Here is a 125,559-nt window from a genome sequence, read left to right as displayed (position 1 = left end):
TCCAAAGCCTGATGCAGCCTATTCCTTTGTTCGACAGACTTTCATTGTTGTCCAAAAACTGTTCAGCGAGACACATGAGTGATATTTTCCTTCAATAAGGTGAAGATGAGCACTGTAGCTTATTTTGAGTCGCTCTCACATTCAACATCTTGTTGCTGTAAATACTCTAAAGTTGTATTTCCAGCTGAAAATAATCTACAACAAATGCAAATGTACTCTCGTTTGAGTAGCTAAAACTACAATGCCCAGCTTTTAAATGAAATGATTTAACCATTTGAAAAAAATGAATGAATGAAAAGAAATGTTGAATGTCTTCCTCTGTGAGAGCAGCAGGCTCAGTAATTGTGTGGATGACAATATATATATGTGTGTGTGTGTGTGGTGTGTGTGTGTGTGTGTGTGTGTATAAGTTTTGTTATTGTACCATACTCAAAGCATTTTAATTTATTTATTTTTAACAAATGCTTTAAAAAAATGATGGGGACAAAATAAGCCATTTCAAAATGTGTTGGGGACATGTCCCCAGTGTAAATGACACCCATGAGTGCACATCATCTGAACAAATCAAGGGGGAAAAAAACTAATTTTAAAAGGAAAACCATAATATCCCAAATATAATTAGAACACATATGAATTAATAAATAAAAATGCAAATGTAATAAAAAGACAAATAAACTATGTTAAATTAAGTGATTAAAGTAAATAAACAAAATACAAATTAAGTTAATCATTTTAAAAGCAAATGTAGCAAAATTGCAATTAAAAATGAGATTAGAAATAATATGTATTTTTAAAAAGGTATGCGTGCTGCAGAGAAATTCCATAGAATTTACCATATTCAGCCTCTGCTGGTGATCAGAACTGAGTCTGTAAATCCAGAATGAATAATGAAAAATACAATAATGACACAATGATTTTATTGTTGTGCCATGCATATTACCCACATAGGCTTACAAGATACCATAGTTTCATACAAGTCAGAACCAGAACGCTGAGTACACATTTTCAAATAACAGACAAAGTGAAGCTGAAGCATCTTTCATGGTCCAATCTTCAGACCGTCACTGTGTACAGTAAAATTCATAAATCACTGACAGAAACATACTATGTAGTACTCGAAAAATCTGAATAAATACTAGCTAAATAATCTATCTTGCCTTCTTTCTCAGGCTTTTCGAAATGTTAACAAACTTAAACACATCAATATTAAACAGTAATTCCAATGTTCTGCTCATCTGCTCACTAGAATATTTCATGATTTTCTGTAGCACAGAACATTAACTCTCTTAAATCTTCATAATATGAACAGTACAAAGGGTAACAAGACTCATTTTCCACTTCACCCAATCACATAGCTCACACAATTGGTTTTCCTCCTGACTGTTTTTGAATCAACCAACCTCAATGGTCAGAGGAAGAATACCAGCTCTCAACTTTGCAATTAAATTTATGGCTTATAGATAAGCGAGAGTCAGCGAGTCAGATATACAATAAAAATCAGGTGAACCAGTGAATATATCAAATATATGTGTGTGTGTGTGTGTGTGTGTGTGTGTGTGTGTAATATCTGGCATATCTAGGAAAAATTGCATGAAAATATCTGGATTGTGTCCTGTGAAGATGCACTTCGATTCCCAGGGAGCTCTATTAGGAAACAGGTGCTCTACAAAGAAAGAAAATACATCTGGTGAACACACAAGAAACCATGGCGACTGTGCTTGTTTTACTGCTCAGTGTTTGCAACACAACACAATGTGCCAATCCATTACCTGGACCCATGAATATTTAATAATAGCCGGCTCGCAGTCACACAGTAATGTGCGTGTGGATCACCTTATAAGTAGCTCCGATTGGTACTTGTTTGCCTCATACATCTTGTTGACAAGCTAAGCCATTTCCTATTCATTTATGCAGTTTGCTAGTGCGATGCATACTTCTGTAACTACACACTTGGCTATGGTTCTCACTCTTCAAACACTGCTAGGATTCAAGAATTTTTGTCACACTCACAAGCAGTATGTGTTGTGAAATGTGGTGTGGCTTGTGACTTGTGTGAAAAATATGCATTAGAACATGTAATAATGTAATATAATGTACTACAGCACTGAGACATGATTAGGAACAGATAATAACTGAGAATGTGATACTACTTAAATTGAGAAATAAAACCTTCAGCGTGAGCACGTGTGTGTCCTTATGGCTCTGTGCACAGCATCACAAGATAAAGATGTGAACTGCAGCCAGCTGACATAAAAAGACACCCAGCTGTGGAGCCAAAATGATTCAATAAGAGATTGCAAAGCCGCAGTACAAAGCTTTGTGAAGCCAACGGTTTTGTACTTCAAAGTCTGGTTAATATAAAAAACAAAGCCATTCAGGCTGCCGGCAGTCAGAACATATTCTGTGGCTTAAGATCCATCAATTAAAGCCTTGTTGCTTTGTTTAAATGGAGGCATCCTGTCACCAGTTGTAAATGAAACCTGCAGCTTATTTTCAATTAATAAACTGGAAATATGTCCTAACTAAAAGTAGGTGGCCATCTGATCTCATGTGTTATTACATCACATTTTGCATTGTTAGGACCCTCTGTGTTCAGCTAATAAATCAATGGTCATTGGAGACTAAACTTAAGAGATGCAGATATTTTTTCATCTTCATTTACATGTAATCTGTTAAATGAAACTAATATATTAAGATATACTAATATTGTACATACAAAATCATCAGTGTTGCAATGTAATGTAAGTACGTCTATTTAAGCACTGTACTTAAGTACAATTTTGAGGAACTTGTACTTTACTTGAGTATTTCCATTTTATGCTACTTACTTACTACTATATTTTCTCTCTACAACATTTTGGAGGCAAATATTTTACTCTTTACTTCACTATATTTATTTCTTAACTAGTTTCTAGTTACCTTGCAGATTTAGATAATTAATACAGAAAACAAATCAACTAATTATAATATCTTTTGTACTTTTTCCTTTACTTTACATTTATTCATTTAGCTTTTATCCAAAGTGACTTACTCTACATGTCATGAGTTTGCATGCCTCTGGAGCAACTTAGGGTTAAGTGTCTTGCTCAGGGTGATGGGTCACAGTGGGGAATTGAACCTGGGTCTCTCACACCAAAGGCATGTGCTTTACCCAATGCGCCTTCACCACCCCACTTACTTGACTAAGATTTTGCATGCAGAACTTTTACTTGTGAGTATTTAGTATTTTTACACAGTAAGTTTGACTTCCTCCACCACTGCTTATGATCACTTTATAATATATTAGAAGATACAGATTAAACTGTCCAACAGTATATGAAGTGGTTACAAGCTACAACATTAAAATGTTTCTTACATGTTTATGCATCAGTAATAATAATCTAGTACTCTAATGTATAAAAATTTAGAACTGAGAGGGACGAATTGTGATTCTTAAAGTACATTTTGCTTTAACTTAAGAAGAGCTTTGAATGGTTGACTGGTGCATGTAAATTTAAAAACTTGACTGTGAAAGCACCCAAAAATCCCAGATGAAAGTCTGAGGACTGAAACCTCATTAATAAAGTGAGAACAAGTCATCAACAGTGCAGGTTTCTTTGGTTCTTTCACTCTTCGCCCTCGTTAAAATAAATTAATTTAATGTACTAATCATTAACCAATAATGTGTGGCAGTGGACAAAGGTAATAGCTGCCAGTTCCATCACAACTGTAAAGAGTCAGCTCTCTCAAAGTTGTTGTGGTTACCTCTATCACATGAAGGGATTGTGAACACAGGATATCCTTATTAAAAAAAATGTCATCCTCCTCTAATTGCCCAGCTTTGTGACTTCCTGGACAACAAGCACCCATATCCTCACACCCACCAAACATCCTCTCTGCAGTGTTCACAGTAATGGGTTGAGTCATCTCTGAATCATGGAAATGTCTCATTGTGTCAGTTCTATTGTCTCTGTTCGCCCTAAGACCTTGGTTGTTGTTGTTTTTTTTATTTCAGTAATAAGCACTTTGATTCTTTGCACTGTGTTTCCCAGTAATACATTTTGAGCTTTGTCACCAGAAATTCCCAAAGCCTCAAAGAAACATATAAAGTTCATTACTTACCAGGAAACAAAACAGTTGGATAAATAAGCCGGAGAAATAACTGTTTTATGTCAGATTCTTACCACTAGTGGGGCATCTAACAACTATTACTTGAAGGTGGGGTATGCAATTCTAGAGAAACCCAGTGCCATGACAAATACCATGAAATAGAGCAAACAACGACACAGCAAGTAATGCAACTAACATTAGCTAAGTTGTGGGTTAGCAAACTGTCGCTTTGCTGCTGCAAAGCAAACATGAGATAGTCCCAGAATCAGCACACCAGCTCTAGACAGCAATACTCACAGCTTTCCTGCTACTATGGCTAACATCACAACAAGAGCATATCTTGTCAGTTTAAGTATAACACAATTATTAAGACACTTCAGCTGAGAGCAAAACCTCAAAATCAGTTGAAAAGCAAATGACTCATATCAGTCCAATCTTCACATCTTTGAGTGCTTTTCATCTTATGAAACACATGCTGATGTTCACCCTATTTTTGGCTCAAAGATGATAACTTTACTTTTATTTAGGTTTGCTGAGTATTAAAATTCGTTTCTCTCTCCTCTGCCTTTTGTTTGTGCAGTTTGACTTCAGTGGCTGTTGTTCCTGGCTATCCATAGTGTCACTTCACTTCCAGACAACAGACTCTTAATTTAAAAACCCAGTCTAGTTTGTAATAAGGCTTTTATAATAGCAAGTGTAGAAAAAGCCTAATGAAGAGCTTACGCTAAGTAGTTTATTACATTAAAATGAAAGCAATCAGGCCATAAAACATGTTTGACGTTGAGCGCATATCCACTGGCATGTCACAGACACAGAGGATGATACTGTGAAGGTAAAACAGACACATGCTCTCTTAGGAAGCAAATAAAAGCAAAAAAAGCTACCTAAAGGCAAAAACAAAATCAGCTCCATGTCTTCTCTTCCAGATGAAAAGAACAAGGCACTTAAGAGGATGGAGTTTAGATAATAAACCATTCGAATGGGATTTATATCTTTCCTCCATGCAATAGTTTCTCCTGTTACCTTTTTCTCTTTTGATTGTTGAAAGAGTCTATTTATGTTACAAAATCTTAGAATTAGGTTTAATTACGTTATAGTCTGTCTCAAGAGGATATGTGGTGCTTATGTGGATATGTGTGGATTTATTTGATGGGCGAGAATTGTGGCAGCATCTCAGAACAAATGAAACACCTTTTTGATGCCGGTTGTGAAAGATCTCAGCTATCACTCTGAGATGCAGTATTGTCTTGGTGAAAGCAAGTAGCCTACATAAAAACCTGCAAGTCAGTAGTACCTTTATATTACAGATCAACTATTCCAGTTAATACAATTCTTTTCACTTCTCTGTGTGTTCTAAAAATAATCTCTAACCTATACATTCCTGTGCTGGATACATTATAGCTCTACTTTCAGTTATTAAACTGTCAGTCATCCTCAGGTGGACTGAGGATGCCTTAAAGGCAGAACTGTCCCTTATTTGTCATTCACACCCCATGAGATTTCATAGACAGAGATTAAAATAGGAAATGTGGGAGTGTGGTGTATTTTAATGGACATCCTGCTTATTAACATACACTTAAATGTGCAGAATGAGTTTAATTGTGGTTTAAAAGGAGCCCCTGGGCCCGTCCATAGGAACCTAGCAGCCCAAACACACAGACACACACAGACAGAGTCAATACAAATCCCTGGAATAAGTTAATTGAACTTATTTTCTTTTCTTTCTTTTTTTTACATTAACAAATGATTAAAACACTGGACTTTTATTGAAGACAGCGAGTGCTTGTATTCAGTTGGTACCTGGAAAGCTGTTGAACACAAACATCAAACATGTGATGGGTGGGAAAATCCACACCAAAGACCCCCTCATATACTTAAGATAATAATAATAATACTCATAATTATAAAATTTTTGTCCATCACTGCACTGGCTGAGTCTCCTGTTTGAAACTGCGAGCAAATAAAATAAAAGTAGAGGTGGAACATAGCCGTATTATCTCGTTTAGTGAAATATTTTTAAACCGAGCATGAGGTCTTATGTGAATCTCGTGGCTGCTAATAAAATACATCACTTCTGTGTTAGCGGTAGGGAATGTGTTTGTTTGTGCACAAGGGGTGGAAAAAGTACTCAGAATCTTAAAGTAGTAATACCCCAATGTAAAAACACTCTTTGACAAATATTCCACTCACAATGTACACTTACTTGTTTGTTACTTAAATTGAAACAAATTCATCTATCCATCGTCAACTGCTTATCCTGCGTACAGGGTCGTGGGGGGGCTGGAGCCAAACCCAGCTGACAATGGGCGAAAGGCGTGGTACACCCTGGACAGGTCATTGAAACAAATCATTATTTATTAATTATTATTAACGACACATTAACATGTAAGCAACATTTTCATGATTCACTAATATGTACTTGATAGACTGTTCGGCAAGTGAATATATAACAAGGCATCACATCTATGTTCATTTCCATTGTTATGCATGTAATCTGCAAAATAACTAGAAGGCTAACTACAGCTGTCAAATACATGCACTGAACTGAAAAACACAGTATTTCCCTCTGAGCAGCGCATTATTGGAATACTTAAATGTGTATTTAACAGATTATTTGGTAAACTTGTTTTCTGTTATCAGTTAGTCTTCATCCTTGAAATCTATTCTGTTGAAAAATTGAGTACTGTTTACACTTTAGATGATGCATAAATCTCACATTTGTGTTGCTTGTCTTAAGTTTGTTTTTCCCTTGTGGCCATGGGGGGAACAACAGTCACTACTACTCACTTGCCATCAAGTACCAGTTGGAGTTTTCTGCCCTTTGACCTCAGGCGGCAGTAATGAGCCCATTACAGCTTTATGCACCACAATGAGGCAAAGAAAGCACTGCAAATGGAAAATTACTTGGACACGCGGTGCAAAGATGAAATTTTAAGTGTTTTTTAAGAGAAAAAAACTTCAAGGATGAAGAAACCGGTTGGTTTGGCAAATTACGTCTCATTAACCGCCCCAAATCCCTTAAAGAGCAGTGCATAGCCTCTTCCCTGAGCTTTCCTAAGGAACCATATAAGTCTGATATTCACTATCCTTTTAGATCTATATATTGCATCTGGAAATTACGTTTATGAGAATGGCGAAACCATGGGTATTGCTAGACATAAATGTGGACCTCCAACTCAGTCCTCATAAAGTCTGTTAAGACTTGGGGCCAATCTGCGGGGCCATTTGGTGGAGCAGCAACGGGTCCATGAGGGTCTGAGTTGCTTGTATCTGATGCTGGCTGTACATCTCTGGCTGTGCTCGTACTGGCTGAGGCTGTCTGTACTTCACCTGGGTCTGTGTGACCTGCCAAAGACATGTGAACTGGATCTGTGTTAGTACTGGCTGAGACGGGATGTGGATCAACAGTGCTAGTATTGGCTGACTGGCTGAAATCTGTGCTTGTACTGGCTGACTATCCAGCACCTAGTCTACTGACAAACTTAAGCATAGTCCCTGTAAATTATAGCTATATTTATACTATTACTTGACTGAATATGTGATTATTTACTGAGAGATGTGCATCCAGATTGCCCAGTCTGCCCATTCAACATTTTAATAGTCAATGTGATCCATTGTTTTCCACCTTACATTAGTTCAGAGTTGTAACTAAACCTTGACTGAGAGAAAGATAATCATTGTCTTCTTGTAAAATAATGTGCGCCTGTGAGGAGTGCCATCACATCTGTGAATTATCTGGACTGGTCCCATTGATGTTGCTGATGGATGAAGTTTCATTTCATGCACACGCATATGAACGCATGTTCACGAGCGAGTTATCTTTACCAAGCTGTAGTTTATAAACACAGTTGCCCATCTGTGTTTACTGTGTACTTCACAAATAGTTCTATTTCACTCTAACATTGTTCATACACAAGCAAGCAACGAAGACACAGTCTGATGAAGTGACACTCGCTTTCACCTTTGACATGCATTTTTGCAACATTTCACAACGGTAACCAGTAGTTTTATTTTGAAAGTCTAACAGGTAACCATTGCATATTTATTATTGCTAACTTGACCGCAGAGTCAAAAACAATGCCAAAGGGGCCCCAGGGTGTTAAAAGCAATGCCAAGGGGTTTGACCATTTTACTGTGGCACAGCACATAAATAGTGGGGCATGTGCCCCATTAAAAATGGTCTAGCAACGTCTCTGGGTGAGATTGAACCAAAACAGTAAAGTTGTAAAACCAAAACAATGAGCTGAAAGATGCTGTAAAGCTCAGTAGAGATAAGAGAAACTGCAGTTGATATTCTCTGTGGGTTCGTCACTATGAGTGACACCTTTTACACAAAAGCAGTCATTTGAACCATTGTTGATATAAAAACATTGATTAGTGCAGCTTTAAGTAAAGTACACATAGGCCTACCTCTAACTGGCATTTCTGGATAGTATTTGAATAAATACAGTTACCTTACATCACCGATGTGCAGACAAGCATAATGCCAATTTTCACAACAAAAAGCACATAGAGAAACACTCTGGGAATTTGCATGAATTACCAACTTTGCCCTTTTGATTTCTCATTGCTTTGCTTTCCAGACTAAAGGCAACACAACCCTGTTCCCTCCATTGCTGTAATGTTCTCTGTGCCTGAATAATTCAATATTGCTCACTGTCTGCTCCTGTTGTGTACTGCATGGTTAAGAACCAGTGAAGGGGAAGGCTCAATGCATGGGGACAGGCCTTGTTTTCTACGCCTGCAGCCAAGCGTGTGTCTTATGTAAGGGAGGGGAGGGTAGGATGGCCAAAGTACAACATCCACAGCATGACAACTCCTGTCGCTTTATCATTATGCATCTTTCCCATCCCGACTTCTCACTATTCCTTATGACCTCACTAATGCCCTAATTTTTAATTAGTGGTCAAAATCATCATCACAAACATTTCTCTGTTGTGATGTTTAATTTTTTTGTTCTGAGGCTGTCATGGAGTCAGTCTGTGCTTCCATATCTGCCTCATGCTCTTTATTGTTATGTCATTCGTCCACCATCTCCTACACTCTCCTTGGTCTTCTCTTAACAGGCAGACATTTTGACAGGATAATCATGATTACCATCTTAAACTTAAGGAGCACTTCATTGTGCTCATTAAAATGTAACTGCTGCTCACTGCATCTATTGCGGGATTCTCTAAAAGAGAAGATTTAAACATTGTATCCTGTAAGACATCTGGAATGTGAGGATTCAGCTGATAACTCCTGCATTATTTAACAAACCCTTGAGCCATCTGATCCTTCGCAGGTATACATGAGGTTGTTTCTCATGATTTTAAAGAGCACAGTATGCCCCTCAGATGGTTCTCTGAATTTACAAACAGACATTGAATTCATCTTTGTGTCAATGTGCTTTTTATTCCACAACTTGAAGTTGTTTCTCAGGCTTCTCAGGCTGTCTGGTAATGAATAAATACTTTTCATGAGAAAAAAGCACAGTTTTGCAATTCACTTGATGTTATGCACTCATCAAATATACAGCAATATGGCTAAATACAAATGAAGAACAGTGTGTGCAATGCAAAGCCAGGGTATTTTTTTCATGTGGAACAGAAATAAATCTTTCTAAACTCCACTGACCAGCTGTTCAACTGCTAATCTCTCTCACATGCGCAAGAAGGTAACTGAAGGCATCAGCCTGCCCAGTACACACACTGGAGCATTTAGCAGCTAAAGAGCTGGATTTTTCCCTCAGGAATTTGTGGAAACCAAAGACAATCATCATTTAGAAGTAATACAATTGTTGATCAAATGCTAACCACTTCCCCAAAACACAAGATACATGTGATATGTGATAATTTGTCCCAATACAACCACCAGCATATATAAATATAATATTTCTATAAATATTATTAATATAATATTAATAGTTTATTTAAATATGAAAAAGGTATATCCTTACTCCACACTGTCCCAAGTGTCAAGTGTTTGTAAAAGGAGTGCAACAATAAATTAATTATAGATTTTCTTTTTTTTTTCCTTGTACAGTTTGAAATTTGGTAAATATTTCCAGTAATTCAGTCTGCCATGGGACACCATATGCATGGAGTGAATACCTAAATTGTAGATAGAGTAAGTAAAAGAGTTAAAACTATTTTTTGTTGAGTTTTGAGTGTTGGAACTCCTCCCTCAGTGTTTGTTTTATACTCATAAAGCATAAATTAATTCATTTATAATCAGAAATGAATAAATCACTATGATCACTACAAGTAAGAGAATTTATTACAAAGTCAATGATGTGTCTCAATTTAACACCTTCAGCTATACCTAGCACAGTCTCTTTGTTTTCAACAGCGAGAGCTTTCATTCTCTGACCGCCACGACAGATCAATACAATGATTGACTTGCTGATTAATATTTAAATACTTTGTATTGATTGTGGACTTGCAGCATTCCCGAAGTTTGGACAGCCAATTACTGTCACTCATAAAACTAAACACATTCTCTGTACCACACTTCTGGAGGATTTGCAGGATTATTTCACCAGTTGTTGCTCCAGGCTCACCTTTATGTACAACTCAAAGTCAGGCCTTTTTCATTTGTCTTAACAAAGTGAATAGGTAAGCAATGTGTCCCTGTTTACCTACTATTCTTCTAAAAGAAACAGTTTGTTCAAACTGCTAACTCTTGTTTATAGACACCCAAATAAACAGGGAGAGGAGCCTCAAGTTGTCATCAATGGTTGGGCCTTCTTCATGTCATCCGTTCAAAAAGGCTGTCAAATCCTGTGGAACCGGGTTCCAGTTTAGGTTCAGGAGGCAGACATCATCTCCACATTTAAGAGTAGGTTTAAGACTTTCCTCTTTGATAAAGCTTATAGTTAGGACTGACTCAGGTGAGTGAGTCCTGAACCATCCCTTAGTTATGCTGCTATAGGCCTAATAATAATAAAATATCAATAACTATAGATTTTAAAAGTACTTACACCCATAAACATGAAGCTATTGATGATTTAAAGGACACACAGAGAGATTAGTTCCAAATGCACGCATGGTAAACCCACACATTTGTATTTTTTCACTTGTGTTTCCTGATTAGACTTCTCTGGGTTGTTAGCAGTACCCTGTGTAAAAATAATCTAATATAAATTTAAAGTAATAACTGGGAGTGTTTTATAGTTTATATCGTAATGTGTTTAGTTGTTACATTTTTTAACCATCCTCTTTCCAGGCACTTCCAGTTGCCAATTATCTAATTATCAATGAATGAGTAATTCTTTTGGAACCACGTCTCTGTCTTACTTCAGTCAGTGAGTTTGTGTAGCGTTTGTACAACTGGGGTGTTAGTCAAGGTAGAAATTAAACATTTCCTGGGGTGGAAGTCCCCAGGTGGCGTTGTTGGATAGTTAGATTCTGGTGGTGATTCCTCCTCTAGTGCCATCACCCCTTACCACATGACTGACTTGACTGACATGTCCCTCACTCTCTCACTCACTGTTTCACCCTTTCGGTGGTCCACCATGGGACTTGTCAGTAGTGAGAGACAACTAATATTTTGATCCCTTTTTAATTGTGCCCTGAATTACACATATGATGTTTGTAATTTTGAAAGTCAAGAAAGTCGCAGTTTGTTGGAAAACTCTTGAAGTAAAAGACTGTGAAATTACATATTTACAAAAGTCATGTATGTGACGTCATAACTTTTTCTCTCAATGACTGAAGCTATGTGATGTGCGTAGATCATGTGATGAAAGGACCAAGTCCTTGTCCTTCATCAAAACACTGAAACCCAAATTGCTCTTGATGTTCCCAATGAATGGGAAAATGTAATTCAAATTGTAAAAAAACTTATATAAATGCACTAACTATAGGCAAGTAATGGAACAAGCATATATCCCCAAAGCAGAGAAAGGTGGGACAACTTATACCTTTATCATTTTAACTGGTACATTGCCTTTGGTGAACTTGTTTAATTCTTTACATACAGTATGTCTGCCCAACTTCAACCTGAGCAGACGTCTATAGCCTATGTAATGCCTGAGGAAACGTACCACTGATAAACTCTGTGCTGACACGGTGCAGGATTTCAACGTTTTCTCAGTGCAGCAACTCACTAAATCTAAATGTGAGTCTTCCATGTAAATAGTTCCATTGCAAAGCTCCAATTTTCAGATGGTGATTTGATCACAGAAAAAAGCATGTTTAAACAGTGTTCAACTCACCAGTCAGAGCAAATTGGCGCCCTGGATGTGTGTCACGTTCAATGGCCTGCAGCTGTTGGTTCTCCACACTGAGAATGTCATGTGACATGTGACAGGCAGAACAGAGTCCACTTTGCAACACATACAGTAAACAATAGATAGAGTGTCACGTATGTTTACCATACACACAGATACATATGAATCATGTTAGTATAGACCACACAATGAAAATAAAGACAGCCATATTCTAGCTGTTGGAGACATCTACCTTCCATGTGATTGGCAAGAGAGGTAAAAGTGACATATTGAGTCACTTTGAACACTCCCAGCACTCAACATCAAGATGAAATGGGATGGAAAGCTGCATTTCATGCACTGCTATCCAGGCCACTGCCCTCGCAGTCTGTGGTAGAGTGCCAGATACTGTTCTTTATCTGAACAGGCAAGAAACACAGAGAATTCCTCCTGCAGGGGCATGTGTTTTTCACCTGATCCCTCCTCGCTCTTTCCAAACTGCCCCAGTTATTTGCATTATTGTAGATAATGTTACTGCCAGGCACTGACAAATGTTCCCTTTACTGTCTAAAATTCAAATTGTTTGTCTTCTTTTAAGGGCTGTTGGAGGAAAACAACCTACAAAATGCCAACAGTGGACAATACTTACAAACTGCAATTGTACAATACAAATTCTCCTGCCTAAAACAAACAATAATTACCTCCAAATGATGTCTGAGCTTGTCAAAAAGACTAAAAACAAACCTATTGAGAGAAATGTATATCACTTATATACCACTAATGTGAGTAAATGAAGAGACTATAAGTTTGTGAGAGGGTTGTGTGTGTGTCTAACCCTTTGTGAAGTATGTCGAAGGGCAGCTTCACTTTGAGTGACTTCCTCACCTTGATCAGTTCCTTTCTGCTTCAGCAAAGAGAGGTTTACAGGAAGATGATTGATTTACACTGTTGGTTAATGTTTAAAGGTTATTTCTGAAGGTACTCGTTGAAACATATGCTTCAAAATGCATGTTTTAATTTAACCATGGAAAGGTGACCAAGCAACATCCCCCAGAGTTACAAATATTCACACCAGACACAGTCTGTATTATGTGGTAGAGACATTATTTTTGGCAGGAATATAATAATATAATAAAACATGTATATAGCCTACTGCTGGGTGGTTTAATCTTAAATAATGCATCATATTTTATCAGTTGATTAATTGTTTTGTATTTAGAAACTAACCTGGACTCTATAACTAAACCAAACTCTTGTAGCCATGAACAAGCTTACCTTACAGCTTACAGCTAAAACATTAGCACTAACAACTTGCATGAAAGATATCTACATATATATACAAAATGAACATGAGTTAAGTTTGATGAGTGTAGCTACAAAGCAGGCAAAGCTATAACAAATAACAATAACAAAAATATATATTTACCATCTAAAATTGGCTGTGCCTGCAACAGGGTGCTACTTTCCCTATGTAGAATAAAGACTAAACTGAGAATGTGCAGACAGATTGATTCCGAACTTGTTCCCGATTGGAGAAATTAGACATGTCACATCTGACCTTTGTTACAATCATCCCCGGTCTCTCCTACAATCCAGGAGAGTTTCTGTTGAAATTTGCTCAGTCTTGAAACATTTGCCCTGAACTTCTTATAGGTCACCTGGCGAACCCCTCCACAAATAAAGACTACTATATAAAGTTTACTCTGGCCTTGTGTCGCATAGCTGCTGGTTTGTACTTTGGACCAACAACCTTAATAAACCTGCAGCTCGAAAAGACTAAAGGATTGAGCTCCTGGTGGGGTTTAACGCGGAGACTGCTGTAACCATTTGGAAACGCGTTCGGGGAATAGGAGAGGGGCTTTCTTTATCCATAGGTGTGTGGTCGTGTAGGATTTTCCCTCTTGGAGTAGCAGCTGGACGCATGCGTGCGCCTCTCCCCCCCTCCTTCCACGACTTCTCCATCCACAGCGCAGGGGCAGACAGGATGAATTTGTCGTGTTACCTGCTTAAAGGCGCCGCCGGTTGTGTGAGTAGTCTAAAGGTGACAGCTTTTTTCTACTGGAAAGTTTAAAAAAGGGAAATACTCGACTGACGAGGAGGCAGAAGTAGCTAAAGGATTAATGAGGAGAAGAGTATTTGAATGTAAAGCGGGCAATCAGAGAGCCGGATTAGATCCCACAGCGAGGAATCGGAGCGTGTGTTGTTGTCAAAGATGCGGAAACAAAAACAGGAGCAACAACAACCCGACTTTTAATCCATCGGGATATTTCCATGCACTGGGTGCAGCATGCCTTGGCTCAGGAGAAGGGTGAAAATGTTCCAACTTGGAGTAACACCCAAACACCCTGAAGTTTTCTGTCTGTTGGGACTGTCTCTATGCTATGCATCGGCTGATTTCTACACCATTCCGCGGAAGTAACGGGTTGCTTTGGACCATTTGAAGTCATAATGTCAAAAGTCATTCAGAAAAAGAACCACTGGATCACCAAAGTGAACGACTGCGCGGTTATCCGGGACGCGTGCGGGCAGCTGAATGTGGAGCTGTGCGGCGGGGCAGAGAATGGAGAGTTCCCATATATCGGGCAAGTTAGAGAGGATGCTGTGCTTTACCAGGACGGAAAAGTCTGCGAAGGGGAGCTGCTGCTGGAGGTCGAGGGGCTGCCTGTTTCTGGATTACCCCTTTATGACATTTTCACTGTGATTAACTGCTGCAAAGGTCCTGTCAGGTTGAAAACTGTGCGTCAAGGTAAGAGAAATCTGAAATACACCATAGAAACGGTGTGGCAGAAAGATAAAAAGTGTGGTGGTGGTAGTGGGGAGATTAACACTCACAAAGAGTAGAGAAATCCTAATGGAAGTTTCTAATTGCACATAATAAAATGGTGATGCCTGTGAAGTAGGGCAGAGGAGTTGTGCTGCATGCTGCTGCTCATCTTTTCTCCACAGCAAGCCTGGAGTTTTCACCGGCTTTGACATGAAGCTGCCCTGACAGTCCTTCTGCCATCATTTGTCTAAAGCCACTCTGGGAGTGGGTTCACGGATTAGGCCATTTACAGTGACTGCAGCTACAGAGTTTCATATGTACTCACTTTCACTCACAACACTTAGAGCACACACCGTCTGCTGCCAGTTTACTTCTTTGACATGTGACTGGAGTACCTTTCAGAAACTTTTGACACCATACTTTCTCTGCCTAACACTTACAAGGCCCACTGTCACCTTATTGCTGATAGTAGTATCCCATCTGCAGTTTAACATTTGATTGTTTGGTCTATGGAAGGTAAAAATATAGTGAAAAAATGCCAATCACAACTTTGCAAAGCTGACGTCTTCAAATGTCTTCTTTTGTCCAAACCCCAAAGATATTCAATTTACTATAATATCTGACAACGGGAAGCAGCAAGTCGAAGCTGGAACCTGAGAATGTGTAGTATCACTATCTATTATTAAAATAGTTGCAGATCGTTCCAGCTCTGCTCCTTTCTGTAAAGTAATGTTTAAGTTAACAGGAGGATGCTTTGTTTGTGATTGTGGGACACCACTTATGGGCAGCAACGGGGTTATTTCTGGAAGTGTTCCCTAGGTGTTAGATGAGTTTGAGCCATGGTGACACTGATTCAAACTTTGGCTTTTTCCCTGAGTCTCCAGTGTACTGCACATGTTTTTGTTGATCTTCACACTGGCCAAATCAGGATGTTCTCTGATGCCTGAGTGAATACTGAAAATATAATTTTTTAAATGTTAAGTCAGAGTCATTTGTTTATTTCACCTCAAATGTCTTGTTCCACACACACACACACACACACACACACACACACACACACACACACACACACACACACACACACACACACACACTTGTGTTTATTCCCTCACTCGCACACTCACAATATTTGACAAAGCTTGCAGTGCCTTCTCTCCAGGGAAATCATTAACTGTGTTATATAACAGCGGTTTAGTTTCAGTGTAGCATCATTGCCTTTGTATTGTACTTGCATGTCCGTTAGTGGCTGTAGAGTGAACGCTTGACCTCTAGAGCTGAAGTCTCGACCCCTGGGACAAGAGCTCAGCACTAACGCTGCTTTATGTTTGCAGAACAGGCATTTGTTTGACAGATGATCAGACCAGACTTTCACCATGGGAGAGTTTTAATATCCATAAACAGTTTTCTAATTATTCTGAACTCCTGTGGAAACACTTTGCACTTGTAAACACAGCTGCAACACTCTTGACTCTGACAAGGATGTCCTGAGCCGACTTCATAGCTTTGTCATTAGTTTTTTGCACAAGTCAGCAGATTCTCGTCATCTGTAATTGAAGGAGGGGGCACATTCTTTGACTATCTGAGTAGCTCACAAGACCTCCATTGTGCCACAAAGTCTGTTGGGCCCCCATGCAGAACTGACCAGGGACGGTGACCCAAGCCGTCCCAGAGCAGATGACTGGTACAGCTCGGATCTCTCTCCTTTCCTCTCCAAAGAGCTGTGGCTCATATTACAGGAGGCCACATAACGGTGTGCAGGTTTGCAGGTCACTGCTGTAGTATATTACAGCCCCACAGGTGTGTTGCTCCCACTGAGGAATGCAGAGAGAAACCACCTGGATAAAGTCTGGACATTTCTGTAGAGAAGTTGGAATCTTACACTCCAGTGGTTTTGAGTCTGTGGTTTGTAAGCCCTGTAAGTAACACTTCAAATTGTGAAGGAATCTGAGGGAACTTGGTAGTTATGCAACAAATGTATAATGATACACTAGAATCAGTGGGCTAATTTAAGTCCTTTGACAAATTACAGGATAGTTTTAGTCAACAAAAACAAATGACATTTTAGTCTATTCGTCGTCATTGAACTTCTTGTCTCATATTTGTCTTAAATTTAAAAGAAATTCTGTTGTCTAAGCGCTTTGTGACTACAGTTTTCGCCATCTTCAGCACTTAATAATGTTATGTTAGCTCACCTTTGCCAGCATGTCTCCGTATTTTATCCCTGTTGTTTTCTTGCCGCTTCTTGTCTTATTCTCAGTGTATTGCAGAAGGGGGGGAGGTGCCTCACAGTGTAAAAACGTCTGGCTTTTTCAAACCAAAATACATACACAGTACACATTACATTTATCCAAAGTGACTTACAATTGCCATATGTCAAAGGTTGCACTCCTCTGGAGCAACTAGGGGTTAAGTGTCTTGCACAGGGACACATTGGTGGGACACTAAGCAACATATTCTCATTTCTCCCATCAACTGGGTTGTAGTCTCTTTAAATGTAATGGTCAACTTTTGTTCACAGAGGCCCAAGTGAATGATGAATACATTTATGGTATGGCATAATTGTGATGTTAAAGTACAAAGATGGACTATTTAAGACTTTGACCAACCAGTTTAGCTCTTCTGTTATCATCAGTTGAATCATGCTCACAGGTGAAAGATTTTCTTGTCGACTGTATTTTAGTGAGCAGCTGATAAGAGTGGCATGCCTGTAAAGGTGCAAAGGTTGTGCATCAGGTCATAAAACTTTATTACAATGATGCTTGTTGGTTTAATATAGAGCTAATGTACAGTACATGCATTTGACTGAAATATGAGTTACACTGATATTACAAAAACAAGAAACAGGCGTGAACAACACTGTGTTTTGAAGTTACTCTGAGGGTAAAAGACTTTTATACAAAAAACTTGGGCATTCTTCTTGGCATTTTTTTCCCTTTTTAAACCCCTCCAGCACCTAAAAGGTCTGGGAGTTTATGGTGCTCTGATCACGAATGGGTTTGGCCTGGTGTCTGTTTGATTTCAGGGACAAATGGCCCTTGGTTGCTTTGAACACAGCCAGAGGGAATCAAGACAGCCAGCTGGATGCCAGACATTCCTAAGAAGTGGGGCCAGGAGTTCAGTGGTACACCCTGATGAAACATCTAGACTTTTATACAAAAAATTCTCCATTTGGTTCCTGGTTTACCCCTCCTCTCAGGTCACCTATTGCTTTCTCCTGTCACCCTACTCACTCCTTGGCGACAGGCTGGTATAGTGATTAGGGAGACCATCTGTTTGACCATTCAAACCTTCAGGATAGGAAGCTTGTCTCCTGCTGAAGTGTCAAAACTCAGTGCATACCAACTCCAGGGTCACTAATAGCTGACCCTACACTGTGGCCTCAGTGCAGGCAGCAAAGCCAAAAGCAAATGAATACAGTTCCACAAAACTGTACCTGTAGAGAAGGAAACGCAATTAAAGACACATTACTCTGTTTTTGAAAGTCACACAGAATTCAATACCGTTATGTTGATATTAGGAGTTGACCACATTGAGATGAACGGATGGTGGCTCTAATTCTCCAGTTGAGTGCCATTAAACCATTGCAGAAAAATCGAGCACAATAATAATAATAACAATAATAACAACAATAATAAATAATAATAATGCAATGGAGATAGGCTGTTTCTCTTTCATGGGTGACGGCAAATAACCAGACCTAGAAAACTCAAAGAATGAAGAGAGACTGCAGCTCTGCAGTTTCTCAAGATTAAAGTGGAGCTACCGTGTGTAAAAACCCCCTGCTCGCAATCGGCGTGCACAAAAACGCACATGATTCGACTATCAGTCGACTATAGGCAGGACTTGACGATTCTGATTCGACTATGTAAATCCTTAGTCGGGGACAGCCCTAGTATAAACATATAATTTCAGTTCAACTTTCTAGCTCTGTGTTGTTCTTTTTGTGTATCTTAAAACTGACTCTGTTATGTAAAGATTGCACTAAGTTGTGTCACTGAAATTGTGTCTCTGGTCTTTGTGCGTGGTTAATAAGGCTTATGCACAACCAGAGGATGTGAGGGCTTTGTAGACACAGATCTCCTCTGTGATGTGCTTGTCCTAGAATGCAAGTCCCTTCTATTTTCTTAAGTATGAAGATTTGTCAGTCTTGATTAAGTACAACCCACTGCATACGCATATCCCTGAAAGGCTTGTGAGATGAATGTTGCTGCTGTCTCTCCTCCTTCTCTCTGTACCCTCTAGTCTTTACTTTTCCTTCCACATCCACCGTTCCTTTTATAAGCTCTGCAGCAGTGTGGGATCTCAGATGTTTTGTATGTTCTTATCTTTCAGCCTTACTAGGCACAAGCAATGGCACAGCCCGAGAGTTTGACATTGTAAGAAGCTCTGGTGTGGATGTCTTCAAAGGAGCACTTCAAATAGCCCTGTTTGCATGTGTTGCATAGCTTTTCCAAGGTTGCAACATTGTAATTTTACTTTAGTCTTGATGGAGTGACTCGCTAACATTGCCAACAATGGCAGCATGCCAGTGAAGGAGCAGTACACAAGCAGCACACAAGCATTTTGTGTCATTTAAGCTTCAACAAATGCCAATGTAATTGAGAGACTTTGCCTCAGGTGTTGTAACAATGAGGTTGGAATGAAACGCAGACCAGAAGCATAACAAGAAACGGCAATCAGTACTGTGGGTATAATACTCCAGCAGGCAGAGGCTTTCATTGTTATAATTTCAGTTAGCTCTAAATCAAAACTTATCTAATTTTAGACTCAGTTTTAGACAATTAGACAAATGTCTTATTTATGCTTGTATTTAGATATTTAAAATAACAGAGGCTATCAAATTCTATCACTTTGGCATTGGTATTGTGTTGGCCCTAGGGCTGCAACTAACAATTATTTTCATTATCGATTAATATACCGAATGAAACATCGTCATGAGAAAATAGTCACACATGTGAAAACTTTAGTAATTCATCTTGTGTGTGTGCTTATCTGCAAGCTCGAAGACATGCGTTATTTCAGTGGTACAGAAAACAGGTGTTACCCCACAGGGAACGTCTCAAGTTACGTATTTGTCTCGTTCCCCTTCTCAGGGAACAAGGGTTACATACGTAACCCGAGACGTTCCCCTTTGAGGGAACTCGAACTGCGTCGGTGATGACACTATGGGAACGAGAATACCCACTATTCCACGCCGAAGCCCCCGCCTGCCTCCCCAGCGTGCAAAAACCTGTAGGCACGACTAGGAGGAGAGCGCACGGGTGCCGGTTGCAAAAGGAAGGTCCAGACTGTAAAATGAAAGTGTGAGGAGTGGCCCAGCCAGCTGCCTCACACAAATCCTGGAGCGAAGCCCCTACGAGGAGGGCCCTAGAGGCTGCCGTGCCTCGAGTAGAGTGCGCCCTTACGGCCATAGGTGAAGGTAACCCGCGCACGTGATAGGCCAGGGAAACAGTCTGAACAATCCAGTTGCTGATCGTGTTTTTAGAAGCGGGGAGCCCAGCCTTGGGGGACCCGAAACACACCAGCAACTGGTCTGCTTTCCTCCACCGGGAGGACCTCAGAGTGTAAATACTCAGTGCTCTGACCGGGCAGAGCAGATGAAGTCTCCCGTCCTCCGCCGTCACATGAGGTGGGGGATGAAACGCCTGCAGCACCGTAGACCCTGCCAACCTGGACGGAACCTTAGGGACATAGCCCGGACAGGGGTGCAGGATGGCTCTGACCCTCCCCGGGGATAACTCCAGGCATTGAGGAGAAACCGAAAGTGCCTGGAGATCCCCCACCCTCCTCAGAGAGGTGATAACGAGGAGAAAGGCCATCTTAAGGGTCAGGTGCTTGGCGTCAGCCAACTCCAGGGGTTCGAAGGGGGCCTCAGCCAGCGCTTCAAGAACCACCGGCAGGTCCCAAGTGGGAACCCTGGAACGAGTCACGGGTCTCATCCTCCGGGCTCCATGGAGGAAGCGCACGACCAGTGGAAGCCTCCCCAGAGGCCCATCCCTCAGAGGGGTGTGGAACGCCGCCACGGCAGCCACATACACCTTGAGTGTGGATGGGAAAAGGCCAGCAGAGAAACGGTCCTGGAGGAACTCCAGTACCATAGTCACCGGGCAGGTAACTGGGTCCACCGCCCATTCTCTACACCAGGTGGCAAACACATTGCCATGGCGGGCCCTCGAGGAGCGATATTATGTCCGAGAACCACACTCGGGCCGGCCAAAACGGGGCTACCAGCCGTAGACTGACACCGTCCTGATGGACCCGGGAGCAGAGCGCCTGGGGGAAAAGCATACAGGCGCAGCCTCGGCCACGTCTGCACCATGGCATCCAGCCCTAGTGGGGCTGGGGGCGAGAGGGAGAACCATAGGGGACAGTGCGTAGTCTCTCGAGACGCAAACAAGTCCACGTCTATGGGGCCGAACTCTTCGCATAATAACTCCACCACCTGGGGGTGGAGTCTCCATTCCCCCGGGCCTCAGCCTCTGTCTCGACAGCAGGTCTGATCTCTGATTCTGGGTCCCAGGGACGTATGTCGCTCTGAAGGACAGCAGTCTCTGCTGGGACCACAGGAGGATCTGATGTGCTGGTTTGCATAACGGGCGCGAGCGCAGACCCCCCTGATGATTCAAATAGGCCGTGTTGTCAGTCCTGACAAGGACGTGACGACTGCGGAGAGCGGGCAGAAAACTCCTCAGAGCTCTGAAACCGCCAACATTTCCAGGCAATTTATGTGCCAAGAGAAATTATGCTCCTGCCAGGAGCCTCTCACAAAGCGGCCGTCCATGACCGTGCCCCACCCCACGAGTGAGGCGTCTGTCGAAACAATTGTCTGGTGACATGACGCTCCCAACACGGGACCCTGGGACAGGAACAAAGGCTTCCTCCATACTGACAGGGAACAAAGGCACCTGCTCGTAACTCGTATCAGACGGAACAAATTTCTTCTCGGGGAGAATCCCTTGGATTTTAATCACCACTGCAGGGCTCTCATGTGCAGCAGGCCAGACGGGATTACACTGGACGCTGCCGCCATGAGACCCAACACCCTCTGAAAGCGTTTACACAGTGATGGTGCGGACTAGCTTCACTCTGGTCACCGAGGACAAAATGGACCTGACGCATGCAGGCGACAGGTGGGCCCGCCTCGTCGTCGAGTCCCACACCACCCTTAGGAACATAGTCCGTTGGGCGGGCGTCGGCACGCTCTTCTTTGCGTTGAGCCGCAGCCCTAAACGCTGAAGGTGGGTGAGGACGAACCGCTAACTCCCAAGTCTGAGCCAAGATGAGCCAGTCGTCGATGTAGTTTAATATGCCCTGGAGCCTCAGCGGGGCCAGAGCTGCATCCATGCATTTGATGAGCGTGCGAGGAGAGAGTGCTATGCTGAACGGAAGAACCCGATACTGGTACGCCGCGCCACCGAAGGCGAACCTCAGGAACTTCCTGTGAGAGGGACGGATGGAGATGTGGATATATGCGTCTCGCAGATCTATCGTGACAAACCAATCCTCGGATTGGATGTGACTGATGATGGCGGGGTCCTGCATCCTGAACCTGAATCTTCTCAGAGATTGGTTCAGGGACCGTAGATCTAAAATTGGACGCAATCCTCCGTCCTTCTTGGGAACTATGAAGTACCGGCTGTAGAACCCGGACTCCCTGACTGGCGGGGAAATGAGTTCTATGGCCCCTTTCTCCAGCAGAGAGCGAACTTCTTGTCCCAACACCTGGCTCTGCCCCGCGTGCACCGCAGTCCAGACCACCCCGTTGAATTTCTGCGGGGGGTGGCTCCGGAACTGCAGCCTGTAGCCATCCACTACGGTGGATGGCTACAGGCGGGGGAAATGGTGGATGGCTACAGGCGGGGGAAATGTTTGCAAGGCTCCGCCATGCTTCTACAAAATCCGCCAAGGGAACCAGCCCCTCGGGGCTGGTGGACGGTGTTATGCGTAGGTCCCCGGTGACAGCCAGGGAAAACTCGCCGGCGACCCACGGTGTGTGAGCCCGATCGTTTCCAGCTGCAACCCCTCGAGGCGGGCAGACTGGTGAGAGCTCGCTGGCGGTTAGCATGTCCCGAGCGCCAAGACGGCGGGAAAAACAGCACCTGTTGACGACAGCATCCACTGCCTCACCCGACAGGCCAGTAGCCCCTCGGGGCTGGTGGCCGGTGTTGTGCGTAGGTCTCCGGTGGCACCCTGAAGTGGAAAACCAGCGCCTGTTGTCTGAGCCGCCACGAGGGAGGGGACCTCGGTCAGCCTCTCGGGGGGCTGTGGGCGAGAGAGAGGGGCACATCCAGGAGAAAAGCCTTCTCCTTCCCCTGGATGCCCGAGAGGTTGAGCCACAGATGGCGCTCCGTAGCCACCAATGCTGCCATGGAGCAGCCAATGCTTGGTAACACGGAGCGTTTAAGTCCGTAGCTCTACAGAGCTCAGTCAGGTCCTCCTCAGAGGAACCTCCCCCTAGGTTGGTCTGTTCCATAATTTACATAACTCATTGTGCAAATCAGGAAAGAACACGTGGGTGGCGCTCGGGCTGCAGAAAGCTCATAGAGGTTACTGCCGGCCCGCGGTTCCTGCCCCGCCTCTCATAGCTGGGCGCGGTCTGAAGTCATCCTCCATGATGCTACGCACGTCTAGCTCCTCAGAATCAGACTGTGCAAGCCTCTCCAAACTCATACCTCGGGCGGGAGAAGCCGAGAAGCGGACTCCCGAACCGGGAAGAGAGGAGGCGGATTCAGACGAGGAACGGGAAAAGCCTCGGCAGTCCCGATGTCCTCGGAGATGTAGCGCTGGCGCCCCATGACCGAAGCCGCCGCACCGGCTCAGCGACCGCCGGCCGTCAAGCCATGGGGAGAGCGCATCCGGCCGTCTTCGGAAAAGAGAGCCACACGGGACCTCAGCACCCTCAGGGGCAGGGGCAGGGCATCGCAATGGCTGCAAGCAGCCCCCTCGAGAGCTGCCTGGGCATGCGGCATCCCCAGACAGGAAACACATAGGGCATGAGTGTCCCCAGCCGTGATGTAGCGCGGCATGGAAAGACACACTGCCTGAACTGCTCACCAGCCATCTCTTCTGCTTCTCCTTCCAGGTAATTTCGTCTTGTGGTAGCTTTCTTCTGAGTAGTCTCAAACATGCCAGAGTGCCTGCTGAATAGAAAAAAGCTAATATGTCCGGTGTGCCGGCGTGCATATATACGCCTCCAGTTACGCCATCACACGCTACCATTCTAGCAATGCCAATAGGATTGGAGTAGTTTCATTCATGATTTCAGCCCTGCCATGCCCAGAGGCGTTCCCATAGTGTCGTCACCGACGCAGTTCGAGTTCCCTCTCGGGGAACCAACAAATGTCGTCTGACCTTAGACAGACAGACACACACACACACACACACACACACACACACACACACACACACACACACACACACGCACACACACAGATGTTTTATTATGGTAATTATTCAGTTCATTGTGTGTCATTGTGTATTTCTCGAAAGTTCTCATACATTATGAAAAAAGATCTTACATTTTGGTAATGACCTCAGCTTGAAAGGAAATCCATACCTGTGCAGCATGTTCATGGAGATGCAGTACCACTCTACAGTTACATTATCATTAACAAGCATGGAGAGCCCTCAGGGTTTCTAAAAAAAAGTATGTTTGTCTCTTTTGGAGATCACATACATCATGTTTCACCTCTAACAGAGTCCTAAACAAAGACATGTTTACCATGATGCATTTTCAAACCAGTTTGATATTCTTTTTAAATTTTGGACCAGTAATACAGAATTTTACTAGTAGGTGTCGCACGTGACTCAGCTTCTCTCGACTGTAACATAATATGGCCAATGAATTATGAGTTTTCCTGCAAATGTTTCACAATAAAAGGCTTATTACTAAATAAAGGGTTACTGTCCACTGAAACGTTAGAGGGCTTTTAATTTGAAACACATACAGGAATTATTGAGTGTGTATTAATAGTGTAATGCAGTAACTTTAACAGGTCAAATGAGCGGTTTGGTTTGCGGTTTACCATATTCTCATGAGAGGCTGGAGCTAGCTAGCTTGGTTAGTAAGGTGCATCTGTAATTCATGTTACCCTTGATATTAATTGGGGTGTTAATTTGGTTAGCGAAAAACAGGCTTAAAACAAATTGTACCTACTGTAAAAATTGAACAGCCGAACGCTGAGCAAGTCTTGCTAGCAAACAGATGTGATATGCATGAGTAGGGTAGCCAGTCTCCCAAAAAATTTGGAAAAGTCTCAAATTTCTAGATATTGTCCTGAATCCCGATTCCTGTCCTGTTTGTCCCAAAAATTTGACTAAACCTGAGTTTTGATTACTTATAGCCTAATAAAACATTAAATACAAATCATTGTGAAACATTTTTGTGGTGCTGCCCACAGATGGACACTGTTCTGGCTCTTCAGTGGCTACAGCAGGGACTGATGGGTATCGTGGTCATTGTGTCAACAGTGTTGTTATAGCCATGAAGTAACACGCATGTGTGCTCTTTTCCACTTTTTGTTTTCTAGTGTAGAGGACGATAGTGGAAATTGCAGTTCGAGGACAGGGTAAGTGTAGCTGCAGATAGGCACAGAGCAGAGATATATCAACAATAAACACAGTTAAAACAGACATAAAAGAAACAATTAAACTATGTAGCCTACCCTATCATGATAGAAGCACAACAAAATCTTAACAAGTCAGCAATATTAGGCATGCAAAACACTCTTATTCTGAAATGCTCCATGTGGGATGTGTAGTGGGATGTGCACAGAGCGGAACGGAACGGGCTCACAGAGAGCTGTTATCCATTGTTGAAGCACACAAAATGACAAATAAGCAACACGTCAACAACGCAGGGCAGGCTAAACACCCCGCTGCTGAAACACTTCAGTGTGAGTTGATGCCGGACAAAACCGTGGCATAGCCGCTGCCTGTGTCTGTTTGCCTGCCGCCATTATCCCACGTTTGCCTCTAGTTTCGTTTGTTGTAAAATGTACATGCCCTGTGCCTGCTCTGATTGGTGAGTAGGACCGTAACAGGAGGCACATGGCGCTCGTGATTGGCGAGAAAGTCTGTCACACAAGAATGACAACGGAATTAATCTTTTACTGCATGACTGTTAAAAACAGGTCAGATGTGTTGTATAACTAAATTTTATTAGCTAATGGTGTTCTTTCAAATTGCAATTTCGATTTTAAAAACGATTAATCGTTCAGCCCTAGTTTACACACTGTTACATACATAGAACAAAGTCACTGTCTTTTCCTTATGACAGTTAAAGCCCCCCTCCAGTGTATTTTGACATTTCTATGATATTTCACATTTTTCTGAGTCATTTCCTTACTATGTTGATTACCCACATAGTTCGCCAAATATTTTTTGACAAATGGCTTAATTTTGTGCCCAAAGTTGCAAAAGTTGCTTAGTTGTTAAAACAGGGTTTTGACTATAGTAATTCCATACGTCATTCTCCAAGCTTGCGCTGGGGCACTGTCACTGCTCACGCCGTAACGCCTCGTTAAGTCAGAGCATCAAACCGATAAACATCGTTGTGAGCTAGCTAACCAATTTATCATGTCATTTATTTAGAACTTACAGTAGGTATGTCTCTCTGTGTCTGATTGTTGGTTTGTCTTTCTAGTTTAGTTAGCTAAGTTAACTTAATTGTAGTTAGCTTGGTGTAGTTAGCTAGCATAGTTATTGCAGAAAGTTAGCTAACAGAGGGTCTTCATTTTATTTTTTAGTTTCCTCCTCATGGTTTAGTGTGCTGTTCATTTTCATTATGGCATGTGTGCGTGCGGTGTTGGAGGAGAGATGACAGAAAATGCGTTGCGCTTTCACCTGCCACCGTCTTATATACAGTCTGCAACATGCATTTTACTAACGGCCGTGTTACCAATGCATACCAATAAAGTAAGCGCACCATGAAACGTAGTGGGAGTTATCGTGTGCAGTGCGTGACAGGACCATCGACTGTATGATTGATAATAGCTGATACGCGCACATTAGTATCTATCGTGGGTAAGTAATAGCTACTCCTGCCAGACAGTGTACAAGTGTAACGTTACTAAACTTTACTGTGTAGTGACAGCATATCGTTAGTGAACACTCCAGCCGGTCAGTTTTTGGTTGTCATGGTAATGTCTGGCTATTAACCACACCCCCATTCTCTGTTTGAGAAAGAAGGTTAACCAAAAATGGCAGTAAAAACTGGCTGGAGGGGGGCTTTAATGTCATGAACAAAAATAATACATTTTAGCATTTTGTTTTGGTTTTCACATGTTTTACTCTTCATTGATACTGAAGTTAATGTACTGGAATGTGAAGGGTTGACATCACTGAGAATGCGTCTTGTCTCTTCTTAATTGGCCACAACGTCTTCTAATGAGAAATGTCAGTTCAGTCAGTTTGCATAAAATCAAACCAGTTTAAGCTAGTACTCTGGACTGGTGAAATTGATCGTACCCTCACCATGAGGCTCAGGAATGGCAGCAAACAGGCAGCATGTTATTGTATGTAGAGGCAACTGTCACAACTCATATTTGAAATGACAAATAAATGACACGTCGCAGCACTTTCTTGTTTGTTTCTGGTTGAATCTGGAAAACAGAATCATGTCCTATCATGTCAGCTAAATAGATGTAATGTTCTCTCAATTTCTTCCGTGTTGCAGCCCAAACTGAAACAAAAAGGCATGTTGTTCATTGTTCAAAATTCAACAGTATTCATATCATAGATGTCTGCACACTGTGTTGATGGCTATATAAAGCATGTTGCATTAACTGGGCAATGAATAAAGCCACTGTAAATGATGGAAGCCAGGAATAAACTCTTCTGGTTCTGGTAAGCAGCCTGAACATGTTCCTAACAACCACGTAGACATTACCATGGTGTATTTATGTGTTGATATGACATACATAACATGCAACACAGCTGGTACTGTAACTCCTAACTGTGGGAGTTTCCTTAGTGTACTACCTGCATTTACAGATCAGATCAAGTTGTCATTTTGATTTTAAATTGGTTTTCAACATGTCTTCATAGTTGTTTTTAAGAGTGGCAGCTTTTGGATCAGATGCAAAACCTGGTGAGGTATAACTTTTGAAAGCAGCTATTTAGTAACAGTTCCCTCTCCTTCTTTTGTCCAATTTTAATATGCCATCTTTCTCTGGAGTACACCTGATTTTTAAACAAGGTTTTATGGGTATTCAGCGCAAACATGACAGTTGTAATTTTGCAGAACAGATAATTAAAAGGAGCCATGGCTTCTTCTCAAATCTTTTACCAAACCATCTTTTACTTTTTCATATCAGTTTTTCACATCATAGATGTCTGCACACTGTGGTGATGGCTATATAAAGCATGTTGCATTAACTGGGCAATGAATAAAGCCACTGTAAATGATGGAAGCCAGGAATAAACTTTCTGTTCTGGTAAGCTGAACATGTTCCATGCTCCTACTAATCAGTGTGTACCACGAGGTCTATTTTTAAACAGGGGAATCACAAGTGATTCAGTTATTCTGATCTTTGTTTGAGAGAAATGTAAACTAGCGAGTAAGTGATAATGTGTTATTCAGCTGTAACAATTACATTGCTGGCAGTGAATAACATTGTATTCTCAAAATGTCAATATTTCAGGAAGACAAACAACCTTTTCAATTTATCTACCAGGGATTGTTTGTCATATGACTACAGTAATGAGTGTGCATGTGCAGTATTGAAGTAATGCATGTTAGTGTGTTACATACTCAAGGTTACCCACCTAGTAGTTAACATAATCCTATTTAGAAATTCCTATTTTTTCAAATTGATTGACAGTTTTCTTTATAATTTATCATGGTTGTGGCTGTTTAATGTGTGAAAATGTGATGTAGCAGGAGACGCATACTGAATAATCTTCAGAGCAACCATGACCTCTATAGAAAACATACTGTACAAACGTTTGATTTGCATAATGAATGACTAAATCACGGACAATAAAAGTGGGTGTTATGAGACCTGCTCAGGCAGTCTCATCTGTGTTTGGCTTTTATTGCTTTGTTGTGCATGAATAGCTGCGACCGACTGATCCCTTTTTTTCTAAAAGAAAGACATTTTATTGTTCCAAGGAAGATCTACGAAATAAGCACTTCACTGAAATTATAATTATATTGAACAGTCACATGACAAAACATACATGACAGCTCTCAGGTAACACAATCCGCACAATGAAACTTGGACAGATACACATACATAACACATACATTACACCATTAGGGTGAACAAGAACAAGCAATCAGTATTAAATAAAACCTATATATGCTTATAAATCAAATACTGCAGTAAAATGTCGTCTTGCATTTGTTGTCGCTTATGAGCTCCCCTCCATTATTTCATCAATAATGTGACAGGTGTGGACAGAAAGAGACAGAAAACATGATCAGTGTGTGGAAATAAGAATGATGTGTACAGGATGTTCTGCTAACGCATGGATAGTTAAACAAGACTGAGAGTCTACAGCTGTTAGAGCGGCTAATTTTTAATAGTTGCTAATATAAACACCAGGTATCAGATATGACTTATGGGGTATAAAAGGCACAGAAAGTGATGCTTTTTTATAAACAGTCTGGGGGCAATAGCCACCATCGCTAACCAGGACAAAGAAATATCATCTTGACTGAAGGTGCCAGTATACTTTATCAGAAGTGCTATACTGGGATATAGCTTTAAGAGCTTGCCAGTGGATTATCTCTCTCAGTCTATATCTTACTCAGTCTCTATCTGCTGCACTAGCATGCACGTGCAGTGACCTTCACATTCACACATGCTCCTACTAAGTCAATCACACACACACGCACACACACACACGCACACTCTCATTCACTGCAAGAGAGTCTTGTATAGTGGAGATAAATTGATATTTAAGCTGTGCTTCTCCTACATTCACACATCTGGAAGCGATTACGTTCCATTACAGGCTCCGTTTTATACACATGAACCAGAGTTCTACTTTTAGTCCGTTTCTTTGGTTTTGTTGTGATTTTTAGGCACAGTAATTGCACCTTTCTTAAGATGCAAATAGCATAGTGTGAGAAACGTTCTAATTTTCCCAAAGGTCCTCTGTCATCATGCTGGATTTCACAAACTGAACAGGGACCTTAGACTTGAAAATACTGTAAATCTATGAAGGAACAGTCCGTGTTTATTTGATTGTTTGTAAAGTAAAATGCTGCCACACTTGTATCATTTTCTTATTATATAAACCTTGGTGTGTTGTTCACCCGGGGTGAAAGGTTTTGCAGATGATCCTTAGGGGATTTCTCATGCTGCTGATCTCTCTATCCCTCCCCTCCTCCTAGTCTGTCAATCTCCAGAGATTCAGGTTGCTCATAAGCTCTTGAGAGGGTGACCCGACCCTGCTCGGTTTACCAGTGTATAATATCGTCTGAAATCCTGACACTAATGTTCACACTGTTTAATCTGAAAATACACTTCTGACTATATGTACTGGTAAAACATGTCAAGATGTTATCCTACAACTCCACTTCAGATGGCCAGGCAAAGCAAAATAACTGGTACAGAAAAGCTGGAATTGGCTAAGTAAGCCTTACCCTTGTTGTACTTTTACTGCAGCGATTACTGCACCAGTAGATTTTGAAGGCTTTCTTTTGGCAGGACAGTGTTTAACCTTTATTGAGTTACAGAGCTGGTGATGTAATGTGGTGAGTGTTTAACTCGCTCACACTCAGACAATCCCTCCACAGCTCACTGTGTTAAAACAAATATCATGTGAAATACTTTTCCTGGAATATCCTGAAACAACTCAGCTATCATATCTAATTCAGTAAACAAAGCCCAGACTTGTGTTTGGTTTATGCAGCCTAGAATCCTGGATGGAGTAGAAATGCCTTCAGGTGGACAGTACAGCAGTTAAGACTCAAATAGGTCTGTTAATCCCAGTCATTTGATATCTGCAAATCAAAGCATGAAATAGAATTTTATTAGACTGTGTGTTACCGCCTGGCTTAAGGCTGGCAACAAAAAGGGAGGCCTCACACAGATAATAGGAACAAAAGTGGTTTATTTAACTCAAACTAGCAAACAACTTAACTAAGTTGATGGTGTGGGTAGATATGAGGAACATCAGTCGTAAGTGTCAGACAGAAGTGTGTGGATGAGTGAGAATGAAGTGTAATGCATGTTGGTGGGTGCAGCAAATTAAACAAAGGAACAAAGGCTGGGGTTGAAGCAGCAGGCCAGCAGAGTGAGTGATTTCTAGAAAGGCAGCCCTTTTATGCCCTCTAGGAAGCCCAACCCAGATGGGCAGGTAGACGCATTGGACCCTCCCAGCTCTACCTACAAGCCACACCCAGAATCTGCAAAACAGAGAAGACATACAGGCAGGCAGACTAGGCAAGTTGTCACATGTGGTATAGGGCTGCTACTAACGATGACTTTCATCGATTATTCTGACACTAATTGTTTTGATTAATCGTTTAGTCTAGGAAATGTCAAACAGTGGTGAAACAATGTGCGTTGCGACTTCCCAGCGTCCAAGGTGACATCCTCAAATGTCTTGTTCTGTCTGACCTATAAGACACAGAAGTTTTCATAGATTTTAGAAGGTACATAGAACACATGAAGTCAGAAGAATGCAATCACCTTATTATACACTTAGTTTATTCAACTATTTATTTTAGTTTTTGCTTAATACTGCTGTTTTGACCAACAATAGTGCATTGAAATGTAGATTGACAATTAAGCCACTTCTCACCCACTCAGGGCAAGTGACTGAAAGACAGACATATAAATCAGGCATCAATGAAACATAAAAAGTGCAACATGTTTCAGCATTGTCAAGGTAACATGACAATGTTGCAAAGTGCTGTCCCGTTCCTGTTCACAGAATTTTGAGCCCTTACAGCTTCATACACTCAATCACTTACCAGGTGACGTCAGAAAAATCTGTGAGGGTTCAGGGCTCAGGGTTTAGAGGGTGTCAAAGCCTTCATTAAATGGCAGTATGTTGGACCACTGTTAGAGGCTGAGAGAGAGATGGCAAGAGGCATTTATTTACAAATGTCTCTTGCCATTTGAAAACAGCTGGGGAGGGTTACTATAATGTGGACATGTATCAGATGAAGCTTTTGTCACTACAGATGTAATTTCATGCACAGAGACGTCTAGTGGTAAAATTATGTATTATGATGATGAAGGATCCCAAGGACTGTTGGGACTTGCCAGGTAATTAAACTTTGCAATTTATGTGTTTTGTCGTTTTAAAACCGTTTTTGTCACACGTTATTTGTGTGTGATCATTTATGAGAAACCTGCTGATAATAATGGTTCACTTACATTCAGAGATGCTTTTATTTTGAGGTTGCGAGGACGTAACCCACCCAGTGCCTTGGAACTAGGCTTAGTGATTTTATGAGAATGTGAGATGTTGGGTGCAAAAGTTTGTTTACTTTCTTTTCTGTAAAACTGGAGCTGACTGTCAAGTCAAATTGGAACGACACACGTTTTGGTCATTATTTTCAGTTCTGTTGTGGTTTACAGAGATGTCGACAGAGAGGTTCCACTTCATGTTACACCTAACACCAACCACATACACAGAAGATAGTCAGTAAACAAAGCCGGCTTTGATGTTTGAGGTTTAGAGGATCCCAGCTAGTTTTCCCATGATCTGGTTCCCAGATTTTTCCCTAGAAAAGGTGAAAAAGTTAAATCACACCAGAGGATGACAACTTCAAACAGATGGAGAAGAGCAGTTTAAACGACTGTATGGGCTGTGTGTGTATGAGAGACTGTGTGTCCCCATTATCTCCTTCCCGATCATATATCTGGGTTTTGTGGCAGGTGGAAGGACGTCTTATCTAAATCAAAGCAGCTTTGCAGGAACTGGCTTCCTCCATCTGATATTCTCATTACTGTCAAGAAGCTCAAAGACTGTTCTGCTTGTGGTGGTTTCAGTTATTCACTGTGGCAGATACGCCGCATCAATGAAGGTCATTAGTGTTGTAAGCAAAGCCTCTCTGATAGCCCTGCATCTTCTTGAAAGTGCAAAAATCAAAACAAAATAAAAAGTTAATGTCTCTCTGTTCTGAAACTATGTTGCATTTTCTGCTTTACACAGGTTATACACCACTTTTTGTAAAAGCACCGTACTGTGATACACTCAACCAAAAAAATGCCAGTAAGGGAAGAACTTGGTCTGTTCCCAAAATACTTTGGTTCAATTTTAAACTTGGAGGAAATTATTGCTAAACTACAGTGATGATGTTTAGGAGGTAATCTTTACCATGTTCGCCATCTTAGTTTAGTGTGCTAACATAGCACACTAAATGATGGGAATGATGGGGATGTCATTAATTTGGAAGGTATTTGGTGAGAAGCTGAACCAAATTTAATGGCAATCTATGCAATAGTTGTTGAGAGCCTCAAATGAGAACAGTCATGCTAGAGGTAATGTTAGGGGAATCACCAAAGTCATATTGAGCTTCATGCTCTGGGGACCATTGATATTTGAACCAAATTTCATAGCAGTCCATCCAATAGTTTCTAAGATACTTCAGACTGGACTAAAGCGGCAGACCGACCAACCAACATTTCCATCCCCCCCAAAAAAGATCAACTGTGATGTCAGAATAATGATTGGAACTGAAAGTGAGATCTTAAAATTACTTGTTTTGACTGACCAACAGTCCAAAACCCACAGACATTCAATTTACAATAACATAAAAGAAAGAAAAGCAGCAAATCTGCACATTTAAAAAGCTAGTAACAGTTATTTTTTGTCATTTTTACCTTTTGCTTAAAAGATTAGTTGATTATCAAAATAGCTGATGATCGATTTATCAGTTACTCGGCTAATCATTTCAGCAATAGTCACAGTTTTCTTCCATAACTAATTCACAGGCTACGAAGTTTCTCCTAAAGATGTATAGAATTTCTTAATTTATATTTGCAGTGTCTGTGCTGTCCTGCTGTTCAGAAGTCATGTCTGACTTTTTGGTCATAACCGTTGGGACTTGGTCAGTACATACATATCACATGAGCCTTTCTAAAAAACAGTATTTTCTTTCAGTCCTTTGGCCTGCTTTCACATACTAATCTACCACAATCTTACACATGCCTCTGCCTATCAAATCACTTGCTGTTTTTCTTCCAGCTGCGACTCTGAATCACCCCATTTCCAGAGTAAATTTAGACTCTTACAAAGACAGATAATGATAGAATTTTGGTTGGTGTCAGCTAAATTTTCTTTGAACACTTAACTTGTGCAACTCACTCCCCGTCTTATCTTGTGTCATACTGCCTTCGTAAACTTGACCTCCTGAAACTGACTCAAGTCTCATTCAGCTCTCACAAGGAAAATAATATTTCATTCTTTTATGTTTGTCTCTGTTCTCAATATAGAGCATCAGCGTGAGGTTATATATGGTAGCTGAGGCTGTTTAATCAGTAAACCGTCACAGCAAATGCCATAATCTGTCTTCAGATAACTGTTTTTAAAATGTGGAGCAGAGACGGTGGCATATTTTAAAAAAATACTCCGCTGGCAATGTGATAAAAGGTAAATATCTGTTTCTGCTGCTTCTCAAAGTGAAAAGAGATATACATGGTGTCCTCCAACTCAAACACAGTGCAGATTTGTTCTGTCACGGTCTGGGAGTGTTTGCTAGCTTCTGTCTGTCCGAGGGAGGGAGTGACCTTGGGCTGCAGCTGTTCCTCAGAAGTTGACAACATCTGGCTGTGCTGAGCGTTGAGGTGCAGTGGTGGGGGAGTCGAGTGCACTGAGAAGAGAAATACTTTGCAGGTCAGGCAGGGTTAGATAGAGGACAGGCCTGCAATTTGGCTATAATTCAGTCAGTCATTTGTTTAGGGTGAGACAACGGGAGATAACGTAACATACTGAGAATAGCTAAAGCAAATGTTGTGATGATACATGTGGTTTGGTACGTTTCAGTCTATTAACGACAAATTGTGTACACTCTACATCACTGCCAACAAGTTTGGAAGGAGCAGTTTCCAGCAGAGCTGCGACACTTGCTTATACACTGATCATTTAATCCTCACATCCTGAAGTTTTCATCACCTGGTGATGCATTTGTAGCCAGGGACCGCTCTGAACACCCTCCCTATTGGTGTGTTCAAGGAAAATGTGTTTGGTAACTGTTTGTCTTTGATTTGTGATGCCATACCTCATGGGTGTAATGTTTCTTGGCAGCCAACTCGCAGATATTTAATGACAGAGTCTATGAGTATCCTTGAGCCTTCAAACAAGTTCTCAGTTTTAAAAAACATTTCTAAGAACTGTCTCTGTTTGCAACTGCAGAATGGTAATATCCAAAGTTATGGATTTGTTAACTTTTAAAAGGTGGATTCACCCAACTGAAATGAAATAACATATTATCTCACTTATCTCTTGTGGTATCTAGCAACGCAGATAGTTCAGGTTTTATTTGCCATTGTTAGTAGGTATTGGTCTCTTAGATTTCTTTCTCCATCTCAACACAATGAAGATGACTGTAATTTAATTTGTGGTGCCTACATCATTAAAAAATAACATTTAAGAAACTCAACTGCAAAGCCCTAACTGCCAGGAGTTGGGGCTGGGTGGTATATCGGTATATGAGGTATACCGATATGAAATTAGACAATACCGTTTATATCGATATAGTTTGATATTGAGTTAATTAATATGTTTCCGTTACAGTAAGTCCTGCCAGCGTTTGCTCCTCTCTCTCCCTCACCACGCAGCCCCGTCCCTCCCACTGTTAAAGACCTGGCTTGTAAAAGAAAAACAACGGTTCAGGCAGTGTTTCCCACACATACACTTTACTTCGGCGGGCTGCCCAGGTTAGGCGACACATTGTAGTATTTATCAGAGAAACACGGTGATTACGTTTCAAGTCGCAACCATAGACTATAAACACAGCGGAAATTTTACAAGAGCGGACCGGGTAACATTAAAGCGACAGTGAACACACCAGTCAGATGTTATTTGTTAGCTACCACGTTGGTTTTGTTTTGATAGGCTATGTCGTCAACACGCCTCCTCAACATGCAGCTCAGCTCAGTTTTCTGTCATTATGGGTAATTCTTATCATGATGATGGATGTTCAAGCATCCGATTAGATTTTCAAAATAAAGCTGGCTGAGAAACATTTCATCACACGTGGTTAACGTTGCGAAACAGTCGCAGTTCAGTTAAGGCATATTACATCACAGCACCATTTCTCTTTAAAGTAAAAGTTACTAATCGCCCCTTCCTCTCTCATTTACAAGTATATAATAAACTGCTTGAACTTGCGTTCATTTCTCAACTTGGCCTCATTGTGTTATGTGTGATATTATCTTGGAAATTTTGTGGTTAAAGACGACTACTTTCTCTTTCAGTGTCTGATCTGCAATTTTACTTTAATTATAGTTTCTTCTTTTAAAAGGCTTTATTTACCACTACCTGTTGTATCTGTTTTTCTGATGTAGCAGTTCTAGTAAAGAAGATTTGAGGAGTTGGTATAATTTTAATGCATGTGGCATTATTGCAGCTGTTATCTCAAAGATAAAAGCTCCTTCTCACTCTGCAGATATCATAACCATGAACCCAGAGCTTCTTAAGATGCCGTTTCACCCTCAGACTGGAATATAAATGAGATAATCTAAGTAATTTTGAACAAGTAGTTACTAGATTTCATAAATGCATGCTTTAGCAGGTAAATGGGAGCCGTTTGACACACTAACTGAAAATAATACTTTATATATAGTGAATCTAGTGCTGCAAAATAATGATCCACAAAAATCAACATTATTAAACAGTTACTTGCATCCAACCTACTATTCGTGTTAGTTGTTAGTTTAGTTGGTTTCAAACGTTCACACAGTTTCTCTTGACTGTCCCTTGGTATTACAACATTTGTCCAACATCTCTCCAGCCTGCTAGCCTATGACGTTAGCTATTACTTAGTTGGCCAAAACATAGTATTAGGTGACAAAAATGCTCACTCGGTGGTCACCTGCCTTCCCAGCCCTGCTGGTCTTGGTTGTCTTTTCCATTTTATCTTTGGAATCCTGAAGAAGGTCTCCAGCACACCTCCGTCCAAATGAGGAGTAAAAATGTGGCCACAGCACCCAACAAAAACCATCGATGCTGAAATTCACTGCAGCAAAATAATTTATCAGAGGGCAATTTAAGCAAAGGCACCACCAGTCTCCCTCCAAAGCCACTCCCCCAAAATAAATTTTCATTGGCATGGGCAGAATGTGTGCAGGTAGGCAGGCAGGTAGGCCAGCCAATCATTTCATTTAGGCCAAATGAAATAATTGGCTTTTTTTTTTTTTTTTCATATTTGCATCAGAGAATTTGATAGATTGATTGCTATAAATATTTAAAAAAATTCTAAACCTAGCTTTAATGTACAATGTTTTGTACAACTCATTGAGACACATTGAGCTTGAAAGTTCAGTCTTGATGTTGGAAATACTAGTTTGACAAAAATCTTGGCTTCTTTGGATGTAGTATGTATGTATGTATATATATATATATATATATATATAAATGTCCTTTTCTATACTTGCAACTACATTTTCTAAATTTATATAACATACATTTGCTGCTGACATGTGTGTTTAATTTTGTCCTATGTGTCTGTGCGTATGTTTTAACTGTAACCTGCCAAGGTACTGCAGATGAAAATAAGATCTGAACAATATCATGATCTGCCTCCCATATATTATTGAGTGAACAAATACTTTAGTGATGCAACTAAGGATTGTTTTTGTTAATGATTAATGGGCTGGTTATTTTCTCAGTTTGATCATTAATCATTTGGTCTGACAAATGTCAGAAAACAATTAAAACCAATTTCCCAGAACTAAAGAACTAAAGATGCCGTCTTCAACGTGCTTATTTTGTCCAACCAGCAGTCTAAAACCAAAACATGTTTGATTAACTATCAGAGAAGACTGTGAAAACCTACAAATATTCACCTTTGATAGGCTGAAAGCAGGAAATTATAGGCAGTTTTGCTTTTTTTAAATGACTGAAACAATGAGTTGGTTATCAAAGTAGATTTAATTCTCTGTTGATCAATTGATTGATTGAGCTCTAAAAGATTATCAATATGTTTATATTTTTCCAGTCCACTTTTCCAGTCTTAATCTTTGTGCATGTTTTCACCAGGACAAGTTTTTAAAAAAGCACAGTGTGCTTAACTATATTTGGCATACATACAATTAATACACATCCTTCCTTCTCTTAGACCTTGAACTCATCACTGGCTTGAATATGCCTGGGTACGCATTGGAAATTGTCCAGTCCCATTGTCATCACTTCTCCAGCTCTAGTGGATTTCTTGTCATTAGTATGAAGGACATGGGAAGGAAGGCATTACTAATCAGGTTTTGCCATTAATATCACAAAAGCCTTGAACATAGTGGTGGTACCTCAAGGGCTAGAGAGGGGGCTACAAAAGAAAATGTACTAAATTAGGAATTGGCTCCATTTTAAAAACTCAAATGGGACCAGTCAACTGTTTATGTTGTGCCATCAGATCCCTTTATAAATCTTCCACCAGTCAGTGGGTAGGATATATTAGGCATCAAGTGAACATTCTAGCATAAGGATTGGAGCAACTTGACAAGGGCCAAATTGTGATAGCAAGATGACTTGGTCAGAGCATCTCCATAAACTCTTGTTGGGTGTTCTCGGTCTGCAGTGGTCAGTACCCATCAACTGTGGTCCAAGGAAAGCAAAGCTGTGAACCAGTGACAGGGTCATGGGCAGATAAGGCTCAGCGATACAAGTGGTGAGCGAAGCCTGGCCCCGTGTGGTCCGATCCAACCAGTGGTGTAGTCAACTTTTTTGTAGTGAGTGTACTGTGATTTTTCCCTCCCAGCCTCATACTCACCCATCCCCAAGCAACGCGTCATGCGTTCCCTAGCGGCGGGTCCCAGAGCAATGTCCCATAAGCACCACTACACTAACGAATACATACAGTAGGCCTAAAGCAGGACTGCTTTTTGTGTTAAGAGTGTAAGTTGCAACTATTATTAACAATAATGGAAAGTTGAGGCTTATCAGAAGCAGTAATAACAATGAACATTTGTGCAGTTGTATCACAAAAACCAGTTCATGACAGAATATTACAAACTTAAAAGTGAGGACACAAAAAGTGGTCCACATCTTCTGAAGTACACTTATCCTTCCAAAACCAGTGTCAAACTTAGGCTATATAGGCCTACTGTATCAACTTAAATACATGAGCAATCCAGGAACTGCTACTCCCACTGCTGTACACACACACACAAACACACACACACACACACACACACACACACACAGTATCCCGCATTCATTGATCCACCACGCTAACGTTAGTTAAGTAGTTCTAGATGCAATTACATATACCAATCCCCTGCTGTTACGGTTATGGTATTGATAATTTGCTACTTCATCATCAGCCTCATCTGGCTTGTTTTCTATAGTTTCTGTAACATTAACATTCGTGTCATCTGCTGCATCTGCGGTGTCACCCCGGAGTGGCAGGAGATTCATGGGGAGACTTACGAAAACACCAAAAGAGTGTGGTTTGAGTTTGCTTTCGTTTCGTATAGTGATTCACATTTGTTCATTTTAAACTTTGCGCAGAGTGACTGCCAGGCAGCTGTGTTGTTGTTTGGTAGGTTATGTCAGATCCTGGTCACAGGCCACGGAAACACCAAAAGTCAGTGCTTCGCAGCACAGACGGGGTGAATTTATGAATGAAAGTGTAGAAGTTTTGTCGAAACAAAACGATGCTGTTACCTATCGTCTTGCTATTTTAAGTGGGCATACTGAAATCCTTGACCGTTCATTGTGAGTATACGCCACGTGCGTGCGTATCACGTAAACTACACCACTGGATCCAACAAACGAGCTTCTGTGGGTGAAATTGCTGAAAAATTTAATGCTGGTTCTGATAGAAGGGTGTAAATTTGTTGCGTATTGGGGCTGCGTAGCACCCATGCAGGGTGCCCATGCTGACCCCTATCCACTGCTGACTCTCCTACAATGGGCATGTAAGCATCAGAACTAGACCATGGAGCAATCTCAGAACGTGGCCTGGTCTGATGAATCACATTTTCTTTTACATCACGTGTTTGTTATGCAGGTGTGTCGCGTACCGGGCAACACATGGCACCAGGATGCACTATGGGAAGAAGGCAAGCCAACGGAGGCAGTTTGATGCTTTGTTGCTGACCATGTACACTCTTTCATGGAAACGGTATTCCCTGATGGCTGTGGCCCCTTTTAGCAGGAAAATGCATCCTGCCTTAAAGCAAGAATGTTTCAGGATTGGTTTGAGGAACACAACGAGTTCAAGGTGTTGACTTGGCCTCCTAATTCCCCAGATCTCAATCCAATCGAGCATCTGTGAGATGTGCTAGATAAACAAGTCTGATTCATGGAGGCCCCACCTCGCAGCTCACAAGACTTGTAGGATCTGCTGCTAACATCTTGGTGTCAGATACCACAGCACACCTTCAGAGGACTAGTGGAGTCCATGCCTCGAAGGGTCAGAGCTGTTTTGGTGACAAAAGGGGAACCTACACAATATTAGACAGATGGTCATAATGTTTTAGTCATATATGCCAAAGAAAAGCAAATCCTCACATTTGAGAAGCTGAAGTCAGAAAGGGTTGTGCATTTTTGCCTAAAGAATAACTGACACAATTATTTTCGATACATTTTCCAGTCAATCACCTAATCCATTGAGAGCCAGATAAATTAGGCTTGAAAGCTCCCTAAGAAAACCAGCAAATATTTTTTATTTATATTTCAAAAATTACTTTTCTGCCGATCCACTATTTGATTAATTGTTTCAGCTATTGTTTCAGTTATTATAATAATGACTTATAATAGTGACATGTTTTAGTGGAAGCACACATGAAGGTCTTCAAAGGCCCTTCCATCTTTTAGAATCACCGCTCCACATCGCCTCTCACAACCTTTTTTCTCGCTCTCTTTCCATCACCCGTTTGTTATCTCCTTTCTTACTTCCATCTCAGATGTCCCGTGATCATCTCTATGTTTGGTGCTAGCCAGCCGTGAAGGAGAATCTGCGACTTCTTACAGTCTGAAGGTCAGATATTTGATGGTTAGACGGAGAGTGGTTTATGAAGGATGCACAGTGTGTGACCGCAGGCTAATATCACAGACACATAGTCACCTTTTAATCTGAAGCAGTTTGAGGCAGAGATGGGTCATGTCAGTGGTTTTACGGACGCTCTTGTTTAGTCACTTCACTGAGCACAAAGAGGAGATCTTAGACACCCTACATGGATTGTGTCACTTGAAATTTCTCTTTAAAGATGCGATGAACATTTTGGAGAAGGTCATTTTGCATCTTATCTTTGTCATTGTGCCTGTGGTTGGTTACAGATCCATGTTATCTTTTTTTGGTTTAAGTATGTCCATTTTTGCATGTTAATGCATACAAAGAGTTTGCTAAAAAGGGACATACACTTCTGTTCTCTGGACCATCTGTTTCATCGTCGCCCAACATCAGTTTTTGCTGTTCACATATTGTTAGATTTACTCTTTCTGATTGGTCGACTTTTACAGTGTTCTAAAAACTGTTTCCTTTTACTTGAAAATAAACATTTTCACTTAATGATTAACAATGCCACTTCCATGGTTTCCTTATCTCTTTTTCTCTTTCTCTTTTTCTGTTTCTTTAAAAAAAAAAACAACAACAAGAAAATGAATTTGTGTATTGTGAAGTGCTGCTACACGTTGCTGAGGATGATTAGGTTTGAAGAGGCAGGACTGATACGCACCCATGAAGGTTTGCAGCATCATGCAACAAGGCCCGGCTGCTAAGATCCAAGGGCTCTCTTTAATCTAATCTCAGCTGTTGATCCCCAGCTGTCAGTCTGCAGCGTGTTATCTCTGCTCTCAGACAGTTTTGATATAGACTGAGACATGAGCCCCGCTGTAAGTGAATCATTCTTGCATTTTCCATCTTTTTGAAAGCAGGTTTCTTGAACTCTACTTTAAAAACTGTAATTCTTAGCAATGTTGCCTCACTTTCTGGTTACTTTTTTTTTTTTTTAGCATATTAGCTAAATCCTCTAACAAACATGCCAAGCTGGCATTTCTGAAATAGTGCTTTCTCTCAGCACAAAATTCTGGTAGCAACATCCATTGGGTAACTAAATGAGGAAATTCACATGACAGATTAATTTAATGAATCTCCCCGTGGGGCCTCTTGTCTGTCAGCTATCTCCCTACACACAGCTCTGTATATCTGATGGATAGCCCCTCGGTTAGAACAGTTATTTTTGCAAAAGTGGGTGTTCTATATATGTTAATTAATATTAGGTTTTAACCCAGCAGAGAACTCAGATATGTAGGTCACTGGATGTCTCATCTCCCAGTCTCCCCTTAAAGTCAGCCCCAATGGTTTGTTTGTGTGCCACATCAACTGCACAAGCGGCCCCTTCAATTACAACCCTCAAGGTACAAATTAGTGGTTATTACACTCGGTGGAAAGGCTTCTTCTTTTCCACTCCTTCATCCAAATGCATATAAACTATAATTCAAGCCTAATGTGGTAATTTCTCGCCTTGTGTTTTATTGTGAGTTTCATCATATTAGCGGGATGGTGATGACACACTCGTCCCCGTGGTTTGATGCGTTCCAGTCTGCTGCTGCAGCCGAGACAGCAAGGGACGGAGGGAGGGTGGGAAGATGGGGACGTGTTTCTCATCTCTGTCTCATTGCCCGTGGTCATTGGCTCCTGTGAAAGAGGGGACTTTAATCACAGAGGGGCCCTTTGTGTGTGACGGCCAGGCAGGCAGTGACATTTAACAGAAGCAGCCAGTTAGAACTGATGGCATGCTCACATACCGTTGGAAGCTTGATGCTTGATGCATCAGCGGCAGGGAGGATTCAGTCCACTCGAAGGTTCAGTGTTTTTATACGTGTTGCCCTCGGGAGGAAAAAAGATACAAAGGACACATTAAAATAGCTGCTTTGTGTGCTTTATTATTATTTTTTTTTAGAAACATGGCACAAAGAAGTGTTTTCCTTTTACTTTAAAAATGAACTCAGGGGATAAGAATAGAGATCCTGCCATCTGGAGTATGTTGAGTTTGGTATTCCAGTATTTGACAGGAATAGCATAGAAACAATAACATAGTCCATGTTTAGTCTGTGTTAAAATGTTTTTGGGCGCTGGCAGAATTTATAAGCAACTCAGTGTATCTGGGATGTTGCCCACATCACTCAAGATTGACCCTCTTCTCAACCCTCTCCCTCAAGCAAGCTTTTACTCGTTCTTTTAGTCTTTACAATCGTACCAACCTTTCTTTCTCCTCCCTGCCTCGTTTTTTTTCTTCCTCCATCCTTTGGCCTACTCAGCTATTAACACAGAGCAGAGGGAGCGGTAGGCCTGGGTTTCTCTGGTTATATTTAGCATTGAACAGATGCAGCGCACTGGAGCGGAACATACCGCCTCTGCTCGCCTGCGTGTGTATGTCTTTTGTCTGTGACTCTTCCTTCATACCAGTTCTCCCATCATGCACTTCTGACTCTGACTCAGCAGCACAGCACTGGAGAACTGGGTCAGGACTGGCCCACCTGCCTCCTCACACAAACCACCAATGCAAAACCTGGCATACTCTTTTTATAAACTGACTCTTTATAATATCGTGTTATTTCTGATTATTTTCATTTTTATTTAAAGGGGTTATTAATAAGTCAAACTTTCACTTTACCTTATTGTCAATAGGCTGAAGCCTCACTAGAAATGAAGCACACGCCTGTTTTGTCTGTTTCTTGGAACAGCCACTATGGCACCAGGTCAGGATGTAGCCCTGTGCGTGCTCACGAGCCTCTCTCTGACTACAGCGACAACACCGCAGCTAACGAAATGCAGTCCACTAAAACCACAAAATAACCGGCTCCCAGCACAACACAGACTAACCCTAACCCTGCAAGAAATTATGTAACGGTACAAAGCAAATGTGGAGCGATTTGTTTATACTAGCCTTGATGCAAGGCAGGAGCAGCCAGCTACTTTAGTACAGATCTACCCCTGTTTGCTTCGTAACGTTCAATTTAGATTTATTGTCGTTTTACCAGTATTCAGGTACACAGCTTCTCCACCCTTTCAGTCGCTGTAACTTACGTGACCCTCATAATATATAATAATGCAAAATAACTGCACAGGACAACAACACACTAGAAGAACCATTTACTATAATAACGTTACTTACTGCGGTCTAACTGTTATAAAGTGTGGCAGCAATCTCATTATATATAATATTCAGACTAGCTCACTAAATGCAGTAAATATAACTTTATCATGTAATGAGGATGGATTAGTTCAACCTCAAGCTGATAAAAATATTACTGTAACGTTGCAGTGGGGAGTTTACCTGAGTTTCCAGCATATTGCGTGAAGCTGTCTCCCTGTCTACCTCTGTCACACTGCCTTTTTTCCGGGGGTGTTGTGCAAATATCGTGGCTCGCTGCACTGTATGAGCCGGGAACATTGAAGTAACAGAGCCTGAACATGTCTGGTAAAAAGCCACAGCCGGCATGCCAGTGTTTCCGCATTCATTGTGGGATCCCTGTAGGAAAGCGGTTGTGTTTCGGATTATGCTCGCTCATGGGTTCAAGCAAGTACGCGTACGAACACACACCTGGTTATGATCTTAAAACCGCACCACTACGTATTACCCCTTTAATCTGTTGATTATTTTCTCGATTAATGTATAGACTGTTATAATAATAATAATGATAATTAAAAATAAAAAGTTTCATCACAATTTCCTAAAGCCATTTAAATTGTTTGTTTTGTCTGAGAAGACAAGAAAATATCTTAAATGATTAATCGATTATCACAATAGTGAATTAATTGTCGTCTAGTACTTTGAGCTGTTATCATGTAACACATTAAACATTCCAGTTTGTTATATGTTATATTTCGTTTATTGTGTCACATATAGCAACAGCATGGCATTCATGAGCTGTGATGTCCCAGAACAAAGTCCTGAATGACCTTTCTAAGCAGCCTGTGTTTTCAAATGTATCACCATATTTAAATGTGGTGTATGCAATTCTGGAGAAATTCAACACATGATAAATACCATGATGTAGAGCGAACAACAACACAACAGTATGTAATGTAACTAACGTTAGCTATTTTGTGGGTTAGCAAACTGTTGCTACAGATGCTGCTGCGAAGCTAACATGCAGAGGACAAGACGGTCCCAGAGCTACTACAGCTAACATCACAACAACAGCATGTCTTGGCAAACTGGAAAGTAATCTTAATGTCCGTGGGCAAGTCATTTAATGTTACCTGACACATAAATCATGGCTGGAATAGTGTTGTGTGGCTTGGCTCAAGCCACTTTCCCATTTACAGAGCCAGGGTTGTGTACAAACACTATTACAGAATGGACAGCTAGCAGAACATGAGGAGATATTCGCTAAATTTGACAAAAGGACGTATATAGGATTAGGATTGCATACCCAACCTTTAACCGTCACAGATTAGTTTCAAATCTGTGTAAATTGATTCTTAATCCACGCTGACATTAACTGATACAATTGCCAATCTAAAAAGCTATTACACTTTGGGATATGGTCAGCAGTAATGTATAGGCTAGTAGATGCAATTTGGCACCTGTTGATAAAATGATGCACTGACATTAAGTCGATTGATTTTATTATTTAGGAATTAAGTCAACACTTTAGCTGAATATGATGATGTAAGGCTCCTGTCTGGGTTTTCCATGCTCCCCACTGAACAGAGCTTTGGACTGGGAATAACATTAAAGCAGCTCTGGGCGTGGCTGGTTATGGAGGTAATTATAGAAGAAGTAAGGGGACCGTCCAGAGCTTTATGGCGGACCACTTTGTGATTGTTGTTTTTTCCTCTCCACCCCTGCCACGCTGATTGTAGGGCTCACGGAAGGCAGCAATAAGATGGCAGAAAATAAGCTAAAAACACACTGTTTTTATATCTGTTTGAGAGTGCGTGTATGTGTGAGAGAGAGAGAGAAGAGGGAGAGAGTGAATGTGTTTAATTGACATGAGAACAAAACAAGCGTGTCCCATGTTAATATCATTATTATCATGTCTTCTGTATCAGCTGTCATGGCCTCTCAGCCAGGATAATAGCTGTGTAATAGCTGCATATGGCAGCTACTTTATCACTCCAAGAGAGTCGAGTGAAACCCATCACTGAGAACAGAAGTACTTGATTAGTTTTGTCTGTTGCATCCCTCCCAATGTTCACCTCTCTCAGACATCCCCTACTTATATTGCTGGATAATGTAGAGTTAAATGCTCTCATCTGTAACTGGAGAGTCCAGTGTTGACTGACGGGATGTCCTGAGACCCACAGGAAGCCACTGAAACAATGGAATTTACTGTTTAAGAACCAGCATTTCCAGTTCCTACTCTGTGGCCATTATTTGGAATTGGCCAGAGGAAATACAATATTATTTGTCCTCTGGAGGAAATGCCGTCTCTTTGTGCTTAGTTTGAGCTCTGGGTTATCAGCCTGAGATGGCTTGGGAGCTGTATGAGATGATGACAAAGAGGGCAATTTTAAGATTTAGAAGACAATAATTAATAGAAATAAAACTGTATTGGACAATCATTGTGTGGTTTTGTATCTGTAATTGCGTTTAGTTTGGTGCTCCTGCTGTGCCACAGAACCACATCAGATAGAAGGATGCAGACAGAGCGGAGCCTTTATAATCAAAATGTGATAACAGACAGGCTTGTGAAATCCCCAACCAACCACTGCTTCTGAAATCTTTTTTTTTCATTGACTGCTACCATTAGTTATTGTGTTAGCCAGTTAGCTTAGCTCAGCACAACAAGTGCAAACAGGATACAGCTAGCCTGGCTTTGTCTGAAGGTAACAAAATCCGCTGACCAGCTCTTTTAAAGCTCACTAATTAACATCATATCTGTGTGTAATAGAAAATAGTCCAGCACATAAACCCTTTAAACCACTAATTGTATTTTTGTACCGACAAAAAAACGAGATACATTAGGTTAGCTTAGCTCAGCATAAAGACTGGAAACAGAAGATTGTTTGTAAAAACTGTTTTGTCGGGTGGAAGGACCAGATGGTTTCTTGGATGGTATCTGTAACATCTTGGAGTCACCATTGATTGCCTATCAACTGGTGCTGGCCAAGAAAAATAACGGCACATAACCCCCTCCCAAAAAATGGTGAATTATTGTTTTTACACTTTTTGTTCAGGTTAAATGAACAAGATATAATGTTTAAATTTGTAAACTTTAGAGGTGCTGGTAGGTGGATTTTTTTAACCTTTGGCCAAAGCCAGGCTAGCTGCTTCCACTTGTTTCCACTCTTTATGCTTAAGATAACTAGCTGCTGGCTGCATATTTATAACAGACAGATATGAGTGGCATCAATGTTCTCTTCTGACTCGGCAAGAAAGCAAACTAGACAATTTCCCCCAAAATGTTAAACTATTCCTTTACAGCATGTAATACCAGTTGCATGAATTCTAAAGAGCAATGGGCGGTGCACCTAGTGGTTTCATGCCAAACACCTACCCAGGGTCACCTTAGCCCAACACCCTTTGGTGGGGGTCGAGCCCGGGAAGGTGGCTTGTCTTGCACTGTAATCCTCTCTGTCATCACTACAGGTGGTGTTTCATTAGGTAGACCGATGTGTCTGTGTGTCTTCCAATTACTGCAAGGGCAACCTGCCTGTCATTTAACACCTAATCTGTGCCAGCAGCAACTTCCAAGGGAGAGAGAAACGCACAAAGACAAGCCTGACACACAAGACCAGAGCTCTTCTCAGCATGTGTCAACCACTGCTGCACTGACTAGATGCATGCATACTGACTCTTGGCCGGCATCTTTGTAGGTTTTTTTCTCTCCACTCTTACACCAGCTCACTCCAGAAGCTGGGTGGAGTTACAAAGTTGATTTCTCTTTGGTGATGTTTGTGTTTGTTTTGAACCTGTTTTGGGGTAAATAGTGATAAAACAAGAGTTTGTTTGAGAATGTTTTCATTCTCAATGTTGCCATGCTCATCTTATATTGTAATATGTATTTTGCTTGCAGTAGTTCATCACTTACCAATTGCAGAGTCTTAACTGTATAGCATGCTAACCCTTCTCCCAGAGAGAAGCTATAATTTAGGGATTTTTCCTGCTGTGGCCAGTATATATATATCTATGTGGGGTCTGTATCTGGGGTCTTCTGAAAGAAAACAATTGTGTTGGTATTTTACTAAATCCATTAGACTTACAGTATTTGTTACAGCTTAGTTGCAGATTGCTTGTGTCTGCTATCCAACTGATGTTGCAAGTAGTACTTTAGGTGCATTACAAACACCTTGGTCGCAGTAGTGGAAGAAGTGTCTATATTTTACTTGTGTAAAAGAAGGAATACTACTCTGTAAAAATCCTACAGTCAAGATTTTATGGAAGTAAAAGTACAAAGGTGTAATCAGCAAAAGGTACTTAAATACTGGTTCCTTTCTAAGTGTTACAGTATTACACATCCTATTATTTAGATATTATTATTGATGTGTTAACACGTAACATGAATTTTAATGTTACAGGTATCTGCAACAATGCATCATTTGTAAAATCTTAATGTGAAAAGTAACTCCAGCTGTCAGAGAAATGTAGTCATATAAAATGCACAATATTAAAGTAGTAAAGTACTAGTATAAAGTTACATAAAATGGGAATACTCAATTAAAATATACAGTACTTGACTAAATGTACTTAGTTACTTTCCACTATTGCTTGATTTTGTAATGGTGAGGAAAACAGTTCACCTCATTTATCTGTTAGTAGCTGATGTTACAGGCTGATGTGAATGTTTAAATGAACTCCAACTGCAACCACAAGGGATAAGAATCACATCTTTTGAACTCACATCTGTGCTGTTGTTTTTTTTTTTCAACCTTATACAATTGATATCCACCACTGGGGGGCAGCAGCCCATAATGACCACACATGGCTCATCTTATTCACTGGTTGGCTGTGGGTTGCTGTGGTAACGCTGTGGTAACGGGTCTGTGTGAAGCAGACTTTCAGTGGTGAGGCTTGGAGACACAGAGGGCAGTGTTGAGCTGGAGGACGGGAGATGAATCCCAATCAGCAGCTGAACAGAGCCTCACACACACAGACGTTTCCTTAAATTAATGTTCATTCTCTATGAGATGTTGATTTGATTTATCTAGTCTTACATACAAACAATCCAAAGCCCCTACCACAACTCCTTTTTGGATGTCTAGCACTCTTTTTCGAAATGGTAACCACCTGGCGTGATTGACAGATAGTAGCAGTGACTCGTAGTGATGGCAGCTGTTGTGTGGTACTATGGGCCGCAGCTGCTTGGAAGTCTTCTGCTGATGATTTAATGCAGCCACTACCATATGTTTGTGTTCTTTTGCTATCAGGCTGGTATGTTAATGCTGACTTTTTGTTGAAATGTCTATTTCTTCTTTCATACCATGCAGCACAAGATAAAAACATCTAAGCCTTTGAAAATGAGCTCTTAAGACAACATATCCAATTAAGATCATGTCCTTAAAATCATTTTATGTGTGTATATCTGTTTTCATGTCCACAGAAATATATATGAGAGAATGTGTGAATCACTATCTCCTTTAGATGTTTGAGAACACACACACACACCCTTCCCCCAGCCCCAAAATGAGACAGGGATGCATAACTAGATTTAAGGTTATGTAATGCTGACTGGAGGCATGGAGGATGTGTATAATCCACTCTTATTTGGGTTAAACCCATCTCTCTCTCTCACTCTCTGTCTATCTGTAAGAGGACAGGGGCCTCACATCCTCGCACACATCTCTTCTGCCTCATCCAGCGTTGAAAAGCACCGATCTCTGTCACACATATGCTGCTTTTAGCAGCCGGCTCCAAACAAACTAAAATTTCTTAAGGTCTAAAAAATGCCAGAAAATCATGAAAGACGCCCATTACAGTTCACCAGAGCCCCAGATGACCTATTTAAACTGTTTGTTTTGTCTGACCTACACACCAATTTCAAAATACAACCAATTTTCTATCAAACAAAACTAAGAAAATTATTCACATTTTAGATGCTGTTAATTTATGGCATTTTACTTGAAATAATTGTTGCAATTTTCTGCCGATGGTAATCAGTTATTGATTTCAACTCAATATCTCAGCTAATGACTTTAATGAACCCTTAGCTTTTCATCTAATGCCATCATCAGATCAAAGTTTGAATTTGTCCAATACTTTGCTTTTAAACACCTGCAAAACTAGGAAATTCCTCAAGCTAACCCTACTTTGTGTTTTGTGCTATTAGCTACAGTACTGTTCACATGCTGATACGTTAAACTAAGATGGTGAACATGGAAAACATTATACCTGCTGTGTTCCATTCACAGTTGGAGGTTGGTGTACACGCAGTTGAACACTCAGCAGTGCTTTTGTTGTTAATTAAAAAGAGCCGTTTTGATGAAACTGTGTTCCCATAGCTATATCGGTTGGTAATCTGCAGAAGTCTATAAATATTGTATATGTCTTAATGTTTTCACGTTGTTTGGCATTTTTAACGTTTTCGTGAACTTTTGTGTAGAGGAGACTTTCAGACATAGTTTACCATAACAAGCTAACATTGGTGACATATGTTGACATCAATTTACATACAGAACAGGTTTTACTATATGATAGTATGTATTATCTTAATTAAATACAGGCAAATATATTTTAGATGGCCTTTTAGTTGATGATTTACCATATATAGTATGCGCTTCCATGGGTGCTTCCATTGTTGTGTGACGTCGGACAACTGTCTCTTCATGAAGTTGGGGTCTAGATTTGCACCAAGTTCAAGTAGGAACTCTGAGAGGCGCTCCATTGTACTTTCTCTAGTTGTAGGTCGGAAATTTTTGCGTACCAAGTTGTCTAGAACGAAGCTTTAGCATTGCTATTGTGAGCATGTTAGCATGCTGACATTAGCATTTAGCATGTGCCTGAGTGCAGCCTCACAGAGCTGCTAAATGTGGCTGTAAACTCATTCTAATCTATGTTGGTTTTTACTGGTTATTTCTTATTTTTGTCTTTATAATTTTACACATTGTTGCCATTGGACCAACAGGTTACTCTCTGTAAAAACAGTGAGTTTGAGTAGTTGTTGTTTTACTATAAATGTCCTTGTAGACTATTGACTATAAAGACATATTAGCATTAATACACTGATATTGATTATATTGATGTATGCTATAAAAGAGCTCTCTGAGCTTTTACTCTTGTACTAACATTAACATAAATAAATCTTTTAATAAAATGTAATCCCTTAATACACATCGGTTTTGTAGAAATTTCAGCACAGTTTAAGCTGGGGATTAGCGGACACAGTGTATGAGAATGTCCAGCACAATCCCAGTAACAATATCCTGTATCTTATTGTATACAAGACAACAGTCTCAATTCAAAATCTGTGGAACAGTGCAGTTTTCTTGCCACATCTGGTTGTTTTTGTTGGATTTTAAAGCTTTGTTTTTGTTTTTCTTTGTTACATGCTGCTGGGAAACCACTGTAATTGGGTCAAGAAAACTCAATACTTTCTTTAAGCTGAATGTTATAATAAATTGAAAATTATAAATAAAATTCCTCGGGGTAGTTATTGATAACAAATTAAGCTGGAAACCTCACATAAAGTATATTAAAACCAAAATATCCAAGTCATTAGCAATATTAAATAAAGCCAAAGACCTATTGAATCAGGCTTCTCTAAATATGCTGTACTGCTCCTTCATACTCCCGTAAATGACTTATTGTGTGGAAGTATGGGGGAACACTTACAAAAACAAATACATACCCAATCTTCATCCTACAAAAAAGACCTATTCGAATCATACATAAAAACTACTACTACTACAGAAAACCAACAAACCCATTGTTCATTAAACTCAAAATATTAAATTTCAAAGATTTGATTGACTACAAAACTATTCAAATTGTTTTTAGAGCACACAATAACCAATTGCCTAGAAATATCCAAGAGCTTTTTCAACTACGAGAAAACATGTACAATTTCAGAGGAATATCAATGTTTAGTAAACTGTTAATTCGAACAAATAGTAAGTTCCACTGTATAACAACCCAGGGTGTTATCCTGTGGAACAACAGTAATATTGATTTAAAATTATGTAAAAACTTATTGCAACAGAAATTTCTATTTAAAAAAGAATACTTGATGGATATGAGCTGGAACAGTGATTTTCTTTTTTTTTTATCTTTATTTAGTTGGAATATCTAAGTGATGCAAACAATTTAAGTAGTTAAAACATATCATTGAATTCGGGGTAGGACAAGAATTATTCTAACTTCTTCCTACCCCTTTGAACATGACTGTTATTTGGATCATCTGCTGATGATCTTTTTTGTTGATTGTTTCTTTTTATTTAGTTTTTGTTGTTGTCTTTTAACATGTTCAATAAAGAGTTGGGAAAAAAACATAAACAATGTGTAGCATATTCAAAGGGTCGCCTCATTTTTCTGAACTGAAAACAGACACAGCTGAAATCACATTGAATCATGAATTTACTGTCTGTCCTGATGTGACAGAAACTACCTACACCTACCTAAATCTACAGCACGATAACATCTGATCATTTGTTTAGCAAAACAGCATTTGTAATAAAAAATCCAGAGAGAAATCAAGTAAACAGCGTATGAACTGTACACACGCAAGCCACAGTAGTGTGATTGTAATCTCTGATCCCCACATCTTTAATCCTCATAAATATTGAATTTTTTATGACTTCCTCATTGATGGAGCATGACACCTGGGAAGCCCGCCCCCTGCTAGCTGTACGTACCCACAGGAGGGGGTCGTTCCTGGCAGCAGTCCTTATCTCAGGGAAAGCATCTGAGCCAGCAAAACTGACACAACAGTGAATGCAAACACTAATGTATGTGTAACATATTTTATTTTTGATGAGGCGCTATTTATATAAATCAAATTACCACAGACATGGGAATTGAGCAGCTGAGGATGCACCGATTGAAAGAATGCTGTGTGTGTGTGTGTGTGTGTGTGTGTGTGTGTGTGTGTGTGTTTTTCCTTTTACAATCTGACTGCTGCTTGCCTAGCAGGGACTGTAATGATGGTCGTCAGCACTGGCTGGTTGCTAGGTAACAATTACCTGACTGTGCTTTGCTTGCACTGAATTACACAGTGGGCTGTGTGTGTGTGTGTGTGTGTGTGTGTGTGTGTGTGTGTGTGTGTGGAGGAACGGAAAAATACAGCAAAGTAGACTACCAACCACTGTCTCCACTTCTGGGTAGAAAATGCCCCTTACCAGAGTCACAATCATGGCTATGATAATATTATCTTAGCTGTGTTTCTGAATGTGCTTTACACCTTAAATGTTACTGTTATAGGCTAATTATCACCGTGCTTCGTATTTCTTCGTGACAAATGTGTCAGATGGACTGTTTTTGAATTGTAATCTCTCGGGCTTCATTTTGACAAATGTATTAGCGGCTGCTTAGGTTTAGATTTATTTATTTTAGCATTAGATGCCTGTGTGTTGTTGTCTTTTGGGTCCCAGTGTTTCACAATTATGAGTGTTACATGCTTCAGTATTTATAGTTATGTACATGGGGGTAGGAGGTGGATGTGAAGCTGAGGCTGACAGATGATGATGTCATTACAGGGCCACACCTCAGGACAGATGACCAATACTCGGCTGTAAGACAGTTTTCACTTTCTCAGCTGCTACACTGATGCTCCTGATGGGTCTGTCCTTGTCCTCGACTCCAGTCTCTCAGCAGCCCTTCCTCTAACTCCCAAACCTCAGCCACAGCTGTAACTCTAACTTTAAGGAATAGTTTTGGGGGACATGAGCTTATTTGCTTACTGACAAAGATGAGAAGATTGATACCAATATTATGTCTCTATGAAGCTGAAGCCAGCAGCTAGTTAGCTTAGCTTGGCTTAGCATACAGTCAAAATGTCATTTTTGGTACCTCCTCCAAGATACATGACTTATTAATGAGTGAGTTTTATAAATGCTGGTAGTTGGATTTTGTTTCTTTTGGACAGAACCAACATTGCGGTCTTCCACTATTTACAGTCTACATGCTAAGCTAAGCTAACCGGCTGCTGACTCCAACTAATTATTTACCGTACAAACATAAGAGTTGTATCAATCTTCTCATCTAACTCCCAGCAAAAAAGCGAAAACTATTTCTACCTACTATTAACAAAATAAAAATGATTGAATAATGTAAACCTCTCATCGGTAGGTATTAAGTATTAGAGAACAAAAGTCCACAACAAGAATCAGCAATATTGAAAAATGCAAATACTGCATATACTATATAGGTTTCTAGATCTCAAAGACGCCGTTTCCGTTTTCTTTTCCAGCACTTGACAGTTAGCTTGTCAAGTGCTATAATAGTTAGCAGAGCAATGTCATAGAAGCAGGTTTGTATTTGGATGTCACCTAGTAAAAGCCTTGTTTACATTTCCAAAGAATGTGGTTGAGATGCACATCTTCTGAAGCTGTACCAGACTTGGCTATAAGCTAATTTATTTCTGTAGTGTATGTATCTAACAATGTTGTTGAGGGACATTTGGGTAGAGGCTTAACAGTCTAATATAGCTACATGTCACTCCATATTTAAATTTTTTACTACAACTTTAAATCATGTTATAATTCCCATTAGTTCCAAAGTAAAGGCAGTCAGTACACTGACCGTGCAATCTCAAAGCAGAGCCAGGAGAAACTCTTCCGCTGTGAGCAGGGGCCGACAGGAGGCCATGGCACCTCCCCCAAGAACTGCTTGCCAGCTCTCCCAGACATGGATGATATATTTGGAGATCATTAAATGGTCCTAAATGAGACCCTGGCGTGAGAGCGAGCTCTGACCATCTGGCCCCATTGTGAGCGTCGGGGCTCTGTTCAAACTCAGCCAGCAGCATCAGCACCTCTGACTGGATAGATGCTGAGTAATCCTTGGAGTTGCAGCCAATCAGAGACTCTTTGAAATAATTACCCAAACTCAATCTCTTTATATCTTTCTAAATTAACCATCCTGTTACGTACGTTGTGTATTTCTCTGCTCTACTCAAACTAATATGTTTTATTTCTCTGCTGTTTGCCCCATAACCATCTGATGAAATAGATACCACTAAGCTAATGACATTCCCATTAGCATCAGATGTACATTGTTTTATTGATAATTAGCAAATGTTAGCATGCTAACAAACTAAACTAAGATGGTAAAAATGGTTTGTAATGGTAAACAGTATTTAATAGTAACATTATCTGCTAAACATCAGCATGATTGCATTGTCACAGTGAGCATCTTAGCATGCTGATGTGAGCATTTAGCTTACAGAGCTGCTAGCATGGCTACTTCAACTTCATTATATTTACATGTAAACAAAGTGCAAAACAAATTTATATAATATAATATATTTACAGGAGGACCTCTTGATTTTTCTAATTTGCTAAACAAGGCTGGCACTCTGATCTTTTAGTATCTTTAGTATCAACTGTGCAAGTGGCACAGCCTTCATGACCTTACTTCTGGCCAAAATGGCAGCGTGTAAACAATGAAGAGACAAGCAGGTTTTTCTATGTTTGTTTACTTGAGCTGTTTTTGTCTGTCTGCTGTTTCCAGGTCACAAGCTCAACAAGGACCTGAAGCACTACCTGAGCTTGAGGTTTCAGAAGTCTTCCCCCGACCATGAGCTGCAAAAGACTATCCGAGCCAATCTGTATCGCCATGCTGTGCCTTGTGAGTAAAAACATTAGTAATGACAATAATGTGATGGTGGATGCCTAAATGAGGACGTCTGGCTTAAGAATGGTGTCTTTAACCAGTCTTTAGCATCATTTCTTCATCTTTACCCTAATGACCCACTTTCTTTTGGCTTCTTTCTCATTTGTTTCATCTCCCATTAATCTCATTCTTCCCTCTCACTCACCCATAAATTATTCTGTTACACTTTATTTCCCTTTCATCATTTTAAATCCCCACCAGCTCTGCTTCTAACAAATGATAAGAGAAACAAACATACATTTTCCAAACACCATAACTGTTAGTTCCATATTACCCTCCATTAAAGCCACTCGTGTTTTGACCGCGCCTGAGCACCATTTTTGCAGCTGTCTTGCATAGCTGTGAAATATACAAAAAGTGTGGCTCGAGCCAGACCCAGCTCCGTGCCAGACTCCACAGCTGGGCTCAGTTATGTCACAAACAGTTTGATTTGCGGTTGGGTGACACAATCCAGCTCTTCTCAGTTCATTTTCCTACTGTACTCATGTTTGTGTTAAAAAAGCCTTTTGCTTGAGTTGTGATAACCACACAGGTCATGAGGCTTTAAGTGTTTCAACAAAACGGCACAGTGGATCTATTGAGGATGTGATTAGAGAGAGTGTTTGTGTGTGTTTTCCCCCTGAGGAATTGTTTCATCACACATATGCATAGACATGATTTTGATGAGAGATCTTTCTCATCAAACACCATTTCCTTCTGTTTCTGCGGACTGGGGCTTGGCTGTGCGCGTTCATTTACATCTGTTTGCATTACAATATTAAGGAGCACTAATAAAATGTGGCTTCTAGACTAGATTTGTGTATTTTTATAAATCTCTGTGTCTCTGTTCTTTGCCGTTTCACTCTCTTCCTGTCTCTCCTGCTGTCTGTCCTTCTCTTGAGCTCAGCCATGTGACCGGCAAATCCGACTCTCTGAGCTTCCCTCAGTGCGCTGCCTGGGATTATGATGTTCTGATATATTGAAAATAGATTCCTGCCTGATTATGTGATGAACATGTTGCTGTCTGTCCTTTAAAATTAAACATAAAGAAAATAAAAATGCTAAATACTTCGTAAGGCATTTTGTAAGGCAGTCTGATGGATCAGATGATGATTAAAGGTATTACATTTTCTTTCTTTAACAAATATTGAAATAGAAATGTTGATACATTTACCTCTTAATGACTCTAAAAGTCCCATAACTAAAATTTTCATACTGCAGACTTTGACCTCTGAATACCTTAAAATGAATATCGCACTGGGTGCTTTCACCTCTTTATTTCTAAAAAATCTTTAAAATAATACCTGATACATTTGCCTCGTCATGCCTCTAAAAGTCCTTAACATGATTTAAATCCAAGAAGAACCACACCTAGGCCATAATCTGTAATGAGTGCAAGTTGTGTTATAGTGGACTGGTGTAAACCTTAAATTGGAAATGTTAAAGCTTCAGTATGCTTCTAATGAACTTGAATGAAGTTCATTGGCCCCAACTTTCCTGAGAAGCTGAAGTTAGTGTTGGGCAATAAACTTTCGATCAGTTAGATGTGAGATTATAGATAGGAGGAACAATATGTAGCTCATGGAATCAGTTTCATTCAGAGCTTTATTATAATGTTCTTTCTGCTCATCTTATGATAAAAGAGCCTCATTATTTTCAGATCTGCTGTTTTTTTACTCTGCTTTGTTGTAATGAAATGTGTTGATAAAGTACTGATAAATGTCCAAATGTGCATAAAAAAATGTACAGAGCTACATTAGCTCTTGGTACAATACTGCAGCTATTTTGACCGTTAACAAGACTTCAAGTCTCCAGCAATGCTAGCGGCTTTGTGAGGCTGTACTTTACACACAGCGGTGCTTTGAGCTTTGAACAAATTTTGACCCGATGAAAGCGCTAGAAGAAAAGTCAAGGGATCACCAAAGTTATTACAATTCATCCTGTAGGAAACATAAATGTCTGTATAAAATTTTATGGCAATCCACCCAAGAACAAGGAAAAAACTCCACAAAACTACTGTTTCAGTATTTGTGTACAATTTTGAGTTACTTGTATTTTACCTTAGTATTACTACATTTATTTGAGAGCTATAGTTTACTTTACAGATTGGGATGTTGGATACAAAACATCTTTTCAAATGTGATGCATTGTGATAGAATAACCACCACTACCCAACAGTGTTTAAAGTTGTTTAAATTTAGCTTCAGCTGGACCAGCTACAACATTAAAATGCTGTTTAGATGTTAGTGCAAAATAATGATCCTAACAGAATACTGACAGAGACCATTCTGTAATAATGAGTACTTGTGATACTTCTGGTACATTTTGCTGCTAATACGTCTGTACATTTATTAAAATTTGTTAGTAAAATTCTGAATGCAGAACTTTTACTTGTAGTGGAGTATTTTTACAGAGTTCTGCTGCTATTTTCATTTAAATAAAAGATCTGATTATTTCTTCCATGTCTTTGTTTCCTCAATGCAATTCATGATGAGTGGTTTAGAAGCAAACAACAGCAGTTACCTGTGGTGCAAGTAGGTGCTTGAAGACTAAACAGAGTATAATGTATAGACCGCTTGAAATCCGGGGATTTCAAGCTGGGATTGGGCATTAATGGAGCAGCAAGGTTGTTCCTGGGAGGAGAAATACTACATAAACATGTTGGATACTCAGTCGTTCAGTATTGCATTTTGACTGAAGCATAAAGCAAAACTTCTGTTGCTTAGACTCACGGTCACCTGAATACATCCATGCATTCATGAAAGGAAGTGCCCCTGATTACTCATTAATTGGAAATGTTACACTTTTTTCTGGGTTGCAACTCAAAATAAAAGGGTCCAGTGTCTCTAGTGAATGGACTCTGCCCACTCTGTAGTTGTAGTGATGAACAATTAAACAATAAGGGTGGTGTTATTATATATTTTTCATCAACAAATCCCATAAAAAGACCAAAACCAATACAATTGTTGGGGACTATTTTCAGACATGTACTAGTGAGTATTTACAGCAGCAGGATGGTGTATGTGGGATCGACTTAAAATAAACTACAGTGCCTGCATTCATGTTGATAATGGAACATGTCACCCAGTGAAACAGTGTGGCCCACTAAAGCAGTGTAGGGCTATGGCACAGAGGGATGAGATATTTAAGGCTTTGGCTACACAGACAGTACCTTCGAGTAGAATAAAGTCTTTGTTGTTTTTGTCTTTTCATGGGATTTGTTGACAATAAGCAAAATATGTAATATCATCAGAAATATTCTGTTTGAGGCTTAATATTTACTTTTCTTCTTTTTTTCTGATTTGTGTATTTGTCTGATCTTTTTTTTTCCTGGTAATGACTGAAAAATTGGAAAAAAATGGGCCACAACACAATGCTCATCAGTCTTAACACTTGTTTATACTGTTCACCCCTCCTCTCTCTATGTTGTTCTTCCTGTCCCTCCCTCTCTCCCTTTCTTGGTGACCTACTATCGCTGCCACCTCCTGTTTATTGTATCTCTCTCTCTCTCTCTCTCTCTCACTCACTCACTCACTCACTCACTCACTCACTCACACACACACACACACACACACACACACACACACACACACAGATGCAAATATTTTCTTGGCATGACAAGGCAGACAAAAGCAATCAAATAAAAGCCACACTTCGCAGCCCTCTGCTCCCTTTGTCTCTGTGTCTCTCGTATCTCCTCCCCCTCTACTGAGCACATGTGTTGCTCCCTCTCCCCATGCTTGACTCGAACAGGTGCCTTTCCCCTCCACCACTGACCAACGTGGGGTGTTTTCTTTCTCTGTTGAGCATGTGTGCGAGTGTATGTTTATAAGAACACTAGCCACCCCCCCCTTCATAGCCCCGCTGCTACAGATGGCCATTGTTATCACGTGCAGCAAATGTCACAATTGATAGAGAAGTCTCTCTCTCGTGGGATTCATTTCCCTCTCACATCTACAGCTGCTGCTTGGGGATGAGGGTTATCTCGGCGTTATCCCAGGGTTTGAGCCACGGAGCGAACCAATCCTCCTCCCTCCCCCCACCTGATCTCTCCCTCCCTCTCTCTCTGCTCTCTTCTCTGTCGTCCTCCTCTCTTCACTTTAAATCCTCCAGTGAGTGTCAGCGTCCCTGTGGCTCAGCTGCCTTCCTCTATCTCTCTCTTGTCACACTCTAGCTGCTCCCACCGTCTCCCTGCCTCTTCTGCTCTCACCGTCCATCTCCCCTCTCTCTCTCTCTCTCTCTCTTTTTTCTCCCTCCCCTCCTTGCTTCCTTGTTTTCCACTCCACTGCCGATCTCGGGGAAATCATTGTTGGAGACAAATTTCTCTGTTTGCCGTTCACACAAAGAAAGGGATTACGGTTTGATTTGCTGGCTCCGGGCTCGCTCTGCATCCAGGCAAGTGGCAGCTCCTTATTCTCTCCTCCTTCTCTCCTTCTTCTTTTTCCATTCTCACCGCCATCCGCCATCCAAAGACTGTGATGTATGCATGGCAGAGAGTGTATGTGCGGTTGATGCTGTGTATATAGGCTAAGGGAATCAGGGAAGGTGGGGGTAGGGGTGGGAATTATGTGAGGGAAAGAGGGGGGCAGGCACACTCGGAGCAGGCACGTCCAACCCAGAGGGACAGATGGCCAGTAGCCCTGGTGCTTTTTCCTCTTTGGTTTTCTAATTCACCCTGCAGGCTTTGTGTAAGGCCCACTAGTACACAGACCTTCTTTTCAACAAGCAAGAGATGGCTGCACTCCTGAGGTAGAAGAGGGAGGGAGAGGGGGGTATCTGTGTGTGAAGAACGGACAGGGTATAGGAAAAGGAGAGAGGAAGGAGGAGGGGGGGGGGTTGCTGTAGAGACAGAGCAGGTTTTTACGAGGAGGTTAGGATAGGAGAGGAGAAGAGATGAGAGGGAGCTGAGAAGGGGGGGTCATCGGCCTGAAATGCATGGGGGTCAGGTCCAGATGCTGCTCAAACAAAAGGGCTTCTCTGGGGGGAACGGCAGGGGGAAGCGTGGCACTCGCCATTGTGTGTGTCGCTGCATTGCAGGGTGCTGCTGGGGAGCCTCATGCTAATGATGGCCATTCATTCTTGTAACGGATGAGTGGGCCCCAGCTTCTGTTTGCCTGCTTTTCACATCACGGTTCATATTTTGTTCATGTGAACAAATATCTGCTGTGCTAACACACGACTCGCTCTGGAAAACGACAAGAGATGGAAAAGGGATGGCTTCCAAGCTCATTGAGGAAGCTGGGCAAATATGTGTTTTTGCATAGTAATGATGTATGAAGACAGGTGCAGACTCTCTCTCTCTCTCTCTCTCTCTCTCTCTCTGTGTGTTTACAAGGACTGTGTCTGTGTGTGAGGTTTATGTTTAATACATGTGTTGGTGTATTCACTGCCATATTTAGCATATTTTATAGATGTAGTCATAACCAGGCATCATTTCTCACTATAAAAATAAATCACATACCACATACAGGCCAAAAGGACTGCAGATCTTCCTTCTTGTGTTAGCGTTGAGTGTGACTGGCAAGTGGGTTGAAGGTGGCAGTGGAGGCTGTTCTCTCTGGCCCATTTCAAAGGCACCTTACCTTATCCGGACGAAACCATTAAAAAGACACAACCTCTGTTTTTGTTTCTGCACTTTCAGTTCAGAATAAACTGTACCTTGAGTCTGATCTTACATTAACTTAATCAATCATGATGAGAAACCACTGCTGTCAGAAATATAAAGCACAAAATTCTTATTAATTTTTCCTCTCCAAGCTCATGTAAGACAGTCGTCCCTTTGTGAAGTATAGATGTGAAGATTGTTGATAGGATCACCCCAGAGTCACTCGGATCATTTTAAAGTGATCAGTCCCTGATTAATGAGTAGCTATCTTGTCCCACAGCTATAGCAATGCTTCATGTAGTCCTCTCTGGATGGCTGTGGGGGGGCTACAGTCCTTGTCTGATCAGACCTGAGTGATACTTCAGCCAAACTGGGAATCCTGTCCACATGGAGCAAAAAGAGAGCTTGGGATTGTTCATTAAAGCAGGTGTGAATTCTCTATTAACTATTTACACACTGAAGATTACATTTCAGAAAGCAAGCTAGTTTCTCTGTTTTTGTAGTTGTCAGTGGAGTGTGATGATGATAGCCCTGTCTTTGAGGTCAAGGGAATGAACTGTGCCAATTCACTGGCTGAACAAAGATTCTCTGTTATGATCCTGTCGTCTTTTACAAGACTAATTTGTGCTTGAGTGTCTTGTGATCGTTGGGATGTGCATCTTCTCTGGGGGCCAGCTAGCCCCACATACTGTATTTCCTAAGTGTTTATGAGCGTCGATGTCTAAAAATTAGATATGCTTTAACTTTCTTCATTGAACTTTGTGTTCATTTGGCTGCTTACAGTGTTGGTTGATCATATTTACACTTGTGTAATTTACATTTTAGCTTCATTGCTCCATCAGTGCAGTTTACTCTACTAATTTACATATTTAGAGTTCAACAAACCTACCAATCTACTTCAGGATTGCATGTTTTACAGTATATGTTATGCAGTCAGTAAAGGTAATGTAGTGTTTCTGCTCTTTGTTTGAATATTTGGTTTTCATTGAATAGCTTAGGCTGAATTGCCATTTTGCAAATATATTCTGTTATCTCTATATCTGTTATCTCACCTACTGTACGATAGTTGTATTGTAATTGTCATTTTGTAAATATTAAACTAACGAGATATAACATGTTAATTATTTAGCTTTAAAGTGCCCTTTCCCCCTGCTTCCAGTCATTATGCTAAGCTAGGCAAATCTGTTGACTGTAGCTTCATATTTAGTGTACCTACATGAGCTGATTGGTATTTCCCAAAATGTCGCAAAATTCCCTTAAACAAATAACTTATGCATTATAATTTTACTGTGCAGATGACCAGTTATAAGACAAGGCAATATATATATATATATTTTTTTTTACAGATATACCGTAAAACTTAGTTAATAGCCAAGTCCCAAATAGCCGCCTACCCCGTTTACTAGCCTGGTGAGGGAACACATTTTGACAAATAAACGCAGGTCTCAACTAAATGCCTTGTCTGTTTTTTATAAAAGTTCTTTGGATGTATAAAACCTCTTAAACCCCGCCGGGTCGCCCGCTTTAGCTGCTTCTAAGCTGCTTAGATCATTAATACAAAGATTTAATGTTTATACATATGATCAAGATGTCAGTATGGACATGCTACACATCATTAGATCGGTGAGATTCTCCACAATTCAATCATTCAGTTCATTTAACCAAAACAACAAGCCTCAAAGTCTAATTCTTATAGATTTACCAGTGTAACCTCAATGGTAGGCTACAAGAGAGGGAAAAAAAAGTGCAGACTCCCATTACCTTTTGAAGCGCTCATTAAATCCGCTCGTTAAGTCCGAATGTGGCTATTCCTTGATTCTGTAAGGATCCACCGATCAAAAGACCTACTTACAAAATAAAAGCGCATAAGCCCTTTGTCTGAGCTAGATCAAATGAATGAGGTGTATTTAATATTATTTGATCATTTTAAATTTTTAACAGTAATATTCTGTTTGAAATAAATCAACTGTTTCATAGTAGCCTATTTCAGTTATGTGTGAGAGGAATTAAAGGTCTGTCCCATATGGATGCCTGTCCCAAAAAATAGGCAGGGTCAATTCAGTGCAAATAAAAGCCCGGGATATTAATCAAAGTTTTACAGTACCAGTATCTGCAAAATCTGACCAAAGCATCTCACCAGTAAAAGCTATATGAATGAAAATGAAATGATCCTCCCCCCATTTTGCAATATTATACAAAAGGATGTTATGTTGGAAAGCTACAAACTGAGATTAGAGTTATGTTAATCCCAAAAACAAAAAACATGTCCAACCTCCTCCTTGAGCTATCTCACACTAACAAATGTCATTCTTAGAGTAACACTGCTATTACTAACCTAAGTAGTCTTCCGTTTAGTTAACAAAGGAATACTGTGGATACTGTGATATTGTGGATACTCATGCTGCACGTTGACGGGGAAATCAATAACAAACACTGTTAGACATATTGCTTATCTAAATTTTGTATTCCAAATTGAATATATCAGGATAAGATGTAGAAAACACATGTCTATACCCAACTGTATTTAAGGTAGCATATGTTACTTTAATATACTAAATTTAGCATTCAACAATTTTGTTGATTTACTCCAGTAAACTATTTTTTTACTTTTAGGTACAATGAGGGCAAGATTGGACCATGTGTGTCCAAACAGAAAGCTGCAGTCCTCTTCCCTCAGGGCAGCTCCTGGGTTTGTGTTCTGGTTGCCTGGGCAGCAGTCCATGTCCATGCAGGTACAGGCCTGCGCTGCCAGGTACAAGCTTTCCTTGGGTCTGCCATGCACTCTTAATCTCCCAAGGTCCTAAACAAGTCCAGACTCTAGTCCAGTGAAAGCATAGTAAACAAATCCAGCTCTGCACTCCCTCATGTAAAACTAAAAACTATTTTCATCATATTTACATATGTATTTTATCCAGCTGGTAACAACAGGAATATGTTCATTTCAATCCTTACCCATATCCTTGTCCTGCCGCACTCTTCACCCTTCCTTAACCTCGTAGAGGTTTTCTCAGTCATGAGACCTGCCTGAAGCTGGCTGTTTATCAGGAGGGACCATGTGTTAGGTAATGTCAAGAGTCTATATTTATGGCTAAGATAGAAGGAGAAGGGAAGAAGAGAAAGACAGAGGAGAGGAAGAGAGAGAGAGCAGCAGGGAGGGAGGGAGGTAGTGGGCGGGAGTATGCAGAGGGGCTGTGGGGCTGCAGCCATTGGCCTCAGACAGGAGCTGGAGTGTGAATAGCTCACAATGGCTTAGCCTCTAAGCTGGGCTGGACCTCTAATTTGCTCTGCTTGTGGAGCTTTGAAGAAAAACGGCAGCTGCCTTCTAGCTGCCTGCCTAAATGAGCTCGCAAGCTGGGAGCTAGCACTCGCTCACAGACAACTGGCTGATCCATGGATGGTTTGCTTAGAAGAGGGAGAGCAGAATTCAACCTGCTTGGATTTATCTTTTTGAATATTTCTATGGAATAACATGAGGGGAAAGCAGCAGCAGTAGCAGCAGCGGGGCGGTCTAGAGGTAAATCTGTGACATTTATTTCTTCTTCTGGGAATGATGCCCCGGCCTCTGGGATTAGATTGGAAGGGATGTGGGTGGGGAGAACTAACAGATACACACAGAGGCAGAATTACAGAGGCAGGTGGATTTTTTTTAAGAACTGTCGGAATCAGTGCCTATGCAGATTTGTGGTGTGATATTGATGAGCTGTGATGTGTTGTGCCATGTGTCTGCATCTTCTCCCTCATCCATCTTCCCTTCATTTTTGCCTCCTTGAGTGCTAGCTCTCTTTTCTAAGCTTTACTCTTTTCCATCTTGGTTTTCTCCAATAAATAGTGGCTTCTAATAAGTGAAAAAAAAAACTGCCATCTTTTATGTTATTTTACAAGATTTCCAGCTAGTGACACTTCAGATTGTGCTTTGCCACTATTCATTTTCAGCCCCCCATTCTTCTTCCCCATATTGAAAGGGGAGAGATGGGGAGGGAGCAGGGGGAACAGCAGGAGAATAGCGGCTGAGACTCCGCTGTGAGGAGTGTTGTGGCGCGAGCTGAAAGAATGGCCTGTTGTATTGGGCAGCAGCAGTATTGTGTGTCTGGCCTCTCTCTCCCTCTGTCCTCTGTGCTTCTCATCTTAAATGGGTAACTGCATCATCCCTTTAGTTAAACAGTCACTGCAAGGAACCTGCTCTTCTTAAATAAAATAGGCTCTTTGATGAAGTCTTTCCATAGATTTAGGGCTGGGAGTTTGATATGTTTAGATACTCGTGAGAATAACATACTTCAGATTGAAACAGTACTTTCTAGATTGCCTGCTTTGAGAAATAAAAGCTTGATTTTCTATAAAACCCTTTTTTGTGTGTTTAACAAATATAGAGCTGAAATGATCGATTGACAGTAAATTAATTGGCAAGAATTCTACATAACTGGTTTCAGTCATTTATCAATCAAAAATCCTAAATATCACCTAGTTCCAGCTCTTCAAATGCGATGATCTGCAGTTTTTTTCCTTGTCTAGTCATAAAATAACTTGGCCTAAATAAAACAGTGTAAAGATAGCAACCTTTTGAATTAAACCAGGAACAGTCTGATCAAAGTAAAAGTAAATCAGAGTAAAAACTTTTGGTGCGTGACATTTTTTGCTATGGACACATTTCTGGTGGCAAAAAGGTTTATACATAAATGTGACCTTTTTTTTGTAACACTGCCAATATACTTGACAGAAAATCTTTCTCAGAACTTGTTGTGTTTAATAGCTAGTTTTGAAGGCAGTTTGTGTGTGCACGGTTTTTAGTGTGTGTTTCATTGTAGGAATGAAGGAGTGGCACTGGAGCTCTTTGCTGAATCTTTCCCAACCTCACAGTAGTTAATTGAACTTACTACTGCACAGCGTGCTCTTAGCAGCAGCTCGGCCCGTGATAGGATCTGAAGTGGGCCTGCTATTTGCTTAATCATTAATCTGAGGGCCTCCACTACATTGATTCTCTCTCCGTTCCCCTTCATAAATCATTATGTGCCAGCAATCTCTTTAATGGAGGATGGAAGTGCTGATTGAACACAGCCACGGCCGGCACTCAGAACGTAATACTCACCTTGGTCTCCAGGTCAGTTGATCAGGACTGAGAACACAAGTGCAGTACCTGTCCATCTCAGCAGCAGCAGACTTCTTCAAGCATGAAGATGGAGTGACACATCCTTAAATTAAAATAAGTTTAACCTATGTTCAGACCAAATATTTTGTAATATTCTGTATTAATTCTATTAGCATCCCTAAAAAGATTTATCCAGCTGACACCATAATGGATGCAAATGGCCATCCATCCGTAGTTTGTGGTTGAGATGCTTCCATCATCTAACCAGTGTATTAAGGGACTACTTGTATAGATGAGGCCTTAAAGTGCTGCCTCAATCAATGCTGCTCTGGTAATTGGCTTAGAGTCCCAAGAGAGTTCCCTTCTGACTCCCTGTGTGACTGTTGACTTTCTCTGCCCCTCCCCTGCTCTGTCAGCTCTGAGATGTGCATGTAATTTCTTCTCATGCCATCTCTCTGTCTCTGTTTTCATAACACACACACACTTCCTTATCAACGTCTACTGTGTTTATTCTGGAAACACTTTATGCTGTCGCTATGGGATCTTTTGTTCATTTGTATATTTAAGAATCTAAACTTCGATGTGACATTATATTTTCACCTTAATTTAAGATATTTTTCTATTTTGTATGACACTATTATAGCATTGTTTGGAATTCATTTAGATAAAACCAACCATTTCCCTGCACAGTTTACGGTCCCACCAACAGACTAATCTCACTCTCAGGTCAGTTGGAAGTTGCTCGGTCTTGTGTGTTCTCCCCCCCTGCCACGTGCACACTCACAACCAGCAGGGGTTAAAAACAGCAGATGTTTAGCTGTGTGTGTGTGTGTGTGTGTGTCTATGTTAGACAATGAGTGGAAGCTCCCCAGACCATCAACAGCAGGAAGGCGATTGAGGGTATCAGATGTCACCAGAGTGCTGTCAGTGCCCCACTGCTTTTGTTAATGCACAGGAGGATTTTTTCACCTGGATTTGTGTGTGTGTGTGTGTGTGTGTGTGTGTGTGTATGCGATTGGGGTGGTGATGGTGTCTGTGTTTCTTTCACTGTCTTTATGTGTACATAATAATACGCGGTATGTGTCTCTGATGACAAACAGACAAACAGGAGCGCGTGTGGATGGACAGGTATTCAGGTTATCTTGGCCCCAGGTAACAAACTGAACCAGGGGTCAGAACAGGATATTAAGAGAGGGGCATTGGAGGACGTAGAGATAGATATCACCCACAGTCTGACAACCCGCACTTCACTTGTTTGCACATTACAAATTGGAAATATTTAAAATGTAAAAAGTCACAGCCAAATTCAAACTGGTTAAAAGGAAAGAATAATACAGTATGTGTGATGTTTGTGTATATATAGAGAGAGAGATATACAGAGATTAAGAAGAGTTAACACTTAAATTTTCACCTGATAATCAATATCCCTTGTGTGAAACCACCAACGTTATTTGGATACATCATCAGGGAACCATAAATGTCTGTATAAAATTTTGTGTCAGTCCAAATTTAGGTATTTCACTGGATAAGTGAAAACTTTTACCTGCTGGGGACCATAAGGACCATCCAATAGTTGAGCTATTTCAGTCTGGATCAAAGTGAGGGACCGACCAACCGACAGTGCCATCCCCTAGCATCACTCAGTTAGCATGGCTAAAAACAACACCATAAATAGAAAGTGTCACTTAACTTGAAAACGTATGAATGCTCACAACATTACGATTATTACCACATCATATTGTTTTGATACTTTAGCCTTCTATTCATGTACAGTACATTACGTTACATGTGGGTATCCCGGGCAGGCTTGGGCCACTTATATATGATACAAACATTCACTCAGAATGAAATATTTATTCAGCCTCCACAGATAACAGCTTCCCTCTTAGTATAAGCTCACACAGCTTGCGTCAGCCCACCAGAAAGGGCTGCAGTGCAACTTAAAATGTGATTATTTTTTGTTTATTTGTTTGTTTTTACAGTTAATAGTAAAAACAGTGTTTCACATTTTTAACAAAGTACAACCCCATTTGTGTTTTTTGTCATTGACTGTGGTGCAAATAGTGTAGTAGCATTTCAGTTGATCTATATTAGCTCAGTATTTGTGATGAGAAAATGCCAAATGATGTGAAGCAATATATGAAGGAATATTTTGGTTAATATAGTGACAGTTGAGCCCTGTGCACTGTAAAAGATTCAGTAGCCAGATGGTCTTAGAATCTGCTTTCTCTGAAGCTAAATAAGATGGCCTCTAAATGTTTCATGTCTCATTTACAGTGTGGAGAAGCATTAAAAAACATTTGGAAACACCTCTATATTCTGTCTAGAAGTCCATTTCAATTCATTTACTGTGCATGTTTTAGTGCAGGTTGAAGTAAGGTTTTGCTTAAATGTGAAATAACCACAAACAAACAGCGTTTTATATCATAGACAAACACATCTAAAATACAATGTTCATTGAAAAGCAGCTGTGTTTTTAAATCATCAAAAGAGAATATGGACAAATCAACCAGTCATTGTCTTTGTGTTATGACTTGAGTGCCAGGACATTGTTGCCATCATGTAGTTGAATAAGGCCAGCCAGTAGCAAGACCAGCTCTTTCATTACAGTAATTGTTGCACAGAGATAAAGGCCATCTCAGTCTTATCAGTACGTTTTGCTGCTTTTTGTGGCACCTCACGGAGAGATGATGCTGCTATACTGCCCTTCAAGTTGCTCACTTTGGGAGATGTTAATCTTTTCTCGTACAAAACCTTGGTATTAAAACATAGTTATGTGTGGATGAATAGTCACCTTTTGTCATGACAGAGCTTAACAATAATGCAGATTAAGACAACCTGCTCATATGAAAAAAAGTGTCCATCATGATTCAAATACATTAGACATTAGATAACATTTTCTCCAAGGTCTACAACTCCAAGCTCTGTAATTAGGCCAGCTCGGACGCTCCTGTAGTTTATGATGCGTGTTAGCAGTGAGTGAGTGGCCCAGTATTAGGAGACAGGATGTGGGTCATAGCATGCACTCAAACGGGCCACATCAGGGACACATGTCCCCTGCTTCTGTGCTTTTTATGAATTGCCAGTGAGGACAGAAACTGGCTTCCACAACCTGCTATTTATAGTCCACACTGAATACACTTATATGTGTTTACACACTCTTTCTCTCCTCTATCTGTGTACCTGCAACCGTGTGTGTGTGTGTGTGTGTGTGTGTGTGTGTGTGTGTGTGTGTGTATACTTTTAAAGTGTATGCCACATACAGACTGCAGCTAAATCTAGAGCAGAGAACAGTGGGAGGTGCAACACTACTCTTTAATGTGTACTCTAAGATTTGGCTCATGATATAGCTCTTTTTGGATTGCCCCTCTACTTCATATACCATAAAATGTGACTTAAAATGTTCCAGCGTCAATCAAGAACTCCTGGACTTTCTACCTTCACGAAAACAGGGTTACTGCAATGGATAGCTTTAGGCTGTATATTAATATTGTGTCTAGTGTGGCAACTGATAATTATTTTTGATTTTTGATTACTCTCGGGATTATTTCTTTAATCTTCTATTAATTGTTTATATGTATCAGAAATAGTGGAAAATGACGATTATATTTTACTGGAGGTAATAGTTTGTTTTGTTTCACCAGCAGACAGTAACAGATTTGAGCTGCAACAATTAGTCGTTTAATTGATCAGCTTCTCAAATGCGAAGCTTTGTTGCTTATATCATTATCCATTGAGTCTCTTTGGGTTTTAGACTCTTGGTCGGACAAAAAGAAGCTATTTGAAATGTCATCTTGGGCTTTGGGAAACTGTGACAGGAAGGTTTCTAATGTTTTGTAGGCTCAACAATTAATTGATTAAAGGGATCATGTGTAGATTTCAGCGCCCTCTAGGGGTGAGATTTCAGATTGCAACCACTACCTTCCCAAACGTGTGCTTGTGCGTGTGTTCGAACTAATGAGCGAGCCAAAACAAAGACCAACACACCGGAGACAGGATCATACAAAATGCTGGAAACTCAGGGAAATTCCCACTGCAATGTTACCGTAATATTTTTATGAGCTTGATTTGAACTAATTCATGCTTGTTGCTGCATTTAGCTGACATGATACGTCAACGTTAGATAGTCTGCTGGCTTTTTAATAACTTTCACCGGAGAGCCTCAGCAATGTGAGCACAGCTAAACGTATTGGATGAGAAGAGTTAGTTAGCTAAACTGAATATTATAAATGAGATCGTTACCACACTTTACTATAACAGTTCGACCATAATAAGTAATGTTATTGTACTGAATGGGTCTTCATTTCTGGTGTTGTCCTGCACCATTGTGTTGCATTATTGTATATTATGTGGGCCACATAAGTTACGGCAGTTGAGAACGGCAAAGAAGCTATGTACCTGAGTATTGGTAAAATAACAGTAAATCTAAACTTATTGTTACAAAGCAAACAACTCCAGATCCCTGCTAATCCAGCTGGCTGCCCCTGCCTTGCATCACTATTGGTTTTAGAAACAAAGCGTCCCATCCTTTGTACTGTTACATCATTTCTTGCAGGCTTAAATCAACACCGGTACCAGAGTTAGCTGGTAAAGTAATGTGGCAAGCTATACAACTGGAGTATTTTGCAACGGAAAAAACATTAGGAACTAGTTGGCGTTAGCTGGCATGCTAATGTTATCTAACTTGAGCCAACTAAAACACAAAATCACAATATATTTCACATGCTTTACAGTAATGTTAGTTTACCTGTACAATAGGACAAAAGCCAACTCTGGGTAGGTTATGAAAATAAAGCGAAGATTTCTCCTCAAACGCCTTCCTGATGTTGACAGTGTTTTCACCCGACATCAATCTGATTCTCGTTTGGCCTTATCTTTTTTTTCATCCTTACGTTTGTGTTGGAGTCTGTGTTGTGCTGGGAGCTTGTTGTTTTTTGGTATTAGTGGACACCATTTCGTAATTCGTTGTGTGTACATATCAGAATCAGTAGGCAAGAGGTTTGGGAGCTCGCAGCCTAAGTAAACCAGTGGATTTCACAGAAAATCCCACCTGATTTCTTCACATAGGAAACAGTATGGTGGCTGTTCCTAGCAACCGAGAAAGCAGTTCATCTTTTTTGTGAGGTTACAACCTATTCACAAACAGGCATTAAAAATATGATTAATTTCATTAGAAAAGAACATATAGCCCCTTAATGGAAAAAATAATTGATAGATTAATCGGCAAATACAATAATCACTAGCTGCAGCCCTAAAACGGAAAAACACTCACATTTAAAAAGTAGGAGTCAGTGAATGTTGTTGTTGTTGTTGATTAATTTTGTGTCCATCAACTAATCAGTCAATCAGCTCCTTGTTACAGCACCGGTCTGAATTGGATTGTACATTAGGTATACCAGTGCCGTGATAGAGACATAGAGGCAATGTTGATGACGTGACAGAAGCGACGACAGGTTTGCCTGGACTCCTTTATCCTTTTAGCAGTACGTAGATCAATAACTCTCTCACACACACACACACACCCGCAGGCATGCACACACCCAGCTTCATCCTTGTGAGGAAGAGAGTGAGATGCTACTCACTCAATAACACGATGCCCAGACAAGATGAAAGTGGAGATGCGCTGCACGGAGCGTGTGCCGCACAACAAGCCAGAGGTGCTGTGTGTGTTTGTCTGCTCTGCGGTTGTTTGTCAGACAGCAAGAGGTGAGAATGAGGAAGAAACTGCGAGCTGTTTGTTGTGCAAGGGATTTCACGTGCCCATTAGGTGATTTCCCGCTATGTATTATTTGTCTGTACCCCCCTCATCCTCTTCCACTCTCTCCATCTTTCTCCCTTTCCTTCCGTTCTACCATTTGGCAGATGTCCCCTGTCACAACAGCCCTGTACTTCCCTCCTTCGTCTCCCTGTGGGCATGGACTGGAGTAGCTGATTGATGTTGTTGAAAGAGAAATAGATACTGATTGGATGTTGTGTGTTTAGTAGGGAATCAAATGTGTTGTGGTGAACACCACATCACACCTTGAAACAACTGCTGTGTCCGCCAACTAAAACCAATGAATATTTTCAAAATCAGGAAGACATAAACAGAGAAATTAAACTTTGTTGTGAGTGAGAAATGAAGATGAAAGGAGAGAATTGTAACAATGTTGGTGATTGTCTGATATTTCATGGGGCGACATCATTGGGTCAAAACTGAAATTTTCAACTAAGTTGGCTAACATAACATACATAGACTGTATAAAAGAAGTGGACGTTGCCTCTGGGTCTGAAAAGTGAAACCAATGCAAAAGTACCTTACCCTGGATTTTTTCTCATGGGCAGCAGGTGGCAACTCCCCTGGGTGCAAAAAGAAGTCTGCATTGGGACAAAACTACTACTTGTCACTTGATTTATTACCTCAGTTTATGGTCTCAGTTGCTAGTTTAACCTCTTGGTACTGGACCTGCCCAATCGATTTTCGCTGTTCTAGCTGTTTTCTGTCCAAAAACAGCGGTCGTTTGTGTCAACAGAGACCGTCTGGCGGGCCGCCATCTTGGTAAGGTCAGCTGAGCTGACAAGTTTCCTTTCTGTTGTCAGATAGAGTAGAGTTTGCTTTGGCGGAGGCGGTCTTTATCGGCCTCTGCTGGCGACCCGTAGGAGCTACACAGACATGCAGGATATCAATCACAATTCGTCTCTTCAATACGAAGAGAAAGAGCCCTGTAGTAGAGAGGTGCATTGGGATTGGGATCCAACACAAATCTCACGGGAGCGGGCGGTTTTAACTGTGCTGCGGGCGGTAAAACAAATATACTGCGGGTCCCGCAGTAACGCTGATAAGATGGAGTCAACAAACGAAGTTGAAAAGAAGATAAAAAAGAGCACATGCGATCGCTCACGTGAACGTACTTAACGGGCCTGATTCCTACCAGCGATCTTTGATATGGGAGGTGGACCCACTGACAACGGAGCTAAACCCCGTGGCCACTGATGACCCTCGCCAGTTAGCCTACGTCTCCTAAGGTGTTGGGAGTGAGGTTTACTCACTGCACAGCCTCGCTGGTTTCCGTCACACAGGCGTTTAGCATAGCCCAAACATTTGTGTCTGTTTTTTTTTACCCTGCATGTCACAATGTTTGCGGGTGCGGGCGGGAGTGGATACACATGTTGCGGGAATGGGCGGTAGAGTAACACACATGTTGCGGGAGCGGGCAGGACCGGGATCAAGAAAACAGTCCCGCGCAGATCTCTACCCTGTAGGATGTTCTGTTCTCTGTGGCCTGTAAAGCATGGGAGTGCTTTTGGTCATAGGAATATTGACTGTTTTTATCAATATTTAAATGTTTTGGAAGTTTTCTGTTATTTGGAATGTGGTTGTATGGAGAGAAATAATGTTTTGAAGATAACTCATGAACATCTAAACAGTAAATATGGCCAAAACATGGACATTCGCCTGGTATATTTTTGAAAGATTGTGTAATAACTGTTATATATCAGTTTCTTTTCATCAAATTTACAGTTAGTTGTATTCCGGGTGTATTAGAAGAAATTCAGGTGCATTATAATCTAACTTATGATGGTTTTGATGGTTTATTGCATTAAAATATAGCTTTTTTTTACCAGGCGAGAATGAAAATATCATATTATTTATATATTGCATCTCCATGTAGTCTGTAATGGTAAAATAAATATGTTAATATACAATGTATTTATATTCCTTAGCTTCTGACCTTTCAAAGGAGACCAGAATTATGCATCTAGGCCTAATGGTTGACGAGATATTATTGATTTATTTTGGGTATGTTATTTTAGGCGTTTTTCCCGGAAATAGGTGCCAGGTACCATGTGGTTAAGTCTTATTTTGTAAATGATGGTACCATTTAGAGAAAAATAGTCGATACAGCAGGGTATGCTTTAGGGCATGGCTACATTGTGTTTGCCAAGTTGCAACCAGGATGACCTGTCAGGCATAACAATGCAGATCCCTCCCCAGCTCCACCCTCTCGTCCAAATATGGTCACTTCTGGTTCTAAAGCAAGATGGGTGACGTCACCGTGGCTACATCAACTTCTTATATACAGTCTATGGTAACATACCTGCTAAATGTCAGCATGTTAGTATTTAGCACAAAGGACTGTGTGCCTAAGTACAGCCTCACAGAGCTGGTAGCGTGGCTGTCTTGTTAATGTTTATGAAGAAGGGTATTGGGTAATATTTTGAAACGCAAGACTTTGGGAGCAGCTCACAGTGTGTGGACTATTTTGTTCGTACAGTCTCTAGTCTTCCGTTGACCACTTTCGTGTTGAGATGTGGATTTGCATATTTGAACTTGTCTACTAGTTTTAAATCCAAAATATCCTTAAAGAAGTCATTTATTGTGATCTTTTTCTTTGGTACTCTCAGTGACACTCATAGGTAAAAGTACTCCACTGGTGTTTTGTTCTTTGTTAGAACGCAACTGATGAATTTCTCAATGAATGTTGTTGGTTATATAATCCCTACTCAATACCTGGAGTTGCCTCATTGGTGTTAAAACTGGTTCTGAAAAGATTTATGATTAATTTGATTACCTTACTGTTCTCTTTCATTGACATTTACCATATCACATGAATTAGCAATGGAAAGAATATAGATGCTTAAAGAAGTCATTTATTGTGATCTATATCACAATAAATATATATCAAAATAATAGGCTGCTGGCTTTAGCTTCATATTTACAGACATGAGAGCAGTATCAGTTGTATAACAGACTCTCAAAATGTGGTCAATCAGTCTTCATTGTTGTTATGTAATAAAAAAAAACATATTATCTTCTATCAATACTGATGATGGATTTTTTCAGTGGTGAACAGAAGAGTACAGTACATACTGTAAAACTTTTACCCAGTGCAGTTCAGGTGTTAATATTTGGCACATTTAAGACAAGTACTCCTATGGCAGCTTCAGCCTGGGCAGGATTAGCATGTTTGGGCTAGTGAGAAAGATGCTACTGTGCAGACTTCAGCTTCCCCTGTTAGATGTGCATGATGCCTCTCTATCTGCAACAAAATGTCATAAAAACAGTCTGAGCCTTTCGATGTTATGTAATGCTACCTCTCTGTGTATTTTGTGTTGTGTTATTTATGCAGGATACACACTACACTGGTAGATGTGAGTAATGTAGGCCTACACGAACCACTTTTCTGTCTCTGACCACAACTTTTACATCACAAAGACACTGAAATGGTTAGAAAAAACACAGAATCAATACCCTGTAACACCACAGTAAATACTGAGAAGAGACCCAGGCAATCACAATCAGATCACAAATAGAAATACTTTATTGATCCCCAGGGGGAAATTTGTTTCGTTACACTCACATAACAAGGCAAAAAAGAAACCAATTAGGGAAAAAAAAAAAAAGAAAACAGAATTATTACAAATTTAAAATGAATAGAACTATGTAGAATTATGTACACTATACTACAGTATGGGCAAGCTTGCATCATTTCTACAGCTACTGATAAATTGCTTATGATGCTAAACACAGCCTGGGCAGGACTGGTCAGTGTGCAGTTTTTTATGAAAGTCCTGAGCCACTCAAAATGTAGAGCCTCATTTGAGTTAAGTATATTTAAGCCAAGGTTAGTGCTAAAAAAAATGCCATCATTAAAACGAACGACAGACATGTCTCATTTCCTTTAATGAGTAATCATGCCCACTGACACCATTACATTTTTTAAACGCAATGTGCAAAAGTGGCTTTTCAAGAGCATATTTGATGCCTACAGAAGTCTGCCCAGGCTTGTCTTATATGATTTTCTAAAAGCAAAATAAGGGAGACCGCAGAATATAGACATCCTCATTTCACTACAGTTCAAAGAACTGTCACTTTTTCTACCAAAAGATCTGTCAGTTGTGATTAATGATTCTAAACATTTTTAGAAATGCATGATATTGCCTTTATATAGCTTTTAAAGTTTTTGTTTTTCCTAGCATGTGCATCTACTTGGAATAACACAGAACAAGAAATACAGGGAGTGGACACCAATAATGTAACCCAATACAATATACCTGCAATAAATACTATGTTTGTGAAGCTCATAGTGTTTAGTTTTTTAGCAGTGACAGAGAGATATTGCTTCAGCTCTGTTGTTATTTTAAGCAGTAGCTTGTGGTGGTGGTGTTGTTGTTGTATTGAATTGCATTTATTTTACAGGTGTTGCTTTTACTGGTTTTCCTACCAGTACAACAAAGTAAAAATAAAAGGTAACACTCGGGCATTTTTATACTGCCTTGTATGCTCTCTGGGAGCATAAGCACCCAATTTTTCCCTGAACAAAGATTTCTCTCTGCTGGGTTTGGTGGCATTTCTAAACTGAAGATGTTTCCAAATGTGCTTGTTTAATTTTTACATTCATGCGTCCACTGGCTGGTTTCTCACAGTGAAAGAATGGAGCCCATTGATGACTGTCAGTGGAACTTAGTTCATCAGAGCCGGGGTCAGGGCCATCATTGTTTCTCTGGCCAGAGAAAATAGACTATCCATACTGATAGTAAGGAGAAAAATGTGACCTCACTGTTTCTGTCGTACACTGAGAGCATTCAGACTCTCTCTCTGTGAGTCCAACTGACGACAAGCTGCCGAGTAATTCAACAGGAGTTATCTGCCAAACTTAACAAAAAGTCCTTATATTAGTTAATGATTTCTAAAAAGTTGGTTCTTTAGCAACAATAAAACGTATAAATGCCATCAAGTGGGCTTGAGCTGTGCTGATGAAAAAGATATTTTATCATTATATGCATGTTTATCATCTCTCAGTTCTAGAAGACTTTCTGTGTAATAGGGTGTGCAATATGACAATAAATATAATATCACACAATATACTGTGAATCAGTCTACTGTCATTCATCGTTTTTGTCTATAGAACAAAATTCTGAAGAATTCTCATAAAATTTTACTAAAGCCCAAAGTGACATCATCAAATGTGTTGTTTTGACCAACCAACAGTATAACCCAAAGACATTCAGTTTACAATCCACTAATCAATTAATGAATGTTTAAGTTTTAATAAATTTTGCATCAGTGTGGTCAAGTCGTAGATGTGTAAGATGGGTTAATGAAAACCGACTTCCTGTCTGCTTATTTTAGGTATGCAACTAACCATTATTTTCATTATTAATGAGTCCAATGTTTTCTTGATACATTGTTCTGTCTGTAAAACACCAGACAGTGAAAATGCCCATCAGAATATACTATATAGGGAACAAAGTCACATCACATAAAATGTCTTGTTTTGTTCGACCTAAAGTCTAAAACCTCAAAATAATTCTACTTACTATCACGTAAGACAAAGAAAAGCAGTGAATTCTCACATTTAAGAAGCTGTAACCATCATATTTAGCATTTTTATTTGAAGAATGACAAACAATGAATCAATCAAAAAAGTGTTGCAGATGCTGCAGCTCTAAACAATTTCTTCATTTATTTTCCAGAAAATTATTAATATCACATAGGGCTAGACAATAAAACAATAACAATAATGGTTGCAATATTTTTTTTCAATAACAATATAACAGATGGTCAATAAATATTCAATAAATGACCTTGCTTGTTGACCAGTGGCCCCGTACTGCGAAGCAGGATTTGAAGTTAGTGAGGTAACTTCAGGTTTTCAGTCCTTTGACGGTGGTGTACTTCTTCCTGGGGTAATTAGCCATAGTAACTTGTGCTGAATAGCTAACTTGCCCCAGTTGCAGAGATGCAGAGATGCTTTTGTATACCGATACCATCCTACAGAGACTGATTGAAGCACTAAAGCCTTGTACTTGTTGTACTTTTAAGGTATAAAAGTCTAAGCCTACTTACCACTTTGAATATGTTTTTGTATTTATTTTTTATTTGTTCATGTCCTTTTCCCACAGCCTGTGTATGTATGTGTATATATATATATATATATATATATATATATATATTATGTTGTATTATATTATATGTTATATTGCTGTAACATGACAAATGTGACATTTGTCTTAAATTGGAATCCCCACTTTGTCTTCTCTTATTTGACTTTGCTGCAGTCAACAACAGAGATATCTCAGCATCTCAGCTCTGAATTATAAAAAATTAGCAACCATGGCTGTGACATCATAAAATGCGTAACAATGTGGGGATATATTGCTTCAATGCAACAAGAGTGATGTCCTACTGTACTGAAAATATTTAATTTACTTACATAACCCAGAAGCTCAGATTGTCACGTTTCATGAGGAAGTGGAATTGTCAAATGGCTGCAGAGCTGGTGTCTGAATCATAAACTCTGTGAAATGAATGCAGTACCACTCAAGTCATCACAAGGGTTAAAAGATTAGGAAACATTTAGGGAAATCAGTGTTTTATGCCAAACATATAGTGACGTAACCCGTAACAGAAGCTGAAAGATCTGTTGTAATGAGGCAGTGTTCAGCCTTTAATATTCTGTACTATAGGCATACCAGAATTAGTCATCTTATCAGAGCCCTCCACTGTGGGGAATAGCCTGGAATAACAGCTCCATTCCCTGCTCAGCAGATAGTGTCATTAGTGCACACTGAGCCTCAGAAACATCTCCCACCGTGGGACCACACAGTCCTATGACTCAAACTCCCAGACAACTTCACTTTCATCTCATCGTGATCCACTGAGGTGAATACAAAGCAGTGCTGTGCTTGTGTGCTGCTGCTGTAAGCGGTCACTTAGATGATATATCATGTGTTTTTTTTGTTGCTCACATTCTGAGCACTATGTCACCTAAATTGCCTCCTCCTTATCAGTTTATCTTGAGTATCATTTTCAGTGTAGCAGTGAGAGAAAAGTGATAAAAAGAATCACCATAGCGTTTGGAGTGTCTATGAAGATTCTCAGTCATCCAGGTCATAGTTATCCAACGAAGGTTAAAATCAAGGGCAACTGGACTTGGTTGAAGATACTGGAAGACGTTTCGTCCCTCATCCAAAGGACTTCTTCAGTTCTGACTGACTGGCAGGGAAACTCAGCTATTTAACCTCAGTGGGGACGTTGGCCCGGGTCATCGATACCGCTGGTTCGTTAGTGTTCCTTGTTGCTGTGATGACAGTCGTTACAGTCGTTAAGACTACCTGTGGCCAAGACTGAACGACCATCGTTGGTATCTTCACCTGAGGTCAATAGGTTACGTTTGTTGAGTTTCCTGGGAAGTGATGAAAGGACAGCATTGTAAGTGGGGGATAAGTGGTGGCGTAGACCCCCTCCCCTGTTCAATGACGGCTTCTCAACCCGGGTGTAGATGGCTTCCTTGACACCTCTTTCAAACCATTCATCTGTCTAAAATGTGCACCTGGTGGTCCTCAAACGAGTGTCCTCTGTCCTTCAGATGTAAGTAGACTGCAGAGTCTTGACCTGAGGAGTTGGCCCTTCTGTGTTGAGCCATGCGTTTGTGAAGTGGTTGTTTAGTCTCCCCAATATACAGGTCTGTGCATTCCTCACTGCATTGGACCGCATACACTAGATTGCTTTTCTTGTGTTTGGGTGTGCGGTCTTTGGGGTGTACCAGCATCTGTCTTAGTGTGTTCTTGGGTTTAAAAAACACAGGGATGTTATGTTTGTTGAAAATCCTCCTGAGTTTCTCTGATACTCCAGACACGTATGGAATCACAATGTTGTTGTGTTTGACCTTCTTTTCCTCCTCCCCTGTAGTTTTGTTCTTCTTGGATTTTGTGGCTGTCTTCACAAAGGTCCATTTAGGGTATCCACAGGCTGTAAGTGTAAGTGTGAGTGCAGGTATAGGACTGAGCTGTGTATTGTAAAGACTTGCCTATTATCGGGGTGTTTGTGGGCTGGGTGTACGCTGAGGGATGGAGTGTAAGCTTGCATATTGGAGAGGTTCTGGTAATCACTTGAACAAGCAAGAGTCTTGTGTCAAACATGAGGTTTTTCACCGGTAGAACACAGTGATGATGTTAATAGTTGAAGAGTGACAACTATTGGATGGATAGCCATGAAATTTGGTATCCTGGCTGTGGACTTGAGTTTTGTTTTAAGGTAGTTGTTCCTTTTCCTGTAGGAAGTTACTGTACTTCTGTTTACCATCACATAGACCCAGTAGTAGGCATTGTGTCTTACCCACAATGATTCTCTTCTGCATGTATTACAGTGGAGTCTATCTCACTTGAGAGGGAAGTGTATACATCTGTGTATATCTTTATATATAAATATACTTTATAGGCATGTATATACTCCTGTTCTGGTCACAGACGGGTTACAACTTCTATCAACCATCTGGCCCGTCATCTCGTCTCCCTTTTATGAAGACAGAGACACAATAGCTCCTCTCTCCATTGTCTGGTGTCAGCTTCCTCCTACAAAGTGTTCCCACTACAAAGTAAAAACACCGCAAACCACTAATCATTAACCCCAGTAAGGGATCAGGTTCGAGGCAGTAAGGCCCAGCAAGGAAAATTTTAATGTTGGTTTACCTTTTAACAGAATTTGAAACCAAATTCAATAGAGAATCTAATCAGTCCTCTGATGTGCAATTCTTTCAGAATTATGTCAAATATCCTGAGTTTCACTGTCTCATGTTTTCTTTTCTTTTTACATAAAGGAATCAGTCCTGGTTTCCATTGCCTCAGACTGAAAAGCTTTTGTGTGACAACCGTTAAACCTGACAACACCTAAGAATGCAGTAAGTGTAGCTGTTCAGCATTGCAGTCGAAGTGGGGACAATGCAGCTTTAACGATCAATAACAGCTTAAGTTAAATGACTATAATACTATTATGTTGGTGCATTTTACAATTCCAGACTCACCATGAAGAAATTGATGGATTGATAACAGTTATCAGGACTATGGCTTAAGGTCACCTTTATTTTATCTTCTGACTTACAGCAGGCAGCAGTTTTCCCATGAGGCAGAGAGAGCCTAATATTCTTTGCTTCCAATCGCCGCTCTGAATTACAATCACGCCCTCCTGATTTCAGAACTCTCTCATTTACTGCTTTGAAAACCCTTGCCCATGGCCGGTCATCATCTCAAAAAGCTGAATGAATGTCAGGGTTGACTGCATTTTAACACTTTCAGTCAGGTAGTGGTTTGTGCCATGAGGGAAAACTGATTTCATCTTCAGTCAACTGTAAGCACGCGGCCTGAAGGTTATTGCATGCAGGTAACTAGCAGCCACCTAAACTTTGTTTGTTTTTCCTGCCCTTAGGTACGACCCGCCCCCCTCGAGACGGAGAGGTCCCAGGGGTGGATTACAACTTCCTGTCTGTGGAGGACTTCCTAGAACTTGAAGAGAGTGGCACACTTCTGGAAATAGGAACATATGAAGGTGAGGATGATGATCATTATCATCAACATAACTGAAAATCCCTGCAGCTCATGATAGCGCAGGTGGCCTGATTCTCCACAGATACAATGAGCGTGGCAGCGATCAACATTTATTTTTTCCTACATGCAGGCGGGCTATAAGTGTGTTCACTCAGTTGATTCCGATTAGACTGTGCATGAAGGGGGGAGATGCATCCAGGAGACAGCAGGTCACTCCACATCTGCCCCTCTCACTCTGATTAGGACAGTGTTGTGCAGCGCTAAGTCTCATACTGACACAAACCTGTGCGTGTAAACATGCGTGTGTGGGCGGATGTGTGTTTGTGCACTGTGTGTTTGTGTGCAAGCCTGTGTGTTCCACGTGTGATTGAGCACATGAGGCTGGGAGAGAATGTTACGACATTAATCTGCTTGGCACAGGTTCTTCTGTGTGTTGGCACGTTTCTCTCTTTCACGCAGACAATGTCAAATACCTGTCCACAGGAGTCTGCGGCCATACAGACAACCACAGGAATACAGGATTATTGATTCATAGTTCTGGATATATGAATATATAGAGAAATATTTGATTAAATGCACTATGGAATTACAGCAAGAAGGCATAGCATCATTTTTTGCATAAAAAGACTGGAAACAGGTGGTAAGCGCTAGCCTGGTTCTGTCTGTAGGTAACCACTTCTGCCTACCAGCCCCTCTAAAGCTCATTAATTAACAAATCATATCTTGTTTGTTTTTGGACAGAGACATGCTAGCTGTTTCCCCCTGCTTCCAGCCTTAATCCTAAACCTAAAAGATAATCGGCTGCGGCCTATATTGATGTACTCATCTAACTCTCAAAGTGAAGTAGCATATTTTTGTTTGGCAACCCGCAGAGAATCCAGGAGGCTACTGCGCCCGGCCACGAAATAGTCGCACACACCCTGTAAAACAAATTGTTGTCTATACACTTAGAGTTTTGTGCAGATTAAACAAATGAGACATCACGTACTAGTGAACTTTTGAGGGGCTGCTTGGTGGATTTTGTTACCTATGGTCAGAGCTGTTTTAGCTGTTTCCAGTCTTTATGCTTCATGGTTTCAGGCTCCAGCTTTATACCGACAGATTTAAAAGTGGTGTCCTTTTCTCATCTAACACAAGCAAGGAAGTGAATAAGCGCATTTCCAAAAGCTATTGAGCTACTCCTTTAATGTTTCCATTACGTGGTATGCATTAGACCCCTACGCCACCATGACCTATTTCTATTTACATAGAATATTTGGACACATGATTCATGCCATGTCTGATTTTTTTCCATAAATTATTTGTTTGCACCACTGACAAAAACAATGTCAGTCCGAAAAACAAGCTGGGTGTTGCTGCTGGTCCATTGTTTTTGCTCAGTGTGCTTTCAGCGTCCAGACAATACAGTTCTACAGCCTCAAACACAATATAGAACTGTTTGGCTTTCCCAGCAGCTGCTAATTTTCACGACTTGTAGTCACATTGTCATTCAGTTTATGTCTTTTCATCTCAGCGTATTATTCTGAGGTTTCATAGACCCTCATCCTGTTTGTGTGTTTTTTTTTTTTATCCCCAGCCTGTTTTTATCCCTGGCTTCCTCTCTCTGTCTCAGTTTCTCCTCCAGTGTCTCTCTCTCAAGCATGCTAATGTCCTTCTTGTTGCCTAGGTAACTATTATGGGACCCCCAAGCCGCCAAGGCAGCCCATCATCGGGACAGTGATTCTCAATGATGCAGGCTCCCAGCAGTCCACCCCAAAGCGCACCAAGTCCTACAATGACATGCAAAACGCCCGAGTAGTGCCTGCTGACGACGACGATGACGACCAGGCCACGGAAATGAACAACAGTTTTACAGGTGAGGGCGTAGCTGCACCCTCTCCAGTCTCTTGTTGAAGTTTCTTTTTCTTTGTCTGTGCATGTGTAGCATTCTCCATCTGTGCTGTTCTCAAGTGGATGTGTGTTTCAGGAGTGTCTGTGCACGCGTGTGTGTGCCCAAGATTAGGAATACAGAAGGAGGGAGTGAATATGTGTGTGTTTCTGATCCTCTCCTCTGTTGTACGGCGCTGGGTGTCTGGTGGTTACATCATGTCTTTGTGATGCTGATTCCTTCACTGCAAACCTCCAAACACTGCCATCTGCCTGTGAGGAGGGGTGTACTGGGGGAAGAAATAGATTACAGGCTACATTCACAAGATTTATGATTTTCTCTCACATCCTTTCCTACCTGTATGTTATTTTTCAGTTTCTTGCTTTTCTTCATTAAATTCCCCCTAGCATGTGTACATGTTCACCAAGTGTTATCAGGTGATATAGTTTCATGGCAGATATTTCTCAACATGTATTAGCAGAGTAGTCATCTCCATGTAAATCATTTCCATGTATGTATGTAAGAAGAGAAAATAGGTGACAAAATAATGCTTAAGTCTTTTTCCCTCTCTTCTTTGAGCTCTATCCTGTTTTTCAAGTGCAAGAGATGGTGTGTTGTTTTTTTTCCTTCTCTCTTGATGCTGTGAATCTATGCCCTCTCTGTATCCCCTTGCCAGGCTGGTAGAGTGTTGAATTAGCATTTGATCAACCCTGAAAGGCCCACGGAAGTAGTGGAGGACATTGAGCTAAGACTGGGGAGCAAGTGGGGATGGGTGTTCGGATAGCTAGCTTTAGGAGAAAGAGGCTTATGGGTGGAGAGGTAAAACAGAGTGGGGGTCAAAAAGAGTTTGGGAAAGACTGTTGTTGAAAGAATTAGCATATTCCTGGGGCCCTTTCAATACACTAGAAGTAGGCGGGAGCCAAATTTAAGATAGGGGGAAGGGTGTGTGGGAGTTTAGTGTAGTTGAAGTTGCATTATATGTGCTAAAGGGTATCCAGAGTGAGCATGCCTGCTTATTTCATCTGTTTCTTTCTTGCATGCATGAGACATAAACTTTTTGTTCTTTCTTTTTTTTTTTTTGGATGTTGTCGTTCCGTGTTGTGCTACCCAGGATCCTTAGTGCGTAGTCTCTTCCCCTCTCCTTTGTTGTGCACAGGTAACCCTAACGACCAGGACGAGAGCCGCGGCGGCATCCTCCGGCCATACCCCGCGCGTGACAATGCTCCATCCTGTGGTCTGAACAATGCGGCCACCTTCACCGCAGACAGTGGGCAGCAGACCCTCGCAGAACCGCAGGTCTCCCCGGAAGACCCGCTGGGGCAGCTGCCTGAGAACTGGGAGATGGCCTACACTGAGAGCGGAGAACTTTACTTCATAGAGTATGTATCAACAACCTGCAGCGGTTTTGATCTCCTGCACACACTCTTTGCACTGCCTGAATAAGCATTTCTCACTGTAGCTCATAGTAGTTGGTGTTTTCTGTATTTTACCTGCACTATTATCCCTTTTGTTCGTCCAGTGGCTTGTCTTCCCCCATGATTTGGTTTTTAGGCCTCCCCAGCCAACCTGCCCAGCCCCCTGGGTGCCACTGCTTTCCTGTTAATCCCTGCATGTCCCGATCTCTAAAGGAGATCACATCCTGATCACCTGACTACCTCCACCTCTCTGTCTTCTCTGCAGCACGGCAAAGGCACACCACCAGGACATGGCTGTGTATTTTCAGAGCTTGTATGTTCATTTCTGCTATCACTGAATTACAGTATGTTCTTGTTTAACAATAGAGGGGAAAGTCAGGTTATTTATTGTTGATATCCTGCCTCTGTCGCTCTGTTGTTCTCATTTCTCTTTGCAGCAGACGCCTGCTGTCCTCTCTAAACTTGCTGACGCGGTTTACTTTCTAATTCTTATTGATGCATTCCTGCATCCCTGCTGTGCTTTCATATGACAGTTTGACGGCCTGTGTTGAATTGTTTCGTTTTCTTGTTTTTTCCTCTCAGCCACAACACAAAGACCACATCATGGCTGGATCCTCGGTGTAGAGACAAGGCCAGGCCTTTGGAAGAGTGTGATGACGATGGTAAGCTGGTACACATGATTTACATAACTTAAGTGTACATTCACGCGTCTTTGTAGTGTTTGAATCAGTAGGTGGTGCGTGAGGTCTCACACATTGTGCTCCTCTTGTGTACTGAGTGGTTGTTAATACCTTCATTTCTCAGTAGCGTATTTTTAGAAGATATCCGATCAGAGGTTTGAGGCAAGATCAGCTGATATTAGTATGTGTCCTGCATTTGCCATACTCTAAACAGCTGATTTAGTTTTCTTTCACAACTATTATCAAATAAAGAGGTGACAAATAATACCCAAATAAACAAAAAATGTTGGATAAAATTCCAAGTGACAGTTGACTACTTCAGAATTCAGAACACAAATTGCAATATTGCACCATCAAGTGGTGAAATGTAGAGTGGCACACTGCACTTCTACTACATTTCTCAGTTTTTTAAGATGCTGTTTTATCCTGTGAATTGAGACTAAGGGGTTTCTGTTTCCCTATTTGCCTTTCTCTGGACCATCACTTCATTCTTTATTTTCTCTTGATTCCTCTATCCCTGACCCACCTCTCTTTTGCTACCCATCCTTTTTTCTATTCTTCATTTTGTCTGCTTTGTTTCATCCTGCTTTCAACTTGGAGAAGAAGGGATACATACGGAAGACCTGGAGACGGATCTAGGTACAGGATTTTTTGTTTCAAGCAAAAGTTATGCTGGGGGATATTAAATTAGGTTATATAATTATTTAGAACGATCATCTCTAAAATGCTGCACTAAAAGTGGTAAAATGGTTTCTTCTATTCACATTGTTTGAAAATCCAAGCTTCTAAATTCTGCCAGCAGGCTGCAGTGGAGAGATTTTTGAGGCAGCATAAAAGAAGGCTGTAAGGATTTAAATGAGCCGTCTAGCAAAGTTATGGTGATTGTGTTTTGTGCATGCTACAAGCAGAGAGGTGACGTGGTGCTTGTGCAAGCTGCAGAGAGCAGTGGTGCACAAAGATAATTGGTGGTGGTAATGTGCTGTAATGGCAATATGACCGAAAAAGAGGAGAAGATTGCAAGCTTATGTAAACAATGCAAGTTTCATAAAAAAACAAAAACAAAAGAAACTAGTCAGCAATGGATTCAATGTGTAGATGTTGAGGAAACACACAATGTGTATTGCTGAGAACTGTAAATGTAAACAAATCTCTATTTGTTTACATTTACAAATCTCTATTTGTTTACTGAAAACTCCACAGAGTAACTTTAAAGCATAATGGATTTCCTGCAGATGCCAATTCCTGCAGAGTGGAGATGGTTTATGTTTATCAATGGTAAATAAAACCATCTTATGTAAATCTGACAAGCATAAGTTATGTCTGTGTCCCTGTCTTGAGCCTCAGGATATTAATCCCTCGCATGTATTTCTGTGAGATTTAGTGTGTGTGTGTGTGTGTGTGTGTGTGTGTGTGTGTGTGTGTGTGTGTGTGTGTGTGTGTGTGTGTGTGGATTAAAAAAATTATGTATATGTTGTTGATCATAGCTCTAGCCTTAAATTCTAACATCCGTGTCCAAAGAAAGGTTGTGCCTGTTTTTGAAACATTCAGCTCCTCCCGGTTCGTAGTGTGAATAGCAGGAGTTTTTTTGCCCAAAAACACATTATGCTGAGGTTTTGCTGAGGACTCAGGTTTACATTGTATACTTAAGTTGCTTCACAGACTGGTAATTTGCAGGTTACACAAACAACCCTGTAATGGAACGAGAGCTCAGTCTCAAACAAGGCCTTGAACGTCTGGCTGTAAGCCTTTATTATTGCTGGCTGTTCAGATGAAGTCTGTGATTATTGATTGTGAAATCCAGTCTCTTATAAAAGTGTTTACTGGACTTGGAAGAAGCCCACAGTAACACAAGGAGGTAACGTCTTTGTCTGAAATCAAATATAGTGTGGAGGACTGAGAGGCCAACATCTTAATGGGAATGTGTCAGTTTAGGAGGCTTCATCTGTCCGCCTGTTCCCATGAAGTGTGTTTAGGTGTGTGTACTGCGGAATATTATTGTAATATGCAAGGTCTTTGTTTTCACAGGTTTTGTCAGGTGTTTTAGTCATAATGAGCATAATAAAAGTGGTTGTAGGCAGCAGGAGAAATTAAAACATGTCTGACATGTTGACTAGATCTGTAAATATTCCTAAAACATAAGTGCTACTGGCACTGCTAGAATCCTCTGTACCAGTTCAAGGAGTCAATGTGGGCTTGAACCATTTTACTTTTACAATTGTAATAAAACAGAAATGTTAAAGGGAACATTTAATAGTGTTGTGGGTCCTTGGCAGGTAGAAACCACAGATAGGATTTCAAAAATACAATTTCAAATAAATGTTGTTTTCAAAATAAAATAATGGTCATAAATCCTTTTTGTCCAAAAGTAAAAGTTTTATTTTGTTTTTCTTGGCATTGGATTACGTTTTGGCATTTATGGAAGAATTCAAAACAGCAGAAAGCAGTGTCATAAAACAGCAAGTGCTGATGAAGCATGCTTCACATAACAGAACAGAGAAAATAAGCAATGTGGAGACATTAGTAGTATGATTTTGCGATACATCTACTGTAAATGTAGTATAAAAACTAGGTTTGCTACACTGAATGTTTGGTAGTCAACCCAAGCACTCAGCTCGGTGAAAGTGTTGTTTTTCTATGTTTAATGTTGTGTGCCTTCTGTATTTTAGAGCTGCCTCCAGGATGGGAAAGGATAGAAGACCCAGTGTATGGGGTGTACTATGTAGAGTAAGTTAATGACCTTGTTGACACCTAACCTCAAAGAAAAACAGGGCAGTGTGTCCACATTAAAGACCCTCTTACAAATCTTTTCTCTACTTCAGTGAGTCTGCCCTTCACACTGATAAGAGCACATTTGATGAGCTTTTATATACTGTAACTGTCATTTCTTCTGTTTTCCAAACAATCTTTACCCTTATTATCTTGTTTCCTCTCCCTCTGACTCAGTCATATAAACAGGAAGACCCAGTATGAGAACCCAGTCGTGGAGGCGCGGCGTCGCAAAATCCTGGAGCAGCAACAGCCGCAGCCTCCAGAAGGTGAGCGGTATATTCGAGGTTCGTTTCCTGCCCTGGCACGGCACCATTTCTTTCTTTCTTCATGTCTGTGAGTGTCGTGTCCTTCCAGTTCGTCCAGTGCTCTCCCGGGTTTGGGCCAGACCGCTGTTCTCTCTTCTGTGACTTGATTTAAATTTCCTTGTCAAGATATGATGGAGAAAAAAAACATTGTTGTTCACTGAATGCAAATTCTGATTCTCATATCAGTTTTACTGAAATGGAGCTGGCCCAAGCCCTGGGTGTCGTCTTTGGTGTTTAGGTTTTAATTTGTGTGATTTAAAATCATAAATGCTGTGCATCATTTTGTATCGTTCAATTTGCTTTGCCATGAAAAGGCGTGGAAGAGATGTTAACTTTTGCCCAGAGGTTTTCAAACTGTGAGGAATGCCTCCCCAGGGGGGGCGCGGGAGGGTTAAAGAAGACAGTGGGGGACGTGAGGCAAAAATATGTGAGGTGAAAGGGACCGGTGCATGCTGGGGTTCTGAAAGTTTGGCCAGTTGATTTGGCACGTTCATCAATGTGGTCAGGAGTGTGACATGCAGCTCATGGAGGTAATTAAGGTACTTTATATACCTTTAGTGCCCAATTGCTGCAGTTTGCATAGAGACATTTTTAGATTCAGTGCAACTTACAATTTCCAGGGATAGCATTATCCCTATGTCCATTGCGAATACATGTCCATAAATCTTATTGGAAATCATAGGGAAAAAAAGACACTCCTTATAACTCCAGAACTTGCCTGCGAATTATGACTTTTTTAAGGTTTCTTCAGTATCAAAGCAATCCAGTGATAGTTATATGTACAGTACATCTATTACAAACAGGAACTGCTAATACGGCATACTTTTAATGATGCCAATTCGCCAAATTTAGAAATATGTTGTATAAGATACAAATATAGGTTACAAAAAATGTGGCTCAAATTGTAGCCCACAGCTAATTGACTGAATTCTCTGCAACATTATACTTCCTGTTTACGTCCACCAAAGGCTTCAAATTAACAGGACTTAGAGCATGATTATCTCCCTAAATAGAAGTAAGACAACTTCCTTTAATATTAACTTTTTTTATGTTGTATTATCTGTGTTTTTTAACAGTACTGATTTTCCCATCAAATATTTGGTTCTTATGTTGGTGGAACAGACACTCCTCTATCCATTCAGATGCAGATGTTTGCCCCGGTTCGAAAACCTCTGGACATACAGGCACAGTTGTTTTGTCTGGGAGGGGAGGGGGGCATCACTTCAGCCTGGAATGTCAAAAAATGTAAACCGTTTTGCAAATAACATATACATTGCTACATTGTCATTGCTGAGATTGAAAATATTTATTTTACATGACAACACAAAAGTATCTTATATTCGACAAATAATACTAGTAGAAGCTCATGTAAATTATGTAGATGAGGCGCGAAAATAAATCAGATGGCAAGTATCTACAGTATGTGCTAAAAGCTCTGTGTGTCTATACGTTTGTCGCTGTTAAGTGTTATATGTGTGCCACATGTAAATACACCTTTATGTTGAGTGTGTGTTTATTATTAATGTGTGTGTGATTGTGTACAGAGTGGATAGAGGAGCATTCTTCAGCAGCGGCCCCATTAGCAAACTACGCTCCAAACCACCTGGAGACCTACCGGGACCCGCAGGTCCCACCATCTCTACCTCCCGGCCCTGCAGGAGCCAAACGTAAATCTATATGTTGAATAAACACTGTAGATTTTTCTATCATGTGCTCTTGACAGTGGCCCAGAGATAGATCATGTAGTTCAGATGAAACAATGAAAGTAACAGAAGCAATGTGGACATTTTGTTTACTACATCTGCACTGAAAATTGTGAAAAAATTTTCTCCATTTTCTGGACAGAAAACATTGAATTTCTGCTGATTTGATTTGTTTTAAAGTGACTTTTGAAAAGGACACTGCCAACACTTTTGGAAATTATTGTATGTGGAAGTGACGAGCGAATGCATGCAGACCAAATGTTAGACAAATGGCAAACTGTCCAAGCTGCCCATGCAACAACACTTCTAATAACCAGACAAATCAATCATCAGTTTCATAGCTTATCACAGCCGGTGTTAATGGTTAAGTTCTAACCCTCTTGCAAATCTAGATCTGAAAGAGAAAATTACCACTTTATCTACAAAACATTATTCAGCAATACTGAAAGTATTATGTGTGGATGGACACACAGCTGAGAGTTGTTTCTCTGGTGCTCTGCAGGAGGGAAGCCTTTCTTCACAAGAAACCCAGCAGAGTTGAAAGGAACTTTCATCAACACAAAGCTGAAGAAGAGTCGCCGTGGCTTCGGCTTCACTGTGGTTGGAGGCGACGAGCCAGATGAGTTTCTGCAGATCAAAAGTCTGGTGCTGGACGGACCTGCAGCCGTGGATGGCAAGATGGAGACAGGTGCAGTACATAACCACCATCCACAGGTGGCACTGTTTTCATTCAACAACACCACATGGTAGTGTTCCTCCACTACAGCCATCCATTTTCTATACTACTTACGGTCCCAGTTCCAGTGGTCCTTCTTATGCACTCACAGACTTTTCATAGCAAAGTTCGTGAGGCCTTGGGGTTGTCCCACCATGAATACAGCTGTATTGCTTAATGGCTCTCTGGATTTTTTAAAAGCCCTTTGTCTACTTTACATAAGTCTGAAACTCTACAGACCTTGCTTATGGGAATAACAACATTGTGGCGCAAAAACTTTTGAGTTACTGTTTTAACACTCCAGTTCATTACATGATACTGTGCATAGAAATGTCTCTATCCAGGTAATATGATTTCACAAATTCTTCATATGACTATATACTTCATATACTATGTTATGTCACAGGTGATGCCGATTTAAAGGGGAACTCGAATTTTACACATTTTACAAAGTCTTTTTACAGGTCTTGGGGAGTACCACTGCATTATGTAAAAAGAAAACAGTTGTAAATGCTTTTGTGGCTCCAGAGGGAGCTACACTGGGTTTGAGGCACAGTACACCCATGTTAGGTTACCTTTTACAGGCACTTTAGTGTTATTGCTTTATTAAATTGAATAAAGAAATTTCACACGACTGGGGAATGATACTAAATAACACCAACGGTGTTTTAAAAAAAAATAAAAAAAACAATCATTTGACTTGATATTTTAACTTTATACCCCAGTAAATAGCTGTTTATAGTGTACATGATGGCATTACTAACAGTATAATTTTCCTTTGTGCAGGTGACGTGATAGTCAGTGTGAATGACACGATTGTGCTGGGCTACACACACGCTCAGGTGGTGAAGATCTTCCAATCCATCCCCATTGGTTCCATGGTGGACCTGGCCTTATGCCGTGGCTACCCACTGCCCTTTGACCCCGATGACCCCAACACCAGCCTGGTGACCTCAGTGGCTATCTTGGACAAGGAGCCTATCATTGTCAACGGACAGGAGACGTTTGACTCGCCTTCCAACCAGGCCGGACCGGTTAACGGCATGAGGGAGCCACGGCCGCACAGCCCCTCAGCTGAGGTGGCGTCTAACGGCTCGCACGGCTACTCCAGCGATGTGGTCACTCTGGCCTCGTCCATAGCCACCCAGCCCGAGCTGATCACCATCCACATGGAAAAGGGCGACAAAGGATTCGGCTTCACCATTGCCGACAGCCTGACGGGAGGTGGGCAGAGAGTCAAGCAGATAGTGGACTATCCACGCTGCCGTGGCCTAAAGGAAGGGGATATTCTGATGGAAGTTAACAAGAGAAATGTCCAGAATATGAGCCACAATCAGGTGGTGGACCTGCTGAGCAAATGTCCCAGAGGCAGTGAGGTCACCATGCTGGTGCAAAGAGGTATGTATTAGAGCTTGATGTCAAATATTTGTCAGCAAGGGTGAATACATAGATGCAGGAACTGAAGTTTTGACATGTGAAAAAATTATGTTGGTTGACCAGACAACAACTTGAATAGTTGGCATAGAAAAATGACATAATGAGAAAGCAGGAGAGAAAAGTGAGGAAGAGAGTGGGTGGCAGGTTGAAAATGCTCGCACTGGATGGGATGAAACGAGGAGAGGCAAAGAGACGATGGGCTGAGTTAGCATGGCAGTCGAGCAGATGAGTGTGGGAAGGAGTGGGAGGCTGGGTAAAGAGGCGAGATGGATGAATGAGAGGGGAGGGGAGGAGGAGCACATTAGGTCAGGGACTCGTATGTGTGTTATGAATGCGGATGCCGCAGAATTGGACCTCAGAGACTTTTTGTCAGTCTTCACGTTTGCTTTCGTCTTGTGTTGCCTGTATGATAATTAGGTATTGTGAAGGGTGTGTACATTTATTTTCTGCCCTGGACGTGTTTTATTTTGAAAAAACTGTACCTGGAATGAATAAGTGTGAGGATATTAGAGCCTGTGTTCATGGCAATGGAAAATGAAAGAATTTTTCATTGCCTTTGATTAGAAAATTGAGTATTCTTTTGGCTTATACTCTTGTTTTTAGGTTTGCTAATGTAGTCATGCATCATTAATGTGGATTTTTAATGGTGAATGCTACGTCTTGTCTTGCCTGTTCACCGCTACCTTCATGTTCCTACACACTACACGTTTGACCTGGAATGACCCAGAGATAAATGTTTTTCTCATTGAAATGCCAAAACAAAAGAAATTGTTTGTTGCCACAGTGTAAAGTATCCATGCAGATACAAAATGATATCCCTCGTTTGTGTCCACTCCTTATTGTTGTTAAATTGCCGCCCATGCCGTTAGGCTGGAATATGTACCCCACATCAATTATGCCCTCTAATGAGTTGACCTTGTGCACTGCTGCTGGAATAACGCTGCTGCATTGTGTTAAATGTCAGCATCATTATGGGCCTGTGTGAGTGTGTCTGAGAGTTTGTATGTGTGAGAGAGAAAATGAGACAGATGCAGGGCAGCATTTCTGCTACCAGAGCTTAGAGGGAGGGGTACAAAGAGAGCAAGAGCGAGACAGAGAGGAAATAAAGGACAGGATAAGTTGGTAAGGAGGCTACAGAAAGTCACCGGGGGAAGGCAGGCCGACTGACAGCAGCGTAGATCATCTTTGTTCACTTTGACACCAGCCTGTCATTATTATGAGTTCAGGTGAGTGGCCAGGTGATGAGGGACAGAAACTACACACAGACAGCCAGGTGGTCAGTATTTAGATGGATTAGGCTTCTATCTCAGTGGTTAGACCCTGTTTATTTGAAATACATGCAATACGAAACAAAACCCTTCTTTTATTTTACTAAAGGAGCCAAATGTCTCAAATGTTACATGCCATCTAAACACAAGCAGCTGTACAACAATTTTGCCGAAATAAAATACAGTTTAAAAATGGCCAAATTATACTTTAAATCAGAATCTGTCTGATCAAAGAACAGTACAAGGAGCGTACTCTGAACAAGAATTCCATGTAGGCTTTCTGTGATAGTTGCCACACAGTATTGCGGTTTGATTCCCAGCCCTTAGATGTGTATCTGGCATAAAGGATGCTGACGCAGAAATGGGTCTAAATTTAAATTGCTCGATAATTTTACTGAAACGTTAAGTTGATCAATTCCTTTAAGGCCCATTCACACTTTGCGATTCTGAGGCAAAAGACAACAATTGTGAAAGAAATGTGGTAAAATCTTTGGTTGTTAGTCCATAACGCCGTCCTAGATCTCACTGTGAGACTTGTTTAACGACAGCCGATTTGGCAAAATTCTGACAGCGTCACAAATAAAGAACCGAAGTCTCACAATGTGACTGTTGCTACGAGCCACGTCTACAAACCCAAAAATCTGAAAATGACCCAGAATACACTGTGTGACGCGACATTTCATAACCCTAATTTTACGGTAATATTCAGGGGAGAAAAGTGTGCACATACAAATCAAAACAAGTTTGTGAGAAAACATTGTGGCGCTAAATAAAGATGGATGAAGCGCCTCTACTCTTATACTTTTTTTGAATCAACTTTATGTAAGATTTGTTTTGTGCAATTTGGTACCCCTGCTGTGTCAGTCTCCTACCGCTGTCACAAATAAACACAGCTGTACATGTGCATTTGTTATGGCGTTGATGGAGGAAGCTAAAAAGAGAATAACTATCACTTATGATCAAAAACTAGCAAGTCGACAACTTTTTGAACACAGCCAAATATTAAGCAAGTGCGACAACACAAGACAGCAAACCAGCTAATATTACTTGGCTCGACGTCTGTCTTGTAGCCTTTTATTTCATGAAGCGCCTGCCAGCGTGAGCCTCTTGCTTGGTCATTCTCTTTTTCTCTTCTTAGCTTCCTCAATCAACTTCCTCTTCTGTCTCTTTGCCACTGCCATTGGCTAACGTTATGTCCATAGAGGCTGGTTATGTTGCCCGCTCGCCTGGCTCTGGCACAACACCGGAGCCGCTCTCCACCAGTTGTTATTTTATGTTAGGAAACTTACCTAATGTTACTCGGTCACTCACCCCTAGCTATAAATCTCAAGTTAATGTTGGCAAACCTACTAGACAACACATTCAGACTTGCCATGGTTACTGTCTAGCTTTGTTGGCTAAATTCACCACACAATCTGACACAGATGTGCCTCAAACCCCTATCACAGTCTGACACAGATTATGAACGAGACTTTATAAGAGCCACCTCGCATCGCAGACTGTGATGTGCAATAAAAATACCTGATCTTGTTTGTTAAGGCACCTTTAGTCAATCAACAAAAAAAATGAATTAAAAACAAATATGCCAAACACTCACTGGTTCTAGCCTCTTAAATGTGAGCATTTGCTTCTGAATTGAATATCTTTTCTGACATTTTCTAGACTAAACAACTTACTTGATGAATCCAAAATATACATCAGAGATTAATCAACAATAAAAATAATCATGACTTGCAGCTGTACTCGATAATAATGGTTCTCGGAACTGAGATATGGGCTCGGCTTTCTGTCTGAGAATGATGCGGTGACCTTTCAAGTGATCGCTAGCAGCTAGTGTATGATCGTTCACAAACAACAATTATGGAAGTGAAGAGGAGCGAGGTAAGGCAGATAAAAAGAGAGAGTAGAGGATGAGAAATAGTAGGGCCAGGGATCATGTTTTGTGAAAGTGGAGGTGGAGGATTAGAGGAGCGAGTGTGAGATTTGCTGAACAGTGCTGGAAGTTCAGCGAGGGGATTGGTTTAGAGAAGTACAGGCGGAGGAGAGGGGGAGGAGGAGGAACAAGGTGGGCTTCACCTGGAGGAGAAGAAGCCTTAATCTGTTCATCTGTGACTCATCAATCTGCGATGTCTGACTCAGTCAGCAGAGTTAGTTTTTAAGAGAAGGCAGAAAGCACAAGGTCAAACAAACATAACACCACACGGAGATTGTTTTCTGTCAAACGTAAAAGCTATTTTATGTTTCCCACAGCAATTAATAGATTCCAATTTTGTAAGATTTTAAAGGTTAACAGAAGTTAACCTTTGTGCAAAATATTCTGTGTTAAAATTCTATATAAACCCTTACAGCATTGACAAAATGTTAAGCAAAACTGAACCTACCATAGCTTAAGTGTTTCAGAGTGAGTTGTCTGTGTTATCAGATGTGCATGTCAAAGAGAGAAAAGCATATTTTGTAACACTACACCACAGTTTATCCCAGGAGGCAGCATTGCTCTGAACTGAACAGTGTCAGAGTAATTTGCTTGTGGCTAATCTCAGCTTGATACACAGCTGGTTCAGAAGCCACAGAAGTAAAGATTCAAATGAGTTTTGTCACTGAGCATTTGAAGAAGGCTGTAGTGCATTTTGCCCAACACGGTGTTTTTTAGCCTGTTCTGTGGGTGTCAAACACCTGGAAGAGGGGAGAACAGCAACGCGTAATTGGTGCAATGGAAAAAGACAACCGGTAGAATAGGTTGTTTTGCTAATGAAGGAAGTAGCTGCTAAAGGACAGTGTAGTGACAGAAAAAAACTTGTCTACAAGCAAGTCTGAGATTTGCAAATATACAGTATATATAACACTTTTTTTGCTTAGCCTTTCTTAACCATTGCCTGCAGTGGAACAAAAATGTGTTAGGAAGCAAGATCGCACATGCATGCTAAGCAATTGCATATGTGAATATCTACCTGTTGGAAATATCTATTCTTATCTTAAGCTTTTCTAGTCTATAAAATGAAATTTTAAAGACAACATCTGGTGTTTTCACACACAGGATCTTCCCCTGTAAAGGAGGCCAGGCCAGCTAAGACTCCTCCATCTTGTCTTCCCATCTTTGTTGCCATGACAATCGTGCACAGCGCTCTTGTCCCCTGAGAGACAGAGAGAAAGAACAGAGAAAATGAAAAGACAGAGAGAAATGTAGGACTCAAAGGTAGAGGAATGAAATGGGATGAAAACAGGCGATGAGGAAGAGCGAGATAATATAATTTAGAGTCCACGAAGAGACGGGAATACTGGATAATAGGACAATCTTATAAGTAGAGCAAGGACAAATGTTTACAGGTTTGGCTCAACGAAAGAGAACATTACTCATGTTGTACGCCCTCTAACAATGTATATAGAAATCCTGGAGGAAGGACCATTCGCTCGCTCTGTGTGGGCTCTGCACAGACCAACCAAGGCCACAGCAGTAACAGCATATTGAAACACTGGGCCACTCACCGTGCTGCAGATTCAGTGCTTTTGCTACAGGATCAAATAATTGCAACAACACAAACTATACAGGAGCACATTTTACGGAACTTTTGCTTTGTTGTTGCTGATCCTGAAAACTGTTTTTTGCACATGTGATTTAGTGGTAGCACATTAGGGATGGGACAGATGGCAAGGAACTTTTTCAAGGCTAATCAAAATATACAAATGTCTGAAGTCTGACCCACTCCTTTATCACCACTACACACACATTTTACAAGCAATCCAGCAGAAACACCTATGCTCATATTGCTGATCGATAATATGAAGATGTCTTTGAGGCAGACGTTAGTGCTGCACAGTAACTTCATCACTAGCCTATTTCTTTGTGATTCTGCTTGTTTTTATCGCGGTACCTCACTGTAAAGAAAACAGCTTATTCCACATTGATGCTTAGAGCCAGTTTAGGTCACCAAACAACTGACAGCACTCGCTTTCACTTCCGATTTGTTTACTTCCCCTCTCATTTGAATTATAATGTACACAATCTTAATCTGGTAGAAGGTTGTCTCATTAATAACAACATTGGGCCTTTTGAGCCATTGTTGCAAGCTTAGCGATCAATTCAGAGTCTTTTAAATGGAGCAGCGTTCTGTTGTGGGGTATTGAGCAGAGCTTTACTGTTCAGCAGCTTCAGCAGAGTAAAAAATATCAGGATTATGGGCCCGGTGCATAATGTAAATGCTACGTGCGTCTGTGCGTGCCTGCATACTCGTCGATGTACCTTATACCTGCCTGTGCTGGTATTATATCTGCATAGCATGCATGCCTTTATGGAGGCTTCCACACAGTTGCATGTGTGTAGGAACATGCGATTCCCATATTTCTTTCACCGAGCTTGAGCTACTCATAAATGTTATCCAGATTCGCTCAACTCTGAATTACACGGCACACACCAGCATCACAATGCCAGAGTAAGTTCAGCAGATTTAAAGATCGCATCACACATGAAGATGTCTCCACACACAGTGCAGAATGTAAATCAGCTGTTCTAACGGACAACAGGGGGTGAATGTAGCGTTGGGGTCAAACTACGTCAGTTCCTTGAATCTTTATTCCCCTTCAGTTCAATGCCCAAATGTATTAACCATATGGCCATAGTTAAATTAAATTTCTATATGCTTGATGCTAATTATGTTGACCTCATTGCCAGTTTAAAGATTTTCAGAGGTTGTTTCAAAGTGAAAGGTTTTACACACTGTGTAATTTAGGGCACCTGGGTCATATAACCTGCTGTTGTAATGGGAAACACTTATTGTTGACATCTGACCTTCTGATGGGTGTCCTTCCTGGGTCAGACACACACACAAAAACATTCATCAGCACGTCAGCAGCTGAGATGTTCCACTTGCTCCAGTAACTGGCACCCCATAATCAGAGAGAGAGAGAGAGAGAGAGAGAGAGAGAGAGAGAGAGAAATAGGGAGGATAAATTATGAATCGTGTAGAGAGAGGGGCTTTGCAGCAACAGAGAGTTTTAACATTTAATGATTTTTTTGCCAGTGCAGCAGAAAGAGGCTAAGATGGATGCTTGCATGTTGTTGCATGTATTAATGTCACTGGTTCCATTAATACTTCCGCTAGGCTTTTCTCTGTGCATGCTTGGTAGCAAACGTTTTAGGAAAGAACATTTTCATAGGTCTCTCTAGCAAAAATAGTAAAAGATGAAAGGTCTAGCATTAATGTAAATGTGGTGTGCTGCTGCTGCTCATATTTAACAAAGCAGACCTGCTGTCACTGTATACCGAACTACTGTACTTGATTGCCTTAGCAACAGCGACTCTTTGTCCCAATCCTGCCTCATGTCGTTCATGCATTCATTTGTCTATTTCTGTCTCAACATACTGTGCTGTAGTAGGAGAAGGAGCTTCAGGAAGGGAGAGGAGTTTTCTTGAAAAGCGGTGCATACTCTTGGGTGTGTTGGTTAAATTGTCAGGTGGTTTCTGAGCAGGGTTATGTTAATATGTTTGAGGTAGAGGAGCCTACTTGATGAATGAATTGTTGGGATGTGAGAATAAAGCAGTTAAGTAGGAATGTAGATTATTCCCTACACTGGTGTGCTGTGAATCCTCTCCCCAGACAAATGGCTCCAAGTATTAATATTTCATTAGCACAAATGAGATTGATCTTGGTGACTCTCAACAGTATGTTAACTAGTGTATCAGAGGGAGAGAGAGAGATAGAGACAGATAGCGGGAGAACAAGCCATGGTGCATGGAAGAAGAGGAGGGGGAGGGAACAAGGGAGAAAAAAAGGCAAAGATAAGATCAGCTTCTCAATGTAAGCCTTGAGCTAAGCAGAGGAGTGGAGAGGAGAGGAAGCAGCTCGGTAGTTGGTCAGAAGATGTGCATAGTAAGGCAGAAGCTAAGGACTTCCTTTGATATGATGCTCAAGCTGCTCAACTCCTTATCAGTGGTTAATAGTTGAGATTCTGCTGGAGAGCTCGTGTTGGAGACAGCAGGCAAGCAGACTGGAAGGGGAGCTGGGGTGGGGGGGGGGTCTGTGGATGCTTGTACCTGTGGCTTGGACCAGCAGTCCAGGGCTGCTGCAGCATAAGTCAACCTGTCTAATGCAGATAGATCATTTGCTGCTCTTCTAATAGCACGGGTGAGAGCACTGAGTGGAGCGTGGTACAGCACAGGGGGAGGAGATCACTTAGAATCGCGAGCAGCCTAGCGCAGCGTGTTGCTCAGAGAGAGAAAGCAACAGAGAGGAGGAGGAGGAGGAGGAGGAGGAGGAGGAGGAGGAGGAGGAGAGAGAGCAAGCTGGGCCAGTTGCGCTCTGCATCAGGAACCAGGGTCCATCAGTTCGTCCTGGGGAGTTTTTAGTTCAGAGGGGACAAGTGAAGAGCACCGCAGGTCATTGATGCTCTCTCTGTCTCTCTGCCGATGTTTTGCAGGAGTGGTGCCAGCCAAGAGGAGTCCAAAGCTGGTGGTGAGTACTGTGATCTTCAGCTCTTTTGTGTGTGTGCATGTCAGCTCCACTGCGTGAAAGGAACGCTATTTAAAGACCAAAAGACACAGAGATATGATATCTAACTCTTGCTTTACTGTTCTGCATCCAGAGCTTCATAAATCTTCTTTCTTCTTTACTTCTTTCTCAGTCTGCCACTTTGACTTTAGCTTCTTTTGTTGTTTTCCTCCTCTTGCTTTTTTTTGCCTCTGTGTTGTCATGTCTCTTTGTTTCACATCCTCTCTCGCTTTCTCTACATCCCTCCACTCCTGCCACGCTGCCGTCCTGTGACTGATTAAGCATAGCCTAGGCAGAGCAGTGTAACAGTGACCAGCTGTTGGGGAGGGCAGACAGCCACAGCTGAGGGAAGATGGGAGAGAGGCATGGAGCAAAGATAGGGGGGAAAAGGGATGTGGATGAAGGAAGGGAAGACCAGTGTGAGGATGGGTTTGTCCCATAACAGTGAATCACGATGATAGCCCACAGTCTAAGTAGCCCACATATACAGAGGATGCACTGAGGCTAACAGACAGGGAGAAGGGGGCAATGACGACAGAGTGAGTTGGAAGCAAAGCAAGGGGAGATCGGGGAAGCTAGAGAAGAGATTGCAACAGATTGCAGTGTAACTCGTAGTTGTGGAGGATAAGAGGACGGGGGGAAGAGGGTTGAAAGAGGCAGAAAGACCAGTTCCGTGAGCAGCCAAGGGTCTCTTGAGGGACATTGCAGTTATTCAGGAGTTTTAACGCCTCCTCATTTTTACGATTCATCTCAACCTGGTAAAAAAAAATAAAAAATCAATACAACTCAGAAGAGACGCCAGTGCAGCTTTAAATTACTGTCACCCTAATTCACCCCTGGAGAGCTTCTGACTTATAGTAGAAGGACATTTCCTCTGGACAGGCTCATCCAAGGACAGTGATAGGTTCAATTCCCACCACTTGAGTGGAAGAAAAAACGTGTCCCGTTCCTATTGATCAGCACCAAAATACCTCCCTTCAGATGGCTGGATATTAGAATTAGGATTTGTTTGAAATGGTATCAATCAGGGCTGTGGGTGTTACCTACTCAGGTCACATTGCACAGCGGATGGAGGAGGGGTGGGCGCTGTAAGGGGGTTGACCAGGACCAATAGTCGCCCTGCCTGAGTGTCACTTTGGATTAGCTTTCCAGTGAGGAAAAGCCAGTTTTCCCCCCTCTGTGTTATGTCAGTGAAATGTCACGCTGCATGCGACTTTGTGTCAGCCCAGAACAACCATTTTGCCTCCAGTTCAGAGTCTAAAAATGCTCACAGTAAACTCCCAATTTGCAGGAGACTGTGCTGTCCCAACCCATTAAGCAAGTCTCTGTGATCAAATGAGAAGTAAATTTTGCCCGGCTATTGCCTCATTAAGAAGCATAACTGGAATCTTTGACCCTTCATCTCGTGCAGTGTGGTGAGACTGCAAGACTGTGCAATGACTTCTCTACCTTTTCATGAACATTATTTACATCAGATAAAAAAATGATTTAGTTGTCATATTTGCTCCTTTTCACAGTCAGTAATTGCATTTTCTCAGTAAGGCTTGTTCTTCATAAAGCTGTTTTGCGTATTGCATCCGCAAATAATAACGTTATAATATGGACATTCTCTGGTTGCAGAATCAGAACACAGAGATTACAGAAAAAAACATAAGGCGCCTAGCAGCACGATAACAGGCTGTGAAAAATTATATTGTCTAAGCGGGTGTTCAGACCAAAAACAGCCCTGTGTTAAAACAACCCAAGGGGCTTTGTTGGTGTGGATGTGTTGCTTCAGGCATCGCTGACACAATGAAAAACGATGAAACGACATTGAAATTTGAAGCGGCAAAAGTATTCTGTAACAGGATTTTACAACTCTGGAAAGTTAACACGGCAGCAGTTATTATATCTTTCGTTGGGACCATTATAAGGTAAACAGTAGAAATGTGGTGTTCACATTACAAAGGAATCTACCAGGATTTGATTGGCCACTACAGCGTTTTGCCGGATGATGTCACTTTGAATTGCTCATTCAAATGATGGAGTAGGCTACGATTTTTGACGCAGAGCCAAAGTCCATCTGCTAATACGCAAAATTAACACTGAATATTTTAAGTGTCTTTATTGTGCCAATTAATTTAACTGAATTTAACTGAGTAGCAATGACACACTCACAAACTTCTCTCCAACCCATCAGGATTCTTCTCTGTTGTTAAGTCAGTTTGCTTTCATGCCAGATTTGAAAGGTTTCAGTTGGGACTAACCTTGATTCTGTGCATAGGTTTCCACGCATAGGACCTTCTGCACTAACACAGAACCGTGGGATTCATAAAAGCCAATATTCTTTGTTCATTCATTAAAATTCCCTCACATTTCAATCTGTCTTTGTCTCGCAACCATGGAAACCTAGTAATTTTTCCTCACACTCCAGCAGGCATTTTTATTGAGAGATGTTCTGCTGCAATGTTTAAAAAAGATGACCTTGGACACTTTTTCTCTTTGTCCTCCATCAACACTTTCTCACACATCTCTTTTCCTCTGTATCTCGCCCTTATCACTGACTCACTTATCACTCTCACTTTTTTTCCTCCTCTCTCTGCCCTCTACCTCCATCCTCTGCTTATATCCACCCCCATTTCCTTACACACACACACACACACACACACACACACACACCTCACTCTCTGCTTTCTGTCCATCCAGCACCAGTTAGAGCGGAAAGACAGCCAGAGTAGCTCACAGCACAGTGTGTGCAGCCATCGCAGCACCCACACCGATTCTCCCAGCCACCCACCCTCTGTCATGCCCAGTGAGGCTGTGGTTCCCACTCCTGCTGCTCCCACCCAGCCTCTGCCGGGCCTGCCCCCTCAGGACCCCGCAGATGGCAACCTCACCCTCCAGAAGAAGCCAGACCCCTTTAAGATATGGGCACAGTCGAGGAGCATGTATGAGAGCCGACGTGAGTAGAATTCACTTCTTCTCTTATTAACTTATTTTAGGATTTGAAAGTTTAAATGGGCAATGTTTATCCTCTAGTGATATTATAGACATTTTAATCTCTTATAAGGATGAATGGCAAATGATCTGGGGCTATTATCACACATTTGGCTTTTATGTAATGATTTAAAAGGAGTTATATGAGGTCATTGATACCACTGTTAATGTTTGTATGGTAAATATGAAGCTACAGCCAGCTGCTGATTAGTTTAGTCCTGCATAAAGACTGAAAACTGAAGGAAACAGCTAGCCTGGCTCTATCCAAAGTAACAAAGTCCGCCTAACCTCTCAAGCTCACTAATTAACACATCTCGTATGTTTATTTCAGACAGTAACCGTTAAAACAGCATCTGCCATTTTGCGGGGGGTCATGTGCAGACTTTCTTGCTTTAGAAGTGCTGGTGGGTGGGTTTTGTTATCTTCTGACAGAGCCAGGCTAGCTGTTTCTAGTCTTTATGCTAAGCTAAACTAACCTGACTGTAACTTCATATTTCACAGACAGCCATGAAATTTGTAGAAAGCCTAACCCTTATATTATTCCTTAATAAAATCTTTTCCTGGTCTTTGCCATGTGTACTTTTATTTTTATTTCATATTATTTTATTATTTCTTCTGCTTTTCTATCAAGCATTTTTCTAAATTACTTTGAGTTCAGTGTTAATCAAAAGGCCTTCTGTATGATTTTGGGATTAAACATGGAGGTCAAATGGAGGAAAAATATGATTCAACAGATAACTGATGGGTGGAGCTTTTAAAAATGATCTCCGCTGAGTTAGAAGTGAAAACACGCCTTGGAAACATCTCTGCATGCTTTGCTTATAGTGCATTAGCAAATGTATTTCTTCCAATTGTGCAAAAGAGTACAAGAATCACAGCTGAGAACACAGTATGATCACCACAGGACACATATCTGTCTTTCTGGGTCTTTTAATGCCAGCAATGGTGTGGCACACTTCACCTTTTAAACCACATTTAAAAACTGACCACACTCACATTATCAGAAGCTAAAACAGCTTGTCTCGCGCCCTGTTTAGTCACTGGAAAAACAGAGGATCCAAAATCCAAAAACTGGAACACCAGAGAGTAGGCAGCCTCTCGGTGAGACTCCTCAGTATCATTTGCAGTCATGGCCTATTCTTGCATTATTCATGGGGAAACACTGTAAGGGTGTCAAACCATTTAGTTTCTGTTTCTAATATAAGAAACTGTGAGAAAGGGGGAAGATTCCTCGGAAATAATAGGTTCACTCAACTGTTCTGGCTGAATTACATCTTTCAGACCTCCTGTACTTGTACTGGTGGTGATATTTAAAAGGGAGACTAGGTCTGTATATGCTGTGAAATATACTCAATACTCAAAAGGTTGCTTTGTGATTATAGAGGAGTGATGTCTATGACAGGGCAGACGTGTATTGCAGTGTTGGTTAATAATCATGGCTGCCTGTAGAATCTAGGACTGCTGCTGATTAAATATTAACTGGGCCCGGAGAGGGCTGCTTTAAGCTGCAGCTGATTGGTATATCTGTTTGATAACCCCTGAAGGAGCTGCAGCCCCTTTTTTAAGTCAGCAGGGGAGGAAGGGGAGACACAATGAAACAAGAGAGAAGGAGACAAAGAATGACAAAAAGGCCCAGATTCTCTGTATTTTCAAATGTATTCATGTGCATGCTGCCACATGCAAGTGCTCACTCTTGAATTTGTGAGTAGATGATTTCACGCATCCACTGAGTGCACCACAAGGGTAATACTTCAGTGGCAGTGTGACTGAAATGTGAGCTTTTGGGAATTTTGCTCCAATCAAAGCTTCATGTCACCTGTCGCTTGATGTGACACACAGCCGTACTTTCTGTTAGTTTACGTTGAGCTTAAGCAAAGTGTTAATTACAAGGCAAGCAAGTTTAATTCACACCAAGCACATTGTTTGGAGGGAACCTGAGAGCTGAAGCTAATGGGTTCACTACTGGCCTTGCGTGGCAGCAGTTTTAGACAGCAGGAGGAATGGCCTGTGCCTCCTGTGCGGACTGGCCCTGTGGGTTGAACAGACTGACACCATGTTGCCTGTGTCCTCCTCTGCAGTCTGCTCTGTCCATGGTGATATGCAAAAGTGCGTGCGTGCAATGGACTGCAGGAGAGAAATAGGCGCAAGTGAGGCTACAAATCCACATGTGTAAGAAAGTTTCAGTTATAAATAGGGGCTAATAATAGGACCACCATTGAGTAACTTTTCAGACAGCAGGTCTGCAAGTACAATGAGGTCACAGCATGAGACTTTGCAGTCGAGTTTGTCGTCTAACGTATGTGAACAAGGAGCCAGTCTGCTCAACGAGGCATGGGCGAGGGGAGGGAAGGAGCAGTTGCCAATCATGCCTGCTCTCATTCTGACGCTAAAAGAAAAACAAACACCTTACTGAGCAGCGATTACACAGCTGGGCGTGGATTTGCCATAATTGGACAAACTGGGAGACATAACTTGTTGATTAGAGCAACAAGCTTTCAGTGATGGGCCTGTACATAGATTTTAATCGGTCATCGCTGAGCAGAGCCTGTGGGTCTTTCGCGGATTTGATGGTCAACCACCATGGAGTCCTCTCACTGTTTCTCACTATTTCAGTGCCAGATTGCCAGGAGCAAGACATTTTCCTTTGGCGGAAGGATACAGGCTTCGGCTTCCGTATCCTGGGAGGAAATGAGCCTGGTGAGCCTGTAAGTATCCCTCCACCTGTGAATCCCAAGAGTATATCAAAACAGCTGATGAATTAAAAGACTTACACTCATACACCCCATCCTTACTATTGATGATCATTTTATCTCTCTGAATGCTTTGTCCTTTTTCTTAGTATGCTTCCCATGTCTACATGAGGTTCTCTGTTCTGTCTTTTTATTTGCTCCTGCTTTACTGTCTAGTCTGCCTTTAAACCAGAGCAGCAGAAAGTCCTAACACATCACTCTCTAACTGGTGCTGCTGCTCCCTTGAGGATCACATAGACAGCTTGTTAAGAGAAGTAAAGGCCTTACCCACAATCCCTCTGGTTGTGTGCCATATATTTGTCTTAAAAGGAAGGAGTAAGAGGGAGAGTGGAAGGCAGATATTGAGGAATAGAGGGAAATAAAATGGCAGCAGACTTAAGGTCTACCCCACTGGAGTTAGTGCTTGTTGTTTGTGCCAAAAATGTTGGGTGGTAGTTGTGCGCTTGTTTCTGTCAGAGCTGTGTTTATACTCCCACACAAAGCCTAAAGCACACAAGCATCTCCGTGGCCTCAATAGGCTGCATTGGCCTTCTTGGTTTCTCTGAACGCCAGCCACAAATACCTTCAAAGTAATGCAACAATAGACTTCAAAACTCTGCTGTATAAAAGATTGATTTAAAATCAGAAGGAGATAAGTCACAATGAGTCATTGCGCTCTCTCTTGGCTGGTGTTTTAATTTACTACAGTTTAATGACTCAATTAGCCATAGTACTGTACATAATAAATAAGGCTACTGTATTCATGTCACTGTTGATAGGCGACACGATGAATACAGTGTGATTTAACGTCAGTAATACGTTACATTATACATTGTGTGCTTGCCTTTTCCAGATCTACATAGGGCACATAGTAAAGTACGGGGCAGCAGATGAGGATGGGCGCCTGCGGTCGGGTGATGAGCTCATCTGTGTGGACGGCACGGCGGTGGTGGGCAAGTCTCACCAGCTGGTGGTGCAGCTGATGCAGCAGGCCGCCAAACAGGGCCATGTCAACCTCACAGTCAGACGCAAGACCCCCGGATATCCAGGTGATGAGAGTTTTACATAAAACGTGCGAATGTGTATTCATACACGCGTGTTGTTTAAACACAATGCACACTGCTCGCTCTTCCCTGCAGGCTTTCCAAGGTTAAAGATAGGTTGAATACTTGAATCTAAAGTTAAAGTAATGCACAAGTAATACTTGTCTTACCAGGCCGTCCTCTTTCTCTTCATCCACAGTGTCAAAAGGGGAAGGAGACGTTCCCCCGTCGCCGGCCTCCTCCCACCACAGCAGCACCCAGGCCCCCAGCCTGACGGAGGGCAAGCGGACCCCCCAGGGCAGCCAGAACTCTCTCAACACCGTCAGCTCTGGCAGCGGATCTACCAGCGGCATAGGCAGCGGCGGCGGAGGTGGCAGTGGGAGTGCGGTTGTGCCCGCCTCCCTGCAGCCATACGATGTGGAGATCCAGCGAGGAGAGAACGAGGGCTTCGGTTTCGTCATTGTGTCGTCCGTCTCAAGGCCTGACGCTGGCACTACCTTTGGTAAGTGAGACAGACTGTGCTGGAACTAGCTGAGACTGACAGGGACTTCTGTTCAGTTTGACATGAGAAATTATTTTATTTACTCTGTTTGACTTCAACATGGTTCAATTTAGACTTACTTAGACTTGGTGCACGTTACATGAAAAGAGTTTTTCTGAAGATCTCTTTGATGACTTTACTCTCCGACTGTGAGCACCATGCTCAAATAACTTCAAAACAGAACAATATTTTGGTCTCAAAATAATATTCTTCAGAGGTTACCACATGGCACCGACGATAACAATTTTAAACTATACCCGTTTAATTGGTTTTCTTTAGGGTTCACCAAGTTAAGATCTTTTAAGACCTTTTCAATATAACATAGAATGCAACTTAATACCTGTTTCACAATCATTCTGTTTAAAGTATAAATGTATAAGATAAAACCAGTATTGCCCATCTGTGAGATGATGACCGCGCGAGCTACAGTAGCTAGCAGTAGTGATAGCGCTTGCTGTAGGGTCCAATTGGGCTGACTTTAGGTTAAAGTCTCCCGACAAGTCAGCTACAAAAACATTTTACATTGTACAGCCTATGACAGCAAAAATAAAATATTTAGTACTTTTTAATACCTTCAAGGCCCGCAGATACCCCGATCAAGTTGATCTAACAAAAACCTGAGAGTTGATGCATGAAACATCTCCAGTATTTTATAGATACCTCCAGCCTCCAAGAGACAGATCCACAGAGAGTTTAAAGGAACCACTGAGTGAAATGACTGATGCCATCTCCTGGCACAATTACGATATTTTTACTGTTACTCCTCAGTGAGTGTCCTCCACTTTATGAATAGATGGCGAGTTTGACAGGACTGCGCATACTGCCACAGACCGAGGTCACAAACCTACCATCAGCTTAGGGATAAAGAAATCTCTTCATGTGCAGAGTGCACTCCCTCAGGATCGGGCTGGCTGCAGCTTTATCACAAACACCATCATCACAGATTCATGCCTCACAGCTGCCCTCACAAATTCATTCAGCATGTAATTGAAGTCTACTCCAGCATACTCCATTGCTGTCTATACCATTTACGCATCACGGCAAAACAGGAGAATTGCATGTATTAAAGTTGCTCGGGCATTGATGAGGAATTGTAGATGTCCCCCTCAAACAAATTTGATATTAACCTCAGAGTGATGAATTTCTAACACCAATGTCATGCCAAGGTCTCTTGTATAGTTAGCCATTATGATGATGTACTGCGGTGTGTCACAGGCAAAACACAAGAATGGACGGGACTTCAGCCACACTGACTGCCCAGGGATCCCATGGGCTAATGGTGTTGCTGTTCAAAACTCAATGCAAGAATTAATGTGTTATTTTTAGTGGCACCAGTGACAGTGCTAGTCAACAACCTTGTCTAAACGTCTTGTAGTCTTTTGAGGTTCCTGTTTGTGCTGTTGCCTCACTGCGCTTCCCTGCTCTGCTCTGTCACTATTCCCCTTGGGATGATGAGATGAATGGACTTTGTGCTTTCATGTGCTGATCTGGGATCGTACTGTAGCATCCTGCGCTCACTCTCCTAATGGATTCCAACCATGTGGGACATGAGCTATCATATGACGGAGGAAAGTGTATTTCTAAATAAAATAAACAGACATGGCTCTGAGGAATCTTTCAGGAGTGCTAGATGTTTGTCAGTACCCTTTACATTATGGATCTTTAACCATTTTGCTTTAGTCCAGCAGGGCCCACACCCCTTCTCATCCCTTCCTACAGTGACCTGAGGTTAGTGTTGTGCTTAGCAGATTGGGTATTAAATCCTGGTTATGTGCCACACACTGTAATAATGCCCCACATCTCATTTAGATAGAATGACAGGAGGATACAAGGTTGTTTTTCAATCTAGACGAAGTCGAGGGCAGCTGCGACGTGAGATGCAAAAATATGGGGGGAAGGGAGAGCATGGTGGCGGGGGGAGCAGAGTGAGATGATGGGATGATAGACAGAGAACTGGAAATCCCCAGGGTCTATTCAGAGCTTCGGTGTAAACAAAATGTGTGGTGTTGAATGCTGTCACTCAGCTGCAGATTGTATTTCTTGCAGTGCTTTCATTGACCACATGACTAGAGCCATATATAGGCTACAGGCTGCACATCTCACCCCAGAGTGCACCCCTTTTGGAATCCATATCAATTTCTGAGCTGGTCAAGATCACACAGGTGAATTACCTGAACATCTTACTCTGCAGCAGCTATTGTGTGCTCATTGATCCCTGGTAGGGAGGTGCTGTCATGATGCTATGACCAGTGTACTGATAGGCTGTTTTTTGTTTTTTTTCAAGCTTTTTGATCTAGTATTTTGCATGTGCACTGATTGCCATATGTTAACTTGGGATGTATGCATCTTAATGGTTTTCTGTGGGTGAACCGGGATGTGGTAATTTTGGATAATTAACCTTTCTTTTCGTCTCTTTCTCCCTGTTTTCTTTCAATCTTTTCCTTTAAAAAATATAAATCAATATAACCAATCAACCCAATCAATCACACACTATTTCAAAACACACGCAATATACATGCACAAAAAACAAACATACATGTATGTTAACACAAAAGCTGGAAATGCTTGTGTGGCCATGCCCCACAAAATAGGACGCATCATCGAGGGCAGCCCGGCGGACCGCTGCGGGAAGCTGAAAGTAGGGGACCGGATACTGGCTGTTAACTGCTGCTCCATCACCAACAAGTCACACTCTGACATCGTCAACCTGATCAAGGAAGCCGGGAATACAGTCTCGCTCAGGATTATCCCGGGTGATGGTAAGGCTTTTGGCTCAAAGCCTCACATGGCTGTTTCATAATGCAGCATTATGTGACTTATTCATGGATGGGGTGGGAAGGAAAGGGCACTGCTGATCTTCCCAGGCAAGAGCACTCTTTGTCAGGGTGTGAACCCTGGTATCTCGGAGAGTGAGTCATTGAGTAGGAGTAAGGTGAAGTTGCCCCCGGAAAACTACTGTAGCTCAACAATTCCTTCGCTCTCTTTCTGCTTTTTGTTTATTTTCTTCACCGGGTGTCTTATAATTTGCAATATTTTTTCAGCTTGAAAGGATTAGCAACACTGCTCACATTTAATAGAGTGCTTCCTGTCACTTCAGCTTAGTTTAGGAAAGGAAATAGAACTGCATCATATTGCAGCTCAAGCAGTTTGCAAGTGGGTAAAATATGGCAAGTGCTATAATAAGGGTGCTTGTTACAGGCTGAGCTACTGGTCAACCAGTGAAAACACTGAGCAATGCTCTGCTGTAATACCCTCCATAGAGACAGAAGATGAAGCTTAATTAAGACTGGAGGTGAGAGAGGTGGGAAATAACTCCCACACACACATGTTCAGTATCTCACAGGGTTGTGTGTGCATGATGCAAGGCTTGCTCGTAGAAAACATGACATGGCCTTGTAATATGGGAATGAAGGCATTTGTTGGTCTCACTTCAAATATCATTAAAGACGTTTGTGGCTACAGAAAACGTTCACCTTGGAAAGACAGAGAGGTGGCCGTGAGGAAGTCATACTTCTTTGAGTAATAAGGGGAGAGTGAGTAAGGAGCCTGAGAAGTATGAGTCAGGCTGATGTTCTTACTAAACACAGACAGAGCTGTACTCCTGCCAGTGTCACTGGAAAATAATGTGTGCAGCGTTGTTTTTGCTGGTGATAAGATGGAACTGAAGAAAGACAAGACAAGACAGTTGTCCTTGTATCCTCCCCACCTCCTGGACAGGCAGATGAAAAGTTGTTCTTCTTTTCCCCCCCTTTACTGCTGCTTTTCTTTTGTGCAGTTGGGGCCAGTGTTGTCCATGACCAAATGGCAAATGACAACATCACAGGCAGTTAGGATCAGGTTGAATAGAGTAGCCTGTGGGTGGTTCAGCTGACTCTTCTGGATAGTAACATTTTGTTCTCCAGTGTGTCTTTTTGAAAACATGGCTGTGGGCAAATACATTTAACAAAAGCAGTCACTTTATAGTTTAATCTTATTTTTCTGTTTCTTTCCAGAATCTTCCAATGCTTCTCTGCTGACTAATGCTGAGAAGATAGCTACCATCACCACCACACACACACCTCAACAGTCCACAGAGTCCCGGTAGGTTGATGATCACCAGTTTCTTAAAATTTGCATGAATGCATGCAATGCGTGTCTTTCTAGAATATATTATTTAATACAGCACAATAATTCATATGGGTTTCTTTTTTAAGGAATAATTCAAAGTCAAAAGGAGCTCCTCCTCCTCCACCCACACAATGTCAGACAACACAGGTAAGAATAGGTGTTTTCACTCCACAGTTAATGACCTTGTGGGTTTACATCATTACATCAGTTACCAACTATCACTCATGTTGCATGATACATACTACAGCAATAAACAGGGGAAAGCTGCTGATCATAAAACCTTTTTTATCGGAGTTGCTAAGTAGGCCTAGTGGCGCACCTTTATACAAGAGATGGGAAACTGGACATCATAATAGCTTTCGAGAAGCTCAGTCCCGTTGCAACTGATATAACCAGTGTTTACCAGACGAAAAAGGGGCCATAAATCAGGAAGCAGTAAATACTCCCACAAATTAAGATTAAGTTTGCACATACAGTGCCTGTAGCGTCCTACTTGTTCTTGACATTTTAAAGACAATTCTTTCACACACAAAGTCAGATGTTTGATTAATGTCTTTATTGGGCTGTCTCACACACAAATCACTGCATTCCCACCAATTTTATTTTATACTGAAAAATATCAGTAAAATCTGACATTGAAATCAGTGAGTAGTTTTGATTATGAAGCTTTCGATCTGTAAGTGCCAGAGAAAATTATTTGGGGAGAGACGATACTTCTCTTTGGAGGGAACTTTTGATGATTATGGTAAGTTTCGGGTCCAGCCCTTGTGGTGCCCTTGCTTAGTGATCTGTACACTGCACACAGGCTCATGTGGCATTAATTATTCATGCTTTCTAGGGTATTGTACTGCCATTGACATTTTGTGAGTTTCTGTGGGACATGGCTTGATTAGTCCTGAAATTTGGACTCACCTTTTGACTCCCCTGTGCACCATGGATTAGTCACTCCTCCTCCCTTGTCTCTCTGTGACTTTCTCTTTATCTCTCCTTTTCTGTCTCATAGGATGCAGAGTTCTACTCTGTAGACCTCGAGCGGGACAGTAAAGGTTTTGGCTTCAGCCTGAGAGGAGGACGGGAGTACAACATGGACCTGTATGTGTTGAGACTAGCGGAGGATGGAGCTGCTGTCAGAAATGGCAAGATGAGGGTACAAAACCATTATAATCTGAATTTGTCTCTCTTTCTTCTATACATCTTGTGGAAATGGCCAAATTTCTTCATTGCACACTGATTAAACACTATCATTAGCTAACTATGACAATAACTTGGCCTGTCTGTTTTAGGTCGGAGATGAGATCCTGGAGATTAATGGTGAGAGCACAAAAAACATGAAGCATTCACGTGCCATAGAACTGATCAAGAACGGTGGTCGGAGGGCGCGGCTCGTCCTGAAACGGGGGGATGGATCTGTACCTGAATATGGTAGGTAAACACTTTACCTGTAAATAACACTGCTGATACCAGCATTGAAATCTTCTTATTGTTCCAGCTATACACACCAATATATCTTATTATCTGCTTAGTGCACCAAAGGGACATTTGCACTTTTTAAAAATAGACTGTTGTGAATATTATTACTGTGAAGGATTTATGTTTAACAGAAAGACTTTCTGATCCATTAATTTAAAGCGACCTGTCATAGTTCCAGCACAAGATTGAGCTGTCAAATATTATTGATCAATGAAGGAATGTTTGCCACAAAAGCCTGTTTGTTGATTTATGCTCTATAGGATCTGTAGTATAGATATTTTACAGGTGAAGTAATATTCCCTCCCAAGAGCTGTATGCTCTGCTGATGGATTAGTCCTCTCACAGTTTGAGTCATATTGTTGTATTTCTCACCATTTTCTTCTGGTTTGTCTGGGGGTTAATTTTGTCTCTTTTCCCCCACTCAAATGGGTTTTCAAAGTGTAATATTGTCTTGTCTTTCACAACAAACCCCTTCTTTTCTCTATTAAGATGCACTGTAAAACAGCCTCTTGTCTGTTTTATTTGTTTTCTCCTCTCTATTCCTCCTCCTTTCTTTCTGATTGTCTCGTGTCGCTGGGCTCTTCCTCCTCTCTCCAGCGATGATGGCTCCTCATCTCGCTGTTGGTACAATGAGGAATGACAAGATGGGAGAGCCCTGTTTCTACCTAATGGGCCAAAATCAGACCACGGTTTGTAGCCAAAAGTCTGTCCCTATCCCCCTCTCCCTGTCATTTTTTTCCTTTCAATTTTATCCACCCTTCCTTTCAGCTCATCCCTACCTGAACCCCACTTTGTGTGTGTTTGCGCGCGGGTTTCTTTAAATCGTGTGCATGCTTTATGTTTTGTTGTGCCTGGATTAAACTTTACTTAATTTAACTTCAGTGAATCCGTACACACACACACAAACCCTACCCCTCTGTCAGCCCCACACCAGATATTTTTACTGGGACTAATTTAATGCCACTGCTCATCACATGCTGCTGCCATAGCAACCTGTCTCTAATTTGGCAGACCTGCAGCCAAACTCTTGTTTTTTGTTTTTTTCCCTTTTGGTTTGTTCTTCCCAATGATGCACATTGAGCTGTTCGCCATTTTGTTTGGAATGATTTCCTAGGTGCCTGCCGTGTCATTGATAACCCCTGCCCTACACTTGCCTGCTGTTGTTGCTGACATCACCTTGTGATTCAACCCACAGCCCTACAGAGAAAACACAATGTACATTGAAGTGATTTATCACTTCAATGTCTCTTATGTTTATAGATGTAAAATAGAATGTTACACATCAGTTTAGATTAGCCTGATTGTTTCTGGGGAGATACATACATACATACATACATAAACACACATATACACACACACACCATATAAAAGAGCACATGTATGCATGATTTCCATAAATCTCTGCATTGACTTTCTGTCATGTCAATGCAAGAGCTCACAAGGAACAAGGAAATACATGTCTGCAATAAATGTCACTTTTTATTAAAGTATTATTCAACCTAATTCCTCCTATAAAGGTATTTCTAGTCATCAAGCTTCTCCTCCTTTCTCCTCTCCTGCAGACGGCAGCAGTGACGGGCACCCTCCCACGCCCGGGGCACAAAACACTCCGGAAGTGAGAACGCTGCCACCTAACAGCCGATATTACACCTCATTGGAGTCCAGTTATCCACCAGACCTTCACAAACCATCACGCCAGGAGGAGGCTGTGCGTGGCCGAGAAAGGGACAGGGCTGCATCAGATCAGATGGACTACCAAGGCCGGCAATTTAACCCCCACCATCATCACACCTGGAATAACAATCACAGTCAAAGTACCCCCAGAGAGCAGTCTCCAGACAACAGTAACAGCAGTAGCAGTGGCAACAAGAAGAGCCGAGGCCGCAAAGTCAAGAAGTCCGAGTCGGAGAGCGGCATCTCTAAACTCCTAAAGACTCTGAGGAAAGACAGCTCGGGGAAGAAGGCTGCAGCTACTGAGAAACTGAGGGGGCAAGAGCTCTCAAGCAGCAGTTCTACTCTGGACGGGAGGTTTTGCTTGCAGCGCCGCGGCTCCCTTGACCGCTCACCAACCCGAAAGTGCACCTCGTCTCCTGATCGCCGGCGGGCCAAGTCGATGGACCGCAGGGCAGGGCGAGGCAATCGGGACCGTACACCTGAGAGGGAGTACGATGATGGAGGGTTCCTCGCAGTCACCCCTGAACACAAGTTCTATGAGCGCCGGCTCCTCAAGGACTCACAGATGGCTGGGCGAGTCAGGGAGGCCACAACCCCCGAGCGCACCAACAACAATGGAGATTCCTTGTCTCTTTCCAGGGGCCGTACATATGATAGGGCCACAAAGAACGGCAACCTCTTGAGAGACTCTTCCTCAGAGAGGATGGAGGAGAGATATCGGATGAACGGGACACCCGAGAGGCGATACAGAGTGGAGCGGGACTCTTCCCCTGACAGCAACTACAGCCGGGACGAGCTGAACTATGCAGCAGCACCCAGACTGAAGGACTACTACAGCATGATGAAGAACAATGCTGCAACCAACAATGTTGCCTACAACAACACAGGCCATAACAAAAACGCAGCCGGCCACAGCCCAAACCAGCTCCCTGAGCCCAAGAGAAGGCTGTACAAAGAAAGCCCCAAAGACCTCAGCATCTAGAGCAGAGCAGAGATCCCCCTCGCCACTCTCTCCTCTATCTGTGCAAACTATGTACCATACACTGGAATTGGACTTCGGAGGATACCAACTCTTGTGCTTTATTTGGTCGACTGGTTTATTCATGAATTTGATTGACTTAACTACTTGTGATCCCATCCAGAGATTCATAAAACAGCAGGAGTACAATCCTTCTATCAGTTCATACTGGTTGTCATTGTTATAGTTATTTTGAACATAACAGAAGTTGTTGTACTATAGTAAAGGTATTGTATGTGCCTGCATTTAAAATCAGTGATATTGCTTTTTGTAGGCATTGCTGAATCTAAATATTTGTTCCCTCAGAGGTATGAAACATGCTTCCGGTTGTGGTAACTTCTAACTACTAAGCTTGTTTTCAACTTGTTTTTAGTGTCTTCTCCATTCCTGAATTGCTTTACTGAACAAACTATAGCACAAAACACTGATGGGTCACAAGAACTGTGAAAGTCACGTTGGACTTAAGGCAAAAATCTAAATTTAGGATCAGATGGTAAAAGTAGAGTGATTATATAAATAATATATGACTTTTTTGCATCTGCTCACTATTTATTTATAATTTGGCACATATCTTGAGCAAGCGTCATTAAATCTTTAAGGACCAAGGTAGAAGTGCACATTGTACCTGGGAAAGCATGCTGTACCCTTACTTGTGTTGCATCCTTGAAATGTGTGACACCGGCAGCTCACCCTCCTTTGCCTAAATACACCAACACACTACTGAAATTAAGAAAATTAGGCAACTAATGTTACTTGAATATTCTGGCCCTTTGTTCCTCAGTGTGTACTAATGTAGTGGGAAAGAAACCCGAGTCACTTTCAACTACAGGCAAAACTGTTTTGGTAGACTCTCTGGTGCGGGAAAATGAGTGTTAATTAAATTTGTTGCTCATCAAAATTTCAATGTAGTACTTTAGATGAGTCTGCATTATTCCCAAATACCAGCTTGAAGCTGCCATAAAATATGATTTTTCACATACGGCAAAAAAAAAAAAAGTTTAAAACAAACTAATGTATAAATTATCCCTGTGCAAGATGCATGTGTAAATCTAAGTGTAGTTTAACCACTTTATATGATAGGTCTGAGCAAAAAATAATCCATAAGGAACATGCACTGTAATCCCACGGTAATTGTTGAGTCCTGTCCTTATGTTGATGATACCTACGTTTGCGCACTGACCACCTCTTGGGTCCTGGAGCTGATGTGGTTTGTTGTGTTGGTGATAAATTGAGAGTCCCGGCACAGGAGACGACCAATCTGCCATGCTGAGCCATGCCGTCACGCCACTGGAGTCTGACTGCTGCTTTATAATGTGTTTTGTGTGTATTCCGTTTTATGTTTCATTAGAGAACTAAAAATATATTGGATAAACCACAACAAATGCATTGTTTGATCACTGTCGCCATGGTACTGTATTAACAAAAAACTAGAAGAAAAAAAAACAAACACACTTAAGAAGTTAACCTGTTGGCCATCACCTGTAAAGAATTTTAACTATTAGGAACCTGTCAAGGAATAAAATGTTGCCTTTTTCTTGTACAAAAGAGAAATTTATGAAAAACCTCTTCAGTGAGGAATGTGATATTGTGTTTATATCTCTGAAATGGACCTGATGATTTATGGGAAATATGTTGATTTACTCTGGATCAGGTATGTAAAGACATTTTAAAATGAAAGACTGTATTTGGTCAATCAGAAACTCTTTGATGGTTTGAATCTCTCTTGATGGTTAGCCTGCCTTTGTATTATAAAGCACTTGTATGCAGTCTGTGTTCTTCAAGCATTAGTTCTTGCAATGTGCTCCGACATAATGCTGTCTCTGTGTTGATAAAAGCAGTACATGTATATGGGCCAACCTTTTTTATAAAACTATGCATATATAAATACTACATTGTTCATAGCTTTATTTGACCCATGAAGCTATACATAACATTAGTCTAAGTACAAGTAGATGTGGACTTATCCAGCTTCTTTCCTTGAGATGGATTACAATGTATATGTAGCTATCAAAAGAAGTCTGTGAATGCTATTTTTATTATCAAATAAAGTTTTCCATACAAATTCAAAAGGATTTCATATTTCTGTACAGCCATTGTCTCTGGAGAGGCTTTTGAGTTTGTACACTGTTTTTGATCAAGTCACTCTATTGTGTCAGTTGTGGTTTTAATATTAAGCTTTAGAGACTTATTTTTTTTATTGAAGATCTACGCAGGAGGAAAATTTAGCCTACTAGATTGAACAGTGTCAGCATCACTGGTTCACTGAACACAGAAAAGTAACATCAAAAACAACAATAATAACAAAAGATGTTAATAGTAGTGAGTCCATAGTCAACTGTACTGCCTTCCTCGACCACTTAGAAAGGCACTGAATCTTATGGAGTGAAGTAGTACAAGTATTACTGTCGCACTCCAAATATTCTCAGACAGAAGGACAATTCATGTTTATATTATTGCTAGAAGGTTACAGCCAGTGCTACAATAACACTAATCATTACCACTGATATTCCTTGTCATCTCAAATGGTACACTAATAATTCTATAGTAAAATTTGTTTAATTAATTTTTTGGATATTGTATAGAACTGAGTGTCTGATTAGGGGGATGATTTCTAGTCTACTGGATTCTTTTGAACTGAAAAGATTATAGCTGGCATGTAGTTAAAAAAAAGCTAAATGGTATCTTGTCTACGTGAACAAAAATTCATAAGGTTGCCATAATATTCTTCAAATGCCTACATTCCATTTTTTAGAGTGTGATTTTGCAAACGCAGCAGGAGATGCTCTTCTTTTTTTAGTGCCAAATTAAAGCAGTGAGTGATAGGTTTAGAAAAAAAAATATTTCTTTCATTTAAACTCTCAGCTGGAGCTACACTTCAGTCTGCTCGGTGAGTATCTGTATTCCAAGAAAGATCCACTGGTATGATGGTTGCTATAGCTACACATGAAGGTCATTATGGGAGAGATCTTGAGGTGGGGTTTTTTTCCCCCTCTAGCGTGGCATACTTGCACAACCAGCAGGAGGGGGAGGAGGAATCATGTTATTACTTGAGTTTCTGTATTTATCGTGCAACTCAGTTTGCAATATTTATCCACTGTTGAATGCAGTAGTCATTATAGAGTATTACTGAATGGGGGTATCATAAAAGAACACCTTTGCTCTTATTTTCTATATCTTGACAGCTGGGGGCTGTACAGCTCTCCCAATGATTCTTTCAATAACTGATTCTTCTGTAAGACTTGCCCCCCATATTTAGCATGTATTAGCTCTATAAGCAAGTAAGTAAGTAAATTGTCAGTATTCATAACTGGTAAAACTTTACATTAAGCCCCCTTATTTAGCATTTAAAGGAAAATACAAACAATTAATAAATAGTTTTTAACACACGATAATGTAGCTGTAAAGCAGCTTTAAGGACATTTTAAATGAATGTACAGCATTCGCCCACAATTAGAACTTGTGTTATGAAAACCGTGTTTTACTATACTGTCATTCATTATCTGTTTACACACCCACCTTCACTTATGGGTGCTCACAGAAATAGTTATGGTTAACAAAAACATTAATAAACACACATATCTGCTACAACTACATAACTGTTATAAACAAATTATTAAATGGTTATATACTTCTTATAAATGCTAAATAGGGGAACTTAAAGTCAAGTGTTACCTAGTCATCCTTTGACAAACTCATTATTTTAAGGATATCATATTTGATATGATGGAAGGAATACAAGCGAGGAGTAACTGTTTCCTTTCCATAACCTTTGCATCAAGGTGTCTCGTTAATATGGATTTGTTATCCTATAAGTCTTTGTCTGTGTTAACCTTTAACTAATGTGATTAATATTCATCATCAAATTATGTTGGTGTTGCGTCGTGTGTATTTTCATCCCTGATTAATAATGTCATAATCCCTTAGGTAGGCCAAGTTCTAAGTCCAAGGTGACCGGTGACTGAAATGAGATTAATGTAGCAATGCAAATGCCTCTACAAAATAAATTCAAACATTATTTTTGTATTGTTCTAAGTGTCTGTACCATCAAGTTCTGCAGTAGAAATGGACTCAAGACATAAATGCATTCTGAATAGGTCATTCACATTTATTCATTTGATTAAATATACTACAGTCATATGAACTTTGCCACCCAAATTGTAAGTAAAACAAACAGGATGAGTCATTTGCAAAGTGCGTTTTATTTTACGTTGCCTTGATTACATGCCTCTACATTCAAAAATAAGCCAGTATCATATAGGATCCAACAGTAAAAGATACATTTTTTCCCTTTCTGCTCAGGAAAAAAAACATCTCATAGATTGTTAAGTTGGATATTCTGTACATACAGGAACAACTCTGTAATGGGCTGACCTTTCCTGCAACTGTCTTTATGTTGAACCAACATGTTGTAAAAATACAAAAAGGTTATTTCTGTAGACATTAGCCTTCAGTCGTTTCCCAAGGGGAGCAGAGGTCTTCTTCTTGGATAGTGGATCATGGAGCCTGTGTTGACAGCCCTTTTATGCAGGAGACACAGAGCTGGAGGAGACAGAGGAGGCCTCGGTCTTGGAAGCAGTAGAGGAGGCTCCCTCCTCCTCCTCAAAGGGATTCTTCCCGCAGCACAAGGTGGTGATCATGCAGTGGCGGAACTGCTTGTTCATGCAGATGTAGATCATTGGATTGTAGACAGCCGCAGCCTTGGCAAAGAAAGCCGGAACGGTCATTAAGACTGGTCCGAAATCAGCGCCTTGATGTGTGAAGATCCACCAGGCCGTACTGGCATAGGGCACCCAGCATATCAGGTAGGCTATACCCATGATAATGACCATGCGGGTGACTTCCTTTTGAGCCCTCTGGGTGGTCTCAGACTCCTGCTGGGCAGCAGCAGCCTCCTGGACAGCACAGAGCAGACGGCCGTAGCAGAAGAACACAACACTCATTGGAATGATGAAGTGGCAACAGAACATGTAGATGACAAAGGACTCATTGTTGAAACCTTCTGCACGGGTGTAGTAGTCGACTCCACATGAGCACTGCATGCCCTCAGGAATGTAACGAGACCAGCCGACGAGAGGGGGCACAGCACAGGAACAGGCCCCGATCCAAGTGACGACCAAACCCATGATTGCGTGATTCTCCCCAAAGCGGAAGTTGCTGATGGGCTTGCAGACAACGAGCCACCTTTCAACAGCCAGAACCATCAGTGACCAGAGGCCAATCTCACCACCAAGGGTAGCAAAGAATCCTTCCAGATTGCAGCCAAGGCGTCCTAGGACGAAGTAGCCATGCATGGAGGTGTACATCGTTGTGGTGAATCCTCCAAACACCATGAAGAGGTCAGCCACGGCAAGGTTCAGCAGGATGTAGTTTAGAGGGGTTCGCAGCTTCTTGTGTTCGATGGTGACATACAGAGTGAGGAAGTTGATGGGGAAGCCAAGAAGGATGAGCAAAAACATCCAGCATGCCAGGGCAAAATAAGCAGCTGGGTTGACAAGGTAATACTGAGGGTATTCATAAGGATTCCGGACCACGCCGGTGGTGTTAATCATAGGGACATAGAAATAAGGTCCCTCTGTGCCGTTCATGATTGCTGCTTGCGGTTGCGATCAGCCCTTCCTTGGTGTTTCTTCTGGCTTATCAGGACAGTGATGTAGAGGGACCTTGCTACAAATGGACCCAGGTAGCCACGGTCTGGCTTTTAAAGGCACACCTTGGATTATCACTTTCCAAATCCGTCAGCACAAAGTGATTTAGGACACAGTTAATATCTAATCCAGCTACCACTGCAAACATAACTGACCACTCATCAAGATATTAAGGTTGCACCTGCTCCTGCCCATTGTTGAGGAGCTACCCAAAGACTGCTTAATTAAAGCATTCTTACAACATGATACCTTGTGTAAATAATTCATCTTTTCATGTGCACTAAATTTGAAGGATGCTTCAACGACTGCTTATACCCTCATATTCGTGTAACTTTCCTCGAGGTGCTCATAAAAACACACACAAAAGTGGAGGGGATTTGCTGATTTGCACATATATATTTATAAATGTGAATTTAAGCATTTGTGTCATTCTGTTTTAGCTGTGTGATAGACGGTGACCTCATCAAAGTGTCTCTCTGCTGGTAGATGCTCTAGACCCCCATGACCCTGAATACAGCTAAGCCGGTAAATGTGATGAATTAATATAAATTAATTTAATGTAAGTTGTAACCCTAAAACCTTAATCTAACACAGTAAATTATAACATTAAATTAAGTTGTACGGGTAACATTTATTCTAAAAACAAATTCAGCCCAAAGCCATGTGGTTTTGGTGCACCTCTAAAAGCATTTTGTGAAATATCTGAAAAGGAGTCGCTGTTTTAGAGCACTATATTGAGGGTGTTCGCAGGTGCAATAGAAAAGTATGAATTCTTTTATGTACAAGTAGTCAAAATCACTCATAACTGGACTATAGTTGACCCTTCTTCCTTAACACAAATTAGACTTGAGTAGGGCTGCGACTCTCAATTATCTTCCTTACAGATTAATCTGCCAATTATCTTCTTGAAAATATTTAAAAATATATCCTGATTTCTGTATCAATGCGTGGTATGTGGTTGGTTTTCTGTGCTACATTGAATGTAGGGCAGATGCAGTGGTGTTGCTGAGTAGTGGACCATCTTAGCTCTTGGTGAAGAGCTCAGCACTTTCCTAATAGGTGTTGTATTAAAGAGATTTGGGGCTTATGGATGCGTTACTCTCACTGGCCGGTAATGGATTTAAATGTCGCAGAGGGTCATTCTCGCTGAGTAGGATGCTGCTGTTGTCAAATGGGATAACTTATTTTTCTTTTGTATTAAATGTTTCGGTTTATGAATGGTTAGCACTTAATGGGCCTCTTAGCCCATTGTGGTGTCAGTATTTTTTTTAAATTATTGTTCATTTTTAATTAGCATGTATGCATAAATGCTTTGTAAGTTTCCATTCAATTATTAATACAAGGTGATCTGCACACTGATAGGACATGACAGTCCAGCAAAGATTTGACTATTACAGAATTAGTCCTCCATGTTGAAGGACTAATTCTATAACAGTTGCTGCCATGTGTTTGGTATTTTATTACTTCAGTGGGGGAAAAAATGCCGTTTGTTAAACCCATATGTATTATAGTTTTCTTATTTTTTCAATTTAGGTGCGTGTATGCCTTAAATCATTCACTTTGGGCTACATATAATACAATTATTTTCATTATTGATTAACTTGCTGATTATTGTCTTGATTAATATCAATAATCAATTAATCATTTGGCCTATCAAACAGTAGAAAAGAGTTAAAAATGGTCATCATAAATTCCTAGAGCTTAACGGTGACGTCTTCAAATAGCCTTTATTGTCCAACAGTCCTAAACTCAAAGAGACTCTGTTTACTGGAACCATCAAATTGAACGACTAATCAATTAGAATAGTTTTTTGTCAATGGACTAAATGATGAATTGACCAAATGTTTCAGCTCTAATCTCTGTATGCAATGGATGTAGACACATTTTTTCCTCTTAAATAATTCTTTTCCCATTTCCAAGAGACCTTTTGGATGTAATGGACACCAGAAGTGCTCCTGTTACCATTTTCTTTACAAGAAATACAGAAGAATAGAAAAATAAAAATAAGACCTACACTGATAAAACACTTGCTCTGAACTTGCTTTCCCCAAACTCTGCTGCTTTTGGGGATAAAATACATCCATCCACCCATTCATCCATGTTATACACCTGATTGTCCTGTTCAGGGCTGTAGGGCCCTGGATCCATGTCAATGGGTTACATACATTTTTCTCTTTCGGTAATAAAACTGCACTAATTGATCAGTCTTCATTAAGGAATAGTCTGGTGCGGGGTGAGGTAAGATTTGTTGAGCTGAAAAATGGTGGTGTGGTATCAAGCGTTTGGGGAAAGTAAAGCTTTGAGTAAACTGTGCTCTCTGGTGGAGAGTAAATTACACTGACTATAATATAACAATATACAGAAGCAGCAGACCAAGCATGAGAGGCCATTAATAAAATAAATCTATATGAATCATAGATATGTTTCAGCTACAGTGAAAGAGTAGCAGAGGAGAAAAATGACTGTAATGACTATAGGTGTAAAGTGCATGATTTAGAGAATGGGCAAGTGTGCAGGTAAAGAGTGTAAGACAGGTAATTAGTGTTGCAAAGAGAAAAATCTAATTTTCACAGGTCATGGGCGGCCTCTGAAGCTGAAAGGAAACCATCACATATTAAGTCATGTTAGACAGTCTGAGTCACTAGATTCTGAACAGCTTAAGAAAATATGGGGGAAAAGTTAATGAGGAATATAGAGATAGCATGAACGAGTGTGTTTCTCAAGCATAAAATCTAACATAGAACTACAATGAATTTTTATTTTCAAGCAAGAAGGCTTAACATGTGGTGGTTTCAGCTTCACAGATGTGAGGATTTGCTGCTTTCCATTGTCGTATGATAGTAAATGAAATGGGGACTGTTGGTTGGACATTAGTTTTTAGTATTTCATAGACAAAATGATTGATCCATTAATTGAGAAAAGAATCTGCATAATAATCAATCAATAATAATCAAAAATTGTTAGTTGCAGCCCTTGTCTAACATCATATATTAAAACCTAAAACAGACTTAAACTAAATTTAAGATAATATTGGGCGATTTTCTTGTATAGGCTATGCAAGTCTGGTACTGTATAAATAAATGATAATGTGCATAGTAATTCGTGTAGCATTGCTATAGTAAAGTACCTCACTATTAGATGGCTACTTTTTTGATGGTACTAGAGCAGTAGGAGAGACTTGAGGGCTGCAATCACCAGTTATTCATCCACATGCTGCGCAGGATTTACAGACCCAGGAGGAGATCAGGACAGACCTGTTGAACAGTCTCTCTCCTCTGCTGTGAAAACTCTGTAGGTGTTTTGCTGCCCTCAACAGGAAGTCAAAGTAAGTACTAGTCTAATTTCATTCCTACCAGAAACTCTGTCAAAAATATGATGTTATATTAATTCATAGAACTTTTAACCAGGTTTTCAAAGACCTCAGCAACATATTGTGTTTTTACTATGACTGACCCTTGAACCACAATCACTGTGTGTTCACTTTTTGGTGAACACACACCACTGTTTATTTCATGATTTTTAAATCATGAAACAAACAGTGGTGGAAAGTAAGAGCACTGGAGGTACTTGTGCTAGACCTGAGTGTTTCCATTTTCTTCTACTCCCCTACTCTACACAAATTGTACTTTTGCTCCACTACATTTACCTGACAGTTGTAGTTACCGGTCACTTTCCAAATTAAGAAAAAAAAACATGACACACTTATAAAACACAACATTTTGGACTATGTGGCCCATTACATTAACATTTATTCATTTAGCTGACCCTTTTATCCAAAGCGACTTACATTTGCTATACATGTCAGAGGTCGCACGCCTCTGAAGCAACTAGGGGTTAAGTGTCTTGCT

At 41.0% G+C, this 125,559-nt stretch overlaps 2 protein-coding genes and 1 long non-coding RNA gene across 16 annotated transcripts; 1 reads left to right on the top strand and 2 right to left on the bottom strand.

Moving 5' to 3' along the window:
• The first annotated feature begins 14,156 nt into the window (after positions 1–14,156).
• Positions 14,157–118,135, top strand: LOC119905361 (membrane-associated guanylate kinase, WW and PDZ domain-containing protein 1-like). 14 transcript variants are annotated; one of them, XM_038722319.1, is made up of 25 exons: positions 14,157–15,026; positions 55,733–55,849; positions 81,749–81,868; positions 83,534–83,722; positions 84,891–85,113; positions 85,415–85,462; positions 85,732–85,811; positions 86,430–86,468; positions 88,496–88,553; positions 88,773–88,882; positions 90,448–90,570; positions 91,109–91,294; positions 92,108–92,719; positions 100,438–100,472; positions 103,194–103,449; positions 106,098–106,189; positions 107,067–107,262; positions 107,456–107,758; positions 110,353–110,556; positions 111,790–111,877; positions 111,991–112,051; positions 112,908–113,051; positions 113,188–113,326; positions 113,972–114,063; positions 114,937–115,144. In XM_038722319.1, exons 1-25 carry the CDS (start codon positions 14,729–14,731, stop codon positions 114,991–114,993), a joined length of 3,870 nt encoding a protein of 1,289 aa, XP_038578247.1. In that variant the 5' UTR covers positions 14,157–14,728; the 3' UTR covers positions 114,994–115,144. The 14 variants fall into 14 exon arrangements, with proteins under 14 accessions (XP_038578247.1, XP_038578249.1, XP_038578248.1 ...); XM_038722320.1 differs by lacking the exon at positions 113,972–114,063 and having other exon boundaries at positions 14,166–15,026; positions 86,433–86,468; positions 110,389–110,556; positions 114,937–118,135; XM_038722310.1 differs by lacking the exon at positions 113,972–114,063 and having other exon boundaries at positions 14,166–15,026; positions 110,389–110,556; positions 114,937–118,135.
• Positions 31,099–37,172, bottom strand: LOC119905363. Its single transcript, XR_005444809.1, has 3 exons — positions 37,037–37,172; positions 34,742–34,824; positions 31,099–31,618 (listed from the first exon to the last, which is right to left on the bottom strand). It is a non-coding gene; the product is annotated as an uncharacterized LOC119905363 (long non-coding RNA).
• Positions 118,136–120,267: 2,132 nt separating the features above from the next.
• LOC119905362 (rhodopsin) lies at positions 120,268–121,651 on the bottom strand. The gene has a single exon (XM_038722323.1). The coding sequence runs from the start codon at positions 121,649–121,651 to the stop codon at positions 120,587–120,589; it is 1,065 nt and encodes a 354-aa protein (XP_038578251.1). The 3' UTR covers positions 120,268–120,586.
• Positions 121,652–125,559: the final 3,908 nt, after the last annotated feature.

Source organism: Micropterus salmoides, unplaced genomic scaffold (genome assembly GCF_014851395.1).
Source record: "Micropterus salmoides isolate LMB-PRFRI ecotype aquatic unplaced genomic scaffold, ASM1485139v1 Ms_hic_scaffold_16, whole genome shotgun sequence".
NCBI classification, from domain to species: Eukaryota; Metazoa; Chordata; class Actinopteri; order Centrarchiformes; family Centrarchidae; genus Micropterus; species Micropterus salmoides.
This window is presented reverse-complemented; position numbering and strand designations above follow the sequence as displayed.

Excerpts from the sequence above, each read along its gene's own strand:
- LOC119905361 (XM_038722307.1), top strand. The coding sequence starts at position 14,729 with ATGTCAAAAGTCATTCAGAAAAAGAACCACTGGATCACCAAAGTGAAC. Across the intron at positions 111,878-111,990 it reads CAACAGTCCACAGAGTCCCG|GAATAATTCAAAGTCAAAAG; the intron begins GTAGGTTGATGA and ends TTCTTTTTTAAG. Across the intron at positions 112,052-112,907 it reads CACAATGTCAGACAACACAG|GATGCAGAGTTCTACTCTGT; the intron begins GTAAGAATAGGT and ends TCTGTCTCATAG.
- LOC119905362 (XM_038722323.1), bottom strand. The coding sequence starts at position 121,651 with ATGAACGGCACAGAGGGACCTTATTTCTATGTCCCTATGATTAACACC.